Source organism: Ochotona princeps, chromosome 22, assembly GCF_030435755.1.
Source record: "Ochotona princeps isolate mOchPri1 chromosome 22, mOchPri1.hap1, whole genome shotgun sequence".
Classification (NCBI taxonomy): Eukaryota; Metazoa; Chordata; class Mammalia; order Lagomorpha; family Ochotonidae; genus Ochotona; species Ochotona princeps.
In genome coordinates this window covers 14,694,561-14,808,470 of record NC_080853.1, presented here as the reverse complement: position 1 = coordinate 14,808,470, position 113,910 = coordinate 14,694,561, and the positions used below count along the sequence as shown (strand labels likewise).

Below are 113,910 nucleotides of genomic sequence, written 5' to 3'. Positions count from 1 at the left end.
TTGTGACTGTTCAGATTACTTCATTCTGGCCCAGGCCCACCAGCCAGCCAGCCAGCCAGCCAGCCTGCTAGCCGTCCTCACACTGAGCCACCATCCAGCAGTCTGGGGCCACCTGCGCCCATCTCCCTCCCACCACACTCAACATCCATGTGTGTACAGGGAGTGCCCAGGATCCCAGCCCAGCTTTGCCTTTTCTGGAATGTTCAGTGAGACTAGTTGACTATTTGGCTCTTGTGAATTCCCACCTGGCCCAGGGGCTCCCAACTGTTGCTCCTGTCAGTTGTACATCCTGGGCGCCTATGGCCAACATCGTGTGCCAACTTCAGGACAACTGTGGCGAGGGTGGCGTGGGGTCTCACCCAGCTCTGTGTGCCACAGCCTTGGTCTTCCCCTGCATGAGGCAGGCTGCCCATACACCACTGCATTCTCATGTGAGCCCCTTCAAAATTGTTGCTCATGACTCTGGCGCTGTCCACAGGTCCAGACAAAACCTTTCGGTGGAACTAACATGCTATGGGTTTGATCCCTGTTCTGTGCGCCTTCTATTTGTCCTAAAACTACCTCCTTAATGCTCTGAAGGGCCACTTGGGTCCAGATTCTAATTAGGGGAGCTGGTTTGGGTCCTCTGGAACCCACTTCCCTCTGAGCCTGGGAGAAAGTCTCCCTGAGGGGCACCTGGGCCAGGGGGCTGGGGCTGAACAGGCACCCCTTGGGCCACAGCCCTAACCACAGGGGCTGCTGTCAGTCTGCTGTGGTTCCCATGGCCCCTGGAGCCAGAGAGGGAGCTGGGCCTGAGAGCAGTGGGCTAATGGAAGTGATGGCTGCTGCATATAGGGAGGGCCTCACAGCATCAGGCCAGAGCCCCTTCCCACCCCCCAGCCCCCACTCCAGCAGGACAGGTGTAGTGCAGGGTGGAAGAATGGATCAGGAGAATAGAGACTGGTATCCGCGAGGCCTCCTAGGTCCTGGGATCTGGGGCAGGTTCTGCATCATCTCAGTCTGTAGCTGGGCTAATCCGAAACCATGCTTAGCTCATAAACCAACACTGAAGTCTCTCTTAAGTAGCTGACCTGAGCTCCAGGGTAGGGAGCACCCAAGGAAAGCTGCAGATGTGTCATCGTTTTACTGCCGTGTGTTTATGGGGTGGGGAGGAAGGCAGAGACTGTGGGCACCTGTTGCCTTCCTTGAGCTTCCCAAAGCATTACCCCCTTCCCTGCCTTCTTCCTGCCTCTGGGGCCAATGCCTCTCCACCTGCTGGGTTGGAGGCGACCTCAGGCAGACGCATCAGGGATAGACCGTGCCCGGTGGGGGAACCCTTGAAGAAGGAACCAGGAGCAGTGATGGACCCTTAGGTGTAATTGATCACCTGCAACATCCCAGGCAGGGTCAGCTTCTGCAGAGAGAGAAGGGAAACTGCCCTCTCCAGTTTCCAGCCTCCGTGGACTATGGGTAAGCAGAGTGATTGCTTCCCGGTCCAGCATCCTTGTTCTCAGCTTCTAGAATCAGAGTGTGAGTTCCTTGAGCTGGCCAACGGCCATCATAGTCACATGGGGAAGCGTTTACCATCAAGTGCAAAAGCTGAGTCCTGGGTTACAGGCAGACACTACCCCTAATCTTTCTAGCACTTCTGGGGTAGCTGCCTTTCTGGCAGCATTTCTGGGGCACTCTCTGTATAAAATAATCGATTCTTCTAGAAGAACCAGAAGTCTGCAGTTTTGCTGCCAAATGTATTTTTGGGTTCTTGAAGTCCTTGGTTTTTGCTTGTCTCCCTGACCCCACCAGTGCTTACTGGGAGGAAAGGCAGCTTCTCTTTTGATCCTGAACCTCTCATGGCTCTTCCCCTCCCCCTGGCAGGTGCAGGCTAAGGAGCTGGGAGAAGCCAACAGGGGCCATCAGAGGCCCCAGTAAAGTAAAGCTGGTGCCAGTGACCCGTTGCAAGCTCTGTCCCTTGCCCTCACTCACCATCCTGCTCTAAACAATTGCCAAACAGTGACTCTTGTCAGCTTGAGATTTTCTTTCTAGCCAGCAGCTCTGGGAAGCTAAGCTAGGGGCCCCAGGGCTGGTGAGGACTTCCGGAAGTACTTCTCTACCCAAGGTGCAACACGAATGTAACCACTCAGTACTAGTCAGTTTTAGGGGCTTAGAAAAGCTCTCAAGGGCATAGCCCCTGTCCCGCCCACCACTGCGTGCTGACCTGAGGCCATCTTAGTTCTTGGCAGCAGGTATCTTGGCAGCCACCCTGAGCTCACACTCTCACATGCTCTCCATGAGCAGCAAGCAGCGTACCAGGGAACTTTCCAGAAGGGCGCTCTTTCTATATCCCCAAGAAAGACTGTATTTTTAGCTCTTACTGTGTGTAGCCTGGGGCTAGCCTCTTTGCCCCAGGGCACATAAGAATGGAAGGTCATGTGGCCAGTGGACAGCACAGAAGTGACCCTCCTCTGCCAGAAGCTACAGCCCTCTCCTCGCCAGGAGTCTCTTTGGCCAGAGGGCCTGCTTCCTGTCCACGGTCGTCGCAAGTGCCACCGTGCGGAGCCTGGCTCTGCACGCCCAGGAAGAGTCTGCAGATCCCAGCCCTCCGCAATAACTCGCCAGACCAGAAGCCACTGATGTACAGAGAACACTTCAGAAAAAAAAAAGTATTTTATGTGGAAAAAAAATTACAACTCTGTATACTGTATCAGCAGCTTTGTGTAAAAATGGCAATCAAAGAGTCTAATATATTTAAAACTTTTTTTTTTAAAGGAACCCTTGTGGACCTTTGGTATTGTATTGAAGCAACTCCCAGGTGGCAGCAGGGGGAGGGGGGCCTCACATCCCAGACCTTGACCCGGCCACACACCCAAGGGGAAGGTGACCCCACAGTTGCTTCCAACTGCCAAGGCCTGCACTGGAATTCACTGTTAAAGAGTTTTTAATTAAGATTATTAAATTCCTTTTAATAACACCTGCCAGTGTGATTGGTTATTGCCGTGAGCTCATTGAACTGTACTGATATGCTGGAATCAGGGATGGGAAGGGAGGGTCCCTGTCCCGCCCCTCCGCCACAGAGCGCTCTCCCAGGAGGCACCTGCAGCTCTGGGCTCTGGGGCTTCAGAAGGGCAGGGGATATCTTTCTAGAATGGAAAGTGACAATGAAAACCAATGAGTTCAAGAGAAGATGGGTGTTGGGAATTGTTGTGATGGGATCAGACATTCATTGGCAATGAGCATGAGGCCCCATAGCAGCACACCTCTCCCCCAGTAGTTTGATGACCAGGTCATGTCTCCAACCTATCCTGGCCCTCGCTTTGCCCTTGTCCTTTGTGTAGCTCACAGTGGGGGCGCCCTGTCCTCTATCTTCCCCCTTATTACAACCACACAGCAGGGGAAGCCTGGCTTGTTCTATCGCCTTGGCCTCTGTGCAGGCAGAGACAAGTTCCATAGCGACACAGCCCCAACCATGGCTCTGTCCCACATGGATGTCTGTTGGCGTCTGAGAAGAGGTCTGAATTGGACACTTTTCTTGTAAGCCTGCTGGATGGAGGATGCCACACCAGGGACGCATGAAAAATCATGACGAGGGCCCGGCGCCGTGGCCTAGCGGCTAAAGTCCTCGCCTTGAAAGCCCCGGGAGCCCATATGGGCGCCGGTTCTAATCCCAGCAGCTCCACTTCCCATCCAGCTCCCTGCTTGTGGCCTGGGAAAGCAGTCGAGGATGGCCCAAAGCTTTGGGACCCTGCGCTCGCGTGGGAGACCCGGAAGAGGTTCCTGGTTCCCGGCTTTGGATCGGTGAGCACCGGCCCATTGCGGCTCACTTGGGGAGTGAAACATCGGATGGAGGATCTTCCTCTCTGCCTCTCCTCCTCTCTGTATATCCGGCTTTCCAATAATAAAAATCTTAAAAAAAAAAAAAAAGAAAAATCATGACGTATGCTGATAGGAACAGCAGGAGGGGCTATGGACAGCCTGGGAGAGCCGTGCTTGCTTGCAGAGAGGATCCAGGGAGGCGGGCGTGATGGGAGGGTGAGGAATCGCGCTTCTGACCAGGCAATGCCCGGAGCCTGCTGGAAATCGTGCATGGGAGGCATCCTGGTTCTCCAGCCTTCGTATGGCTGTTGGGGTGCAGGTGGGAAAAACGAACGAGGAAATCAGTTGACACAGATTTGGAGTTCTGCTGGGGAAAAAACGCGATAGTGTGAGAGAAAGCCATGGGCCAATCTTTGTTGCGTTTCAGCTCCAGCAAGCGGGCTGTGGCGCGTGTCCAGCCTCCAGCCTGGCTCTGATTGCTCCGGGGCGGCCGCCAGGGGGCGCGCTGGGCATGGCCGAAGGCCGGGCTCTCGGACCTCCGAGGGGTCCCTGCCCAGCGCGTCACCGCCATCCTAACTTTGCGGCCACTCCCCGCTGGCCGCCCTCCTGGACTCACCGCCCAGGACCCTTAGCTCCGCCCTGCCCTGCCATTGGAGTAATTCAGCCAGTGAGAGAGCCGGGGCGGGGCGGCGCGGCCAATGGCGCGGGCCGGTTTGATTCAAAGGTGCCTATAAAGCGGGCTCGCAGCCTGGGCTTCTGTCCGTGCGTGGTCCTGTGGGAACGCATCTATGGCTGTGCGGCCCGAGGTGATGGACGAGCTGCCCACCGCCTGCTTGTCGCCGTGCGGGCCGCCCAACCCCGCCGAGCTCTTCAGCGAGGCGAGGCGCCTGGCGCTCGAGGAGCTGGTGACGGGAGGCCCCGACGCCTTCTCGGCCTTCCTGCGACGCGAGCGCCTGGGCCGCTTCCTGAACCCCGATGAGGTGCGCGCCATCCTGCGTGCCGCCGAACGGCCCGGCGAGGAGGGAGCGGCGGGCACCGCGGCGGTGGAGGACTCGTTCAGCTCGTCGCACGATTGCTCGTCTGGCACCTACTTCCCCGAGCAGTCGGACCTGGAGCCGCCGCTGCTGGAGCTCGGCTGGCCTGCCTTCTACCAGGGCGCCTACCGCGGCGCCACGCGCGTCGAGGCGCACTTCCAGCCCCGCGGCGCGGGCGAGCGTGGCCCCTATGGCTGCAAGGACGCGCTGCGCCAGCAGCTCCGTTCGGCGCGAGAGGTGAGCGGCTCCGTCCAGGTCGGACGGGAGGCCCCCTTCGAGAAGGGTCTGCCCTCTCTGCGCTTTACGCCCCTGTCCACCCACCACGGCCGGTGGTTCCACGGGCCTCTCTGCTCCGCTGCGCTCTGCATGTCTCTGCTTTGAGTCCCCCCTCCCCCGGCCATTCTTGGTGGCTTTTGTGCCGGGGTTGTAGTTCCTATTAGGCATGTCCCTGGGAGAGAGACCAGAAATAATCTCAATGCCAGGGATCATTTAAAAGCAAACCACATCACCAGTTTTTCCGAGCGTCAGCTGGTGCTAGGTCTCACGTCCAGGGGACTTCTTAGAAAACGCCTTAGCAAAAGAGGCCTGTCCTTGGAGAGAAACAACAGAACGATGTCCCCCCTCCCCCCAGGGACCATGGGCCAGGGACCCGTGATTACTGTTCAGAACTTTATGGGTCTTCTCTCACGGGTCCCTTAGCTTCTGGCCAGAGGGGGGAGGGAGGCCAGCCCTTCTGTGGTTGAATGGGTCAAGGACTAAGTGGGAGCTGTTCCGGTCAGCCAGACGTCTTGGGTCTTTCTGTTCTCAGTGAGTTTGGCCACTGCGTGGCTGGGTGCAGTGGGAGGTCTTGTCTACCTGCTGTCAGGATGTGGCAGGGTGCTGCGGTCCAGGAGGAAGGACACAGCAGCACAGGTGGGTGTGACAGTGGACACCTCCGTCCAGCACGTGGGCAGCCTGTCTGCTGGCTGGCAGTGTCCAGCTTCTTGGCCTTGTGGCCACTCCAGGGACATGGCAAGTAAAGCTGTGGAATGCAATAAGGCCTGTTGCCTTATACCGTGAGTGGCAGGGTTGCTGTGACTACAGTGGCCTGTTGAGGGGTGAGTGTGGGCTGGGGTCAGTGCTCTGATGCCATAAGTGACCCAAGGTCCTTTGGATGCTGCCAACATTTCACTTGTGGGTTCCGTTAAAAGGGTTTTGTTTCTATTTTGAAAGGCAACCTTGTGGGTTTTGTAAGTGGGCACGCAGTTCCCTCTGGGGGAGGTGGAGCCATGCAGATAACTCTAGTACCTGGAGCCGAGGAAGGACTTGGGAGTCTTGATAGGTAAACGCACTTTGAAATCAGCTCAACAGGTTCCGCGTGATTTCCTCGGAGACGGGGCACCAGGCTGCACTGGCATGGGGTCAGACCTTGGTGTTTGCCTCATGGAACTTTATCGGTCCTCCCCAGGGAGGTGTGTGGACCCACCTGTGTCTTGAGGCGTAGTTCTGAAGGAAGCCCGAGCAGTGGGCACAGGGAGGGGTGCCAGGGGCCCTTCTGGCCCCTGCAACCTAAATGAATGGTTCTGGGCTAGGCTTTCTCTGGCGGCTCATAGACCACGCTAGGTCACCCAAGGCTTCGGACACGGGATAAGTGCTCAGTAGACACACAGTGGTTTGTCTGTCTGATGTGCTTCTGCTCATTTGAGCTGTGTGCTTCAGGTGACAAGGGACTGGTAGGAAGAAAACTAGTTCAGGTGACTGTCAGCAAGTATCCACGCCCTGCTCAATGCGACGGGGCTTGTATGTAGGCTGACCCCTCCGCTGGCTTGATTTCTGTGTGCCTTTCATAGTGAGAGAAGCTGTAAATACACATGTGGGATGTATTGCACAGATTCAGGACAAGCCAGCAGCTTACTTGGTGCTATTTGAATTAAACCAGAACTGGAGGAAGCACCGCTTTGGACCCCTTGAAAGCCTGCGTGTTCACTCGCTAAGGGATTTTTCAGCACAGTGTTGAACCATACGAAGTAGCTGCCTTGTGCATGGTACTTGCTTGACAGTCGGCCCCTCGCCACTCTAGCACTCCTTCCGTGTCTTGCCTCTGTTGCCGTGGGAATCAGTGTTTGGCTGGGCCACAGCCAGGGCCTGGAAGGGCTGCCTGACCTCATTCTGTCATGCCCTGCTGATGGGGCTCGGCTAATCCCAGCTTCTGGAAGGGAACCCACAAGCAAAGTTCAGCCTCCTGGAGGAGCCCACTCACCTCCCAGCCATTGTCCCTGTCAGTTACCTGGTCCCTGTGTGCTTTTGTTCCAGAGAGACAACTTTTGCCACACCCTCACTCTTGAACCTGCTTCTGCTAACCCGTGCATGAGCCCGGCTGGGAGAAGTAGCAGCCAAGGAATCTTCCAGAGGTCGCCGGCGTGTCGGGGCCTGTGTCTGAGCTGCAGCTATCCTGTGCTTGCCCAGCCCTCCGGTGCCTGATGCTGGATCCGGGGCACTGTGTTCAGCTCCTATGTCAACGCAGAGCAGGTTTCTCAGCCTTGCCACTGCTGTCACAGAATTCTTTGTCTCGGGAGGTTGTCCTTGCATCGTAGAATTGTGGTATAATATGCAACGCAACATGTGCTGTTTTCACCAGCGTTGAGGGTTCCGTGGTGCCAAGCGCTTCCTCATTGCTGTACAGCCACCACCAGCATCTCTCTGCAGAATTTGATCTTCCCAAAGAATGTGCCATTCTGCACCCCTTCCAGCTCTGGCAGATGCTGTTCTGTCTGCCACTGTCTGTTTTTCAGTCCCTTTCTTCCTTCATTTCTCTGTATCTACTTAGCTACCTTCCTACGTTCCTTCCTTTCTTTCCTTCTCTCCTTCTTTTAAGATTTATTTATTTTTCTTGGAAAGGCATAGTTACAGAGAGAAGGAGGTACAGAGAGAGAGATCTTCTGTCCACTGATCCGCTCCCCAAGTGGCCACAATGCCCAGAGCTGAGCTGATCCAATCCAAAGCCAGGAGCCAGAAGCTTCTTCCAGGCTTCCAAAGCGGATGTAGGGTCCCAAGGCTATGGGCCATCCTTCACTGCTTTTCCAGGCCACAGGCAGGGAGCTGGATGGGAGGTGGAGCAGCCGGGACACGAACTGATGCCATTCCAGTGCCAGTGCCACGGGGGGAGGATTAGGTTCTGTGCTACCTTGCCTACTGCATTTCTGTCTTCTTTCCACCTCGCGTGTGTCAGATAGGGAAGTCAGGGAAGGTTGGTGAGTGAGCCAGTCCAGCAGAGAGCCCTGCAGCTCTAGGAAGAAAGGAGGACATGCTGGGTTCCAATAGGGAGTGTCTGGACTGCCCTGAACCACACGGGGCCATTAGTCTCATGAAATTAGGGCCTAGCATGGTAGCCTAATGGCAAATGTCCTTGGCTTGCATGCACCAGATTCCAAATGGGTACCAGTTCTAATCCCGGCAGCCCTGCTTCTTATCCAGCTCCCTGCTCGTGGCCTGGGAAAGCAGTCGAGGATAGCCCTGCACCCATGTGGGAGACTTGGAAGAGACTCTTGGCTCCTGGCTTCGGATCGGCTCAGCTCTGGCCGTTGCTGCTTCTTGGGGAGTGAATCAATGGACTGAAGATCTTCCTCTCTGTCTCTCCTCCTCTCTGTATATCTAACTTTCCGAAACAAAAACAAACAAAAAAGAATCGGTTCTTTTAAAAAAGAATTCATGAAATTAAAGTAAATGAAAGGTAAGAAGGTAGCATAGCAAGCTAATCCTCTGCTTTGGTGCCACATCCCTTATGAGTACCAATTCGAATCCTGGCTGCCCCACCTGCAGTCCAGCTCCCTAGGAAGGCAGTCGAGGACAGCCCAAAGCTTTGGGACCTTGCACCCACGTGGGAAACCTAGAAGAAGCTTCTGACTCCTGGCTTCGCACCAGCTCAGCTCTGGTCATTGTGGCTGTTTGGGGAGTGAACCAGTGGATGAAAAGCCACTCTCTATCTCCCCTCCCGTAACTCTGACTTTCAAGTAAAATAAATAAATCTTAAAAATATAAATATTAATTAATTATTAAGGGGCAGGTTTTTTTTTCCACATCCCGGCTATGACTGGGTTTGAGTCCCAGTTCTGATTCCAGCGTCCTGCTGTTGTGCGCCCTGGAAGGTGGTACTGATACCTCAAGTGGTTGGGTCCCTGTGGTTGGGAGGCTTGGATTGTGTTGTGATCACTCAGTTTCAGTCTGGCCTGAGCCCTGGATGTTGTTGGGTAAAGCAGCAGATGGAAGATTTCTCTGTTTCTCTCTCTCTCTTTCTGCTTTTCAAGAAAATAAAAATAAGTTTTAAAAACAAGGTAAAAATGCCTCCCATAGAAGGCTCTGTTGGACTTCAGAATAGTAGATCATGTGTGTAACCTTTTCAGTCCTCGGCTGCTTCCCCAGGTGTATTAGCAGGACGCTGGGTTGGCACTGGAGCAGCCAGGACATGAGCCTGCATCCGTCATCCAGCGATGGCTTAACTCGCTGCCCCTCAATGCTAGCCTCTTTTTTTTTTTTTTTAATAATTTTATTTTTTTCGGATTTGAGGAGTGAGGAAAGAGTATGAGCTTGTGCGCAATCTCCTCTGCTGGTTCATGTCCAAAATGCCCACGATGCCTGGGTCTAGGCATGGGTCAGGAATTGGCAATGACATCTACATCCTCCATGTGGCTGGCAGGAACCCAGTCTCTTGTCATCGCTGCTGCCTCCCGGGGTCTGCATCGCAGGAAGCTGGAGTCAGGAGTTGGGGTTGGGGATTGAACCCTGATCCTCCCAGGCAGGACATGGGTATCTTAATTGCCAGGCCAAACACCTGGTAGTTCTTTGTTTTGTAATCCCTGATGATAACATCAGATAGTTATTTAAAGATTTTTTTGTTTTAAAGAGCTCCCAGGGAGTTAACTTCTGTTAGCATGTGTAGTAGCTAGGGAGAAAATGCATCTTTTTGCTCTCGGGTCAGGATCTCTAGCAGAGTGAGAGTGTCAGGGGCTCTGGGGGCTGGCCAGCAATGCTGGCCCTTGCACATCTGGGCAAACACACGTGTGCAGACCTCTGGTCAGATTCCAAGTGCGTTGCACACCTGCTCCTGCTCTATGAGTTGGATGGACAGGGAGGGTCACTGCGGTGTGGGGTGATGGACACGAACTTCCTGCTTCATGCCAAAGAAGAGCTGGAATGAGAACTGGAATGACTGGCCCCAAGAGGCCCCTTGAGGAGGCTGCACCTGCGTCCGGTCAGAGCCCAGACCAGCCCATGGAGGCTGCGTGAATCATGCCCTTTGGAGCTGGAGGTGGCCCTGCGCTCAGGACACCGAGGCTCAGGAGAAATGACTTGCCTGGGCATAGTGGCAGACGTGGGACTGGGACCGTCTGTCACAGTCATCTGAGGGTTTTCTGTGTGCCAGCAACTTCCAAACTTTTACTGTCACCCAGGGAGCCACCAGGTGCTACAAGAGAAGTGGTGTTTTCTGCACACCGCCAAAGAAGCCAGCAGAACTTGCTTGAGCACACTGGTGCCTGACAGCGGAAAAGTCTAAGTCCGAGGTCTGAGTCTGCACCTGTAAATAAAGATGCAGCACCTCCCACAGCCCTGGCTGTCCCTGCCAGCAGGGCTGGGTTCCTATGGGCTCTGTTTTCGTAGTACCTGGATGTATCCATGGGTTTCGTCACACTGTGCTCCCAGCAGGGCATAGTCGGAGGGACTGAGGGACTGGACTTGGGGCCTGTCACCTGTGATGACATTACACTGCACCCTGGCATGGCTGCAACAGTACAGGGGTGCCACCCAAGCTGCTGATCAGCTGGATGTTCCTCTGGAGGGAGGCATCATCTTGGGACCAATTTGTACTGAGTTCCAAATGGTTGTTGACCCCGGGGTCATCTCTCAAAGGTTACCACTTGCACAACCTTTCCATAAACAGGCTCTGCAGTGCCCACAGTGACTGCAGGCATCTAGAGGGCATGGGCTGCTGCACTTTCTGGGGGTGTCTCCTGTGCCCATCTCACATTGTGTCACAGGGAGCAGGTGCAGTGACCAATAGCTGCCATGCTTCAAGACCAGGTGTACTCCTGGGGCCCTGCATGTGCAGGGTGAACCCTAATCCTGGGAGATGAGTCTGGATCCTTGTTCACCCCTAGGAGGGGGTTGTCTCCTGGGATTTTGGAAAGTCCCAGGTTTGTCTCAGCTGTTCAGGGTTTGGTGGTGAGGTGAGGAAGGCCTCCCTGCAGCTCCCACAGTAGGACTGCCCCTCCTGCTTCTACTGTTACAGGAAGGAAGGCTCTTTTTGGGTAAGGGGTGGGGCGGTGGGGAGAGAAGCCTGCAAACTCCCAGAGGGTGTTAGAGACTAGTGTCCAAATCCAACATGTGGGAAAGCTTCGAACAATGAACCCAATAGCAAATGGGATTCTTACCTAGTAACAAAGGTGGTGATTGTGTGATTGTTTCATTAGCAAATTCCCTTTGGCAGGTGTTTTGTACTATGCCCTGGGGGTGGCTGGGGGGCCGGGGGAGTGGGGCACACCTCCATCCAGCAACCCTGTCTCCCTGGCCAGCAGGGCTGGATTCCCCAGCTCTGTTGTCTCTGCAGCAACACCGGAGGTTGTGCCCAAGGCTGTGGCTCTCATCACACTCTGCCAGGCTCACCGTCTGTCTCACACTGGCTTGTGGGTTCGGAGTAGAGCTGCCTTCTCAGAGCCCAGGCCTGGCTCAGCTGGGCTCACCTGAGTGTTTACGAGAAGAATAGGGTATCAGAGAGGCAGGCGGGAGTCTGAGCCTTGCTCTCACTCCTGTACAGGGCACTAAGGCCTCTAGGAAAGCCTCACTGCCCCGTGGAGGCCCTGTCCCCTCCATCCATGTCTCTCGAGCTTGTTTGTGCCCGTTTCCCTGCACCTGAGCCTCCTCTTCCCGCTCCCTCCCCTGCTTGGCTTTCCCATGGCCTGTTCCTCTGCCACCCTCAGTGCTTCTTGCCTGGCCCATTTGTATTTTTCAAGAGTTATTTATTTGAGGGGCTGGTGTCTTGGTTTAATAAGTGAAGTCTCCATCTCTAGCATCTCCTATGGGTACCAGTTCATCTCCTGGCTGCTTCATTGCTGATCTACCTCCCTGCTTGTGGCCTGGAAAAGCAGCAGAGGAGTGCCCAAAGCCTTGGGGCCCTGTACCCACATGGGAGATGGAGAAGAAGCTCCTGGCTTCAGACCAGCTCAGCCCTGGCCTTTATGGCCATTTGGGGAGTAAACCAGTGGAGGGAAGATTTCTGTCCCTCTGTTACCTCCTCTCTATAATTCTGCTTTTAAAGATTTATTTATTCTTCTTGGAAAGTCAGACTTACAGAGAGAAGGAAATACAGAGAGAAAGAGCTTCCATCCACTGGGTCACTCCCCAAGTGGTCACAACAAATGGAGCTCAGCCAATCTGAAGCCAGGAGCCAGGAGCTTCTTCCAGGTCTCCCAATTGGGTTCAGGGTCACAGGACGTTGGGCCATCCTTGATTGCTTTCTGAGGCCACAAGCAGGGAGCTGGATGGGAAGTTGAAGTAGCTTGGAAGTGAACCAACCTCCATGTGGGATTCAAGCTCATGCAAGGTAAGGCCTTTAGCCGCTAGGCTACTATGCTGGGCCCTGTAACGTTGCTTAAAAAAATAATAATAATAAGTAACTCTTTTGCTTTTTAAGATTTATTTTACTTTTATTGGAAAGTCAAATATACAGCTAGGAGGAAAGACAGAGAGAAAGATCTTCCATCTGTTGATTCACTCCCCAAGCGGCTGCCCCAGCCAGAGCTATTCTGATCCGAAGCCAGGAACCTGGAGCTTCTTTCAGGTCTCCCATGTGGGTGCAGGGTCCCAAAGCTTTGGGCTGTACTCGACTACTCTCCCAGGCCATAAGCAGGGAGCTGGAAGGGAAGCAGGGCTGTTGGGATTAGAACCGGTGCCCATATGGGATCCTGGCTCATGCAAGGTGAGGATTTTAGTGGCTAGGCGCCAGGCCCTGCTCTTTTTGTTTTTACAGTTATTTATTTGAAAGGCAGAACGACACAGAGAGGAAGGTGGAGGAAGGCAGGGAAGAGAGGTTGATCTTCTGCCCACCAGTACACTCCCCAAGTGGCCACCACAGCCAGGTGTATATCCAGGCTGCGGCCAGGAACCTGGAACTCCATCCTAGTTTCCCATGGGAGAGAATAGAGACCCAAACACTTGGACCATGTTCCACTGCCTTCCTGGTGCATTTGCAGGAAGCTGGTCAGAAGTAGAACAGCCAGGACTTGAACTCATGCACTTTGATATGCTATGTTGATATAAACAGCAGGTTAGCCCACTGTGCCACACACTGACCTCAGACTCATTTAAACCTGTATCACTGGCCTTCCTGTTATCATTCGCTGGTCCCTTAGAATTGTTCGAAGTTTATTATCCTAGAAACCCATCACATGCCTGCTATGTTGCAGGTGCTTAGGTATGCAGTCCTGGGTGAGAAGAGGTGGGGCTGGGTCTCTGACCTGCACAAGTTTCTTCTGTGCAGTTGAAGTCCTCACTCATGACTCACACGGGCCACGTGGGGAAGGAGGATTAAGATGGATGCCTCCGTAGGCATTCAAGGCCTTCCACGATCTTGCTCACTCATCCGGTCTTCACCAGGCATGTCCTGTGGCTCCTCTTCATGCATGTTGTGCGTTCCAGCTGGCCTGGTGGGAACCCCACTGCTCTGCACCTCCCTCTTTTCTGTCATCACGTGGCTTCCTGGCAGCATGCCATCAACTTTGTGACTCTCACATGCTCACTCCAAATCTTCTTCATTTGTGATTCAAGTCAAATGCCATCTCCTCCAGGAAGCCTTCCCTGCTTTTCATGTGTTAACCATTTGAATACCTGTGCATATCTGCTGCTGCAAGGGAGGTGATTTCTTATTTCTCCTCGCCCCTCCCTGATGGCTTTGCATTCTATTAAGAGACCTCATTTGGTTTCCCTGCTGTGCATGTCTTCCGTTGAGGGGGAAGTTGTGTCTTTGTCAAGTTCAAAAACACCATCTTTCTGTCCAGCACGGTCAGCCCAGGAGGTTCCACCTACATCCGTGCCCTAAGTGCAGAATTAATGTGACACTGGGTGACAGGATCTAATGGTTGACAATGGGAGGACAGAGAAACCCTTGCAGCTCCAGATTGTTACTGAGTCCCTGGGTTGGGGCCTCCTTAACCAACTCCCCCACTGCTGGGCTGAGCCTGAAGCCTTGGGATTTTGACACCTGCACAGCTTGCCAAGGGTGTGGGTTAGGGTCCTCGGAGTGATTGGAGGCTGGAGGCCCCTTTCTTGAGGGTGAGGAGAGCTGGAGCTGACAGGTGTCTGTCTGCCTTGAACTGGCTTGGCAGCTCCAACTCTGGACGCGTGAAGTGATGCCAAGGGGTCTCCTGTAGCTTGTGGGCTCACACTGGGCAGACCGCAGGTGCTGCAGAGTGCGGTCATGCTGCAGGGAGAAAGAAGCTCAAGCTGAGGAGGTGTCATCAGGGAGACGGGCAGGGGCGTCTGCAGGCCTGCTGTGGTCACTTCCCAGCTGTGTGTTGGTGGTGGATGGGTGGGCTTTTCCAGATTATAACAAAAAGATCAGAAATGATGGTCCCAAATCGAACAATAATCAAAATTGTAGACTCAGGGAAGGGGTCTTGGAGAGGATCTGTGGTTTTTAATTTAGTTTTTTTTTTTTTTTTTTAGGAAAGATGTACTTATTTGAAAGGCAGATTTATAGAGAGAGAGGGGGCGGGGAGACACGGGCAGAGATCTTTCATTTGCTGGAAGATGGCCACAATGGCTGGAGTTGGACAGGTCTGAAGCCAGGAGCCTGGAGTTGCTTTCTGGTTTCCCACATGGGTGTAGGGTCCCATTGTTTGCTGCTTTCCCTGAGCGTAAGCTGGGAGCTACATTGGAAATGCAACTGCCATTCTAACTGGTGCCTATATAGGATGCCAGCAATGCATGTGGAGACTTAACCTTCTGTGACATTCTACTGGTCCCGATCTATGGTATTATAGAAAGCTGGAGCCTGGTGGGAAAATCGTAAGGGCAAGGCAGCAGAACTGGGCCCTAGAACCCTGCTAGCTTTGGTGGTCTGACGAGCAGTTTGCTAGGTAGGCAGGGCAGTAGCTTAATCTAGATTTAAAAAAAAAAGATTTATTTATTTTTATTGGCAAGGCAGATTTGCAATGAGAAGGAGATACAGAGAGAAAGATCTTCTATCTGCTGGCTCACTTTCCAAATGGCTACAATGGCCAGAGCTGAGCTAATCCAAAGCCAGGAGCCAGGAGTTTCTTCTGGCTCTCCCATGTGGGTGCAGGGTCCCAAAGTTTTGGGCCGTCCTCGACTGTTTTCCTAGGCTACAAGCAGGATAGCAAGTGGAGCAACCAGGACATGAACTGGCCTCTATTTGGGATACTGGTGCTGCAAGGGGAAGGATTAGCCAGTTGAGCCATAGTACCGGCTCCTTAATCTAGATTTCTTTTCTTTTCTTTTCTTCTTTTTTTTTTTAAATAGAAGACTGATGGAATTGTAACTCCTTATGAAGAAATGTACTGCTGTGACAATTTGGGAAAAATCAGTCGGGGAGTGGAAAGTGAGGGGAGGGGAATCCCAGACTATACAGAATTATATGATAAAACTCAAAAATTAAAATAAAAATTTCCAGTGTGCAGGAGCATGGCTGGCAGGCAGTTGGGGATGCAAACTAGGCCAGATCACACTGAGCAAGGCCTGGAGGCCTGAGTGTTCTTGGGGATGGATGGGTGTGTGGTGAGGGGAGGCCCGTGGCAGTGCAGGCAAGGATGGGAAGAAGGGTACAAGGACGATGGTGTCCTCTCGCAGCTCTGAGCTGGGCCCAGAGGACAGCGCGCTCGCAGGAAGTGGTGCTTTCAGGGCTGACTGCCTGCTCCTCTCTGCCTCCCCGTGTAGGTGATTGCTGTGGTGATGGATGTTTTCACGGACATCGACATCTTCAGAGACCTGCAGGAGATCTGCCGGAAGCAAGGGGTCGCCGTGTACATCCTTCTGGATCAGGCTCTGCTCCCCCAGTTTCTGGATATGTGCATGGATCTGAAAGTCCATCCCGAACAAGAGAAGGTTGGTGCTGCCCTATTTCCGGTTTCACCACAGGCAATGTCTGGGATCCGTGTGGTGGCTGGTGATGGTCTCCTCCTTCTCCTCTTTAAACTAGGGAACTGAGGCCCTGAGCAAGGTCATTCACCCAAAAGCACAGAGGAGAGGAACAACGCCCATTTGTGGCTTGGCAAGTCCGCTCCTGGGTTTCTACCCAAGAGAAATGAAAAGCTGTGTCCACACCAAGACACACAGCTGAGTGTTTATAGAGATAATATGCATGCTAGCTAGAGGGTGGGGCCCATCCACTGTCCGTCAGCTGATAAACAGATAGACAATGTGCCAGCTGTTTGCACAATGGGGCATTATTTAACCACAGATAGGAACAAAGAACTGACACATGCTACAACACAGATGAACCTGAACATGTTTTATGATGTGAAGGAGGCTGATCACAAAGGACTGTTCATTAAATCATTGCATTCACAGCAAAGACCAGAATAGGGAAATCTACAGAGAGAGGGTGAGGTGGGGAGGGAATGAAGGGGGTGAGGGCTAAAGGGTGCAGACCTTCTTTCCAAAGTGGTGAGAATGCTCTAAATGTGACCATCAGGATGGCTGCATAGAGCCATTAGTACGCTTAAAAACTATAGAATTGTCCCATTGAACCGAATGGCATGTCAGTGATGTCTTAGTGGCTGAGCGCCCCAGGGCTGCAGGAAGGTGCTGCTTGCAATGGGGGCTCCAGGAGGCTCCACTGGGGATCACAAAGGGCCCTGTTTGTTGAGCTCCTGCTCTGTTCTGGGTACTGTTTGGTGCTCCCCATAACTGCTGGGTCACCTGGTCCTCTCAGCAGCCCTGGCAGGCAAGGGGCAGTGCCCCCTCTGTTTTTGAGCAGTATAGGATGGCACCCAGAGGCTGCGAATCTACAGCTACAAAGTCACGGATCCGGGGTGTGTCTCCTCCTCGGTCTGCCTGACACCCCCAGCTCGTCATCACTATCACACGCTCCTTCCTCACTGGTGCACACCTACACTCAATGTCCTTTCCTGTAGCCCTGAGAGGAAGTGGAATTACTTAAAATGTCAGGCTGCACATCTTAGCTGACTTGGTCTTCTTAGGTGTAACAGGCAAGAAAAATCATCATATTTGTTACAGAATTCATGTTTTTTTTTTTTTTTTAAGATTTATTTTTATTGGAAAGTCAGATATACAGAGAGGAGGAGAGACAGAGAGGAAAATCTTCCGTCTGCTGGTTCACTCCCCAAGCGACTGCAACGGCCAGAGCTGAGCCAATCCGAAGCCAGGAACCAGGAGCTTCTTCCAGGTCTCCCACACGGGTGCAGAATCCCAAGGCTTTGGGCCATCCTCGACTGCTTTCCCAGGCTACAAGCAGGGAGCTGGATAGGAAGTGGGGCTGCCGGGATATGAACCGGCACCCATATAAGATCATCCCAGTGCATGCAAGGCAAGGACTTCAGCCAGTAAGCTACTGTGCTGGGCCCAGAATTCATGTTTTTAATTTCATGACATATCCTGTACACTTTGGAGCTTGGTCTGGGTATCACCTGTGTGAGCCCCTACAGTCGCCACCTGTCAGTCTTGGTCCTAGAAATACAGCAGTCAGCAAAACCAATGAAGAACTTGGGTTTTACTATTGTAGGTTACTGCATAGAAGACACTCATTTACCACCTTGTTATCATCCAGCAATTTGGTTTGTAGAATTTGGCACCTTGTCTCTCTGAGTTCTTTTTGGTTGCCTCCCCTAGGGAGAAACCAGAGGAGAGAGTTCAGTGGGGTGGTTACCAACGTGCCACTCTTGGCTGCAAATTAAGTTCATGATGGGGAGAGGACTGCTGCTGAGAGAACATGTGAAATAGCCCTGTGACCCAGCTATCAGCTAAAAATGGATCAGGTGGATCCCAAGGAAAATGTAAGTCAGGCACAGCAGAGAGCACCGTGCTTGGCCCAAGGCCGCAGCCCAGGACCACACACATATGGAGCCCAGTGCGGAAATGAAAGGTGTCAGTGCTTGATTTCTTTCTGTAACTAAGGTGTTCTTTCTGTAATGAAGGCTGTGTGTGTTAGCAGCAGAAAACTCACAGAATAGTTCACCCAGTGGGCTCTGACTTCTAGGTGGATACTGACTCAGTTGCTCACTTAGGTTGCCACCTTCTTGGGTGTAGAGGAGCTTAAAGGAGGCCTGGGCCTCCGGGTTCCCCAAGTTTTATTGGGGTTTTCACTTCTTCCTAGTGAGACCCACTCTTCCCTGGTTGATTCTCTTACCTGTACACCTGAGCCTGCGCCCCTTGGGAACTTACTCCCCTGTACGCCCCCTGGCCTGGGTTTAGAATGTTGAGCTGCTCTCAGCAGGAACTTGGTTCCTGTGTGGCATTCAGAAGCACTTCGGCCGCAGTCACGGATTCCTGTAGAGCATTCAGATAACGCATGCTGGAGGGAAAGAGACACAGCCACAGCCAACGACGGTGGCGTGTTTGAGTGCAGGTATTGGATGTTGATCTTTTAAGACTCAGCTCAGCACTCATCACCTCTTTCAGGGAGCCCCCCTGCTGCGTACTCTTTGTGTACTTTCTGAAGTTTCTTAGTAATTTTTTCATTCGTTCCATAAATCTGCCTTTCCAATAAAAATAAATAAATTTTTTTTAAAAGTACAGGTTTTCTTAGTCATTTGCATGCCACTTTATATACATTTATGCATGTTATTTTGCAAGAATAGTTATACCTGCACATGCACTATATGATTCTGTATACTTTAAAAAAAAAGTGACAGAGAGGGACGGATTTACTTCCCAAATCCCTGCACTAGCCAGGTCTGGGCCAGACCAAAGCCAAGGAACTATAGCTCAGTCTGGGTCCCCCATGCATGTGACAGGAACCCAAGTACGTGGGCTGTCATCCGCTGCCTCCCAGGTACATTATCAGGAGGATGGATCAGAAGCAGGACAGCTGGGACTTGAACTGCTGCTCTAATATGAGAAATAGGCATTGAAAGTGGTCATTTAACCTACTGCGACACGTTGTCCACCCCAGTCCTGTACCTTCTTGGGAAATACATACTTGTGAGAATGTGACATTTTGATTAAGCCACGTGTGATCTGGATGTTTTGTCTCAGTAGTTCTGTAGAGAAGGCTTGTCTGTGTTCCTGTTCTGCATACCCACTACAGTGTAGGGGTGCTGTCAGAAATGGGGGAGGGATATCATCAGTGGGACTTCTTGCAGATTTCATTGAAATTATTATCTATCACTAGTGTGTTGTCTTTGATGAATTTATCCCTCATGTTTTGTTTCAGATTCTTTTGGTGCATTTTCTTGCTTAGTCTCCCCAAAAGGTGAGGCTTGCTAGAGCACATATACCCAGGAACTGAGAGTCTCTAAGATAACCCTAAAAGGGGCTGATGCTGTGGCACAGTGGGTTAAGCCAATGCCCATAATGCTGGCACCCCATATCAGAGTGCAGATTTGAGCCCTGGCTGCTCTACTTCCAATCCAACTGCCTGCTGATGAGCCTGGGAAGGCAGTGGAGGATGGCGTGTTTGCGTCCCTACCATCCACGTGGGAGACCCAGATGGAATTCCTGGCTCCTGACTTCAGCCTTGCTCAGCCTTGACTGTTGCAACCATTTGGAAGCAACCAGCAGATGGAAGACCTCTCTCCCTCTCTCCTTCTTTCTCTTTGTCACTCTGCATTCCAAATAAATAAATCTTTTTTTTTTTTTTTTAAGATTTTATTGTTATTGGAAAGCCAGATATACAGAGAGGAGAGACAGAGAGGAAGATCTTCCATCTGATGTTTCACTCCCCAAGTGAGCTGCAACGGGCCGGTACTCGCCGATCAGATGCCGGGACCAGGAACCTCTTACGGGTCTCCCACGTGGGTGCAGGGTCCCAAAGCTTTGGGCCGTCCTCAACTGCTTTCCCAGGCCACAAGCAGGGAGCTGGATGGGAAGTGGAGCTGCCGGGATTAGAACCGGCGCCCATATGGGATCCCGGGGCTTTCAAGGCGAGGACTTTAGCCGCTAGGCCACGCCGCCGGGCCCATAAATCTTTTTTTAAAAAGGAAGATTTGAACAGCAGATTTACAGAGAAGGAAAGACAGAGAGATTTTTTTATCCATTGACTCTCTCCCCAAATGGCTGCAATGGCCATAGCTGAGCCAATCCAAAGGCAGGAAAAATAAATGTAAGGAAGGGACTTCCAGGATGATGGACTAAGTGTAGAAGAGGCATTCCTCTGGATTCTGGAAGCATCTGGCTACTATGCCCTGTGTGCTATTGCCAGGTAATGGCCCTCAGTGGCATGTCTGCCATGAAGTTTTTTGGGAATTATAAACTAAACATCTTCATCCCTTGCCCTCCGGATGGGAGTCACTGTTTTTCCTTCCTTCTCCTCCCACTCTCATGCCAACAGCTGATGACAGTGCGGACTATTACGGGAAATATCTACTACGCAAGGTCAGGAACCAAGATCATTGGGAAGGTTCACGAAAAGTTCACTCTGATTGATGGCATTCGCGTGGCAACAGGCTCCTACAGGTGAGTCTCTGGCCGGGGCGTCACACGTTCCTGCAAGCCTTCCAGAAGCAAGGGCGTTGCCCAGGGTAGGATTCCCACTGCTTCTGAGCGAGAGCCTTCCTGGCCATGCAGTCCCACGTGTGCACCTCTGCAGACACGAGCCGGACAAGCCTTCCACTGGAAGTGCTCGGCTGGAGTGGCCTCCCTTGTCCTGTGGGCCACAAAAGGAAAATACAGAGATTGAATTTGCCTCGAGACCACGGAGCCGGTGAGGCCCAGATTCAAGCCTTGGCCCAGGACTGCAGTGGATGAGTTGTAGGTTAACAGAGACAGGATCAGGGGTCCTGGTGACTTCAGGGAGTGGACCCCACCCACTTGAAGGTAAGGGCAGGTGCCATGTGTCTGCATCAGTGTTGGAGGCAGAGCCGGAGCTGTCATCTTTGAACTTACATTCTTCGCCTTGCCTCAAACCTTGTAATTTAGTGCTGTGGTCTAGCAAATTCTGATCATGCTTTGAACCCCACCTTTGAAGTCTCACTTTGGCATTGGTGTCTTAAGGCAGAGAGCCCGGAAATAGGCTGGTACGTGGCAGTAATGAGTGGTTTGTACTAATCTCCAGAACTCATTCCATTACTACTAAAGTGGTTCTGATGGTTGTGTGTCCTGTCGCTTCCACGTGACATTGTCTAATCATATCCATGAGGTGTATCTTTGCAGTTTAAAAAAGAAAAATTTATTTTTGAGGCAATGTGTCCTGACTGATAATTATGTCTTCCACCACTTGGTTCACTCCCAAAAATTATGGGCCACACTGAAGCTAAAAGTCTGAAACTCAGTAGGGTCTCTTGTGTAGGTGGCAGGCACTTGTGAAAAGTGACCTAGTCCCTGCTGCCTCCCAGGATGTGCCTGAGCAGGAAGCTGGATCAGAATGAAGCAGGCACTCAGAAACTCACATAGACATCCCAACTGGTGTCTCTCTTTTTTTTTTTCTTCTGGATTTATTTATTAGTTTGAAAGGCAGGCAGAGTTACAGAGAGAGGGAGAGAGATAAGGAGAGAGAGAGAGATCTTCCATGTGCTGGTTAGATGGCCACAATAGCCAGGGCTAAGGCCAGGTCGAAGTTGGGAGCCAAGAGCTTCGTTCCTGTCTCTTCACATGGGTGCAGGGGCCCAGAGCTTTGGGCCACTTTCTGCTGTTTTCTCCGACACATTATCAGGGAATTGGCTTGGAGGTGAAGCAGCTGGAACTGTCCTCGGGCCCTGTGTGATGGCTCAGTGTCTAAATCCTTGCCTTGGAGACACCAGGATCCCATATGGGCACCAGCTCATGTCCTGTCTGCTCCACTTCCCATCAAGCTCCCTGCTTATGGCCTGGAAAAGTAATAGAGGATGACCCAAAGCTGTTGTGACCACTTTAGGGAGTGAAGCAACAGATGGAAGATCTTTGTTTCTCCTTTTTTCTGTAAATCTGCCTTTCCAATGAAAAAACAAACCTTTAGAAAATAAGATAAAAGAAAATGAGAGCACTGGGCCAATGACAAGAGAAGAAACCCTACCTGAAGACTTGAGGCTGAGGACTGTCCAGGATTATGCACTGTGTTAAGATGGTTGGCTGTTCTACCTTCTGATTAGCGAGTTCGTCTTTTCCATGTAGATGCTAAGGCTGTTTGAAGTCACACTAAATGGTAGGTATAGTGTCACCGAAGTATGACTCTTATGTGGCAAGGTCTTGGCTGTCCTTGATAATAAATGAGCTAAAATTCCTCTCCCTCACCAGCTTCTGTCTGATTTTCACCCTTTAGTTTTACCTGGACCGACGGCAAATTAAACAGCAGTAACCTGGTCATCCTGTCGGGCCAAGTGGTGGAACACTTTGATCTGGAGTTCCGCATCCTCTATGCCCAGTCAAAACCCATCAGCTCCAAACTGCTGTCCAGCTTCCGGATCAGCGGCAGGTTTGACCACCTCGCCGACTGGAAGCCACAGTCCAAGGAGCTTACACTGGGCAACCTGCTGCGCATGCGCCTAGCCAGGCTCTCCAGCACGCCTAAGAGGCCAGGGCTAGAGGCGGACGGGCCCGAGGAGAGTGGGGCTGAGAGCAGGCGCCCTGCCTCCCCATCCTCCACCCTTGGTGAAGACGACCACCTCCACGGACACGAGGACTACTATAAGGGCAGGAAGGCTGTTCACGTGGCCACCCAGACGGAACCAGAAGAGGAGGTGGCCTCCAGGAGCGCAAGGGAGGTGGGGACACAGACCAGTACCAGCAGAGCGTGTGCTGGCACTCAGAGCACAGTAGCCACCAGGGTGGCGAGTTCCCAGACCACACTTTGCGCCAGGTCCGCCACCACCCAGACGGACGCAGAGGAGAGCTGTGTCCTTTCTCAGGGCGCCCAGTCCAAAGAAGGGTCCCCTGTATCCAAAATGTCCCTGTCCAGGTCTTCCAGCTTGAAGTCTTTGTCCTCTCTGTCCTCCCAAGGCTCTGTGGCGAGCTCTGTTGGCTCCCACACTTCTATCAGGGCCCCCGACTTCCACCATCCTGGCTACCCCTCACTGCTGGGCACCCCTCACCTGGAGCTGTGCTTGAGGGATTCGCTTAGAAACCTCAACAAGGAGCGGCAGTTCCACTTGGCCGGCATCAGGTCCAGGCTGCACCACATGCTGGCCATGCTCTCCAGGAGAACCTTGTTTACTGAAAACTACCTCAGCTTCAACTCTGGAAACTTCCCCAGGGCCTCGGTGAACATGCTGACTGTTAGAGATGTCTCGCTATATCCTTCCTACCCCTGATGGCTCAGGACCTTAACTCCACAGAGCTTCCTGCTGGTTGGAAGCCACATCCCCTGTGCCCAGCTTCTCTTCACCTGCCTTTCTGTCACCTGGACTGGCCTACACTTCTACAACCTGACTTTCCTTTTTGTCATGTGTAAACCAAGCATTTGGTGTTATGGTTGCAACACTATCGGTACAATTTTTTTTGTGTTTTTTTTTTGTTTGTTTGTTGCACAGCTTTAATATTGATATCTCCTTTGGACAATGTTTAGGTGTCCTAAGGTTAATTCTGGTAAGAGATACAATATTTGTTTGTCTCACATTTTTCTTGACTTTTATGCTTTCTCTTTTTGAGATTTGAGTCACCACTACTTTTACAATCACCAACCTATTTAGAAAAAAAGAAAAAACCCGTTTTATTTTCTCTTTAGAATATCTGTGTTGTTAAAATTAAATAAATACAAACAACATTGGTTCCATTGTGTACGTTTGTTTTTCTTTCTGACAGTTTTCTCTTTAATACTAGAAGTATGTCACAGATAAATGTACGTGGAGCCAGCGTAGTGGTGTAGCTATCTGCAGTACTGGCATTCTTTTTGTGTCCCAGCTACTGTACTTCTGATCCAGAACTCCCTGCTGATGACCTGGAAGGCAATAGAGGATGGGCCAAGTCCTTGCGCCCCTGCACTCACATGGGAGACCCAGAGGAAGTTCCTGACTCCCAGTATTTGGAACATCCCGGTTCTAGCTGTTGCAGCCATTTGGGAAGTGAACCAGTGGACTCCTTTCAAATAAAAATTAAATTAAAAAAAATTTTAAGTAACAACAATAAATAAATGTACCTAATAGGTATTCCTGCAACGGTGTCTGTACAGTGTTGGGGAGGTAGAAAGAAATAGATGATCCAGAATATAATGGGGAAAATACAACCGTTCAGAAGACAAGAGGGGTCGAGGCCCCAGCTGCCTTAGCATCATGAATGTTTTTATTACCCTTAAGCCTGGGTGAGGATGCTTGCCAGCATCGCAGGCCTTGCCATTTGCTCAAGCTTTAAAACAAACAAACAAAAAAGCACTTGAGCTGTTCCGATGAGGGCCTTGTTTCTCTGCCTCTTGGCCAGAGGAGGCCTAAGTATGCATTGCTGACTTCATCCCTGGTACTCACTCCAGTGGCCCCACAGGCCAAATTTCATCAGATGGGTGTATTGACAGTGATTTAGCAATCAGATGTCCTGGAGTAGGGGCAGGAGAGGACACGGACAATTACATCAGATTCCATGTCCAGTGGCAGGCAGGATCCTGGCTTCTGCATCTTGCTGATCAGGATGGGGCCAGCTGCGGAATCCTGTGTTTGTGTAGTCTCGTTTGCACAGGCAGAGAGCGTTACAAGATGACCTCCTCCTCCTGACCTGGCTGGAACTCAGGAGCTGTGTGACAGGGGAGGGTGTGGACGGCCACAGGATGCGCCTGGGGTTGGAGCCCTTGGGCAGGCTCTCCCTTGTGCAGCAGGACTCTCCTGGGAAGAAGTACCTGGGCTGTTTGCTGGCACACTGCTCTAATGGGTGGCTGTGAAGCCACCACAAGGAAACAGGTGCTTAAATGACTGTAAGCCACCAACACAGAAAGCATTGGTGGAGAAATGGGATTAAACAGTACAGTTTTTGGTTGCAAAACATTTCTGAAATCCATGCACATTTTATTTATAACATACATTTTCCATGAACTTGTTGAAGACCATTGTACAAATTCAGGTCACTTTATATCTGTTCTATTAAATGCTGACAATAGGAGAGACCAACGTAGATTAGGAGGTTGTTAGTGCTTAGGAAACAGTTTCAGATTCAAGTATATTCACAATTTGAAGGCTGCTAAATGATGACCCAGAATCTAAGCCCCAGGTTTCCAGATTCCCCGTCCAGTCATCTGTTACATGGCTGTTTCATCAGAGCGTGTACTTCGAGACATGGCAGGTATTAAAATAGGGAAAGGAAAACAAAAACTTAGCCCAGTGAGCAAGTTTTGCTGCAAAGTCCTACTCTGTGAAAAGGTCCTACTTGAAAAGACAGATTTACAGAGAGGAGATACAGAAGGGAAGATCTTCCATTTGAGTCCTGGCTGGCTGCTCCACTTTTGATCCACCTTTCTGCTAATCCATCTGGGAAAGCAGAGGAAGATGGCCGAAGTGTTTGGGTCTCTGCTTCCTGTGTGGAAGATCCGAGTGAAGCTCCTGGCTTCTGCACTGACTATTGCAGCCGTCTGGTTAGTGAATCAGTAGAGAGAATCTGTATCTTTTTCTCTCCCCTTCCTTTCTCTGTTATAAATACAAAACACCAAAATCTACTGGAAATACAAACTGGCTATATTTCCACTAGGATTTCCACTGCCGCTAGAATTACAGTAAAAAAAAAAAAAAAAAAAAAAAGGAAAGGTTCTGGGAGATGCTGCACTGAACCAAAGAAATATTTAGAAAATTTAAAATTTTATAAAGGAGCATTTCTTTTTTTTAGATTTATTTTTTATTTTTATTGGATAGTCAGATATACAGAGAGGAGGAGAGACAGAGAGAAAGATCTTCCGTCCGATGATTCACTCCCCAAGTGAGCGCAATGGCTGGTGCTATGCTGATCCGAAGCCAGGATCAGGAACTTCTTCCAAGTTTCCCACGTGGGTGCAGGGTCCCAAGGCTTTGGGCTGTCCTCGACTGCTATCCCAGGCCACAAGCAGGGAGCTAGATGGGAAGTGGAGCTGCCGGGATTAGAACTGGCGTCCATATGGGATCCAGGTGCATTCAAGGCGAGGTCTTTAGCTGCTAGGCTATGCTGCCGGGCCCCATTTCTTTCCTTTTTTAAAAAAGATTTATTTTTATCTGAGAGGCTGACTTACAGAGAGAGAAGGAGAAGCAAAGAGAAAGATCTTCCAATTGCTGAGCTGATTTAAAACCAGCAACCAGAAACTTCTTTCAGGTCTCCTACATGGGTGCAGGGGCCCAAAGATTTGAGCCATCCTCTGCTGCTTTTCCAGGCCATAGGGAGGGAGTCAGATTGGAAGTGGAGTAGCTGGGACTAGAAGTGGCACCAATATGGGCTGCCAGCACTGCAGGTAGAGAATTAAGTTTGCCAAGCCACTGCACTGGCCCCAAGGAAAGGTAAAACGTTTCTTACAGGAATATTCTCACAGAAATAATTATTGTGAGGCATTCTGATAATAAACAATGGCATGTTCTGGGGACGTCTTGAAGCTATAAGTGACTGTATTCGGACATAGTCTGTGAATAGGGGATTTGCAGTTCCTATAGAGCATGTCCAAATAAGCATTGTTAACACTGGGGTTCACTGGTACTGCTTACCTCGACAGATGCTCTGGTATGCCTGGCAAAGTCCCAGTCTCGTCTCTTAGGTCCTGTCCGGCTAACATCCGTTTTCATCCTCAAATGTGTCCCAGTGTGACCAGTGAAGTCTGCGGGCAACCCATAGGTACAAACCAAGGAGGACTCCTCGGCTCTTAAGGGAGGGGCTCTTCCCACACCTGTTGAGTCTTTTCAGTTGGATCTCCCCACTGCGCTGCCCTGGAATCCTGAGTGCTAAGTAAACACTTTTGCTTATGTTAATATGTTCCAACGGGATCATTTGTGTGCAAGCCAGCAAACCAGACAGGCATTCACATCTGTTCGAACAAGTTGCAGAGGCTGTGCCTGAGACTTCCAGGAGACTACCAATCAGTGGAGTGTTTCTACAAAAGACCCATCTCTTTTCTGTCTGGGGTATAGCTCTCGTCTGGCTTGAGGGAAACCACCCAAAGGTGGCTGTTTCAGGAAATGAAGTGTGCTAAAACCTTTACCCTTGGAGGGTTGTAATAATAAAATAACAAACTAGTAACTGTCTTACTTCAACCCACTCATCTGATCATCTTGACTTCAGACTTCCCTCTGAGGAGTCTCCGTGTTTGCAAGTTCTCAGTTGGTGTGATTCTGGTGAAGCAGACCTCACTGATGCCGCGGCAGGTGACCTGGGTCTCCACCAAACTACATCACATTCTCTGGCCTTAGTAATTCATCCAAGGTGGATATAGGGCCAGTTAAAAAATGTTGTATTTATTTGAAAGAGTCAGAGAGAGGGAGATCTCCCACCTACTGGTTCACCTCTCAAATGGCTACAATGGCCAGGGCTGGGATTGGCTGAAGCCAGGAGCTAGAACTCCATCCAGGTCTCCCATGTGTTTGCAGGGATCCATACGCTCAGGCCATCAGCTGCTTTCCTGGGTGCACTAGCAGGAAGCTGGGTCTTGAACTGGTGCTCACATGGACTAGGCTCTTCAGTGGTGCCTTAACTCTCAGACACTTTTGCACTGTTGACATGGCCATTTTGCAATGACATCATGCCTGAAGCAGAAGGGAATGATCAGAAAGAGGTCTGGTGATGCCCTGTGTGTCCACATGCGGCTGAGTCTCTTGGACTTTCAGGCTGTATGAGCCATGATGGTGCAAGTGAGGCTGGATTTTCTATCACTTGTTTTCATAAGGCTTTCACTGCTACAAAGATACAAAGCCTTAAATCCCATACCTTCTAATCTGGTTCAATGAGCATGGTGTGGAAACACTTCAAAGCAGGGTGTACTGGTTAACACAGGCACAGACTTCCTGTAACATACCCATGGGACATGATTTTTGGAATGTGATCTTTCTGAGAAACCCACCTGCAGCTGGAAGTTGCAAAACGGATCTCTACATAACAAAATGAGTACAAATTTTTAATGGATTGTCAACACACTAAGTCAATGTTGGATTGGAACAGATTTTTTTTTAAAAAAAGATAAAGAGAGATGTTTCATCTGCCACTTCATTCCCCAGAGGCTGTCATGGCTAGCGCTGGGCCAGGCTGACATAGAAGGCAGGACCTTCATTCTGGTCTCTGAATGGATGACACGGATGGCAGGGTCCAGACACTTGTGTCATCTTTTGCTGCCTTTCCTGGGCCATTAGCAGGTCCTGGAGCAGAAGTGGAGCAGTTGAGACACAACTGGCGCCTATATGAGATGTTGGCATTACAGGTGGCTCCTGGATGTCATTTTAGGAAATAATGGTTCTATGGCTAAGGGCCTGACCTAGTAGGTAAGACATCGCTGAGATACTTGCTTTCTGTACTGGAATGCCTGGGTTTGAAGCCTTATTCCAGCTCTCCCCTCCAGCTTCCTGCTGTCATGCCCTGGAAGGCAGCAGCAAGGGTTCCTGTAATTGTGTGTCACTTGCGCGGACCTGCATGGAGTTCTGACCTTTGGCTTGGTCTGGCCCAGTTCTCACTGTTATGGGCATTTAGGGAGTGCAGTAGTAGATGGGAGATGTCTCCCTTTCTCTGCTTTTCATATAAATAAAATAGAATTATTCTTAAAAAAACATTAGTTTGTTTGAAAGACATAGTGGGGCCCGGCGGCGTGGCCTAGCGGCTAAGGTCCTCGCCTTGAAAGCCCCGGGATCCCATATGGGCGCCGGTTCTAGTCCCGGCAGCTCCACTTCCCATCCAGCTCCCTGCTTGTGGCCTGGGAAAGCAGTCGAGGACGGCCCAATGCATTGGGACACTGCACCTGTGTGGGAGACCCGGAAGAGGTTCCGGGTTCCCGGCTTCGGATCGGCGCGCATCGGCCCGTTGCGGTTCACTTGGGGAGTGAATCATCGGACGGAAGATCTTCCTCTCTGTCTCTCCTCCTCTGTATATATCTGGCTGTAATAAAAATGAATAAATCTTTAAAAAAAAAAAAAAGACATAGTGACAGAGAGAGAGAAAGAGATCTTCCAACTGCTGATTCACTCCCTAAATGCCTACAGTAAGTGGGGCTAGACAAGGCTGAAACCAGGGGGTCATGGACTTCATTTGGGCCTCCTCCCTGGGTGGTAGAAACTTCAGTACTTGGGCTCTCAGCTGCTGCCTCTTAGAGTGTCTATCAAGCAAGAAACTGGAATGGATAGTGGAGTTGGGACTGAAGCCCAAGCATGCCAACAGGGGAGCAAGCATCCGAGGTGGCTACTTAGCTGCTGCATCACATACCTGCCCTGCTTTTTCTTTTTTTTTTTAAAGATTTATTTATTTTATTGGAAAGTCAGATATACAGAGAGTAGGAGAGACAGAGAGAAAGATCTTCTGTCCACTGATTCCCCAAGTGGCCGCAACAGCCAGTGCTTAGTTGATCCGAAGCCAGGAGCAGGGTGGGTACAGGGTCCCAAGGCTTTGGGCCGTTTTCAACTGCTTTCCCAGGCCACAAGCAGGGAGCTGGATGAGAAGAAGGGCCTCTGGGATTAGAACCAATGCCCATATGGGATTCCAGCACGTGCAAGGCGAGGACTTAAGCTGCTAGGTTACCACGCCAGGCCACCAACCAAGTACTTTTGACCTCCATGAATCTCTCTTGTATCTATTGCAAGACAAAGAATTTAGGCCAGATGTTGATAAGTTCTCCAACTTTTTAATTTCTATTTTAGGCATGGCCAGCTTACCATTTCTCTAAATGAAAGGTTTTGTCCTAAAAGTTATGAGACAGTATATAAGAAATTAATTTAAGTGACATTTATTTCATTTTTGTTTATACTCACATATAAACCTTGTCTTTGTAATATTGGGACCAATAGTGAAAAGAAGCCAAACATAAAGTTAGGATCAGTATCACAAAGAACTGAAGTATAACACATGGGCTTTATCTAGAGGTTATTCCAGGGGCATTTTGCTACTGGGCTGACAGAACAGGACACAGTTCTTGTCCTCAGTGAGTTCTCAGCATAGTCGCCGAGGCGACCAACTATCGCTCAAGCCAATCAGCATCGTCCCTTTGTGAGTATACAGGTTGAGGCCACAGGGGGAATGCTGGGGTAGTGAAGGTGAAGCATGAGGCTATTTGGAAGGACGGATGGAGAATTCTGTGCAGACAGATTAACACGCATTGAACTCCATAGTTATGGAAATAAACCAAAGGGAATAACTAGAAAATTCATACATGTGGGTCAAACCAAGCTTTTTCTTTTCCACTGGGTTTGCCCTGAATTGAGGACAGCGAACATTGAGAGCCTGTGTGTCTTGCAGTATTAAGCTCCTGATATGTTATTTCATCGTTTATAACTCATTTTGCACTCATCACAGGACTTCCAGGGGCTAGGAAACCTGTAGTTAGGATTCCAAGTCTTCCCATCTCCGCAGCTCTCGGGATAACGGGACCACGCCCCCTCGAGGAGGCAGAATGTTCCTAACAGCACCCACAAGCAGCGGATTCCAAAGCCACTCCCTTTGTAAGTTGGCTTGCCAGTAAGGTATTACCCCTACTAGAGTTCATTAGCTCTTGCCAGCGCTTCTAGGAGTTGGTATAATCTCTCCAACATCTGTGAATTTAAGATTTCAGGAGTTTCTTAAAATACACGTTTGCAGGCGATGCTGATCCGCAGTAGGATCGGAGTGGTGGTGGTGCTGGTACTGGGGTACCCAGCCTCTGTTATTCGAACAGCCAGGCTGCGGGAAACACTGGGTTTAGTGCCCCGGCTTGAGGTAGCCGTTTCTAATTTTTTCTTGTCCCCCACTTCTTCCCATCTCCATTTTCCAGCATTCCTTTCAAGGCCCTTGATTACTTCCAAACCGTCGCGCTGTTTTATTTGCCAATAATAAGCACTGTTCCCTGAGCATTTTTGCCCTTACCATTCAACCTCCCTCTCATCGCCGCCTTCACACACACACACACACCTCGGACACGAGCTCCGTGAAGGTGTGGAGACCGCGCACAGATGCCCGGTGTCTACGGAGCCATGAAACCCACGAGGTCGTTAGTATTATCCTTCAGTAAGAGAAGCAGCGACGCTGCGCCATCTAACAGAATCAGTGTTTGGGAATGGAGCCGGGAAGCCCACTCAGCACGCATCCTGAACAAGCTACTGCAGACGACCAGACCCTGAGGAAAGCAGTCGTCACCCGAGGTCCGCTCTTGCGTGTTGGGGCCGTTCAGGTCACCGTCACTGGCAGGACACACGAACACGCTGGGAGAAATAGCTCGTACTCAGCCACAACATGGAGGGAGATCACGTGGTTCAACATTCTCAGGGGTGTGGCCGAAGCGCTTGTGGGCGGGGACGAGCTTCGGACCACGTGTCTGAAGAGGCGTGGCTGTGGGCGTGGCCCCAAGGCCGGCCGGGCTATCCGGCCCCGGGCTCCTCGCGGGCCACGCCCCCCGAGCGTTCCAGGACTGGCGCGCGGCGTCGGGGGTGGAACCCTCCTCGTGACCTTTCACCCCAGCATGGCTGCGCCCGTGGGACTGGTGAAGTTCTGGCGACCGGGTAAGACCCTGGGGGACGGACGCCGGGCAGAAGCGGCGGCCTGCCTTTGGTCTTGGCGCTGCGGCCGGCGCCCTGGGAACCGGCGGACCCCGCAGGACGGATCTGGGCAGCAGCGGGTCTCTACCTCTGTGCAGGTGGACTCTGCGCTCCCGAGGGACTCGGCGGTCAGCCTGCCCCTCGGGCAGAGGCTCGCGGTGTGACCTTGTTCGAGGCTCAGCCTCCTCAGGCTTGGTTTTCCTCCTTACTGCTCACCTCGTGAGAATGAAAGTCCCAGATTGCCCTCGCGTCCCTTGGTGCAGCCCTGGGGCTCCGCGGGGACCTGACAGGGTGCTGCTGAACACATAGGGGCACAGGCAGTGGAGTCTGCCCGGGTTCAGATTTTGGTCTCTGTTTTAGAGTAAGTAAGGTGACCTTCGTTTAAGTCTGCAAATCCCCAGCCATGACCTGCTCACCTGTTAAATGGGCAGCGTAGTGACGGCTGTCCTGGTGGTCTGATTTAAAGCCCCTTCTCCCAAAAAAGGAAAAAGTACAATTTTTTTAGGATAACTCTCATTCACCCAAATGTCTACCGACCGTGAACACCTTTCTTCCTATTGGGTCGTAGCCACACACTGCTTTGCTTGTGTTGGCATTCGCTTAGGAATCAGTGTGTGTTAGGCCAGACGGTGTGAGATGCATCACTTCTTCCTCTTCAGTTAGTTTCTTGTAAAAGACGGAAGTCTGACAGTTACTAGTTTGTTATTTTATTATCATTATTTTTATTTTATTTTTTTTTAAAGATTTATTTTATTTTGATTACAAAGTCAGATATACTGAGAGGAGGAGAGACAGAGAGAAAGTGGAGCTGCCAGGATTAGAACCAGCAGCCATATGGGATCAAGGCGAGGACCTTAGCCACCAGGCCACGCTGCCGAGCCCTATTATCATTATTTTTAAATCACTTGCATCCCTGCGGGCTCTGCAGCAAAAATGAAATGAGGCAGAAAAATACAAGGAAGGGCTTTCAGGGGTGTTTTAGGGTGGTTCCCTGGTATGTAAATGATGTAGGAAATAAACCTAAACAAAAGATGAGCTTGATGAGTTTTCAAAGTTTGTAGCCCATCTCTTCATGGTGATTTCAAAGCATCAGTTGATTCTTCATCCTAAGGGACACCCCCTTCCCCAGCAAGAGCAACTGCTTCCTTAATATTTTTTTTTCTCTTTAAATATTGATAAATGATTTCAGAGACAGAGGTCTTCCATCTGTGGCTCTCTCCTTAAATGGCTACGGTGGTCATGTCTGGGCCTTCATCCAAGAACTTCATCCAGGTTTCCCACTTGAGCTGTCACCTGCTGTCTTGCCATATGCACCAGAAGGACTGGACGTGGCATAGCCGAGTCCTGATCCAGTAACCTGGGATGGAATGCCAGCATGGCAAGCCACAGCTTAACTCACTGTCCTGTGGTCCCGGCCCCTGACCTGAGTTTTATTTGGTGCCAAAACCGAGATCCCAAGAAGTTATGAATGACCTTTTGTTTTATTTGTTCAAGCTTTTAGTAACAGGTCGGAGTTAAGCATAATAAAGGTCAGAATGAATTTTGGAAAAATCAAAGAAAGGGAGATGAGTGAGAGTGAGAGGGATCTTCTACGCACTGGTTGACCCTCCACGTGGCTGAAGTCAGAAGCCTGGAACTCTGTCCAGGTCTTTCATAGGGTCCCAAGTGTCACAACGAGATGGGACAACAGGCTCAGAGCCTGACTGACAAAACAACAGCTGCATTTCAGCAAGGAAAAATACCTCCCACTCCATTCTCTGCTGCTCCTCCTGCAGGGGTGATGATCTCGCCTCCCTTAAGTCTGCCGTGGTATGATGCCAGCACCCCATATGGGAGGCCCTCCCATGATGCCAATGATAGGCCCTCCTCCCCCTGGGATGATGCCAGTGGGACCTGCTCTTGGAATGAAGCCACTGATGGGAGGCCATATGCCAGTGATGCCGGGGCCCCCAGTGATGAGACCTCCTGCCCGTCCCATGATGGTGCCCACTTGCCCAGGAATGGCTCAGCCAGACAGGGAGAGCTGGGAGGCCTCCTCCTAATAGTTCTGTGTCACATGTTCTGCTTCCCCAGGAGATCGTGGTGCTGTGACTTTTGTGTTGTCAATTGTTTTATTTGCAAAAGAAAAAAAAATCCACACGGCTCTTGGCAGGGTTACTTGCCGTGGAGTATGCTCCCAGTGGCGGTGGGGTGGGGGTCCTTGGCTGACAGCAGACTTGCCTTAGAGAATTTGCCCTTCCTAGGTGGAGTACAGCTGTGGTTGTACAGGCGCTTGGAGCCGCATTAACTGAGATGGACTGGGCTGCCACTTAGGGAATGACGGGGTAGTGTAGAACAAGGGCCCTGGGCCAGCTAAATCCTGACGTGGCAGGAGGTAGGACACCTTGGAGGAGCAGCATTCCAAGAGTCCAATGTGTGAAGTTTTGGAAGATGTTTCAACAAGGGAGAGAATTCAGGACAGTCACGGAGCATAGGAGAGCATGACGTTGTTTGCAGGCGTGTTTTCTTCCATCTCGATGACAAAGAGGAGGTAACGACAGTAAGGGGGAAGAGGAAGAGAAGCACCCCTCTTGGAGCACAGGCTTTGTGCCAGGTCTTGCGCCACCTCTCGTCTAGTTGAAAGGAAGGTCAGCATTTTGGCAGCAGCCACACAGCATGGCCCACTTACCTGAGTTTTGGCAGCCTTGGGTGTCTGAAACACAACCATGTTCCTAGAAGTACTTGAAGAGGGTCAGAGATCTAAAGTGATATTCAACCCAAACATTTTACATTGTGGTAGATTATATTCAGGTGTGTTTTCAAGCAAGGAGGTTTATAGCTTTTATCAGATGTTGGAAGAGATCTGGGACTTGTAAACATAGGGAACTGAACTAATTAGTCTTATCACAGAGCCGCGTACTTTCCACACAGTATCTCAAATTTTGAGTTCAGAAGGCCTGAATTCAAAGAAAGATTTTTTTTTAAGAGATTTTATTTTGAAAGTCAAAGAGAGGGAGAGAGAGATCTTCTATCTGCTGATTCACTCCCCAAGTGGCTATAATGACAGGGTTGAGCCAGGCCAAAGCCAGGAGCCAGAAGCTTCTTCTTTTTTTTTTTTTTTTTTAATGATTTATTTATTTTTTTATTGGAAAGGCGGATATACAGAGAGGAAGACCTTCCGTTCGATGGTTCATTCCCCAAGTGACAGCAACGGCTGGAGCTGAGCCATTCTGAAGCCAGGAACCTCCTCTGCGTCTCCCATGTGGGTGCAGGGTCCCAAAGTCTTGGGCCATCCTTGACTGCATTCCCAGGCAGGGAGCTGATGGGAAGCGGGGCCGCCGGGATTAGAACCGGCGCTCATATGGGATCCTGGGCGTTCAAGGAGAGGACCTTAACTACTATACTATCGCGTCAGGCCCCAGAAGCTTCTTTGAGGTCCCCCATGTAGGCTGCAGGGGCCCAAGGACTTGGGGGACATTTTCCTCTGTTTTCCCAGACCATTGCTAGGGAGCTGTATCAGCTGGATCAAGAACTTGTACCCACATAGGATACTAGTGGCACAGGTGCAGCTTTGCCTGTTGTGGCAGAATGCCTGTCCCCCCCACCTCTTGAACGTTTTTGATAATTATCTTTGTATAGTGTGTGCTTCCCAGGGTTGGCATACTCCAGTGCTGAACAGCTATACTTCTTAGAAATACCTGCCTTCTGTTGAATTGAATGTTGTGTCATTTTTGTAAGCTCCTGGTTCTAATCTTGGGTTACACAAACAAATCAGTGTGAAAAAGTTATGGAAGCCGATTGAGAATTGAACCGCATGTTCCCCCTGAGCTTTGTTCCCTTTGAAATTGAAAGTCTATGCGGCATTTTCCTTCTGGGCCATGGCTTGCCTCTATCACGCTGAGCATCAGTTGGTCATGATTCTAGGCAGGAAGCTGTGGACAGCCAATGTTTAATCTGCCTTTCCCATGCATCCATCTAACTCTTGATTTAGGTGGAGGCTGTCAAGAATTGCATCCCACTCCATTAGCTGTGGCTGATTGAATGGGCATGGTTTTTGGACCCTGATTGTCCAGTGTAAACAGCCCCTCCCCTCTTGCCTGTCTACATAATTTACACCTGAGATTCCAATCCCCCCTTTATGTCGTCATGCACTGAGTTAGGTTTTACCAGGAGGAAGGCTAAGACAGCAAGTCTACCTCATGAGCATAGGGCGTGCATCTCTGTTGTTCATTGTCATGTGTCAGGTGCTCTGCGCAGAGCCTGGCACACAGCTGATTTCTGTTTATCCCCACAGTGAGTGCCTGTCAGCAGCCTTGCTTCCAGGCCCTGTGGAAAAGCCTACCCAAAGGACTGGAAGAAACTTGTTGAAAGGAGAAAATGGGGCATCATTTGGGGGCCCAGTTCCTGTTAGTCCTGAGCCTTGGTGTGTGAAAACAGGTTTGATCCTTGGCCTTGGCTGAATGCCATTGAGATGTTTTCACTTCCGTTAAGAGTATGCTAGTAATCTGGCCATGGAAGCTAGAACCAGAAGCACTGTGCACTGTTGTGCTTCCCTCTGGGGTGCTGTCTCTTTTGCCCTGTAAGACTTGTAATCCTCCAGGTGTAACACCTTCTAAGAGTTAGTTTAGAAGTACTGCTTCTCTTCTGTATCTTTGTCTTGGAAGGTTTGTAACCCTTGCACATCAGAATCTGAACAAACCACTTCTGCTGCAGGTACAGAGGGGCCGGGCGTTAGCATCTCTGAAGAGAGACCGAGTCTTGCCGAGAATTCTGGGACCACCATTGTTTACAACCCCTATGCTGCCCTTTCAATAGAGCAGCAGAGGCAGAAGCTGCCGGTGTTCAAGGTACGTTCGGTGTGCGTGTCTGTCTGTGGGCCTCCATGTCTGTGGTAGCTTTAGGTTTGGCTTGGAAGGGAGTCGCATCCTCTTAGCCAGGATGGGTTTGCACAAACAGCTCAGAGAATAGGGTGGAATAGGAGAATCCCTCCTCCTGTGGGATTACTTGACAAAGTATATACTTGTTAACTTTACAAGTCTTAAGATTTTTTTTCCCAGTTATATCTTAGACATTGAAGAATTAGGGTTGATATTCTTTTTTCCCCTTTATTACTTTCAATTATAGATAGTTTCAAACATAAAAGTGGTGAAAACAGCATTGTGAACTTTCATGTACCTGGTTGCAACAAATTGCTAATGTATGGCTGACTTTTACTATCTTTTAAAGATTTATTTGTTTTTATTACAAAGTCAGATATACAGAAAGGAGGAGAGACAGAGATTTTCATTTGTTGATTCAGTCCCTAAGCGGCTGCAATGGCTGGAGCTGAGCCTATCTGAAGCCAGGAACCAGGTGCCTCTTCTGGGTCTTCCACACGCAGGGTCCCAAGGCTTTGGGTCCTCAGTTGCTTTCCCAGGCCACAAGAAGGGCTGGATGGGAAGTGGAATGGCCTGGATTAGAATCGGCGCCCATATGGGATCCCGGCATGTGCAAAGCGAGGACTTTAGCTGCTAGGCAACTGCACTGGGTCCTCTTTTTCTTTTACTTTTTTTTTTTTTAAGATTTATTTATTTTTGGGCCCGGCGGCGTGGCCTAGCGGCTAAAGTCCTCGCCTTGAAAGCCCCGGGATCCCATATGGGCGCCGGTTCTAATCCCGGCAGCTCCACTTCCCATCCAGCTCCCTGCTTGTGGCCTGGGGAAGCAGTCGAGGACGGACCCAAGCTTTGGGACACTGCACCTGCGTGGGAGACCCGGAAGAGGTTCCTGGTTCCTGGCTTCGGATCGGCGCGCACCGGCCCGTTGCGGCTCACTTGGGGAGTGAAACATCGGATGGAAGATCTTCCTGTCTGTCTCTCCTCCTCTCTGTATATCCGGCTTTCCAATAATAATAAAATCTTTAAAAAAAAAAAAAAAAAAGATTTATTTATTTTTATTGGAAAGGCAGATATACAGAGAGGGGGAGAGATAGAAAGGGAGATCTCCTGTCCGCTGATTCACTCCCCAAGTAACCACAATGGCTGGAGCTGAGCCGATCCAAAGCCAGGAGCCTCTTCTGGATCTCCCAACTGGGTGCAGGGTCCTGAGGCTTTGGACTGTCCTTGACTGCTTTCCCAGGCCACAAACAGGGAGCTGGGTGGGAAGTGGGGCCACTAGGACATGAACTGGCGCCCATATGGGATCCCAGTGTGTTCAAGGCGAGGACTTCAGCCACTAGGCTGTTGCACTGGGCCCAGCTTCACATTTCTGTTTTCCACTCTCCTTCCCTAGAAGCACCATTGCAGTTTCTTGTTTGCTTTAACCCAAATTGTCTTGGTGATGAATGGGACTGTTATGAGCAATTCTATAAAACATCTGCTTATACATACATTTTTGTATATATGTTTTAGTGTACATACATAATAAATATATTTATCATCCTTGAATCAACGTGCACATCCCTTCTGGCTGTATCAACTCTCCTGATATGGAACGTGAGAGTTGGAAATACATTTTGATCTTTTTACAACTGACTTTCTCTCGCAAACAGCCGATTTCACAGTGTTTTAAATACCTTTATCTAGGTGCTTTGCGCCAGCATGTGGCCGTTTACAATGTACAGTTGTTCTTTTCCAGCTTAGGAACCACATTTTGTACTTGATAGAAAACTACCAGACCGTGGTGATTGTTGGCGAGACAGGCTGCGGGAAGAGCACGCAGATCCCGCAGGTGAGTGCCTGTTGCTGGCGGGCCTCCGCACTGGGTGGGGTGGCCGGTCCCTTCGCCGTGCTCTGCATGTTCCGGAAGCAGCCAGCTCTGATGTTCACCTCCAATAGGAACTGGTCACTTCCCCTGCTGCGAAGGTCTGTCTGCCGTGAGGAGATGCTGACCTGGGATGGCTGTGTCAAGCTCTCAGGCTTCTAACGGTCCAATGGATGCAGCTGATGTTAAGTGAAACCTGGCCCTCTGGGAATTATACAGAGTGGTGAGAAGCTTCTCAGATCAGGAAAGGCTGTCTCTGGAATGGACGTGCTCGGGGAGCTGGATTAGCAAAGGTCTGGTGTAGGAAACAGGGTTTCAAATGGAGCCTGACTGACTGGTCCTGATGCAGGGATCCTGTGGTCGGCTGTCAGGGATGGAGAGGTAGGGTGAGGTCAGCATGCTCTAAAAACCTTGACTTCACCGGTGAGGAATGGTCATGAAGTGGCCAAGCTTGGCAATTCCTGCAAATTCTTGTGTTTTCTTATTGTGAGTTAGGATAGTACCTGCCTCATACTTGTGTGGCTTGCCAGATTTGTACTAGGGGATGCACCTGTAGAACCAGTAGCAGAACCCCAGAAGCCTCTGACTGCCCTTCTGTCCACTAACACCATGGATTAGTTTTGTTGATTTTATTTTATTTAAAAGGCTTATTTATTTTTATTGTAAAGCCAGATATACAGAGAGGAAGAGAGACAGAGAGGAAGATTTGTCTGCTGATTTACTCCCCAAGTGGCCACAATGGCTGGAGATGAGCCGATCTGAAGCCAGGAGCCAGAGGCTTCTTCCAAGTCTCCCACACGGGTGCAGGGTCCCAAGGCTTTGGGCCGTTCTTGACTTATTTCCCAGGCGCAGGCAGGGAGCTGGATGGGAAGCGGGGCTGCTGGGATTAGAACCGGCGCCATATGGGATCCTGGCACCTACAAGGTGAAGACTCTAGCCACTAGGCTACTGTGCCAGGCCTTTGTCTATTTTATAGACACTATAGTGGAGTATTGTATCTTCTTTCGTCTAATATTATATCTGTGAGAATCTTCCCTGTTGTTGAGAGTACCTGGAGTTTGTTCATTCTCATTGCTGCATAATTAGCAAATCACAGCTCATGAACCAAATCCAGCCTACTACCTCTTATGGTAAAAGAAACTATTGACACACAACCACACTGAATTGCTGACCTATTGCCTGTGGCTTCTTTCATGCTGTGTCCCAAAGTTGAGTAATTGCTACAGAAACCCCAAGGGTTTCACAGCTGTGAAATGTTATTGCCTGGCTTTTATAGGAAAACTGGACTGATTATCTGCTTATGGATGACAGGACATCGTGATATTTTCAGGATTGCAGGAGAGAGAGAGAGAGAGAGAGAGAAGTTAAGAACCAAGGACAAAGTCCTGGGAGCATCCTCACTTGGGAATTTGCAGAAGATGGCCGCCTGGCTGTGGGGGGATGGCAAAGAAACAAAGGCGTGTGAGCATGGAGGCTTGTCCATGGTCAGAGAAGACAGTCGCAGATGAGCAGTGAGGCTCAGGAGGGCAGCCAGGGTCATGGCCAGGGAGTACAAGACCGGAGCAGCTCTGGGTTCTTGGAAAGGCCATTCCGGGGGAGTTGGGTGGGAGGCAGTAGTGGGCTGTGATAGTTTTTAGTGAGTGCAATTGCACCAGATGTGCTGAGCACAAACAGCAGCTTTTGTGGTTAGGAGAGTCTTTTGTGGTTAGCAAGAGGATGAAAATCCCCCTGCATTTTTATGTTTGATTGTGTATTCTCGCCTGCCTGGTCCAGACAGGTGGGTGGGCCTGAATATCTCTATGGTTCTTGCTCACTCTGTTTGCCCTCCCACTCTATCCTGAATAATGGATTTAGTGCGGAGCCCAGACATAATTTCTGAAAAGCTCCCCAAGGGATCTCACATGCAGCTGGGGAAAGGTCAGCAGAGGGGAACAGCCTAGAAGTGTAAGTTGCAGGCAGCAGGGTGACCTGGAGTCAGAGTAGGTACAGATGGTATCAAGAACCCAACAAGTTACTCTTTACAGGGAGGCAGGGGAGAAGGGCCAGGCTAAATGACTGAGATATTATTGGTTATAAAGTACTAGTAGTAATAATAGATAATTATAAGAAGTGCTACATAAAGTGAGCATTTTGTACCTAGTAATCTGTGTAATCCTTGGTGACCCCAAGACATAGGGACTGCTCATATTCCTAATCCTTTTACATGTGAGCACACTGGAGTCATGAGTTGGAGAATGTAGAATAGAGGTGAAAGGCCACATGGGAGCTAATCATTTTAGTGTGTTTTGGAATTAATCTGTGTGGTTATTTCATTGGCTCAGGGTGAACTATGTTATATTAACAAAGAACTTGAAAATCTCCATAGTTTAAAGACACCAAGGTTTCCTACTTGCTCATAGCATGTGGTCATCCTGACTTAGAGATTCCTTAAACGGCTACACCGCCAGAGATGAGCCAATCCAAAACCAGGAGCCAGGAGCTTCTTCCGGGTCTCCCACGCAGGTGCAGGGTCCCAAGGCTCTGGGCCATCCTCGACTGCTTTCCCAGGCCACAGCAGGGAGCTGGATGGCAAGCAGGACCTTTGGGATTAGAATTGGCACCTATATGGGATCCCAGTGTGTACAAGCCAGGGATTTTTGCCACCAGGCCACCATGCCAGGCCCAGTGACTGTCCTTTTAGTTCTGTTTTATATCTGTATTGATTTGGATGATTGGTAATATATTTTGTACATGTTTGTAATATGGGAGAAAGAAAGAAAAACTATGACATTTTGTTCTTTACAGCTATTTTGAAGATAGATTTTGGCTTTTTTCCCCTGGTGCTCAGAGCCCTATATTGCCTCTGCAATTAGAAAAAAAAGCAAAAACCATTTGTTTAAAAGGGAAAGAAACAGAAGGAGAGTTAAGTGTGAGAGATATCTCCCGTGCATTGTTCATTCTACTAACCTCCATGGTAGGTGGGGCTGGGCCAGGCCAATACCAGGAGCCTAGGACTCTGCCCAGATCTCCCATGGGAGTGGCTGGAGCTGACTGCTTACACTCTCTGCTAGCTCCAGGAAGCTGAAATCAGGAATGGGGCCAGGACTTAAACCAGGGTGCATCTATCGGATATACTCACCCCTACAGTCAGTTTTTTTTTTTTTAAAGATTTATTCATTTTATTACGGCCAGATATACACAGAGGAGGAGAGACAGAGAGGAAGATCTTCTGTCCGATGACCCACTCCCCAAGTGAGCCGCAACGGGCCGATGTGCTCCGATCCGAAGCCCGGAACCTGGAACCTCCTCCGGGTCTCCCACGTGGGTGCAGGGTCCCAATGCACTGGGCCGTCCTCGACTGCTTTCCCAGGCCACAAGCAGGGAGCTGGATGGGAAGTGGAGCCGCCAGGATTAGAATCGGCACCCATATGGGATTCCGGAGCTTTCAAGGCGAGGACTTTAGCTGCTAGGCCATGCCACCAGGCCCTACAGTCAGTTTTTAATCAAACTTCCTGTTGAAGTTTAGGCAGTTAGGTTGTAAGAAACAATACAAGAATCCCTCTATCCCTTTCACACCACTTCTGTGTTTATCAAAAGCAGGACAGTGACACTAAACTTCAGTATATTACTTCAAGTCCTCCACTTTCCCCGTGTGTGCTCTTTTCCTACCCAGGCTCCTACATTGTGTTTGTTCATTTCTCCTTGGTCTCCTTCAGTCCGCGGTCATACCCCTCATCTCTTATGATCTTAGCACTTTGAAAGAGCATTGTTTTTGTTTTGTGTTGTTTCATTTGATTTGTATTATTTTGTGTGTGTGATTTGAAGAGAGCTTATGCATTTTTTGGGTGAGAAACCAACGACACTTGGTACAGGATCTAAAGGATTCTGTGGTGCTGGCGCCTTGGTCACTGGTAATGTTAACTCAGGTCCCTTGGTTAAGGTGATAGGTTTTGCTTATCAGGCTACGGCCCCTCCCTTGGTAGCTGGGAGTAGTCCCCTCTCCACACGTTCCCTGCTGACTGACTTGAGCGTACCTTGGAGGTGCTTGTCTGCAGCACTGATGGGTTTCCTTTCCTTTTGCCTTCCACTTCATTGCCTTGTTAATGTGGAATCTTCTGCAACAGCTGCCATTTACTTACTTACTAGATCCGTGGGGCCTATGGATGTGGATTCATGGGCTCTCACTTTTTCCCTGTAGGTCCAGACTTGCCATTTTCGTGGTTTATTTGCTTGAATTCGTCCACTGTTGGCCAGGAGGAGCTCCTTCTGTTTACCTTCAGTGTTCCTTCTAAAAGCCCCCACCTGCTTTGGACCACTGCCTTGCTTTGTGCATCACACTTTCTAGGCTCATCGTCTGTTTCCCCTGCCCATTCCCCTGCTCCCTTTCCTGGGCAGAGTGTTCAGAAATCAAGCTCGGGCTGCTAAGGTGTTCATTGCCACAGAGGTGCCACTGTTTTGAGTCCTGGTTGACAGATTTAGGAAATACACACGTTACACACGAGACTTGATGCTGATGCCTCTGAATCAGCCTGGCACCCAGGGCCACCTTGAGCCCGTCCTCATTTGTAACTTGTCTCCAGCAGTGAGAAACTCAACCCTTGTTACCTGTATTTTTCATGAAATTATACTGTGCATATCAAATAGGTTCAGAATTGCTAACCCATACCCTTGCTAATCCTTGGAAGGCAGCGGACAGTGACTCAAGCGCTTGGATCCCTGCCGCCCACGGGGGAAACCTGGATTGCGTTCCTGACTCCTGGTTTTGGTCTGGTCCAGCCCTGGCCTTGTGGGATTTGGGGAGTGATCCAGCCGATGGAAAATCTTTGTCCATCTCTTCCTCGCTCTTTACCTTGTTCCTTCTCTCTCCGTGCTTCAGAAAAGACAAAAGCAGAAGAACTCACCAGGGCTTTTTTTTTTTCTCTGTGATTTTTAGCACGCGGCGGGCTATCCTGGGAGGGGGCGGTGGAGCAGCGGTGTTGGCCTTGTGCTGAGATGTGTTTGTGCTTGCAGTACCTGGCGGAAGCTGGCTGGACGGCGGAGGGGAGAGTGGTGGGAGTGACCCAGCCTCGGAGAGTGGCCGCTGTCACTGTGAGTTGCTTTTCTGTGCTCTTCTATTTCCACGTCCTAGTTTTTACCCCTCATTACAAATGAATTAAGCTGTTCCTTACCAATTTAGTTCTCTGGTTTAGAAGAACTGTGACTTGAATATTTTCTTAAAAATGCTACCTGTACGTTGTGAACATTTTATGCAATAAAGTGCTGAGGAGGTAAAAATAAATAATTAGATACTAAAATCAAAACTCAGCACCCAGGAGAATCATTTTGAACTGTGAATGTCGTTGGAAGCTTCTTTTAAAGAAAAAGACAAGTGGGTGGCTGGTTGGAGAGAAACAAATTATAAACAGGGAATCCTAATAACACATTTGCTCCTGTTGAATTTAACGAACGAGGAAACTAAAGTGCAAAAGGGATAGTTCTTGATCTTGGGATACATGTTTGTTCACCACGGAAAATTTTATTAAAGCTGAAAAAGTGAAAAAAGATAGCAAAAAGCTTCAGGATCCTATCTGCACTAAGTGGGTTCTTCAGTAAGGTCATGGAAAATACACTTTATGAGGAGCTACATGAATTTAGACATTTTTTTTGGTACCTGCACCAAAATGAATTTACCTTTTAATTCTACTTTTGCTTGAGCTTTTAAACAAGTTTTAAAAATTATTTTTTGATATTTGCACGAGCTTTTTAAAGTCTTCCTGTGCTGTAGCTTGCAGCTGGGCAGCAAAAGCGGCGACACCGTGAGCATTCTGTTCCTTGGGAGGGATGAGGGTGCGGGTCCAGCCTGCACGCCCTGTGCCTGGGGCTGTGGGTGGGTTTCAGGGTCCTTGCTGCCGGCCTTAGGGCTCTTGATTTCAGATTGGCCCCTGCTCTCTCCTAGGTGCCTTCCCTGCTAACTGTGAGTCTTTGCAGGAAGGTGGCCTTTGCTGTGACTGTTTAGATCTCTGACCTCAGGCCTGAACACACAGCCACCTGTTTGCTTTGTAATAGCAGGTTTGTCAGCGCTATCTTGGGTGGGTGCGGAGGGGCACTCAGGTGAAAGAAAGCCAGGGTCGGAGCTCTGCTTGTGAGGAGGGTGTAAAGTCTGCTGGCCCTTTACTCAGAGGACAGTACCATGTTCCCACTTGACAGAGCGAAACTTCCTTCTGGATTCTTTCTTTTCATTTTTTTGTAAGATTTATGTAGTTTTATTGGAAAGGCAGATTTACACACAGAAGAAAATAGAAATCTTCCATCTACTTGTTAACTCCCCCAAGTGGCTGCAATGGCTGGAGTTGAGCTGATCCGAAGCTCTAGAGCGGAGCTTCTTCTGGGTTTTCCCCGTGGGTGCAGGGTCCCAAAGCTTTGGGCTGTCCTCTGCTGCCTTCCCATTCTACAAGTAGGGAACTGGAAGGGAAGTGGAGCAGCTGGGATACAAACTGGTGGCCGTATGGGACCCCAGCATGTGCAAGGCGAGGATTTTAGCCACTGAGCCATCGTGTAGGGCCTCCTTCTGGATTTTACGAGGTGGTGGGACTGCAGCCCTACACCTGGTGAACTGCACCCCCACACCCAGGCCCCAGCTGATCAGCAGTTTCTCATGCTCCTGGGTGCCAGCTGTTCTGGCCGATGAGCATTCTTCATAGTGCTTGTCGCTGTTCTCTTTGAGACAGCCTGGCAGCGTTACCCTCCAATAACTCATCCTCTTCCTCTTCCTCATGGCCTGGTCTTGTCTGGTGGTTTCTGTTACTTTTGCCTGTGTTACAGAGGGCCTACCTCCTTTTTTTGCAGAGTCGCACTGGCAGCAGTTGGGCAGCTGTGCATCCGGGTCTATTGCCAGGGTTTGTGGCTGCCTGCTTTGATTCAAGACGGGATGTTTTTTTTGTTTATAACATGTTATGGTTCTCCTGTTGTTTTTAACTAGCTTTTAAAGAGGGAGTGTAAAATGTTTTTATTTTGTCATTTTTAACCTGTACAAGTTAGTTGTTTTGGTTGTTGTTGTTTAAAGGCCTCCTTATTTATTTGAAAGAGCAACAGAGATGGAAGGAGAGACAGAGAGAAAGAGATTTTGCATCCACTAGCACTTGGATGGCTTCAGGGGCTGGGGTTGGACCAGGCTGAAGCCAGATGCCTGAAACTGCATCTGGTTCTCCAGTGTGAGTGGCAGGGGCCTCCAGTACTTGGGACATCTTCCTCTGCTTTGCCTGGTGCACTGGCTAGTTTGGAAGCCGAGTAGCTGGGCTGGGAACAGGTGCGCTGATGTGGAATGTTGGTGGTGCAGGTGCTGGATCAACATGCTGTGCCACAGTGCTGCTCTCAGGAGTTCAGTTCTGCTTCTTCCTATTATTTTAGCTCTACCTAGAGTTTATTGTGTGAACTTTGTTCCTGAGGTCCATGTCACAGTGGTTTTTTAGTTAGAAATTGTTGATAAACAGTTTACAAGTTGTGTGTGGGTGAGTGTGTGTGTGTGTATGCAAAACTGGGGACCGAAGTTTAGAAACCACAGTTAGGGTTAACCTTTCGTGTCTCTGAAGGATGAATGAGTTGCCTAAAACTTAGAGCAGCTTTTCTCGTTTGTGGTTTGGAATCCCAGCCCTTAACCAGCTTGCATTTCAGCTCCACGTTTGTAGCTGTGGATAACTTCCATGAAATCACAAGATTTCTGTTGAAAGAACAAAGAGTGTATGAGTTAACCATGTGTATTAAGAGAACTGTCAAGTCTGCAGTGCTACTTCTCTGGAGGAATTTGGTGTGCATACGAAAACTGGCTAACAGTCCCAGCCCCAGTGCCTGAGAAGAGGATGCCTAAGCTCTGGCTTGGTCTGCTGGAGGAACAGTTGGTAATGACTCTCCCTAGACTCAGATGGGCTGCACTTGGCTTCCAAATGAGGCCCTCCTTGTCCTGTGGCTCACAATGCATTCTTCTGTCTGCCTTGTTTTGTTTTCCTCACTGCTCGGTGTGAGGCCCCTCCTGCCTACCTAAGGAGCTGTGTGCATCATGGTAACAAGACCGAGTGCAGGACTGGCTCTGCAGTAAGCACCCAGCATTGGGTTTTTCTTTTGATTTTTTTTTAAACGTGTCTTTCCCTACATATATACTTAGTCTGTTGCAAAATGTTTGTTCGGTCTAATTTATGGGGCTTGGGGAAGCAGAGTTTTAAACAATTGAGGCAACAGTCTGTGGAAAAGCAATAGAGATGAAGGTTGTGGTGTGGCCTGGCTGCTCAGACACTGGAATGAGGCCCATCTCTGGTAGCAGAGTGCCTGGATCCAGTACCTGGCCTTGGTTCCCGACCCAAGCAAGCCTCTTACTAATGCAGATGTTAGCTGGCAGCAGTTAGTGGCCTTAGGAGGCGGGCCACTGCCTCCCACGGGAGAGACCTGCATTGAGTTCTCTGCTCCCAGCTCCAGCTGTGCCAAGTCCTGCTCCTGTGGGTATTTGGACAGGGCGGGTGCTGGAAGACATTAACCAAGAGACAGAAGCTCTTCCTACATGTCTCCATCTTTGTCTCCTTCTACTTCACACATAAATTTTAAAAGCTTCAAAGAAAAGGAGTCCATGGAATATGACTTTGTTTATAAATGATAAAAGACTTCGAAAATAAATGTACATTCTTTTCACTACAAATGTTTACAACTAGTAAGGTAGTAAAAAAAATAAATCAGTTTGGCTTTTTCTTTTTAGATCCATAAAATGATTATATTTGTGGTGGGAGAATTGGTCCATTTATTCTGATTTGCGAGAGCCTGTTTCTCCCAGGAGCTCCCAGTATCTATCTGCATGCGTTCTCTGTAGCATTTCTTGAGATTTGTAATAGAGCCGTTCGTAGGGTTAGATTGGAACAATCACAGCTCGGTCCTGGTGAGATGCCGGTTATGTGTAAATAGGCCTCCCGAGGCAGGGCAAGGTAGGATGGATTGTGGGTTTCCTAAGCTGTTTTGGAAGACTGCTTGATACAGACCAGCTGCTCTATGATGATTGGTTCTGCTCTGGCCTCTCAGATCTGTAATTCTAGGTCGCTGGGCAGAGCCACTTGGGTTCTTCCTCCGCTCTTCAGTTTCCTAAACAATGATGGGCGGGTAACACCTGCTTGTATGTGGTTTGGACAGGTACCAGATTTAGAGCTGAATTTATGGCCAACCTTAAATAACTTCTGACATGCCTATGTTTTTTTGGAATTTCTCTTTGGCTTTAGTCTTTTGAATTTTAGTTGTGATTTTTTTTTGTTTTTGTTTTTTAAAATTTTATTTTATTATTGTAAAGTCAGATATACAGAAAGGAGGTGAGATAGAGAGGAAGATCTCTCTGTTGATTCGCTTCACAGTGGCTGGAGCTGCACCAATCTGAAGCCAGGAGCCTAGAGCCTCTTCTGGGTCTCCCACGCAGATGCAGGGTCCCAAAGTTTTTGGCCGTCCTTGACTGCTTTCCCAGGCCACAAACAGGGAGCTGGATGGGAAGCGGGGGCACTGGAATTAGAACCAGTGCCCATATGGGATCCTGCCATGTGCAAGGTAAGGCCTTTAGCCTCTAGGCTATTGCGCCGGGCCTGATTTTTTTTTTGTTCTTGGCCTATAACATCTTTACATGATTTCCTTTTTATTGTGTATGTTCTTGTAAATTGCCCCATCTTTACATGATTTCATCTTTATTGTGTATGTTCTTGTAAATTGCCCCGAGATCATGATAGAATGAGCAGAAGTATGTGTTTAATAAATTGCAAAAATTACCATGTTTATTTTCTAATAACCGGCTCTGTTTCTTCTCCTTTTCCAGTGTGTTCACATGCTATTTAAAAAATAAATTACCTTAGGTTTTCCATAGTGTGTGTTCTGGGCAGTAATTTCTATGTCTCTATTTTCAGCATGATCTTTCTTCCCAAAGGTTGCAGGGAGAGTGGCTGAGGAAAGGGGTGCAGTGCTGGGCCATGAAGTGGGCTACTGCATCCGTTTTGACGACTGCACCCACCCGCAGGCTACGAGGATCAAGGTGACGTGTTGCAGCTGCTCACTTGGGACAGAGAAGTGGGAGGGGATTAAAGACCTCCACCGTTGCTGCACAGCACACTGAGGTCAGGGTAGAAAGCATCTGACATCCGACCCTCGGGGACTCTAGTTTTGCGCAAAGAACAGAGTTCTTTAGAAAAATCTGGGCATTTCAGCCCAGAAAGGACCTCAGCAGTGTTTGTAGAGTTGGAAGAGGTAAAGGGGATGGGGGATCGAGTGATTTACCTGACCAGTTCTGACAACTGTCTTTTCCTGTGTGTTTTGTTTTTTCCCACGCTGACTTGACCAAGCGATCGCAATACAGATACAAGACTTCATAAAAGACTGAAAAAAAAAAAAAAAGAGGGACAAAGTAGCTTAATCAAGTGTAGGATTTGTAAATGATGGTCTCACTAGTTGGAATGTTTCCATTTTTATATGATAATGAATTTTCTCAGTGTGTTCTTTGACCTAGTTGCTGATATTAAGATAATTAGTGTCAACAGTAATCAGTGGGCAATCAGCTCCACAGGGTATCTGCTGTGTGCTGCTGGGCCGGGACCAGGCTAATCAGCTAGCAGGAAAACAATGAATGAAACACCCTGTTGAAATGGAAACTGGTTATTAGAATCCCTCTTACCTCTCAATTTGCAGTGGAGGAAAATTGGAAGTAATCAGAGTTGCTGAATGAGCAATGTAGAGATTTGTAAAAATACAGACCTTGTTTTCTGAAGTCCTGTGTCCTGTTACCTTTGCTACTCATATTACTAGATAAAAAGAATATTTAATCTAGCTACTTTACTGTGGATTATATAGCCAAATGATTCCTTTTGAGTCTGTGGTGTGACGTTTCTGAATTCTATTTGTGTGCTGGCATAAAGGCACTTAGTCCTCGAGTGGTGGTTGTCGTCTGCGGCGCGTTCTCACTTTTGCTGCTTTTATGCATGTGAGAGCTAGTACCAGTCCAAGAGACACAGAACAAGTACATTCTGCTCCTAACAGCAAAGCAAAGCCAGCCATGGAAACACTAGGATACAGCCCTCAAGAGAGAGAGATTGAGGCTTGTTAACATAGTGGGTTTAGTTTTGGACGAGAGTAACACTATCCAGTTATTTCTACATGTTTCTGAAGCATTCTATAAACATTCCTTAGTCCTAAATAATAATAGCTACATTCCTTGAACACTGTCCTTGTGCTAGGGCCTCTGTTCATGGCTTTGTTGCACTATGTTACTTAGTTCTCACAATAACTGAAAAGTGGATATTTTTATAACCCTGTTTACCTAAGAAGGAGGAGGCTCAGAGAGGGTGCCTGGCTTGTCCAAGTTCACAGAGCTGGTAAGAGGTACAGCCAGGATCTGAACTTTAGCCACTCTGACAACAGGGCCCCTGTTCTTAACCATGACCCCAGTCTAACTTCTGTGAAGTGCTCTCAATGGAGGTTGAGTTATTAACCTTGAGAGCCACCATTTGCCATCTTTGGGGGGCATTTCAAGAGCAGTTCTCTCAGGCCCACAGTGTTTTTGTTTTTGTTTTTTTTTTAAAGATTTATTTTTTATTACAAAGTCAGATATACAGAGAGAGGAGGAGATACAGAGAGGTAGATCTTCCGTCCGATGATTCACTCCCCAAGTGAGCCGCAATGGGCCGGTGCTCGCCGATCCAAAGCCGGGAACCAGGAACCTCTTCCGGGTCTCCCACGCGGGTGCAGGGTCCCAAAGCATTGGGCCGTCCTCGACTGCTTTCCCAGGCCACAAGCAGGGAGCTGGATGGGAAGTGGAGCTGCTGGGATTAGAACCGGCGCCCATATGGGATCCCGGGGCGTTCAAGGCGAGGACTTTAGCCGCTAGGCCACGGCGCCGGGCCCGGGCCCACAGTGTTTTATCCCCACTGTCCACTTGTTAGCAGTATCAGTGGTGCAGGCCTGGGGACATGGGACTTGGCTGACAGCCCTGTGATAAAGGCAGGTGAAATGCTGCTGATTGCAGACACAGGGGAGTCCTGTGTCTAAGGAAAGTGGAGAGTGTCCTCAGTGCTCGCAGTCCTCTGTGAGAGTTGATCTGCACACATACTGGTGAAGAGGTTGTACTTGGCGCTTTGCAGAGTTGCATTTGAACTTAACAACAACAACAACAACAAACAAAGCCATGAGACAGTATAAAGGAATTCTGTCTGAAACTTGGTTTTTATTTTTTTAGTTTCTTACTGATGGGATGCTGGTCAGAGAGATGATGGTTGACCCACTGTTAACAAAATACAGGTAAATGGGTTATTTCTATGATAACTTTCCTAAAATTTCCTGAGTCCACGAATAGATGGGGAAGTGCTCGTGGTAACAGCTGGTAATAGTCATCTCAAAGCTTTTCTCTTGACCCGTTTGGATCCTTGATTGTATTTTTCTTTGGAAATTGGGTAGTACTGTTTTTTTTTTTTTTAATTTGTTGTTTTTTTTTTTATTTATTATTTTTACTTCATTAATTACATTGTATTATGTGACACAGTTACATAGGTACTTGGATTCTCCCCACCCCTCCCCAAACCCTCCCACCATGGTGGATTCCTCCACCTTGTTGCATAACCACAGCTCAAGTTCAGTTGAGATTCCCCCATTGCAAGCGTATACCAAACATAGAGTCCAGCATCTTATTGTCCAGTCAAGTTCAACGGCTTCTTAGGTATACCCTCTCTGGTCTGAAGACAGAGCCAGCAGAGTATCATCCCAGTCAATTGAAAACTCCAACATACCATCAGCAAAAATTTACATCATTATGGAATTAATTGACATAGTAATGAGTAACCAACATGTTAAAAGTAAATGGGTAGTACTGTTTTTTATAGACAGCCCAAACTGGGCAAATTAAGCTCGGTTTTGTTGAAACAGCCTGTTGATGTGTCCTATTGATTTTGCCTCGGTCACACCCCAGGAGCAGTAGTGACTGACGTCCCGGCCCAGCAGAAAGCTAGCAGCAGTGTGTGCTTGAGTGGGTGCACAGTCCCAAGAGTACTTCTTCCTTTTTCCCATTCTTGTGTGTCTTCGTCCATCAATGTGACAGTGAGGTTGTCTCAGACTCTGTGGTGCCGTGCGGGAAGATGTCACGTTGGCCTCCCTGGTCCACAGATGTCACAGCTGTGGTCATCTCTCTGCCCCTTTGGCAGTTTCTGCAGCTGGACAGTCTTCATGTGACTGGGCCCTGTTGAAATTGTTATGTGCCCTGTGGGGTTATAGGCTATGATGGCATTTAAAATCAGGTGTTAAGTCCTATTGGAGGCCAGTGTGGGTGGTAGAGCTCTTTACAGAGAGTAATAAACACACCCTCTACTTCACTGTGATGTGTTTATGTCACCCATTTTTGTTAGCTTTAAGAATTCTCTCATTGTCAAAGAAGAGCGACTTGAGTATACTGCTGATGCCAGGTGGCTGTGAGAGAGTTAGAGACCTGGAAGTCCTTGGGGTGATCCCAATGGGATGATGTAGGGGGGAAGTCCTTGGGGTGATCACAGTGGGATGATGTAGAGGGGCTGATCAGATGCCCACCGAGCGCTTTCCTCTGCTCCTTAGTGCCATCATGCTGGATGAAGCTCACGAGAGGACCTTGTACACTGACATTGCCATTGGCTTGCTGAAAAAGGTAGGACTTCATGCCGGAGTTTTGTGTAAGGTGTTTTTGTTTGGTGGTCCAGGTAGGAAGGTTCCCATAGCAATTTGGGAAATCCAGCAGAGTACACATACAAATTAAAATCCATAATTCTGTTCATTCAGGGAAAAACGTTAGTGGGATGCTTGCTGCTGCTTGTGTCTGTTTTAGCTCACCAGGAGTTGGAATATATATGCAGATTTGTATTTTGCTTATTTCCCATAACATTTCCTCAAGATGATTTCTTAATCTTGTCATTTAAGTATCCTTTGACTCATTTTTTTAAGAAGATTAATTTATTTTTTTTTTTGAAAGGAAGATTTACAGAGAGAGATCTTCCATCCACCAATTTACTCCGTAAACGACCACAAAGGCTGGAGCTGGGCTGACCTGGAGTCAGGAGCTTGGAGTCTCCGCTGGCTCTCCCACACAGGTGCAGGTGCCCAAGGACTTAGGTCACCTGCTGCTGGTGCATGAGCAGGGAGCTGGGTGGGAAGTGGAGCAACTAAGTCTTGAACTGGTGCCCACATGGGTGCCAGCACCGCAGGCAGAGGCTTAACCTATGTCATAGTGCCGGCCCAAATCACATTATTTTTAATTACTATATAATCATATGTCTCCACCAGAAAGTATTTAACCCTTTCCCTATTCTTAGGCCTGTATTTGGCTTTCAGATATTACATACTTTTAAAATACTGTTGTGGTGACTACCCTTGTAATTAATGTGTTGCATTTCTGTTTATTTTTTAACTTTTTTTTAAATGAAGGTTTCAGATATGCTGGGAGTAATGAGAGGGTACAAAGACCCCATGTGTCTGTAATTGGCTTCAACAATTACAATTCATGACCAACTTTTTTTTTGAAAGATTTATTTTTTTGGAAAGTCAGATTTATAGAGAGAAGGAGATACAGAGAGAAAGACCATCCATCTGCTTATTCACTCCCCAAGTGGCCACAATGGCCGAAGCTAAGCCAATCTGAAGCCAGGATCTCAAAGCTTTGGGCCATCCTCCTCTGCTTTCCCAGGCTACAAACAGGGAGCTGCAAGGGAAGTGGGGCAGCTGGGACATGAACCGGTGCCTATACGGGATCCTGGCGTATGCAAGGCGAGGGCTTTAGCCACTAGGCTACCACACTGGGCCCCATGACCAACTTTTTATAAAGATTCATTTATTTATCAGAGAGGCAGAATTAGAGAGGAACACACACACACACTCAGAGAGAAAGAAAATCTTCCATGTGCTAGTTCACTTCTCAAATGGCTGCAGTGGCCAGGGCTGGGCAGGCCAAAACCAGGAGCCTGAAGTTCTGTCTAGGTCTCCTGTGTGGGTGCAGGGGCCCAAAACTTAGAGTGCTTTCTGCTGCTTCCCCAGGCACATCAGCAGGGAGCTGAAGTGGAAGTGGTGCTTGAACCAGTGCTCATGTGGGGTGGCAATAACCCACTATGCCAAAACGCCAGCCCCAAGGCTGATTAAAAAAAGTTTGTTTATTTATTATTTGAAATTTTATTTTACTGGTATATTCCACAAATGATCGCAATAGCCAGGCTAAAGCCAGGAGTTAAGAATTGCATCTGAATTTGCCGTATGAGGAGTAGGGGCCCGTGTGCTTGAGCTATCACCTGCTGCCTCCCAGGGTGCACATTAGCAGGAAGCTAGAATTGCAAACAAAGGAGATGGGACCTGAACCAGGCACTGTAATGGGGATGCCAGGGCCCAAGGCAGCAGCTTAACTCATTGCACTACAGTGCCCACCCTATAAGGCCAGTTTCGTTTCATTTTGACCTTTATTTTCTCTTCCCTCCCATTATTTCTGTTTGTTTTCTTTGGACAGATTTCTGGTCATAGGAATCTGTAATGAAGTGATAGAACAGGGTGATGAAGATCATGGGTTCTGGGCCAGACTACTGGGTTCAAATTCTCTGCTGAGTTGGCCACCTTCCTTTATGGTGGCTACTAACCATCTGGTTATTTAAATTTAAATTAATTAAAATTGAACAGCATTTTTAAAAATCCAATTTCTGTATTTCAGGGGCTCTATGGCCACAAGTAGTTAGTGGCTACTGCACTTGACCAGTTCAGATGAAGGACTTCCTCACCGAAGACAGTTCTATGGGCTGCAGCGACTGTATCATAGTTTAGTGTGAGGCTTGTGTAGGATAATATAAAATTCTGAGGGTGCTGGACTAGCAGGTATCTTTGTGCAGATAAGAGAAGAATACTCCCATTGTGGGAGCCTGTGCTTAGATTAATGACAGGAGGGGGCTGCTTTCCAGATACCCCCCAGCCCACTTATCAAGGCATTTTTGTGCAGTGGGTACATGACCCACCTGTATGCAGGGCTCAGGACTGTCACCTTCCATGGAATATGTTAGCTGCTACTGTTACTGGTATTTCCATTATCTTGATTCTTTGACCAGAGAGCAGATTTTTGTCAGGGTTGATGCAGTCTCTGCCTGCGACCCCAGCATCTGACATGGGCTCCAGTTTGAATCCTGCTGCTCCATTTTGATCCAGCTCCCTGCTAAAGGAAAGCAGCGGAGAGTCCTTGGGAGTGTTCACCCATGTGCAAGTTCCAGAGGAGGCTCCTGGCTTCTGGTTTTAAATTGGCTCAGCTCTGGCCATTGTGGTCATTTGAGGAGTGAATCAAAGGATGGAAGATCTCTCTCTGTGTCTCTCATTTTCTCTGTAAATTTGCGTTTCCAATAAGAATAAATAAATCTTACGAAAGAAAAAGACTTTATCACTCTTGGGAGCACTGAGAAGGTGTGTCTCACCAAACCATCGCCAGTACTGAATATTAGCCTAAAAAGCAAATTCCTGGTAGTGTTATAGGCAGAAAAAAAAGAAAACACAGGTCTCAGTGTACATTTTTGCTGTAGTTTGATTGTTTCTTTTATGCCTGTTGAGTAACTGTTAACGTCCATGTTTTAGTCGTGGTGTTAGCACTTACCGTTCCTTTGCTCTGAATGTACTTTTTCATCTTTAACTTTCTATACCTAGGTTATTGCAGGACCTTTTTTTCGGTTTTTATTTAGAAAAATTCCATTTATTTGCAAAATTATAAGGCATAATATAGTAGCCCACATATATATTTAACCTATATTTTAAAAATTAAAAAAAAATTTTCCATGATACAATTTTGTAGATACAGTGATTCTCCCCTCCCCATTTTTCCTTCCTCCTTTTCCCCTCCCACCATTTTCCCCTTATTATTACGGTAGTATAGTCCTTTAGTAACAGCTACAAATTTAACATTCTGCTCTATTAAGTGGATCATGGCATTGTAGGTATAGGTAATGGTAGAAAATTGAGTATCAAATTTGTCAAGGTATGTTTAGCAGTTTCCTTGGGAGTCCTTTTATTCAGGGTTGGTGGATGTTCTTGTTTCAACTGTAAGTTCCTGTTCTAGAATACATCTGCTGGATTGATGTGAGGTCCTAAGTGTTGCATTGTTATCTCTGGTTCCCGGTGCCTTCCCTTTCAGATCCAGAAAAAGCGAGGGGATCTCCGTCTTATCGTGGCCTCGGCTACTCTGGATGCAGAGGTGAGAGCAATTGCCTTCCCGTCCTGCCCCGCACCCACCCTGGAACGCTCGGACACGGGCCTGGAAAGTTACCTCGAGCCAGAGCTTGTCTTTGACAGGCCAGCCCTCCTTGCTTGTGGGGCCGTCTCACGTCCCAGATTCCGTATCATCACAGCAGCCTGCTGTGCAGCTGTGGGTGGAAATTAGCCTGTAATTGAGTTCATAATTACCTGCTTGTTTTGTTTCTCTGTGTGCCATCTTTCTCTTGACACAAGCAGCTGCTTTTTACTGCTCCTTTCAGGATGAGGCTGCGTTTCTTGCATTTATTTATGACAACGACGTATATTTAGACTCCTTTGTATATTTGAAGTGTTCCCTGTATGTGTAGTAGTTTCCATGTTAAAGTTTTTTTCTGGCCAAGTTCACAGTCTTTTTCTCCCTTAGTGACTAATGTTCTAGTTCTGACAGCTGGTTGGCCCTACAGTTATTTCTGGCCATTTGTCTGTAATACCTACATACCAAGCCTGGTGCTAGCTGTTAGTTGATCATGCACTCTGCCTCCTGAGGGGTGCAGCCGCACTGGCAGCTGTTGGTAGCGTGCTGTGTCCAAGCTGCTGAGGCTGCCAGAGGCAGTGCTCACCTCCACTGGCTGCAAGGTGTCCAGGGACTTCCAGAGGAGATGACGTCTCCCCAGGAGGACTTGAAGAAGTCACAGAAGTTTGCTCGTGGGCAAAGGTGGGCACGATGCCACATGAGAATGTTGGGGGGTTTTGAAGCCATTGTGTTCAAGGAACCATAAATCTTGTCTTACTTGCCAGGCCGCGTTTGGGTAATCCAACCCCAAACCACCTCTCTGACTTCAGTCCCTTCTGCTTTGTCCAGTCTCCCGACACTGCAGTCACTTCCTCAGAACAACAGATACGCGTCTACTCCGGAGCACCCTCTTTCTAGACTGCTGCCCTCCATTCTCAGGCCTTTGCTCACGTCGTTCATCTTGGTCAGCTGTTGTCTCCTCCGGAGGGGCCTTTCCTGACTGTCTTATCTGGCACAGTGCCTCTGCTGCTTTTAATGCGCTCAGCACCTACCACTTCCTCACTCGGTGTGTGTGTCCAGGGGTGTGTTGTGTGTATCCTCACTAAGAGGTAGCTGCCAGGAAGCTATTTTGTGCTCTTCATCTTAAACAATGTCTGGCATAGTGTAGATGCTTGGGTTGAATGAATTCTGGTTGAATGGGAAGCATGGGAGGTTACAGTGGAGAGATTTACAGGGGCTGTATGTTGCAGGGCCTTACAGCTAAGCAAGGAAGGATGAACTCCATTGTGCACCTGGCTGGGAACTGCGAGAGGTTAGGTGATAGACAGGGAGTGGACTGGTGATGTTTGGGTTCCAGGAAGATCACTGTGGGTGCTGTGTAGAAAGGAGAAGATGGGAAGGATGCCGCTCACAAGGCCAGTTCTGTAAACCAGAGGAGATGTTCAACGGGCTCCTGACCTCTGTGTGGCTTCAGGGATGCACAGCAACTTAGAGGAAGCACTCTGAATGGCTCGAGGAGATGCCCAGATGTGTGCTTCCGCTGGGTTGAGCCTGTTCACCAGCTATAGGACACTGTTGTCCTGTTGTCTTTGGTCTACCCATGGTGATGTTTGGATTACGGCTCCTTGGTCACCTTCCTTGCCTAGTTCTCATCTCCTTCACCTGTGATACCTACTGGAACCCTCAGTGGAGGACTGCATCTGACCTCACTCTCAGTTAGCTCCTCTGTGACTAGAGATGCCCCGAACATCTCTGTTATCTTCCTCACTTCCCTCTCTCTCTTTTGAAAATTATTAAATCCAATTTCAAAATGATTTCAAATAGGTTTTATTGTGTCGAAAGCTGTAATAGCCAATTGGTGTCTTAGGTTTACAGTTAATTGATACTTATGAATTGCTCACAGTTGTCCTTCATTGTCATTTGGTGTGGCACAGAGATTTAACAAATTAGTTCTGCCTGCTGTAGTTGCTGGAGCTGTCTTTCTGGAAGTAAGCTTTGTTTTTTTAGGAGAAAGGCGGCTGTGGGGATTTGTTGTCCTGTTGTGCTGGGAGGCAGGGCTGCTGGCACCTGCTCAGCCTTGAGAAGCTACAGTCTGTCCTTGCTCCATCCCTACCCTGCCTGGGTGTCCTCTGCTGGGGGAGCAGGCAGAGGACTTTGTGTGTGACTCAATCCTGTGTCAAATGTGGTTTGCCTGTTCTCATGTGAAGGTGAGGCGCTTGGAAAGAAGGCGTGGAGAGGGCCAATGAGGGCGCATGTGAGGAGGGTTGTGTGGAAGTCAGGCAGGGTGGCTCAGGGAGCCAAGGGGGCTGAACACTCACTCCCAGCAGGAGCTGAATCTCTGGGCAACGGGTGAATTCCAGACACTCAGAGGGACTGGCCCACCAGCCTGCACCTCCTGTGGTTTCCCTCGGATGCTCCGGTGGCCTGCAGCTGGGATGTGGAGCCGAGCAGTCCGTGAGGGCTGATAGGGTCGTCACCTTGGGCAGCTTAACTGCTTTGTTCCCAATTAAGTCAGCAATTTCATAACATGGCTGGCTGTAATCACCAAGTATTGAGGGACCATTGTGTCACTTAACGTTTTCTTTCATACACTTCCATTCATACATTCATACATTCAGCAGAAAATGTCATTACTGAAGATATCCTTTTGTTTAAATGATCTCAAATCCACTACTCAGAGACAAGCTAATTTCTCCTACTAGATTCCTGGTTCCTGGGAAAACACTTGGGCTCAGTGGGGTCAGGTCCCTACTCTGGATGTATCGGTGGGCCAGGAGTGGCTGACCTGACCACAGGTGTGCTAGACAACCGCAGCCCACCCCTCAGGTTAGGTCCAAGCACCTGCCAGGGAAGGAAGCTGCTGCAGGCATGCATGACCCTTGGGTTCCCTGCACAGGTTGAGCCTTTCCTCATGTGACACAGGGTCTCTCCCTGTGAGTTTCTAGCTGAGTGACCCCACTTCCTATAGCCCACAGGCTTTGCCTTACCACATGTGCTGAACTCATCTCCCTCTCCGTGTTTCTTGATTGTGCCTCAAGCTTCACACGGTGTTGATACTCATATTTACTTGTTTTTATGTGTATTTTAATGTTCCCAAATAAAGATGAAGCTTCTCAGGGAACCTGGAATGTAGTTGAAAGGTCATTCAGAATCAGAAGATGGACACCCGTTCCCCTCGCTGCACCACACACACACACAGTGTCTCGTCCCCTTGGCCTGTACCTTCCTGTTTCCTGCTGCTCACTCGCCTGCCAGTGTGATCACTGAGCCCTTCTCAGTCTCGGTGTCCCTGTGCAGCTTGGATTTCTGTCTCCCAAGATAGTCTTTGATGGTGTCTCTTTCCCTCTTTGTTGGCCTCCTCTGGGCTGCAGACCTGGTAACTAAATGCCATTGAGTGAGGTGCAGCCTCCTGTTTGGGAGAGCCTTCCAGGAGTTGTTCCCCCATTGGCACTGTGGGAATAGTCAGGGAAGTGCATGAGCAGGGACCTCCCCTGTTCAAGGCATTGTGCTGACATCTGTGTGACGTGCAGGGCTGGGGAAGACACTGCCTCTGCCTTCAGGTGGCTTAAACTGTGTTGAAAAGTCACAATGAGTATTTGTGTATGTCAGTAACCACAGTGCCAGGAACACATGTGGGATTCTCAGAAGTGAAAGTTTCCTTTAGAAATTATGATCATATATTATCAAATTTGTGCTCTCAAATTAGAGCTATATATTGACCTATCTTAATTGTATTAAACTTGAATTATACCTTTTGACCCAACCTTTGATTAAATAAAATACAGGGGATAGGAAGAAGACTAATAATAGCATAATTCCATGTTAGCTCATATGCATTACTGAAGATACTTTAAAGTTTCATATTTGCTGTTTTTCAAAGCTTCAATGAATAGTTATTGGAATGTGGTTCCCCTTAATTCCTAAAATAAAAATGTGAATTATAAAAATTGTTTTGCAACCTTAGATTTACATTCCCTGTATCTAGTCCCTTCCATCCTCTCTTTTGTGCCCGTTTTATATTAATTTTTCTCTACATGAATTATTGTGAGTTTTTTTCTGAGATAAATGAAGAATTGACTTTTTCTTTTTAATAGAAATTTCGAGATTTCTTTAATCAGAATGAAACCAGTGACCCATCCCGGGATACGTGTGTGATCCTGACAGTGGAAGGGCGAACATTTCCGGTGGATATCTTTTATCTTCAGAGGTTTGATATCATTTGCATTCTTGGTGGGGGTGATTGGTAAAATCTGTTTGTCGTGCAGCAGAATGACAGGGAGCCGCTTCTGATTGCAGCTTTTGGGGGAGCAGGAGGTCTGTGTGTGCCTCCCGTCACCGAGAGAATGTTCCGATGTGGCAGCGTCCACGGGGGCAGAAAAGGAAGGGGACTTGATGGCTTCAGACCTGACGTTTCCAAAGCCTCCTGCATCAGGGCCGGTGCTTAGGTTGCCATCTTTGGGTTCTCAGCTCTCTGCATCCTTAGCAAGAAAATCCATCTGGCATTTTTGTGGGGAGCACCTAAGAATAAGAAGGATGGGCCGTCCTTGTTCCTGGGCCCAGTCAGTGGCAAAGAGCAGGAGCCTGGTCCAGGGGCCGATAATCCAGGGAGTTGTGAACTGGACTTCTGAGTTGTTTTGGCTGAGAATAGTGGGATTCAGTGCTGGAACCACAATCCCTGACTCTTCGCTGGCACCAGCATCCTTGGCATGCTAAAGATAGCACTTTTTTTTTTTAAATCATTTTTTGTGTGTGTGGATTGCTTCTACTTCTTTGCAAATAATAATAGCTAACGTATAATTATTGGATATTTTTGAACGCTGCATTGTAAAGGGGGAAAAAAGACTTTTTTGTATGTGCCTGTACTGATTTCCTGGTGGGCAGGTCCAAGCCAGCTCTCATGAGGCCTTGCTGCTGGATTACTAGCTAGGGTCAGTGAGCAGTGATTAACGAACGTGTTCTGGTAACGAATTTATCCCATGTGTCTTTTCAGTCCTGTGCCAGATTACATCAAATCGACTGTGGAAACTGTGATGAAAATTCATCAGACTGAGGCGGATGGAGACATATTAGCATTTCTTACTGGCCAGGTAATCCCCCTGGACTTCTTGGTGGTGAGCAGACATGTTCAGGCAGCACTGCAGTTACTACGGAACCCTGGTACTCTCTACTCAGCCACTTGTTTCACCTTTTGTTGTATTTTGAGGTTACTTTATTGAATGAAAGATTGTTCGGGTTGATTGTATTTGTCAACCAGGTTGCCTGGGAGTTTGTGGCACCAGCTATCTGTAGAGGGTTAAATGTATTTTAAAAGTAAGATGAGTAGTTGAGGCAGCGAATGTTGTTTTCGGTGCACTGTGCTGCTTGTACGTTGCTGCCATGTGCCTGTCTTCCCACTTGCCCTGCCCGCTCTTCCTGGAGGTGGTCAGTGGCCTCATTACTGGAAAAATAACCAGACAAGATCAACTGCTCACTCAAGGTTATAACACGTTTAGAACTACCCTCCAGCTATCATCTTTTCCACTACGAACATTTTCCACAGTCCAGTAATCTTTGCTGGGGAAAGCTTATAATAATTTTATGTGCTGTAACTTGTCTGTATGTGTGAGATGCCTAGTTTGCCTGGATACATAAGAGCCAAGTCAGTGTTTGTTGTTATTTATTGGGAATGCTTCCCTGAAGATAATATAGAGTTTAGGAATTAATGTTACAATTGCAGATTTTCACTCCACTCGCACTATTCAGTAGCGGTTGATCATATACCATCCCAGAGAGAAAGGTGTGGGTCTGATATTTACCAGTCTTTAGAAAATTAAGCTCCTGAGCCAAACTTTTATTTTCTTGTGGTAGGATAGAAATGACATGCTCACAATTGATCTGTCTCTGGCTCCTGGGTCTCTGTCTTTAGGAAGAGGTAGAAACTGCCGTGTCTATGCTGATGGAGGAGGCTCGGGCACTTGCGCGCACTGGTATGAAGAAACACCTCCGTGTCCTCCCCATGTACGCAGGGCTGCCTTCGTTTGAGCAGATGAAAGTGTTTGAAAGGGTGTCACGCAGTGTCCGGAAGGTGAGGCTGATCTCATGACCCCTGAGTGTTTGCAGTTGTCTGTCGGTGTCCCTATCCTGTGTTTTGGAAGGGTTAAATGTTATGAATTGTGCATATTCACAGGGTACAGTGAAGCATTTTAATGCATGTGTACAGTGTGTCCTGATCAGATCAGGGTAATCAACATTTCCTCTCCTATGACATTATGTTATGTTTGGAATCTCGAGCTCCCTCCTTCTGTTTGCCCATGAAGTATGTGCTGGGTCACGATGAGCCATAGTCACCGCTCTGTGTGCGTAGTACTAGGACCTTGCTTCTATCTTTTCCTGCTTTGCTGCATGTTATCTAAACTTCCATCCCCTCCTATCTCTCGCAGCCTCTGGTTATCACTATTCTGAGTTCAGATTAAGTTTGGAAAGAATTTTTTTTTAAGTTGGAGTGAAACTTGGTAGAACAGGAAAATTTCCTTTAGGAATGTTGGGTGCATGCTTGTGCATAGTGGAGCTGAAAGCACATGATCGGTGGATGCCGTGAACCTGTTCAAACCTGCCCCGCACAAGGGTCCCTCTGACCATAGTTATCAGAGCCTGGGACTTCTCTTTGCTTCTTTTCCGCCTGCCTAATGTTTCCCATGAAGCAATACTGTCTTGGCTTAGAGGACTGTTTTGGTGGATTGTGGTCATTCGTGAACAATAGATAAGTCACTATCCATGGTTGCTAAACTATTTGATTTAAGTATCAGTTTGCCTGTAGAGCCAAGTTTAAATCAATTAATTCAAGGTGTGGTTTTCAAATATCTAGCCTTGAAATTGGGGTGAGGCAGGGTGTGGTGGGAAGAACTGGTGGGAAGGAGCAGCAGGCAGCCATCTGCCTCCTATTCCCTGCTCTCTTGTTCCTCACCCTGGGAATCACCTGGCATATCAGCTTTGTCCCGGCAGTAGATGAGAAGTCAGTTTGTTGCTGGTATTTATCAACAGGTGGTTGAAATTATGGTGAGGGACAGTCTGAGAATCCACTGCTGATTTCAGACCACTTTGAAGAGGGCTCAGGGGCTTGGCCGTGAGGATGGGGCCACTGAAGTTGGCCAAGTAGGAGCCCTGGCTTCCATCACTGAGTTACTGTGTGCCTTGGGTGAGTTATTTAACCTCAACTTTCAGTTCTTGTAGTTGTAAAACATAACTAATAATAACTTTTATATAGTTGATTTCATGGCATAAATTCTCAACTACAAAAAAAAGAAAGACTTGTATACAATGCTCATTTTATAGAATGATTCAAAAATTTTTTCGTTATCTTAACAGGCAGAGAGAGAGAGAAAAGGGGAAGCTACATTAAAAAAAATTTTTTTAAAGATTTATTTATTTTATTACAAAGTAAGATATACAGAGGAGGAGAGACAGAGAGGAAGATCTTCCGTCCGATGACCCACTCCCCAAGTGAGCCGCAACGGGCCGGTGCGCTCCGATCTGATGCTGGGAACCTGGAACCTCCTCCGGGTCTCCCACGTGGGTGCAGGGTCCCAATGCATTGGGCCGTCCTCAACTGCTTTCCCAGGCCACAAGCAGGGAGCTGGATGGGAAGTGGAGCTTCCGGGATTAGAACCGGCGCCCATATGGGATCCCGGGGCGTTCAAGGCGAGGACTTTAGCCGCTAGGCCATGCCGCCGGGTCCTACATTAAAATTTTTTAAATTTTTATTTGAAAAGCAGCATTACAGAGAGAAGGGGAAAAACGGGAGGTCTTCCACCCACTCTCCAAATGGTCCTCATGGCCAGGACGGCCCAGGCTGAAGCCAGGAGCAAGGGACTTCTGGGCACCATGTCCCAAGCACTTTAGATGTTCTCCATTGTTCTCCCAAGTGCATTATCAGGGAGCTGGCTAGGAACTGAAATAGGTGGAAATCATTGAACCCATTGGGATGCTGGCATTGCTGCTGGAGGTTTAACCCACTATACCACAATGCTGGCTCCAGAAAATGCATTTTTTTTAAAAAGATTTTATTTTTATTACAAAGTCAGATATACAGAGGAGGAGAGACAGAGAGGAAGATCTTCCGTCCGATGATTCACTCCCCAAGTGAGCTGCAACGGGCTGGTGCGCTCCGATCTGATGCTGGGAACCAGGAACCTCCTCCAGGTCTCCCACACAGGTGCAGGGTCCCAATGCATTGGGCCGTCCTCCACTTCTTTCCCAGGCCACAAGCAGGGAGCTGGATGGGAAGTGGAGCTGCCAGGATTAGAACCGGCGCCCATATGGGATCCCGGGGCGTTCAAGGCGAGGACTTTAGCCGATAGGCCACGACGCCAGGCCCACAGAAAATGCATTTTTCAAAGGGAGGATCCAGGGGCTTCTTCTGGAACCCTGACATGGGTGGCATGGGCCAAATACATGGGCCATCTGCTGCCTTCCCAGGCCATGAGCAGGGAACTGGATCAGAAGTGGAGTAGTGAGGACACAAACTGGCACTCATATGAGATGTGAACATGACAGGTGGCATCTTCACCCACTGTGTCACAATTCCAGCCCTGAAAGTACATTTCAGTCTGTTGGTTCACTCCCTAGAAGCCTGTAACAGCTGGCCCAAGCCAAAATGGGGATCCCAGAGCTGCCTCTGGTTCCCCCACGTGGGTTGCAAGAGCCATCATTGCTGCCTGCTGCTGGAGTCCAGCTCCAGCTGAGTTCGGAGCTAGAGAAGGGTGCGTGGAGTCAGCGATAAGAAAAGACACAGACACTGTCGCTTGGTGCCTTCTTGCTACAGCTCAAGAAGAAGCTGTCCTTTTTATTTTACTTAGACACATCTCAAGCCTCTGCACAAACGTTTGATTTTGCTATCTTTAACTTCAGAACTAAGCCTGCATGCAGAGATGTTTGATTATTTTATTTTTTACTTCATGGTCAACCAGGTGCTCTTAAAGATAATTTTGTAAGTTACCATAATCATTTTCTTCAAAGGAAGCCATTATTCATTCTTCAGTAGTGGCCATTGGGTGACAGCCAGGACTCCAAGGCTGACTATTCCCAGGGTGCCAAGCTCTAGGCTCTAATTACTTTGTAAATACATTGTACCCAATACCAGCAGCCTCGGGGAGGGAGTGTGTCCCTGTCTAGGTACCCAGGTGGCTAAGTGCAGGTCCCATGGTGGGGAGAAGCAGGCCCGTGGCACCCTGGCTCTGAACTTTAGTGGGTGACACTTTTTTAGTGTCCGAGACTGCTGCTGACAGATTCTCCAATATTGGACATGCTGTAAGTGTCCTAAGATGTCCTAAATTATCTTTTAGGGTTGTTAACAGTTTTTGCAAAGTGGAAAGAGTAAGATGGCTTTTTTTTTTTCTGTGGGGAACTTAGGTGATTGTGGCCACCAATGTGGCAGAGACCTCCATCACCATCAGCGGCATCGTGTATGTGATCGACTGTGGCTTCATGAAGCTCCGGGCCTACAATCCCAGGACAGCGATTGAGTGCTTAGTGGTGGTGCCGGTGTCCCAGGCCTCAGCCAACCAGCGAGCTGGACGAGGAGGGCGCAACCGCTCAGGAAAGTGTTACCGTCTTTATACAGGTGTGTGTGGTATTTCTCACCTTCTCAGGGTCACCTGGGCGCTGGAGAAGGTAGTAGATACTTCCTTCCCCTAGTGGCAGAACTGGGCATAAAGTCCAGGCAGGCCTCCTTTGCAGGACCTGGTGCAGTCCGTCCCGGGGCCCTGTGCTGTGCGTCTACTGCCTTCCTTATTCTAAATACATTACTTCTTTACTGCTACTTCATGTTGGTCGAAGCTGGTCCATGAGTCAGCACCTGCTGCATTTGTATTCAAACCTGGTGTCTGGGCCTACACCTGTCAGTAGCTGTGGGACCCTGTTGTGTGGGCTGAGTGTCCAGTGTCTCTTCCTTCCCATTTCCTTACCTCAGTATGCTGTTTCCATCTTCTGAGATGCTGAGTCCCATGGGCCCTCACACTGGGTTCCACCCTATTGTCTGGGTTCAAAGCGTCTTTGCTGACCTGAGCTCAAAGAAAGCAAATAGTAGGTAAACTCCTCTACTGTGCTAAGTTCCCAGCTGGATGGTGGCCTTACCTGTGGGTGCCAGTGTGCTCAGAGCAGCTCCTTCTTTCTCTGTACATTTTTTATCTTTTGTTTGTTTGTTTAATGATAAATACACCAAAATTTCCCCCAGATGTCCAGAGTTCATTTTTCCAACATTTGATTTCTTTTCCAACATATGGTTACTTCTCTCCTCTGTCCATCTGAAGTTGTTTACCTAGTCTGGGGATTAGCTATGCCGTTGACCTTTTTCTTCTTGTTACTATTGTCCTTCCCCAGTGTTTGCCTTTCTTTAAGCAAGTGCTCACAGAGCACCTGCTGTCCGCCAGGTGTGACCTCAGGACTTGGGGATCCAGGGACAGGTGGGTCATGGACTGACAGTCTGATGGTGGAGGCAAACCCACTGCCACCTACAGATTAATGTGTTATGGTGTAGAGGGTTGCACCAGAGGCCAGGGAGCCTGGGCAGCAGAGAGCAGGCCCATGCTACATGCTGGGGAGTGGTATCCTGGTCTTTCGGTCACTGTCAGGTGAAGAGTGGTGGTGATTAGATTTCAGCAAACCAGGCGAAAAGGATGGAGTGAATGCATGGGTTCAGTCAGTCCACATCCCACTAGCATGGATTGGAAATACTTGAACACAGATGTATGCATAGGCAATGGGGAACAATACGTGTTTATTCAGTGTTAACATCGTATCCCATGTTGGGACATTCCTCACCAGCTTGTTTCTGGTGGTTCTTACTGCTGAAGAACACAGAACATCTTTTCCTCACTCTTGGTGGCCTTGGGACCTGCTGCAGTACTTAAACCCTGAGATTTCATATTTCAAAATTAGTTTTTTTAAGTTAGGAATCAAAGTACTGAGGATGGGTGTAGATTATATGCAAATACAACACCATTTCAGATAAGACTCGGGCATCTGTGTGTTGTGAGATCTGTGAGGTGGCCATGGGGAGGTCCTGAAGCTAATCCGCTGCGGATGCTGAAGACCATTGTACATGGAGGGAGGGGGAAGGGGTGTGTGAGGAGCATCCAGGGAGAGCAGGGAATAAGCAGAAGTGGGGCCACAAAGGAAGAGCAACCGGCGCAGGTGCTAGGCAGAAATGATTGGGGTAGAAAAAGGAAAACCAGCACTAAAAGAGTATCCTGAAATGCAGAGGAGGGGGAGGCATCAAGGTATCTTCCTTTTTAAAAATAATTTACTGAAAATTTACATAAAACAACTGGTTAAAAGTGAACAACTTGATAGCATTTGTTACACTGTCACCTCTGTCTGCTTCCAGAGCCTTTCATCATTTCAAGCAAGTTCCTTTTCCTGTAAGCAGTTACTTTCCATTCTCCCAGCTCCCAGTGCCTGGAAACCACAGGCAGTGTTCTGGCTGGATCTGTCTGTGGGATATTTCATCGGAATGGAATCATACAAAATGGGGCCTTTTGTATCTGTATTATTTCACTTAGCATTGTGTTTTTTTTTCTTTTTATTATCTAGTTGCCATTTATTACTTTTTTACCATAAATTGCAACATGGAACTTTCTTCCAGTTAAAAATTTTTTTTTCTTCTTAGTAAAATTCACAATGTTTAGAATTCTGAAACCTAACTAAATCCTTGTATTATACAACAGCTCAGCAGCAAAGTATGGCCATTTCCCCCAGTTATTTACCAATGTGTGAGTGTTGAGTGACATTTGTATCTGTTATGTCAGAACTTTAAAGGATGGGAGTGCCAGGGCCAGCATTGCAGCACAGCAGGTAAAACTGCCATCTGTGAACCAGCATCCTGTTTGGGCACTGGTTGCTGCCCCACCTGTTCTGCTTTCTTTTTATTATTATTATTATTTTATTATTATTATTATTATTATTATTATGATACAGTTCCATAGGCTCTGGGATTTCCTGTCCCTCTCTCCAAGTCCCCTCATCCACCTATTGGTTTCCCCACTAGTATTACAATGGGTGGTCCTTCATGAACAGTTGTAAGTCCATCATTAGCATTGTATTTTCTTTTTTTTTTAAAAAAGATTTTATTTTTATTACAAAGTCAGATATTCAGAAAGGAGGAGAGACAGAGAGGAAGATCTTCCGTCCGATGACCCACTCCCCAAGTGAGCACAACGGCCGGTGCTGCGCCAATCTGAAGCCGGGAACCAGGAACCTCTTCTGGGTCTCCCACACGGGTGCAGGGTCCCAAAGCATTGGGCCATCCTCGACTGCTTTCCCAGGCCACAAGCAGAGAGCTGGATGGGAAGTGGAGCTGCCGGGACCAGAACCGGCGCCCATATGGGATCCCAGAGCGTTCAAGGCGAGCACTTTAGCTGCTAGGCCATGCCGCCGGGCCCTAGCATTGTATTTTCAAGGTTCATTGATACTGTAGCATGTTCTGTGTTGCTTTTTATGGCTTCTTCTGTTCCACTTTGCAGAAAAACTACAGTTTGTTTATTTGTTCGTCAGTTGCCAAGGCGTTTGGCTGTCTCCACCTTCAGACTGCTCTGGCCGCTGCTGCTGTGAAAGCACTCGTGCACTTGGCAATGTCCTCGAGTGCCTGTTTTTAATTCTTGTGGATCTTTTGGGCTTGTGTGGATAATTCTGCGTTTAACTTTTTAAGGAACTCATGTTATTTTTAAAAAAGGAAATGGGCAGCATCTCACATACCAAAGACATCAGGTCACAGAATGTGAACTACAGACAGGCAGAGCGATGTGGGTGGAAGGCTACCAACTGCCTAGCACACGTGATTCTAGTGGCAGGGGGCTGGAGAGCCCTAGTGCCCAGCCTGTAGGCTGCCAGGTGAGCGCTCTGGGGGTGCAGCACCCTGCTCAGTCCCTGCACTTCCTGGCTTCGGGGCTTTGGCTTTGCTCCTCTTGTCCAGCTAATTGCCCACCTGGACCTTGCGCTGCTTCCCAGCTGGACTGTGTTCTTCCTGGACTTGGCCTCTGCAGTCTTGTGTGCACTACTCCTGCTTGTGAGCCTTTGCTTGGGCTGTTCCCTCCTGGGTCTGTGCATCCTTCGTGTCCCTCACCTCCTCTCAAGTGTCAGCTGCCTCGCCAGGCCGCCTCAGGGGCCATCTCTATACAGGTAGTGACCATCCCCTCCCCCCACGGCCACTGTGTCTAGTCTTGGTCCCTGCCCCTCATGGCACATTGCTTGTAATTCCTGGAGCTCCTGGCCCCAGTGTACTTGAGTCCTCTGGAGCTGAGCTGATGTCCTGGGCGTCTTTGGAAGCACCTGCTTCTATAAGCATCTTCTTGGCAGGGTGATGCTCTCAGCTGGTCAGTAGTATGCTGGGAAAATGTAGTTTCCTTACCCTGGATGCTCTTTAGAGTAAAGCAAAAACTCTGTTTGGAACTGCTGTTTCTTCTATAACCTCCCAGGAAGACCTGTGCAGTTTGCAGTATCTGCTGATCAGTCCACACAATGTTGGTCGTGAATTTTCTCAAAGAAAGCCTTTTTGGGGCCTGGCGTCGTGGCCTAGCGGCTAAAGTGCTCGCCTTGAAGGCCCTGGGATCCCATATGGGCGCCGGTTCTAATCCTGGCAGCTCCACTTCCCATCCAGGTCCCTGCTTGTGGCCTGGGGAAGCAGTCGAGGACGGACCCAATGCTTTGGGACCCTGCACCCGTGTGGGAGACCTGGAAGAGGTTCCTGGTTCCCGGCTTTGGATTGGTGCAGCACTGGCCGTTGCAGCTCACTTGGGGAGTGAATCATCGGATGGAAGATCTTCCTCTCTGTCTCTCCTCCTTTCTGTATATCTGACTTTGTAATACAAAATAAATAAATCTAAAAAAATAAAGAGAAAGCCTCTTTGAAGTTCTTTGGCAATAGAGCTGGTTCTTCCCGACACCTTTTGTTTGAATTTGTTTTTTTTCTCTCATTGGCTGAAGCTTTATGATCTTCTTGGAAGTTGGGCACCCTTGTGTTGTTTATGGAAGGTGTGTGTCAGTTCAGAGAATGACTGATGTGGGAGGACTTGGCAGGGTTATCCTCTGTGCACTTGCTCAATATGCACAGAAACGATTTCATGTCCTCCTCCCTCTTTTTCTCTTACCTTTCTGGCCTCTCTGAAAAGGCCTCCTGGAGTCTCCCCATCCACATCTCTTTCTGTCCCTCCCTCCTCAGGCTATCTCTGCCTGGTGCTTTTTCCCGTTTGAGGTCTCTTTTTCCCACTTTTTCCAGGTGGGCCCCACAAGCACTCATTAGTCTATTTGGATCAGCACGGGTTTCCTGGTGTGACGCTGTGTGCTTGGCTCACTGATTTTAAAAGTTAGTCTTGGACAACCTCTGCTTTGTATCAGATTTGGTCACTTGTCATAATTACTTGCCATTTTGGTGGTTTAATCTGAGAGTGTTCTCTGCTCGGGAAGTGGGCATCAGTAGCAACTCTACAAATGCTCGTTGCTTTGATTTCATGTTTTAGGTGCTTGCTGACAACAAGCATCCTAAGGTAAAAGGATAAACCTTCGTAAAGGTGTTTTGTTCAAATATATTTGTCTAACGTATTTCGTAGATAGAACGGGTTTTCCTAAAATTGGAAACAGCTTTTCATCACATGATATGCACTGAGTTTCAGAACCTGAGGATATCTTGTTGCAAGTGGAGAAGGAAGTGTGTCCTTGGGGCATAGTGAGTGCGTCTGGTTGTCCCATCTGATCCCAGACAGTTCTGATTTCTCCCGTTCCCCTCTCAGAGGAAGCCTTTGACAAGCTGCCCCCGTCCACCGTCCCCGAGATGCAGCGGAGCAATCTGGCCCCCGTCATCCTGCAGCTGAAGGCGCTGGGGATCGACAACGTCCTCAGGTTCCACTTCATGTCGGTGAGTCCCTCCTGCCACGCTGTGCAGAGCTGCAGGGAAGGGGTACGTACCAGGGCCTCGGGGGACGGAGTTAGACGGTATGCTGTTGTTCTATTCTGACCTGTGCACAGTATGAGCAAAACAGCTGGCCAAGGCAGCCACAGCTCCTGCCCTTATGTAATTCCTGCTCTTGACGGCTGGGGACCAGACAAGATGGCTGTAACAGAGCAGTGTGCTGGTGCTCTGAGACAGAGTAAGTGAAGTGAAACTCACGACTCAGTGGGATTTCACCCATTTAGGAGAGGGAAGAGAAATCATGATGTAGGAGCCAGTTTACAGGAATCCCACAGGCTTAGGTGGAGCTGACTGGGCTTCTGGTAGGATCCAGAGGCAGCTTTCTAGCAGAGAAGTTGTTGGGCTGGGGGCCATAATCCTCTTGTCCGTTGGGTGTCAACTCTCGCAGTGTGGGAATGCCCAACTCAGGGTGTGTCTGTCACACATGCCGTGTTGTTCCCTTTTAGAGTTTTGCTAAATTGTCCACAAGGAGAGAAGGGGATCAAGAGAGAGCCCAGGAGAAGGAAGGAAGCTGATGTTATTTTTACCTTTGTTTTTAAATTCTCATGAGATGTTTTGAAAAATATTTTTAGGCCATTTGTATTTATTTGAAATTGTTAAGTCATTTGCCTATTAGAATCAGTGTTTTTCAAGAGTCTTTTAAGGGGGCTAGTCTTATGGTGTATCAGGTAAAACCACTACCTGGGATGCCAGCATCCCATACGGGCACTGGTTCATGTCCTGGCTAATCCACTTCTGATCCAGTTCCCTGCTAGCATCTTGGGAAAAATGCTAGGACGTGGTCCAAATACTTGAGCCTCTGCCACCCTCATGGGAGGTCCAGATGAAGCCTATGGCTCCTTACTTCCTGAAAAATCTATCTGTTCCTCCCTTTCTGTAATGCTTTCCAATGAAACAAAAGAATCCTAGGAAAAGAAAGTTGAGAATTCACATTAAAAAAAAAAAAGTCTTCTAACAACCTTTGTCTATATTCTTACAAATTTTTTGTTTGTGTTTTACAGGGTTTCTCTTTTGTTATTTTTAATGTTCAGATACCCTAAGCATATCCATAGTAAGATCTGTCTTTGCTTTTATGATTTTAACTCATTTGTTTTCCTTTTATTTGAAAAGGGCAGAGATAGACAGAGGGAGATCTTCTCCACTGGATCACCCCTAAAATGCCTGGGAGCAGCTGGTGCCGGGCCGAGCCAAAGCCATCTGGGTCTCCCACATGGGTGGCAGTGGCTTAGCTGCTCAAGCTGTCACCTGCCACCCAAGGGTATCTGCAAGAAGCTGGAAGTAGGATTGGAACCTGGGAGCCAGGCCCTGTGCTATGGGATGGGGGCATCTCGAGCAGCCTCTTTGCCTACCCCAAATGCAGTCACCCTTGTATGAACGAGGCTCTTCTCAAAGCTGGGTCACCTAAGCATGCTCATTCACATTTCTTTTCAGAATTTTTAATGATTTGAGGTCTTTATTTGAACCCAGCTGTATTAGTATGTTGTGACAAGCCTGGATTCTCTGTTAATGAGGTCCCTAATATCATTTGTGATAGCAGACTAGGTGAATGAAGGAATAGAATGGATACCCATCTCCCCCAAGAAAAGAACTTTGTGCTTACCACAAGTTAGGAGAAAATACAGCCTTTGGCCATTGATGGATTTACTGTAGAGAACAGATTTGCTAGTGTAAAAACTTATGAAAAGCCCCACATCTGAGATGAAAAGAGATGTCAGAAATGATAGATCAGTATCTCAAAACATGCAGCTTTCCACCGGCTAGTTGTGTTCCGAAATTGTTTGAAACAATTAATTCAGAACTTAGCTATTGTTATCTCGTATGATCTCAGCATACAAGATCCCCAGAGGGTTGAAGTTCTTTTTAGTCTTTTGAGTTTTGCCTCTTTGCAAGGAAAGACATGGAGGCCAAAGTTTGACTTTGTTCCTTGGCAAACGAATTGGGTGAGGTAGAGTGGAAAATATGAGGCCTGACTTCAGCCTCTGGCCTTGTCACCAACTTGTTCAAATTGCGACTCAGTTCTCTTGTCTAAATCCGAGCTAAAACAGCATGGTGCTCAAAGCCTGTGTGTTGTTTGAATGTATGTATAAAGAGAGCTGCAGCGTTCGCCAAGTCCTATGGTTTTATTTCTTGGCGGTTCAGAAACCAAACAATTGAAAGGGAGGAGGCTAAATTAGATGTGGCATTTAGCAGGTGCTCAGGAAAGTTTTGTAGACAGCAAGAAGGGGTAAGGATTCAGAGAATCGGTGTACAGGTCACGGAGCCAGCTCTGACTAGCTGCAGACTGTTTTGCATTCTCTGTTAATTTCAGAAAGTCACATTCACCCGGTGTTACTGATTGATCCTGCAAGGTCTGGACTGGGGCTTGGGTGAGGCAGGGCGAAAAGTCCCCTAGTGCTGTGGTCTCCTGGAGCACCCAGTGGGAAGTGGACTAGGACGACCAGAGGAGAATTCAGGGCTGTGGGGGGTAGTATAAGGTGGGGTCCGCTCACCGCTGATAGGACAGGAATGGACCTAAGGGGATCTGATTGATCCTGCAAGCCTGGAAGGCCAAGCCCTGCCACGGGTGGCAGAAGGGAAGAAAGGGCCTCTGATGGGGCACTGTGGGCACCAACAGAAGCACAGGTCCTGGGAAGCATGGGGTACACCAGAAGAGAGAGAGGATCTGAGTAGGAAATGGTTGTGTTGGTATGTTCCTTGCCTGAAGAGATGCATTTAAAAGGAATTTTTTGTGTTTTATAGCCGCCACCAGCACAGTCGATGGTGCAAGCTCTGGAGTTACTCTACGCACTGGGAGGTATGCCTGTTTCTTAACTCTCCACTCCTATGTGGGCACCCTGAGGCTCTCACTACTCTTCAGAAAGAGGATTGATTCTGTCCATCTGTGTTATCCTCTTAATGACACTCTTTGTGAAGTAAGAACTCGGAGCTCTAGTTAGATGAGCAGTACATGAAGATTAATTATGACAATGAATTTATGAAATGTAGCAGTTCACATCAGTAGCTGTTAATGACTGTCACTCTAGTATGTGAGCATCTTTCTGTGCTCTCCCAGGCGCATTAACGTGGAGCTAGGTTAGAAGCGGAGCAGCCGGGACTTAAACCAGTGCCCAAATGGGGTGCCAGGGGTGCAGGCAGTGGCTTAGCCTGTTATCATAAGGCCAGCCCTGGACGTGTCATTTCAGTAGGGAAATGTGATTTATGGCTTTGTGTTTAGCATGTTCCAGGGTTTGTCCATTTGTAGCATGTGTGCTACTTTATCTTTTTAGCAATGTGTGAAATTCCCCATTCTTTACATCATTGCCAGTAGTTGTTAATTGTCTGTCTGTATTGAACCAGTCTCGTAGATGGAAGTGATGTTTCCTGGCTTTGATTTGCATTTCCTGGGTGACTCAGGATGTTGAATGCCTGCTGATATGTTTGTTGGCTGTGTATATTATATTATCTTCTTTGGAAAATGTTTATTCAAATCTTTTGCCCATTTTTATTTGGAACATTATCCTTTTCTATGGAGTTGGAGAAATTCTTTATATATTCTGGATACAAGTTTCTTATCACATGTGGGACTTGTAAATAACCCTCCCCTTTCTGTGGGTTCACTTTCTACTTGATGTTTATACTGCAAAAGTTTTAAGGTTTTGTGTAGCTCAGTGTATTGTGTGTGTGTATGTAAGAGAGGGAAGAGATTTGATTTGTGCTTTTGCTGTTGGGTCATATCTGAGACACCATCGTCTATCCTGTGGTCATCAACATTTAAGGTGTCCTGTTGGTGAAACCATAGCCAGTCATTGGTTTCAGAGTTGTGCAGTGGCACAAAGGCCTTCAGCTGGGTCTGCAGGAGATCTGCCTGTCCCACCTTGCCACAGGTGCTTGTCCCCTGTTCTCAGGTGCGCGGCAGGCACTTGGATGCAAGGTTTTCTGTGATAATCTGAAACAAGGGTAAGAGAACATGGGATGCAGAGGACTTTTCACTTGAAGTATTTTCCTGTAAACAAACAGAATAAAATTGAAAATATTTATTTCTTCTGCCTTGAAGAAGCTAGAGAAGGTACAGGGAAATTCACAGTTTAACTTTATTTCAAATGGAATCATTATCTTTTTTTTATTTTTAGATTTATTTTATTTTTATTACAAAGTCAGATATACTGAGAGGAGGAGAGATAGAGAGGAAGTGGAGCTGCCGGGATTAGAACCAGCGGCCAAATGGGATCAAGGCGAGGACCTTAGCCACTAGGCCACGCTGCCGAGCCCGTGGAATCATTATCTTTAAGGAAATGAGGATGTTGGAATAGAGCAGAAGTGTTTTTCTCTATCCTGCCCCGAGCTCTTGCGACATTTGTTTTCTTCCATAGCAGTAGTTTGCATCTTGGACGCCTTGGGAACTCAAGTGGTCGAGAGACCAGAGGGCGAGCAGCCCGTGGAAGGAGGCTGCTGAGCTCAGGAAAGTGTCCAGAAGACCACAGGCCATGTGGTCTGGTGTTGGCACCAGAGGGATTGGGTCCAGGAATCAGGATCAGAGCCAGCGGCCAGGTCCTTGCTCACAGCGTTTGAGAACAGAAGACACAGGGTGCCCTCCTGGCATTTCTGGTGTGTTGAGTGCTGGACCTGGAGAAAGATCCAGAAGCTGACGCAGCAGGGGAGGTGGGTGTTCTGCAATCCAGGGCCTCTGGGGCTTCCTGGTAGTGGGGTGCCAGAAACAGCAGGTCTGGGGAGTGACAGGAGAGCAAGGCTAGGGGCACTGATGAGATTGCAGCACACTGTTTGCTTACAGTGGAAGTTACTAGAAGTATTGGGCTTTTAAAGGTGTGTTTTCAAGAGCTCACCAGAGATCTTTTTTCTTCTTTTAGGGTAACGGCACTCTGTTATCAAATTGAGTTTGATACTACATGAGTAATCTTTTTAATTCTTTTTTTTTTTACATCCCTTGTCTTTTACTCTCTGCACAGCTGCACATCTTCAATAATGCATGCTTCTGTTTTCTTTTGTTGTTTTCACGGCAGGTTTGGACAAAGATTGTCGCCTCACTGAACCACTAGGCCTGAGGATAGCAGAGTTTCCTTTGAATCCCATGTTTGCCAAAATGCTCCTTGAATCAGGTGGGTGGGGTGTCCGAGTTTGCACGGATGTTGTTTTGACTGTCGGAAGAAGTGATCCCTGGATTCCATGTACCCTAAGAGGCACACCGTGGTGCAAAAAGGAAAAACAAAACTTGCCATGTGAGCCGTGTTTCGGTGCACAGTGCTGTGATCCTAAGCCCTTGCGCACAGCCGTGCAGCCACCAGCACTGTCTGTCTCTGGAACTTTTTCCGACTTCCTCACTGGAACTCTACCCACTTAGCAGCGGCTGTTCCCTTTTCCCTGCCCCTGACAAACCACTACTACACTTCCTGATTCTACATTCGTAAAAAGTAAAAAGTTCCTGGAAAATTAATTCAAATGATAAGCTTATTTTGTTTCAAAAATTTGAAACTTACAAATAGTATTTCAGAACATAAATTTTCTATGACTGTGTTTTGAAGATCCTGCATATGCTTGGATTTTGGTTACATATCTGATACTGAGTATCTGGAATATTCGTCCAAGAAAGTAGATGTGGAACTGAGCTGCCTGGGGACAGGCCAGTCCAGCCCCCACCTTGGCCTGCAGGGAGAACCCCATGGTGCCTCTGCAGCGGGGGCAGCAGCAGCTGCCTTCTCAGAGTCAGCTCACTGGGCCCCACACAGGACATGGCTTTGGCTAAATTCATTCAGTGTTTTTGCTCTTGAAATACAAACATATTATATATATATATATATATATATATATAAAACTATGTTCTTGTTTGATAATATGATACCAAGAAGGTAGCCTTGCTCTTTTTGTTTGTTTTCCAATGAGCATGCTTTTTATTTTATAGGAAACTTTGGCTGTTCTCAGGAAATTCTAAGTATCGCTGCCATGATGCAGATCCAGAATATCTTTGTGATCCCCTCCAACCAGAAATCTCAGGCCGTAAGTCCACGTCTGTCCGCATGGGCAGCCATCCACTCCTCATCCTACATCCCGCAGTCTCCCAGCCTCCAGGACAGGAGGCTCATGGGAGTCAAGGGAAAGGAGGCTCAGGAGGCTCATGGGAGTCAGGGGACAGGACTTCATGGGAGTTGGACAGGAGGCTCATGGGAGTCAGGGAAGAGAAGGTTCATGGGAGTAGGGGAAGGAGGCTCATAGGAGTCAGGGGATAGGAGGGTCTTGCGAATTAGGGGCAGGGGCTTATGGGAGTTGGGACAGGAGGCTCATGGGAGTCAGGGGACAAGAGGCTCATGGGAGCCAGGTTTCAGTGATTGCTTCATTCTTTTCAGATTCGAATGCACCGAAAATTTGCTGTGGAGGAGGGCGACCATCTCACCATGCTCAACGTGTATGAAGCATTTATTAAAGTAAGCACATGGCTCTCCCACCAGTGTGGCTCGGCTGGGGAGTCCAGAGTCCAGCTTCCAGCCTGGGCTTCTGAGGAGCCCTTGGTAGCTTCTCCTTGCCTTGGAGACTCAGGCTCTGGCAACAGCCTGGCAGCCATTGCCTCAGTGTCCCAGTTGTGCTGTGTTGGCCAGGAAGGCAGCGCCAGCCAGGGAAGTCCTGTCACCAGGCTGAAGGTGCCTCGTAGTCTTCGGGTGGAAGTTGGAAGGTGTCCCAGCTGCTGTGAGCAGAGCCAGGCCAGAATCTGTGTATTCTCACATTCATGTGCCATCTGTGGTCGTTAGTAATCCTAACTTCTATTGCTTTTAGTATTCTATAAAACTAACGGCAAAAATAGAGCTTAGAGTTCCCTCAAAATGTGGGTAAAAAGAGCTACAGCTGAAGAGCATGATGAAAAGAAATAAACTTCTCATAAAAAGGAAAAGGTGTAATATTTTGACTCTTCAGCATCATTTCTTAACTTTTTTAGAAAAACAAATATTAAAGCTTTATTTTAGCAGAGATTTGGGATGGATTCAGTTAATGAGCAGTTTTTCAGAAAAGTATTTGTCTTATTGAGACTTCTAGATGAATTCAGTTAAAATGCATTGGTCCAAGCACAATGTGTCTTCTTCCATGTGAAGCTCTGTCTGCAGCAGAGTGTGGATCCTCCGACGCGTTACTCCATGCTGCCTTCTCAGAAAATCGTCTCTGCATTATGTTTTCTTACTTAAAACACTTTCCCCCATGGGAAATTAGAATGTAATTTCAGAGGTGTCATTCCCATAGCAGTCAGTGAATTCAAGATATAAAGATTGTATTTAAGAATGCAGGAAAAACTTAAGCACTATTGATAGAAAAATTATACCTCGGAGGCAAATAACAGTAAAATACAAATGATTTCTGCATTGGGTATATCCTGTAGTGTAATAAAGCCATAAGCCAAGGCCCCGCCATGAGCAGGAGCTGATTGACAGAGAAGAGGCTCTTCCTGATGGCTCACGGTACCTGCGGGTGTTACAGATGGAAAGCGAGTTGTCAGGAGGCCCCTGTGCCCTTCAGCGCTGGGTGAGGCCCAGCAAGGTTGCATGGCAGCCTGGCTGGTGACAGCTGTTTAGAGCAGTGGGGCAGAGAAGGGCCAGCTGGGATCAGCAGATCTGGTCCCATTGAGCAAGCAAGTGCGGGCGGAGAGGATGATCTCCACACTGTCGCCTTAGTGGAGGGAGGGTGTCTGGGTTCCTCTGACTCCCCTCTCTGGGTTCCGGTAGCACAACAAGAATTCCCAGTGGTGTCAGGAACACTTCCTGAATTACAAGGGTCTCATGAGAGCCGCAACTGTGAGAGAGCAATTGAAGAAGCTTCTGGCAAAGTTTCAGGTGCCCAAGACATCTAGCAAAGGTACGAGGGACTCCTGGGCTGGTGGTTTCCCTTTTCCCTGGGGTTCGCTTCTATCCTTAAAGCTCTGCAGGGTTCGTGTGACGGGTGCAGTGGGCTCTGCATCCACGCAGTCTTCGCAGCGTGATTTGCTTGTGTTGATGAAAAGCTGCATGTGCAGTCAGATTTCCCATTATCATTGAAGGAAGTTCATAGCCCGTGACAACATGAAAGAATCCTTAGCATTCACGTCGATGCACATTGTAGTTTTCGCTTACAGGCTTTGCCAGAAAAATACTTGGAGGAGGATGGTATTTATGGCTTACTGTGTAGAACTCGTGTTCTGATTCCAAAGGCAGTCCCTCCTGCAGACAGTGGCTGCCTTAACCAGGAGTCAGGAGGTTACACTGTAGCAGGGGTTCTACAAGTACTTGGTTGCCTGCCCTTCCACTTGGTGAGGTTGGGGGATACTGCCCCTGTCCCCCAGATGATCCCAGGGAGAGGGTACATGGAGTTCATGACAGCACAGTTGGTAATTGGCAGGGCTCAGGTCCCTGTGGCTGCATAGTCCACACCCAAGGAAGTGGCTGCGCTGTTGGTTCATGTCTTGAATGCCTCCTGTGTGCCAGGGACTCGGCCACCTTGTCAGCTCCGCTGGGACTTGTTGACATTTCCTGAGCGCATAGAACAGGCAAGCCCATACTCCAAGTGCTTTATATGTTAGTTCATGTAACACCCGAAGCAACCCTGTAAAATATTCACTGTTTGTTCTTCATTTACAGAAGAACAAAATAAGGCTGAGGGGCAGAAATTTTGAAGGTCATCACAGTGAGTGTGTGTTGGAGTCAGAATTTGAACTTGGGCCTTGTGTCTTTCACCACCTTGTTTTGTCTTTATAGTAGGAGCAGGTGATTAAGAAATTATCAAGGCATGGGAACAGTACTGGAAGACTATCAGTTCTCTTAGAAGTTGAGAGAGTGGACTCCTGCGTAGTCATAGAAGACAGGGCAGGTGTGGCAGGAATGCAGTGGAGCTGGGCCCAGGGGTCTCAGGGCAGGCCTTAGGGATGGCAGAAGTTTGGTAAATTGGAAAATTGGAGAGTGATGGCAAGCAGTGTGCGGGGCAAGGAGGACCCTGGTCTTGCCAATAGCGTGTTAGAAGCTTAGTAAATATTTGATGAATGAGTAAAGCCACAAGGGAGGCAGAATTGGAACTTGGGTGACTGCTATGTTACAAACTTATAAAGAGTAGCTACCTGGAGAAAAGCTGAGCAAGATTCTAGTCCATGCCTTGTTCTGGTAAAATCCTCTCCTAAATAATGAGTTCTGGAGGTCCTGGCTGGTGTGGTGCCCAGCGCGGCCTGGCCACCTGTGGCCTGATGGCACAGTTAAAGGATCAGCCCTGCCCTGTTTTCCTCCGCAGTGATTGTGGGAATTGGGACCTCCTCACAGAGTGCCATGGCAGACAGGTGGCCCTGGGCAGCATGGAGCTGGCAGATGGCTCGGTGTGGCCTGGGGAGGATCTGGGACTGGGTCCTCGGCGGCACAGCACAGGGCTGACCACACAGAGCGCTGGACGGGCCCGGGTCTCATGCATCACTGTTTGCTACCTGTGCAGGTGACCCTGACCCGGTGCTGAGGTGCATCGTCTCGGGATTCTTTGCCAACGCAGCCAGGTTCCATTCTACTGGGGCTTACAGGTAACACAAGGCTCTGTGGAGCGTATCCTCCCAGAACAAAGTTGAGATTAGCTCTGTAGCCTTAAGCAACTTTTCTTAACTCTGGCAGTGGCTCCCATGTATTCAGCCCATTCACATGTTGTGATACGGGTTTCAGAAGGATGAGAATTACCTGTCTAGAGACTGGTAGTGTGTCAGTCCTAATAGAATGAAAGACCCGGAAAAGGTGTTGCAGATGCTATTCTCCAGGGAAGTTAACTTTATCCTGAGGTAGTTCATTTTGTCATCAGAGAGATACAGGGCTGCACATAACACGTACCCAGGGCACTGTGGCTACATCTGGCATCTTTGGCGGTTGGCAAGTGTTTCCTCAAAGTGATAGATGTGTGTGCAGCTTGTTACTGCCAGTTGTGTTAGCTTGGCACAGGAAGTCGCTGATAGTCGATGCCTGGCTACATGGGGCATAGCACACTGGGGTCCGGTAGAAAGGAGAGCATAGCTTAGCCTCATTCATTCTGCACCTGATCTTAGTCAAAAGGCTGAGAAGTGATAGCCTCATTCATTCTGGCTCTTTGAGTTGTGACCTCTGGTTGTTCTCTTCTGTCCCTGGGCTCATTGGAGTCTTAGAGCTTCTCTGCAGCCTGTTCAAAGTGCAGCTGCCAGCGTGCCCTGTTCTTTAATAAGAGAACACCCCAAGGACTCTCTCTCCAACCCTGGTTTGGATTTCCTCTGTGTAGTATTTGCCAGTGACTCCTCCCCTGCCCCCAGAAAGTATTAGAGTCTGTCACCTTGAGATTACTGGGGGTGGAGGGGTAGGGTAGGCTGCCCTGGACGCTGGGCTGTGGTCACAAGTCTAGAGGTGCATGGAGGGTTTTGAATCTGGGCCGCGGACCTGCTCCGTGTGACATCCTGTTGACTGACTTGGAGTGTGCCCTGTTGGTGGTCTAGGCAGTGCTGTAGCTGTCACTGTCTTCATTCCCTGCCCCTCCCCGCACAGCTGGCTACCAGTGGGGAGGGGAGCCCTGAGGTCCTCCCCGGTGAGCGCCACTTCCTTCCCATTTCACTCGCTCCCCCTCTCCTGAAGAATGCTAGTTAGAAGTTTAAAGCATTCTTTCTTCGATGCCCTGGGAAAGATGGGACTGGACTTGATGTGGGTCAGCTCAGCACCACCTCGCCACCTCAGAGGGTGGCCGGGGCAGTCATGGTACCTGAAGCACTTGACTCAGCCACTGGGGGGTGCCCGGAACCTGCAGAGACCCTGCATGCCTGAGGGCTGGGGGGCGGGCAGTGAGTGGCCTCCCAGCCTGTTCTTGCCCTCCCACCCACCTGCTGTGGCCTGCTCTCACCGGGAGAGCCGTGTGCTCAGGAGCAGGGTTTGAATTAAACTGAAGCCAACTTCTGCTGGAATCGGAAACACTCTTGCGGAGAATTCAGTGGCTCAGTGTTGAGCTCTTACTGCAGTACTGGTCCTGCACCTGTGTTCTTCCTCCTCAGTAGAGAAGCCTGTAGGAGTTGGGCTGTTAGGGAAGGGGAGTGCCGAAGAAGATGAACATGGCTGAGTCCTGTGTCTCAGAATGTTATTTTCTGAGTGTCCACTTTTGGCTTTTCCTCTCTCTCTCTTTTTTTTTTTTTTTTTTCCAGAAGGCTGGACTAATTTCTGGGATGGCAGTGGGGGAGGGCCAAGAAGGGTCACAAGAGGAAACAGGAAAACTTGTTTTGCCTGTGTGAGCTTCAGGCGGCATGTGCTTGGGCAGTATTAAAGCATCTGGTGGGAGATTGCTCTGGGTTTAAGAGGGGCCTCAGGTGGAGTTTTGTTTTGCCAGGACCATCCGCGACGACCACGAGCTGCACATCCACCCAGCGTCGGTCCTCTACGCGGAGAAGCCGCCCCGCTGGTGAGGCCCCTTGGCTCTCGGCCTGTGCCCGGGCCTCCTTCCCACCTGCGGCTGGGTCCCCCCAGCCCCGGGCTCACACTGTCTCTAGGGTTTCTGTTCTTACACCTCCTCAACTTCCGGCTCCATTCCCAGGGTGCTCTGATGGCAGAGACGGAGCCTGCGTGTGTGGGATCCACCTGGCCAGGTGGTGACGAAAGGCCCGTCTCTTCCTGCGTTTACTGCATTCTGAGCTGTGGGCAGGTGTACTTAGGGTTGTGATTTGTGGTGAATCAACACCCCACATATTGCAGAAACTTCACTCTACTAAAGTCTAAGAATTTGAAGTTATGCTCTTCACTGGTTGTCTGTCCTACAGCCTCAGGGAAGTCTTTTTTTTCCTCCTCAAATGTATAAGTTAGAGGCCAGCCTGCCATTCACATGGGAGACCCGGATGCAGCTCCTGGCTTCTGCTTGGCCCAACTACAGTTGTTGAGGCCATTTAAGGAGTGAACCAGTGGATGAAAAGTTTCTCTGTTTCTTTTTTCGCTCTCTTAAACTCTGCCTTCCAAGTAACAAAATAAATAGTTCTAAAAGAATTTATACGCAATGATTGATGAGTTTTGACAAATATATGTAGCCCACACACCAAATCAGATATTTTCATCACTCTGGAAACTTCTGTCTCTCTTTTTAAGACAGATTTATCTTTATTTGGAGGTCAGGAGTGACTGAAAGAGGGATCTTGCATCTACTGATTTACTCCCCAAATGGCTACAGTGGCTGCAGCTGTACCAGGTTGAAGCCAGAAGTCAGGCGCTTCACCCAGGTCTCCCATGAATGATAAAGGCCCAAGCACATGAGCCAGCATCTGCTGCTTTCCCAGATGTATTAGCAGGTTCTTGGAGTAGAAGCAGAGTAGCCAGGGCTTGAACCAGCATTCTAATATGGGATGCTGACATAGCAAGTAGCGGTTTAACTTGCTGTGCCACAGCCCTGGCCCATCGTTTATGTCTCTTTACTGTCAGTTTTCAGTTCTTTCAGAGTCAGGCAAGATTTGTTTCTATTTCTGCATTCTCTAGCAGAGTCCTGGGTTCTGTTCATAGATCTATAAATGCTGATTAAGGCTGAGAAAGGTCCTTTGCTGATAACTGACACATCCTAGGAACTGTGTGTGACTTAAGTTTTGTCTGTGAAGTGGACACAGTGTTACCCCTCGAATCATGAGCTTGGATGAATACACAGATGGGTGTGTCTCACACAGCGCCTGGTACGTAGAATAGATACCCCTCAGGGGTCATGGGGATAGACTCTTCATCTCTTCTAAGCAGGCAGTTATGGTATAGCAGGTTGAACTTTTGCCTGGGATGCTGGCACCCCTTAGCAGAGGGCTGGTTCATGTCTTACCTACCGCGTTTGTGATCCAGCTCCCTGCTGGCGCAGCTAGGAAGGCAGTAGATAATGACTCAATCTCTTGTATCCCTGCCGCCCACATGGGGGATCTGAATGTCATTCCTGGCTTTCAGAAAGAGAAGAAAGTTTAAAAACCACAACATGTCTAATTTTGAGTCCTGACTGTCACTGGAGAAGGTTGGAAATCAGCTCATGTTTCTTTTTGTTTCAGGGTCCTCTACAATGAAGTCGTACAGACCTCCAAGTATTACATGAGGGACGTGACTGCCATTGAGTCTGCGTGGCTGCTGGAGCTGGCTCCACACTTCTACCAGCAAGGAACGGTAGGCATGAACACAACCTGTGCCCCAAACTTCTCATATGTTTCAATATACATTTTTAAAAGAGGTATCTTTCATTTATTTGAAAGCGTTATGGTGTCAGCTGGGGTATGAGGGAGTGAAAGAGAGAGATCTTCCTTCTGCTGGTTTACAACCCAAACAGCTTTAGTCGCCAGGGCTGTGCCATGCCAAAGCCAGGAACTCCATGGGGCCCAAGCACCTGAGCCATCCTGTGCTGCTTTCCCAACCAAATGAGCATGGAACAGAATCAGAAGTGGAACAGCCAGGCTCCCAGAACAATGCCCATGTGGGCTACTGGCATAAAGTGGTAGCTTAACTCCGTATACACAGTGCCAGCCCCTTTAAATATGCAGTTTCCAATTTAATTATCTGAATTTATCCCCAGCTCCCCACTCCACCCGTGAGCAGATAGAGTGGAAAAGACATTACTATGTTCCAAGACATTCTGAGTGAAAGCATGCTATCATTTGCTTCACGGTGAAGTCCAGTTAAAAACAAATCACTCCAACTCCATAAGAGAAAAAGGACAAGAAGAAAGTTTATCTCTGGCTCTTCGTCTTTGACTTTGCTCTTCTACATCATTTCTACGTCATTTCTTTTTTGTTAAATTTTGTAAAGTTCTAGTCCTACCTGTGGTGGCTTTGGCAGTGCCAGGCCACGTGGCTTCACAGACGTGAAGCCCAGACGCCTGTGGGCTGGATGTGCCTGAAGGATGCTTGTGTTTGGAACTGACAAGGAAATTGGAGTTTGTAAGCTGGCTGGCTGGCGCCCACAGAACTGCTACTCCAGGCAGTTCATACTGTTCCAAGGGTGGGCTTAAGTCCACCCCTTGTTCCTGGTTCCTCTTTGGCCAATTTAGTGGGTTTTTTTGCTTCTTTAAAAAAAAAAACTACTCTTCAATTATCAAATACTTTTTAATATTCTCTTTTATCTCTTCTGATGGCTTTTTATACCTCTTTAATTTTTTTAGTGGTTGCTCTAGGGATTATAATGTGCATCCTTAATTCGCTGCAGTTGACCTTGAATCAGTGTTAATGCCATCTAGCAGATAGTGTGAGAACGCTGCCGGAGTCTGTTTCCTTTCCCCCATCTCATTCTGTATGTCATACATCTTATTTCTGCCTATGCTTGAGTCCCAAATGCATTGGTATCATTTGGATTTTAGATGATCGTCTTCAGGGGATTAAGAAAAAAGGAATAGCGTGTTTTGGGTCACCTGCAGAGCTGTCGCTTCTGTCACTCTCCGTCCTTGAGGGCGTTGGGCTTTCTCTCCAGTGCCTCCTTTGACTCCTGTTTCAATGAAAGTCTCTCTCTGAGCATGCACTTACTTGCAAACGCTTGTCTCAGCCTCATTTCTGGAAGATACTCTTACCACATACAATTCTAGGCGGAGTGTTTGGTTTTCCTGTTTAGAACTTTGAAGAGCTAATTCCGTGAGAGTCTGTTCTGCAGCGTTTGCAGTAGACAACAGCTCGTGGTTTTGTTCCTCTGTGTTGCTGTGTCTCCCCCCACCTTTGGTTGTGTTTAAGAGTTCTTTTTTTCTTTATTTTTGATTTTCATCATTTTGACCCAGGATAAGCTTTTCTTTATTTATCCCATTGGAGTTCATTTGACCTTATGCAATTTGGGGGTTGGTTTTATTTTTATTTTTATTTTTTTTGAATTTTCTGGGGATTGATTTTTTAAAACATTGTATTTGGGGGAGGGGCACAGCTTTGTGACACACCTGCTCAAACCATCACTTAGAATGCATCCAGAGCACTGGTTCACTGCCTGACCATCCTGGCTTCCCACCCGGCTTCCTGCTAATGCGCTGGAAAAGCCAGTGGATGATGGCTCAAGTACTGGGGCCTCTGCCACCCATGTGGGAGACCAGGATGGAGTTCTTGGCCTTGGAATCAACATGCAGAAGACCCCTCTCTCTCCCACTCTCTCTCTCCCTCTCTTTAGAACCTGTTGTGCCTCCTGTCCTGCAGGTGCTCTCTGGGCCTCAGCGTGCAGCTTCTCTTGCTGTGCCCCAAGCCCGCGCCCAGTGCCACTGCAGCCTCCAGGCTCGGAAGGCCATCCGGAGTGCTTCATCTCAGAGACTGCCACTCCAGCACAGCATTTGGTTCTTTTTCCCCTGTTTAGACTCTCTGCTTCAAAGACTTTCAATCTTTGAACACATTTGTATCAACTATTTTGAAAGACTTCTCTGATTAGCACTCCTGTGCTTTGGGGTCTGTTTGGTCCTGACTGTTTTTCTTCCTCATTACAGGTCACATGTTTTTGCTTTTTGTTGTTGTATGAGTGTTATAGATGCTATATTGTGGGCAATCTGGATCATGTTTTCCAGTGGAAGATAGGATTTTTTTCTGATGACTACCCCATCATCAGTTTGCTTCTCCTGGGCCTTGATGTTAATCTTTAGTTGGGCAGGTCTGGAGTAGACTTGTTGCTGTCTCAGTGAGGCTATTCACTGAGGTCTCTGCTCTGGTGGCTAGCTCTGTACAAACCTCCAGCATCTTCTTTTCCACCAATAACCTCTCAGTAGTGCCTCTCTGAGTCTGTCAAGTCTGGGCCCCTGTCTGTGCAGCTCGCGGTTCACACGGGTACTGGAGGGCAGTTCTGGGTAGAGTGTGCAAATATTGGCCCTGCAACTTCCAGCTGCTTCCACAGCCCTCGGCTCTTGTTCTTTGTGTCCTCTGTCCAGCTGTGTTGCTGTTCAGTGTTCTGGATTCACTGAAGTTTGGAAAGAGGGCAGAGACCTGGGGTACACATGTAAGTCCCTCCCCCGCTTCCTCCTTTGAAGCAGCCAGCTTCCTGCCTGGCAGCAGGTGCTTGATGTTGGGTGTCTAGGATTCACCCTTGTTTACAGCAGATGAAAAGTCTGACACTCCATCAGCTCTAGAGCTGGATGACGGGGCTCTCCGCAAAGTCTGCACTGATTACCACATTCAGAAACTGGGGGACTGTGCATTAAATATGGGCTTCTGGCTTCTCAGTGAGATCCGGTAACTGAGTGAAGCCATTGGTAGGGTCTGAGGAGGGTCTGCCCGCTGCAGGGGATGCTCTCGGAGACTGCATCCCCGTTTCACCATGTGTTCACTGCTCCACCCCCAGAACCATCTGGACCTAAGACCCTGGGTTTGCAGTGGTCTCCTTTCCTGACTCGCTCCAGCAGTGTCAAGGACAATTGCCCTTTTCACATGTTCTGATCATATTTAATTCTCATTTGATCAAGTAAAAAGTAATTTAAACCTTCGTGATACAGGCACAGATTTTTCATTGGGAAGCCAGATGCCCAGCTGATAAAAACATGGAGTGTACTGCTGCTCTGGGTTGAGAATGGAGCAGGACTGGAGAGTCGTCACTCGGAGCTGCTCCGAGGAGCTGCGGGCCGGAGGAGGCTGAGTCAGAGGCGGGGAGCGAGAGGGGCTTGTCAGGAAATGGCAGGAGGGCTGTGAAGCCTGGAAGCCGTCATGGCTGGGTGGAGGCTTTTGGGGAGAGGATTAGGCCTAGACGCTGAGGCAGTTTCTTTAGGTCAGACCCACAAAGCAAAAGAACAAATAGCTTCCAACGAAAATGATAAGCTCATTTTTTTTTCCTTTAAAAAAATTTGTTTACTTAACTTGAGAGGGCTGTAGGGGGTTGGGGGAAGATCTGTCTGCTGGTTCACTCTGCAGATGGTTGCAGCAATCGGAGCTGGGCTGATCCAGAGTGGAAGCAGCAGCTGCTTCTGAGTTTCTGTGTGGGTACAGGGACCCATGGACTCGAGCCATCCTCCATTGCTTTCCCAGAACATAAACAGGGAGCCGGATCAGAGGTGGAGCCTCTGGGACTCACATATGGGATACCAGCACTTTGAAAAGCTCATTTTTAAAAAGTTTTAATTAATTAATTTGAAAACAGAGAGAGAGAGAGGGATTGATTATCCATTTGCTAGTTTTATTCCTCACGTGACCGCAACAGCTGGGACTGGACCAAACTGAAGCCAGAAGCCTAGAGCTCCATCCAGGTCTCATGTGGTGGCAGGGATCCAAGTGCTTGGGCTTTTCCTGCTGCTTTCCTAGGTACCTTAGCATGGAGCTGGATCAGAGGAGGAGCAGCTGGGATTTGAACCTGCACTTATGTGGGATGACAATGTTGCAGACAGAAACTTAATGCAATGCTGCCTTTCCTACCTTTTCTGTTTTTAAAAGATTTATCTATTTATTTGAAAGGTAGAGTTACAGAATGAGAAACAGTGACAAGCCCACATTTCTACTTTTCTCCCTCCCTCCTCAGTTGCCTCCTCCTCGGCCCATCACCTCCACTGTGAGCAGAGGCTTTTTAGAGAGGCCGGTTCCTGTAGGAGTCACCTTGTGCAATGATGCCAAAGCTCTCGAGGACCAGCGCAGAGGTGCTGCCACTGTCAGTGCGCGCCCATTCTGCCCAATGCGGGTGGCTGCCCATGTATGGCAGAGGCCCCTTAGCTGGGTGCAGGGCAGTGGCTCGTAGCCGCCCGCCGCCCTGCATCCCCACTGTGTTCCTGGCACCAGGGGTGACTTTCCATTACCACTGGTCTGTGCAGTATGGGTCAGAGTCAGAGCCATGTTTATGTTCCACATTCCTGCTGCAGACAAGCACCAAAAATGGTCTCGGAGGCCCAGTGGCGTCGGCTCCCATCGCCAAGCTAAGGCTGAGGGTGTTGATGGGCCCACAGGGAAGAGAGGAGGCAGCGACTGTGAGCAAGCCCCGCAGCTGGACAGGGAAGGCAGCGCGGCCAGTGGGAGATCTGCCTGCCTGGTTCACAGAGGTGTCTTTGGTAACCCCGGGAAGCCCTTTTACCCCATGTCGCAGGCCCCTGCACTGGTCCTGCCACAGGCAGCAGTGGAACCTAAGTGGGAATCCTTGCAGCTCATTTGGCCCTGGGTTTTCTTCCATGTCGTGCTATGGTGTACTGTGTCTCTCATGTCCCATGTTCTCTTGGGACCTGCAGTTTTCTCTTAACTTTGGGGCCACCAGGGAGTATTGAGAAATGGGGTTTGGACATCGAATTGTCAGGGTATGGGGTGTGGAAGCCCTTAAGTGAAGGTGCACGCCTGCGGTGTCCCCACTGCCTGTGATCGTTCCGGGCATCAGGAACCCTCAGCTGGCCAGCAGAGGTCTTCCCTCCCCACGCAGGACACCTGCTTTTCCAACTGCCAGGTTAGCATCCAAGTTACTTGGCTTCCAGACCAGCTCCCTGGAATGCACCTGGGAAGGCCATGGAGGATGGCCCGGCGCTTGGGTCCCTGCCACACCTGCGGGAGACCAGGATGGAGGTGTGGCTCCTGGCCTGGCCACCCGCGGGTGTTTGGAGAGAATCAGCTAATGGGAGCTTTCTCTGTTTTTCCCTGTTACTGTGCTTTCAAATAAAGAACCAAAAGCTGATGTTCACACGCACGGCCTCAAATGCGTATGTTAGAATTTCTAACACTTTTAGCTTTACCTTAGCATGTAGAGTATTTTTATCCCTTCTTCCTGTTGTCTGATTCCTGTGACTGCACTGTTAAGTGTCATTTATTATTTATCCTGGCAAAGAGTGACATTTCTGGGGAAAAAAGAACAAAGTGTCACTGGGAGCTGTCCTCTGCCTGTGGCCATTCGCTGCCCCCCACGAAGGTGGAGCCAAGGCTTTGTCCCCCGACCCCAGCCTCATAGCATGGCCCCAGCAAGTCTGGGGTCCTCTGCAGTATCCCGGGCACAGGTAGTAGCACTGTCCTGTGGGCTGGGGCCAGGGGCAGCCATGACTCGAGAAGAATGTCGCAGCTCATGCAGGGCCCCGTATGACTGGGCTCAGCGTGGCGGGCTGGGCCTCGGGCTGCTCTGGGCCTGCGTGAGGCCTGGGGATTTGGGGGCTTCTTCCTGCCAGATCATTTCCTGAGAGGTCCAGCGCCCAGAGAGAACACGTGGACCAGATGGGGTACTGCAGTGGCCGTTCACATGGCCACCCTGCTAGAGTCTGGTTTCTTCATCTGATGCTCTCTTCTCTTGCAGCACCTGTCTCTGAAAGCCAAGAAGGCCAAGGTCCAGGACCAGTGAACAGAGCTCAGCAACAGACTCCGGGACTACTGGCTGCAGTCCCCTGCCCCACGCAGGAGCTGGCCCTGGACCGCCCGGGACCTGCAGCTGCTCTGCAGTGGGCCATGGCCTTCTGTGAACTCCTTCCTGCCTGCCCACCTCAGACTCGTACTCCTTGCCGGCATTCTGGAGGAGTCTGTGCATGGGCAGGTGTCCCACGCTAGCACATCCTCAGCCTGCTCACGGCCTCCGTGTGGCCCCTCAGCTCCCAGTCCAGCCCAGCTCTTCAAGGAATGGGAGGAGAGTGAGGCACTGAAGGCAAAAGCACCGTGTGGGTGGACGGGGTTGTTGCTGGCTTGGCCCTTCCTGCTGAAACCACGGCTTTGTGGACCCATGGAGCCCGCTGCCAGGTGTGCGCTGGCAGGCTGGGACCCTGCAGGGCTGGCTGTGTCTGGTGAACACAGGGTCTCCCTCATCAGGCAGCCCCCATGTTCCTCTGCCTGTGTCCCTATCTGTCTGCAGCCGGGCACTTCCAGGGTACAGGTGATGGACAAGGGAATGCCCATGCGTGTCTGTGAGAGCAGGAATCTGTGTCGTGCGTGGGCTCAGCTCTTCGGGAGCTTGGTCCCGTGTCCTAGGCCACTCCCTGGGCACCAGGCTGTTCATCAGCTCAGGCCCCACGGCAGGGACCCACTACGGTTTAGATGCTCTAAACTCACATAGCTCAGGAACTCACCTGCTCCTCATTTGTCTCTTGTTTGTTGGCCTGGGTTCTCGCGAGAACACAGGGCCATGGCCCTCCACCCCAGGCCCCCAGCGCTGATCTGTGGGGAGGGGTGTGTCTCCTCGCCGCGCCCACACAGTCCCCTGTGTTTCATCTATTTAAGAGCTCATAGCTTGAAAACTTATTTTTGTACTGGTGTTAGTTTGATGTGCCACTTTGGGCACCAACCAGCTATGTCATTTTTATTTCCATTTTGTAAACATGTAAATAGTGGTGGTAGCTTGTTGCTACCAAGAGTAAAACTTTATATCTGAAATAAATATCCCCCCTGCCAGCCCGTGGTCTGTGTTGTCAGAGGGTCCATTGTCATGATGGAGGGCCTGGCCTGGGGCTAAGGCTGGCACCTGGGCAGCACTGTGTGACCCAATTCCCCCAAGACCTTCATCGAAACTCCTAGGACAGCCCAAAGGGGTGCTGGTCCTTGCCGGCTCCACTAGGTCTCCATGTGGAGCGTTCAGGATCATGTACAGGGTCAGGCTGCGGTGGAAACTTGGCTGGGAGGCTGCAGAATCCATACTGCGGGTCGGAGAGCAGAGAGCTAAAACCCTTGGGTCAGCTGTGCAGGGGAGCAGGCGGAAGCTGCTACCACCCCCTGCCGCCTCTCCCTGCCACCTCAGTGCTTGGGCACAGGGGCCTGGCAGTACTCTCAGCTCTGCGCATGTCAGACACAGCCCTCACTGCTTGTGGCTTGGCGCCTGTTACACAAAGATGCGATCCTCATCCGGGATCCGTGGCTGCACACCATGTGACCGAAGGCCCTGGTACTCTCTCCTTGGAGAACCACAAATCGTTGGCAGGCACTGGCGTCTGCTTGGGCCCGATTGCCTGTTTTGTTCCACGTGGTTCTGGAGCCTGGGTACCCTCGGGCTTCACGTGGGTTTTCAGGTTTCACTCAGTAAATTTCTCCAGCACCACCATGCCTCCTTGGCAGCAAATCAGGATGGAAAAAGTGGCAGTGGTGCTGTCCCACGGGCTGTGGGGGTACCCCTCACGGGCTCTGCTATCCCCTCCGTTGCGCATTTCCCTGTGGCTTGAACGTAGCTGTCAGGGGTGCCCTGCTTCCATGCAGATCCCCACCCCACCTCTGTGGGTTGCTCCATCCAGTTTACACTGGTGCTGCTGAGGTCCTTGGGCCCTAGGGCTGGGCGGGGCTGCTCGAGGCTAGGGTGACGTGGTTGTGACGACAGGACATTCTCCCTGGGAGCACACGCTGACCTCACAGGGGCCATGAACTTCTCCATCGATGGGTAGGATCCGGGATTGTGGGGATGCTCCTGCTGTCTGGGAGCAGCAGGTGCCGAGCAGGGCTCTGCAGCACACACCCCAACCTTGCTGGTCAGTTTTAGCCTTTCCTGTTTGATTGCTTCCCCACCCCACAACCTCCCGTTTCAGGAATCTTCTGTCTTTTCATACAGTGCAGTTGGCTTAGCACTGGCTGTCTCAGTTCTCAGCTATTCCTTGGTTTGGATTTTGTTTTTACTCGTGTCTGTGTTGCTCCCAGCAGCACCTGCACATCAAATACAAATACACACGTGCACACACATACACACACACAGCACACACTCTACACTCACCCCAGCTTTCCAATGTCCACGCACCTGGTTCAGGGACCTAGTCCATAAACGCACACACAGTACTGGCACCCAGTGCACATGGGTCCAGACACCCAGCTTTCAAACCCGTGCTGGGTGGAAAGTGCCTGCTCCCTTGGGGCTCACGTGCTAGAACGCGACCCCACGCTCAGGGTGCAACCCTCTTGCTTAGCCAGGGTATATGTCCTGTCTCTGAATTCCATCCGGGCAAGATGGTTAGCAATTGCGCTACGCAGCGGCGCTGTGCTGCCCTCTGCTGGCCAAGGATGGACGCGACCCCCTGAGGCCGCGGCCAGGGAGCCTTGGCGAGGCCCCTGCAGGTGCACAGGGGCGGAGGCGATGTGACCTCTTCCCAAGAGTCTGCGTGTCTCCTCTTCAATCCAAGCAGGCTGTGACCAGCAGACAGCAGTGTGACCAGCTTCCGAAGCCCGGTCCCCAAATGGTTGTGCGGCGTCCACCCTGCTGGCCAGCCAATGAGACCAGCATGCTTGAGTGAGCACTCACGAATGGTCACGAGTGCTCACTGAAGAGTTCTAGTTAGGGCAAGAGCCCACCTTGGCCTCTCTCTCCCAAGCTGGCCCTCCTCTTTTTCAGAAAATTTATTTTGGGGGTTGAGGATGGGGGAAGAGAACTCCAGATACCTGCCACAGCCGGAGCTGGGGTGCTGGACCGCCAGACCATGGACCCAGGCTCGCCACGTGGGTGACAGGGACCCAAGCGCTGGGGCCGGCCCCTGCTTCCTCCCGGGGGCGCCCACTGAGAGCTAGATCAGAAGTAGAGTAGGGGGTGAAGGCGACCAAACCAGGCAGCAGCTTGGCCTGCTGTTCCTCCACACCCTGTTTCCGAGCCGCCGTGAGCTGGGCACCGGTCCCCACGAATACGGACAAGAGTCCCTGCTATACCCTGCGGCGGCGGGAGGTGAGCGCCGGCTGGGCAAGCCCACGGTGGGGGTGGGGGACCGTGTGTCCACATTTGGGGACAGACCCTGCTTGGAGGATGCCGTTTGCTTGAGGGAGCTCGACTCTGGCCGCGCCGCGCTCGCGTTCGTGGACAGCAATGTCCCGCGATGTCCTGAAGGTCCTAATGGGCTTTAGGGTAGCCGAGAGCGCTCAGCACAGAAGGGCGCGAGAGTTGAAGCGGTGAGGATCCTGTGAGGGGGCGGCGAGTTCGAGCCTCGGAAGGAATAATTCGAGCCCCAGCAGCCACGGCCCATGCCCTTGGCTCTGGGTTCGCACCCTGAGGTTGGCCCGCTAGCCTGCGGAGATGCTCCTTGGATCCCTGGACCCGGTAACCTCGTGGTCCACACGTCCTCCTTCTCTGCCTTCCTGGGCCCCGGCCTGGATTAGCTCACGCTTGCAAGGAGGTGGCCTGCAGGGGGCACTGGCGCCCCGCGTTTGCAAAGCCGAGACCCACGTGTCCAGCTCTGGGACCTGCCCTTGGCCGCGGTGCCCTGAGCGGCAGATTCGTGGTCCTGTCCGACACGCCGCCCGCTCTCTCAGGCCCACTTCCAGCTGCCCTAGTCCCCTCACCCCTATCCCATCCCTTGCTCCGGGCTGTGACTTAGTCTTCCCTGTCCACTTTATCCAAAGCTGAATGTCATGTACCAGGTCCACCAGCAGCTCTTCAGCTCTGTTCGGAGGAGTGCGTGGCCATCCCTGGCTTTGCATAAGTCCACACCAACAATCAACAACAAGAAAGCCTTACGCCGGCAAACTGGTTGGAGCGAGGCATGCTGGGGATGTGGGACTCACCCTGGGCGAGGAAACCCTCCCAGGCCATCCTTGACCCGTGATTCTGTCCCCTCGGGCATCCCTTGGGCAGCCTGGAATGACCTGGAAAGTGACCCTGGGAGCAGGGCATGGGACTCAGCTCCAGCCACAGCCTGGCGGCCTTGGTCAAGGCCAGCTACTTCCCAGGTGGCCGAGCTGCCTGCGTTGGAAACTAGCGGAGGAGGCCCCATCGGCAGGAGCAGGCAGGCCCACCTGGTGGCATGGAAGGCTTGGCTGGGAGAGCCCCAGGCTGGGGACCAGACCCTGCCCCGAGCCACCCTCAGCACTTTTGTAAGTGAAGGTGAAGGTGTGGATATTTTCTGTGATCTTTGATGCTTTAATTTCTAAGGCCTGGCAGTCCCAGGGAGGAGCTGGGCCTCCCCAGGCTAGCTCTTTGGGAGACCCTACATGCCTTCCATATACAAATGAGCCAGTCTGACGGCCCCGCCTCCGCTTTCATCAGATGCTGCTTTAAAGCCAATGGGCCCCTTCCCTAAATCACACCCGGGGCGCAATCCCAGCGACCAGGGACTGTGAAAGCCAGCAGCTTGCCTGGTGCTTGCCTGGTCACGCCCACCGGGAAGCTGCGGGTGGTTCTTGCTTTGCCCTGGCTCCTTCGGCCTCCTGATCCCCCTTGTTGCTTGCCAGTTGACGCTTGGTGCTGTGGTCAGCCCTTTCCTCTCAGGAACTGTGCGTAAGGGACTCTGCCTTCCAGGCGGACTTCTAACCCCCCCCACCCCCACCCTGGGACATCCGTTCTCTGGGACATGGCTGTGGCTTCCAGCCAAAACTACCCCTGACAACGACAGCTTACTGTGCACTCTAAGCTAGGGGCTCTGCTGGCATCCTGTACTGGCAGTTTCTGGTCCAGGAGCTCCTCCCCTACTGCAGCCCCTGTAGGCTCCCAGAGGGCTCCTGCTAGTGGAGTTTGATCAGTCAGGGCTGGGAAAGTGTGATGCTGTGTTCACCAGGAACTTAAGATAATCATAATCAACACATTTAGGGTTACGTATCACTGTTTTCTTTCTGAAGTTTTGTTTTATTTTAACTTTTTTTTTAATTTGAAAGGCACAGGTGCATGGAAAGAAGAAGAGGAGACAGAGAAGATCTTCCATCCACTGGGTCACTCCCCAAGTGCCTGCAATGGCCAGAACTGAACTGATCTGAAGCCAGGAGCCTTTTCCCAGACTCCCACATGGATGCAGGGGCCCAAGGAACTGGGCTGTCCTCCGTTGCTTTCCCAAGTCATAAGCAGGGAGCTGGATGGGAAGTGGAGCAGCTGAGACATGAAACAGTGCCCATGTGGGTAGCTGGCACCGCAGGTGGAGGCTTAGCTTGCTATGCCATGACATGGACTGTTTTCTAGCACACAAATTTGGGGGGAGCGAGAGCTGAGCTGCACTTCCTATCTGCTTCTGTCTTCAAGTTCTGAGTTCTCTTGAGTCATGCTGCTGTGGAATACTCCCCTTTGGGAATTAAAAAAAAACACTAAAAACTTACATCAAGAGCAAAGGAAGCTAATCCATCTCACCTGAGTGTTCACATGGCTGTAGCTTGGACTTTGCAGAACGCCTTGGCAGCTAGGGGCTCTTGTTGCCCAGTTTTACACGGGAGGAAACTGAGGCGCAAGGAGATGATGTGGCTTGTTTAGCATCCTGCTGTGAGGCTTTAGAGCCAGGTCTCTTGGGCAGAATAAAAGACCTGTATTTTCGTGTCCAGCCCTCAGCCATGTGTGCACACGTGCATGTTTAGGGATTGGGCGCAGATGAAGGGACGAGGCAGAAGAACCAAGGAGCCAGGGCTGTAGCGAGGGGCGGGGGGCTGGGAGGGGCCTGGGAGATCAGTTAGTCACCAAGTGGGCCTGGTGACAGGGCTGGAGATGGCAGCTGGCGGCGGACGCAGCCTCCGGCTGGAAAATCAATAGGTGATCAGTGGTCCAGGGGCGCGCTGTTCATCAGGTGCCGTGGAGAGGCAGGGCCGGGAGGAAATATCACTGACCCCTGGCAGGATTGATCAAACAGCCAGACACCCAAGGCCAAACTCACTAATAAAGTGAGACGTTCCGCGCAGCCCAGCAGCTGCTGGCTGAAGGTCTTAAAAAAACCGCTTAGCTGAGGAGTTCTTGCTAAACTGTCTTTGTTTCTTGAGGCAAGTGGGAGGGAAGATGGGCAGGGGGAGGGGGAAGCTGGCTTGGCCATGGTTGGGTTTGGGCCTCTTAGTCTGACACGGGCCTGGGACTCCTGGGGCGTGTGCATGCCCTCACGACAGCACACACTACCTATACATGGCACACATGAACACATGCATGCACACACTGCGTCGCATACCTGGGTGTGCCTGCTCCAACACAGAGAATTTACATGTGACATACATGCACACACACATGCCTTTTCCGTGGGCATATACCACAGCATGCATCTCTATGGATTTTATTATTTTTTAAAAATATATTTATTTGAAAGACAGAGTGACAGGGGTGGGGTGAAGATTTTTGCATCCACTGATTCATTCTCCAAATGGCTGTGGCAGACAGGGTTGAGCCAGGATGAAGCCAGGAGCAGTAACTCCATCTGTTTCTCCCACATGAGCTCCTGGGGGCCATCTTTCATTGCAGTGAAAGACAAAGTTCAGGTACGTTATTAGCAGAAAGCTGCACTGGGAGTGGAGCAACCAGGACTGGAACCAGCACTCCTAGCGGTGCCGCGAATGGCAGCTTATTCTACTGCGTCATCACCCTGGCCCTATGCAGTATGCTTTTCTTTTAACACTTTATTTTTTTCTTTTTTTTTTAAAATTTTTTTTTAATTTTTAATTCATTAATTACATTGTATTATGTGACACAGTTTCATAGGTACTTGGGTTCTCTGGTTTCACCATGTCCTCTAACATCAGCCCAAAGCTGCAACATTTGTAGCTGTAGTGTACAGAGACATAAGGTCTGGGGCAGCAGCCTTCTGATTTGTGGTTGAGAGCTAGGAAGTGGGGGTTTCGGGGTAGAAGTCCTGGAGCAGATGTGGGCTGGAAAAGCAAAGTGCAGCTGGGGTGACCAGAAGGCACGGGATGGGGATGGAGCTGGGCAAGCCTTGGCATTGTGTGAGTGGTCCAAGTGCTGAAGAGACCCCTGCCCAGGGACTTTCTGTGTGGTGGACTGTGATTTGTCACCTGTGCCACCATATTCAGACTGGGGTGGGGTGTACTTAATGTATTTGGTGACAGGTGTGCTCTGTGGGGTGCCCTCGAGTTGTCCGACTGTGAGGGTGGGCATGGCTGCTTTGCCATGTTTTGGGTGAAGCCTTGAACTCAAGTGGTTAAGCACTTGGTTGCTTCGTGTGGCTACAGAGGGGTACGGCTGGATTGCTGCCCTGGAGGCTGGGCTGCAGGAAGGTGGACCGTGCTGTCCTATGTGTGTTAGGGGGACCAACGTCCTGATGTGGTGGGCGGAGCGCCAGCCCTGGAGCCCTTGTCCAGAGTCTTCTCCCCGCTGCCCCACCATCCCGCACCGCTGAAAAGAGTTGCCGTCTGTATTGGTGGGGACATGGCTGCAGCGGAAGGACAGGAAGACCCGCAGCTGACCTGAGGATGTGGAGGTCCGACACCCGGAAGCCTTGGGGTTGTCAGAGCACAGAACAGACTCGTGGAGAATGAGGGAGGATCTAAACCAGGGGAACACGCGAAAGCATGTTCTCTTAGAACATGGTCCTTGTCCACCTGCATCAGAATGATGGCGGCGGGTGCGGGCGGGTGTGAGCCGGTGCGGGCGGGTGCGGGCGGGTGCGGGCCGGACCCATGGGGAGGGAAGCAGCAGTCCTCAGGTCCTGTCCTGGCCTCCTGACTCAGATGCTGCCTTCCCGACTGGGACCATGGGGTCTGCATGTTGACAAATGTCTCAAGTCATTGTTCTGCACATTCGAATTTGATTGCTCGGTGCTTGTTCAGCCTGACATGCTCTCCCTGTAGATCTTTTTTTTTTTTTTTTTTTTGGCTCACACTTTCACTTTTGTAGTTTTCTGTTTAAACATCATCTTCTCAGAGAGGCCTCTCCTGCCACCTTATCTAACACAACACATTTCATTCTTAGTACCCTTGCTTTGCTTTGTCTTCATTATCTGTTTTTTTTTCTGCATGGATATGAACTGTGTAGGTCTATAAAGTGCACTGTACAATATTATAATGCAGGGAAGAAGCATCCAACACCCTAAACAGGTCACATCATGCAGTGTGTTGTGTTGCTTGAAGATGTTTTCACTTGACCGTGAGTATATCAGGGGGTAAAGCCATCTAACTTAGTAACTTGTGGGTCCCTGTGAGCTTGTGCGTTGGTACAAAGAGAAAGAAAAGCTTAGGGAACCATGTGGTAGAGTTGACAACACTGGACTGGTGTCCAGGGTCCTGACAAACGGTGATGGGAGGAAGGTAAAGAAACGGGTCAGGGGGACAGGAGGATGACCATGTGGCTGCAGGACGGGCAGGAGCCTCTTGGGCTACTGACACCCCGACATCAGGAGTTCTGTCTGCAGTGAGCCATGCTGGCTGCCCCACCTTCTCCCTGGCTTCCTCTGATAAAGTTGTCTGCATCTGGGCATTGATGCTGCTCCCCCAGGAGGAGCAGCGGTCCCTCAAAGAGCCACAGTGTTTCCCCAGCCAAGAGCTGGCTGTTCCAGATTCATTAAAGCAGACTGGATATCCTCTTCCCATTCCTGTGCCAACTGTTGGGGGACTGAATTCATCAAGCATTACAGCGGGGGAGGTAACGGATGGTTCAGGTGGGAAGAAGAGAACTTAGCGATTTTTTTCTTTCTCTTTCTTTTTTTTAAAAAAGTGTATCTTATTTGTCCATTGCTAAATGCATCAGTGCCATAGAACATTCTGGAAATAGTTCACTGTGCTTGCTCAGAATGGAACTGGGTCTATGGGAGAAGAGTGATCACTTGTTTTTATACGCATTTTTGTATGACTTAGTTTTTAAAAGGCAAACACCTGTGACAGCATTTAGAAAGAAAATGTTTGGGGGCCTGCATTGTGGTGTAGCAGGTTAAGCCACTGCCTGTAATGCTGGCAAGCCCTACGAGTGCTGTTCCTGTTCTGATCCAGCACCCTGCTAATGCATCTGGTAAAGCGGCGGAAGATGGTCCAAGGGCTTGGGCCCCTGCCACCCATGTGGGAGACCCAGATGGAGACCCAGGCTCCTGACGTTGGCCTAGTCCAGCCCTGGCGATGTGGCTATTTGGGGAATAAACCAGTATATGGGAGATTTTTGTCTTTCTTTTTCTCTGTGTAATCTTATCTTTTAAATAAATAAAGTTCCTTTAAAATATCTGTCTTAGAATTTACAACTTTTTTACAAGCAAAAGGTAAGTTCTTGTAAAAAAATGGTAAGCTTTGCACATTTAATTAGAATGTGAGATGTGACAGGCTGTCACCAGTCTCCCTGGCATTGCATGTGTTTCTAAAGCAGAATTTATGAGTGAGTCTGAGGTTGGAGTTGAACTTGCCCAGTTCCTTGGATCTGGGGTTCTTTAAACTTCTTGTGCAGAACAGAACAAGGCGCTGCGGTGTGGGACTCCCAGGACCACTGCTTCCTCCTTCTCGCACCTGCCCCTGTTGCCAGGGAAACGGCCCCTAGTTGAGTGGAGCCATCCCTAAGTCAGCCCAGTGATTTGTCCTTGTCTAATTATTATTACACTTTGCATTTCCCTTCGGGATGAGTAATGCGGGAGGGCCAAGGGCGGGGGTGGGTACAGGAGCTGAGGAGTCGTGATTTGTCGGGTCGGCAGCTCATCTTTGAGAGGAGGGCATTTATCTTTGTGGAAGCGGAAAACATCCCAATGGAGATGAAGTCAACGGTTCCTGCGTGGGTCCGTGTGTGCTGATGTGCTCATTGGGAACTTGTGTGTGTGTGAACTTGAGGTGTGGTGTGTGGATGTGCAGTATAAGCTGAGCATGCGGCCTCTCAGGGCAGCTGTGCCCAGAGCTGTGACTGTGCAGGCGTGTCTATGGCTACTGTGTGCAGCCCCCAAGACCTTTCTGTGTGTCTGAATGAGTGTGATGTGTGTGGCCCCTCGGGACGGAGCTACCTAACCTCTGTGTGGCTCTTTGCCTCTCCAGTGTGCTGGCACGGGGCGTTCACTTATCGATAGGGCAAGGAAGAACTTGTGTGTGTGCATCTCCATGCGTCTGTGTGTATGGCTTGCATTCTTTTATCAGGCACTGTGCTTATCCTCATGAAGTCAAGGACCTGGAGGCCTGTGTGGGCAACTTCTGAGCACAGCTATCCTTGTACACGCTTACTGGGTACCCCCCAATCAGGGAGCTGCTGGGAACCGGAGGCTCGTAGCTTGGAGACCGTCAGAGCGGTTTGCTTGCCTTGTGTCATGTGGTAGCCAGATCAGCTGAATGACCCCTGACAATCAATGGGGTGACAGATACCACAGCCAGGTCTCCCTCACATACAAATCCATGGTGTTTGAAAGTGAATGGGCTTCCCCTCCTTCTCCCCCCCCCCCCAGTAGGTAGTCTATTTTCCCCATCCCCTTGAACTAGGCTGCAGTTGAAGTTGGCTTTGAGTCACTGGGAGGAAGCTGGGAGAGACAGCACGCTTATTCTGAACCAAAGTTGTGTTCTCATGGGGCTGCCTGGCTACCTACGACCAAGCCTGCAGTAAGCCAGCTGGAACGTGAGGATCAACCCAGGGAGAGAGCCCGTTTGGCCCAGCTGAGGTCATCCTGGGCCATCTTCCTGCCAATGGAGCTGCAAATGTATGAGAGAAACTCCGATGAGCAGGTCCTGCACCTGACCCCCGCACGTACATGCACTCTAGGGCTGCAGACCCGTGCTGGGTGTGGGTATCCGTGTGTATGGAGCTGACTCAGTTGGCAGCGTTACTGTGGGGATGCACAGCTGCTAGCCAAGCCATGCTCACGTGTGCTAGGAGATCCACAGCCCATGGAAGTCTGCCCTCAGGTTTCACGTGCGCAGGATTGAGGGCTCTGGGTAGTAGACTAGTTCATTATCCATGGCTGCATAGCCGATTACTCATCTCACAGTTTCTGGGGCAATGAATAAGAGCAGGGCTTGGCTGGAGACCTGTGGCCCAAGGTCTTTCTGGAGGTTACTGTCAAACTCCTGGGGGTACATCATCTGAGGACCATCGGAACGCACAGCTGATGTTGGGGGTGGGGAACATCAGTTTCTTCCAATGTGGGCTTTTCCATGACGGCTTACAACGCAGCAGCAAGCTACACACACCAACCCGTAGTTGAGTACTTTAAAAAGTTTGTGCAAAGTGAAACTAAAAGCTAAGTTTATTTGACTGTAAAACATGTTGCAGTTCATGCATAGTTTCTTCATAATGTGCATTTTCCATGAACTTTTGGGGTAGCCTCTGACACATTCCCCGATACAGAATGGAAGCCAGGGTTGCTAGCAACATCACTGCTAATGTGATAGAAATAAGACAGCAGGCCAGGCCACACTCCAGGAAAAGGGTGTGATTTGGAGGTGGTGGATGTCACGGGGCACCCTTGGGGTGCACACCCCACAAGCTCACACTCAGCTGGGATCACAGTGCCGGATGCACCTTTTCTCTGCTGGCGTTTGCTCAACCAGACACTGGATGGCAGAGAAAGGGGCTGCTTGCAGCTGGCACAGACCCAGGCACCCAGGTGTCCTGTTCTGCTGCTCCTGGCCCTGGAGCTGAGGCTGTTCTGTGTGGTGAGGATGCTCTTCCATCTGTGTGGGGGGGGACCCTTCCCCGCAGGCCATTCAGCCAGTGCTCCACATGGAGCATCCTGTGGCTGGCATAGGACAGGAGCGCTCGGTGCTCGGAGAGGAGGGTGCCCTGCCTTGGGTGTGTCTGGAGACTGAGCCCCTCAAGTACTCCTGGGAGAGGCAGATATTGGAGGCATCTGACCTGCATCTGTGTTGTCAGGAATTTCCTCTGGGTCTCCCACATGGGTGCAGGAGCCCAGGGGCTTGAGTCATCCTCTATTGGCCTCCCAGACCATGAACAGGAAGCTGGATTAGAAGTGCAGCAGACAGGCTATGAGCCAGTGCTCAGTGAACACTGCGAGAGGTGCCTTTTCCTGCCCCACTCAGCGACACCTTCACTGCTGTACTCAATGCCGCCCCATCCTTGACTGATTCCTAACCCAGGTCAGAGGCCTAGGCTGTGTGGAGCCCCCTAGGCTGTGATGGCTCCCTGGGCCCTGCATAGCCCTAATGCCCAGCTCTGGACTGGTCATGTGGCCTGTACTGATTCCCCCCAAAATATTTTCTTTCTTTATTTTCCAACAGGACTCAGGCGCAGAGTGGAGGCACCCAGGAAAGACCCCTCTTCCTTCTCTCTCCCTTCTCCTCCTGGGAAGTGTTCCCAGCCCTAATATTTCTGTGACCAGAAGGAAGGCTGACTCCTGGGGCTCTTGGAGCTGTTGGTCCTGGCCAGGAGGGCAGCAGGAGCCACCCAGGACTTCTGAGAAGGAGGAGGGAGAGTTGGCCCAACCTGTGAAGTGACAGCCCCTGCCTATGGTCTTGCATCCGCCCATAATCCCTCCCCCAACAGCCTCCCTTGCTGATGCTTTTGGGTGATTAGCTGAGCCTGGGTTGTGCAAGGCAAGGCAGGTGAGCGTCCACTGCCTCTTCCAAAAAGTGGGAGCCTCTGACTCCCTGAGTTTTGCTTCAGCCTGGACAATGGACTCTGTCTTTGGGGAGGATTAACTGTGGCCCTTCAGGGACTTCCTTTTGGGCTGCTGTATGTACACAGCCCATACCTGACCATTACCTATCAAGCCAGAAGCCAATTTTTCCCCTCTTCTCCTTTCCTCCTTGCTTAAGGATTAAAAAAATAAATTACTGAGTTATCATATATATGTATTGAGATATCATTTACACAGAATAAAATTCACAGAGGCATACTTTATCATTATTGAGAAATTTCCTGAAGTCTACTTTATTGTTTGTTTATGGAAGTGTAATTTAAATAAAATGAAATTCTTCCTAAGTGTACAGGTTGCTGATCTTGACAGAGGCACACACCTGTGTGGCCTGCACTCCAGCTGGAGCTTGGTGCAATCTCAGGATGCTGGAGAGTTCTCTCAAGTCTCCTCGTCATCACTGCTCACTTGCTCCGCTGTACATCTGCTTTGCTTTGATCCCACCCAGTGAGGCGGTCTCTGTTTTTCTCTTTAGAGCGTTGGGGAAAGCAATGCTCATGTTTCCACCTCCTTTACTTGCTGCTCTAATAGCCAGCTACAAACCCACAGACTCACACACCTCACAACCCACAACACACAACTCAAACCCCCTACGACAGAAGAGGGAAACTTCATTTAGGCTCAAATGATGTAGGCCCAGGGTGAGGCAAAGCGGAGTTTTGTTTTTACTGAAACTCTTGGTGTTTGCATGCATGCTCTCTCTCTCTCCTCTCTCTTCCCCAGCTCCTGACGTGAAGAGCCATTTGCTGTCACCTTCGGCCCCGCTGTCACAGTCAGAGCAAGAAGAGAAAAATCGGAATTCTTGCCCTGTCGCAGAAGTAAAAGGGACAAATTAGTTTCTTGTCAGTGCACTGCAATAAATACATTGTCATTTTTATCCTTCCCTGAATCATAGCCTCCATTTCTCCCGTAACTATTATACAGTCTGCTGGCACTATATCATTTTTTGGTAATTTTATTTTCACCAATTGTTTTATGAAATTTTTGAGTTTTATGGACACTAAAACAAATCTAGCCTGCGAGTGTTATAGCCCTTTAAATCATTGGCGGGAAGTCTCAAGGTTCCTCCAGACTGTGGAGGAAGGAGCTTTAGGGAAGAAAGATTGCCCCTAGCTTATAAACGGAGGAGAAACCCAGAGATAAGTTTGTAAAAGGGACATAGATCACGGTGGGTGAACACTGGGGTGTAAAGCATCTCCCTGCTCGGCTCTTCCAAGAATAAAAATGGACATGAAAGCAGGTGGGGGAGAAACACACAGTGTGTGCTGGCTTCCTTAGCCACAGCAGCCTGCCGTTCCCGCCGAGACAGCCTGGGGCTGACGCAGCCACAAGAGTGCCCAAGTTAGGGACCTTCTCAGGGAAGCTGGACATCTTCCAAATGGCCACATGAAGTCCAACTCCTAGGGGTGCCATGGTCACAGTGCTGCTCTGACGGGTGGGAAAGGGGAAGAAACAGATGCTGACGTGCACCTGGAGTGAAAACACACACCCCAAAGCCCAGCATGATGCAAACGGCTAAAGTGATTTGGAAGAAGGCTTGTTTTACTAGCAATCAAAAGGCATGATGAAGTTACAATAATAAAACCAGTACGTCACAGTGAAAGACCAGATGACCAAATCAAGGGAATGAGATGGATCATTCCAGGAAGAATTCAGGCTCTGAAAAACGAAGGAAGACAAATCAGTCGTAGAAGACCTGGAATGGGCATTCAGCTCAGTGCTTAAGATGCTATTTGGGTCAAGGGAGCAGAATAGAAACAACAGAAGGGAACCCATACAGATACAGCCAAATAATCTTTGATGAAAAGACGGATGACAATCCAAGAAAACGGGAAGATCTCTTCAATAAATGCTGTTGGGACAACTGGCTGATAGCCTGCAGAAACAAGAAGATGGATCCACATCTTTCACCATACACTAAGATCAAATCTAAATGGATAAAAGACCTAAACCTACACCCAGAAACCTTTAAACTTTTGGAAGAAAATGTTGGAAACACCCTGCAAGATTTAGGTGTAGGACCTGACTTCCTAAAAAGGACACCAGAAGCACTAGCAATAAAGACCAAGATAAACAAATGGGACTTCATCAAACTAAGAAGCTTCTGCACAGCAAGGGAAACAATCAACAAAGTAAAAAAGCAACCCACAGAATGGGAGAAGATCTTTGCACACTACATAGGTGATAGGGGGCTAATCTCCAGGATATACAAAGATCTCCAGAACAACCAAAACACCAAAACAAACAAACCACTGAAGAAGTAGGCACGGGAAATTGGTAGACATTTCACAAAGGAACAAACCCAAATGGCAAACAAACATATGAACAAATGCTCAAGTTCCCTGGCAATAAGGGAAATCCAAATTAAGACAACAATGAGGTACCACCTAACACCAGTAAGGATGGCACACATACAAAAAACTGCCAACACCACTTGCTGGCGAGGATACAGGGAAAAGGGAACACTACTCCACTGCTGGTGGGGCTGCAGACTTGTACAGCCTCTATGGAAATCAGTATGGAGAACACTCAAACAGCTTAAAATCAACATACCATATGATACAGCAATAGCACTCCTAGGAATATATCCCAAACACCTGTTACACGAGAAACCAGCATGCACCCCTATGTTAATAGCAGCACAATCAATAATTGCAAAAACTTGGAAGCAACTGAAATGCCCATCAACAGAAGACTGGATAAGAAAGCTATGGTTCATCTACTCCATGGAATATTACTCAACTATTTTAAAAAAACTGAAATGTTTTTTTGTGGCTAAATGGGCCCAATTGGAAACCATTATGCTAGGAGAAATGAGTCAATCCCAAAAGGTTAAATACTACATGTTTGCCTTAATTTAAGATGAAATGATGTCAATCCGGAAAATAGTACCTGTATATTGTAATATTATTTCAACTTCAAACAGCCTGTATCTAATGCAATAAGACAATGTGATGTAATCTATGAATCAACAATCAATGTGAGTCAGACCACTTATGATCTACATCAGAGAACTATAAAACTTAATATACTTTTAATACCCTATGTTATTCTGTAATGGGGCGGGAGAGCAGAGAAATCTTCCATCACCCTAGAATGTGTGAGGAAGACCTGAAGTATAACCTATCAGGATCATAACTGGTAACTCATAGACAACAGACTCGAATCAGCATTAGACAATAGTAAAACTACAAAGGCATATGGGGGGAATCTGGAGCGATCCTGACAACCTCTGAACAGGAGGTCATATGCATGGAGCGGGGTGGGGGGGAACCCCAGAGTGGAGCAGGTGGACAGGAGGAGGCTTGTATCCCAACCCTGAAGACTCCAAGATCCTCACCAAGGACTATCAGTACGAGCACCAAGGACTACATCCCAACTGCCAAGGAGACCTCGGGGAATTGGAGTGCCTTCGGAGGCCGAGAGCTCTGAGGTCACCCACCCCCATCTGGATCTATCACATGGGATGGAAGAAGTCCAAATCCTGCCTTGCAGGATCCAAGGTCATTGGAACGACAACCAGGAGCCCTGAGCGGTCCACAGAAACAGAACAGTAAACTTCCTTCGGGACTAGGGAGGGTAGCTTTCTCTGGTCCTTGCCTGGTTCCAACTTTGGATCCCCACCCTCTCTCGCAATGACCATCAGGATCACTCCAGAAACCCCTCAAAACAAACAAACAAACAAACAAACAATCTAGAATAGATAGAGAACAACAAGGAAAGCTTACAAACAGACAGGAAACAGCGTGGATTCACTTATACCCCACTAGGTGGGACACAAAGATTGGTTACTCCTCACTAGGGTATTGAAGATTTCTCTGCACACTCCTCCTAAAACTGTTCACCTAAACTGTTGACACATGTCTTGTTAGAGTTATAGAGTTAGATTACCTGAAAAACAGCCAGGTTCAGCAAAATCATCCTTCAACACTATAAACTGCTAAATACTAAAATTAAAACAGACACGAGACAGCTGAATAGTAATCTATAGCCATTTTAAGGTGTATACAACCCGGTTGTATATAAACTAAAATTGAAATGTCAACTAAGAAGTCACAGGATGTGGTTAAGAACGTCCATTTTTTTAAAACATATTGGTTACTCAATACCATGTCAATTAATTCCATAACATTATAAATTGTTACTAATGTAATGTCGGGGCTTTTAATTGATTGGGCTGATATTCTGCCGGCTCTACCTTCAGACCAGAGATGGTCTCCCTAAGAAACCGTTGAACTTATCTGGACAATAAGATGCTGGACTTTATGCTTGGCAAATGCTTGCAATGAAAGAATCTCAACTGAATCTGAACTGTGGTAAAGCAACAACGTGGAGGAATCCACCATGGGAGAGGGTGGGGGGGTGGGGGGAATCCCAGTGCCTATAAAACTGTGTCACATAATGCAATATAATCAATTAAAAAAAGAATGATTAAAAAAAAGATGCTCTTTGGGATGCCCATGTATCCAGTTGGAGAGCCTCATTTCTGATTCCAGCTTCCTGTTAATACAGACTCTAGGGGGCAGTGGGTGATGACTCTGATCATTAAGATCCTGCCACCCACATGGGAGAGACCCAGATGGAATAATTTCCTGACTCCTGGGTTTGGTTTGGCTGAGCCCTGGCTGTTGCGGGTATGTGCGGGGAGTAAACCAGTAAATGGCAGATTTCTCCACTCACTATTTCTCTTTCATCAAAATGAAAACAAATAAAAGAATGTTCTGAAGAAAAGGACTGGATTATTAAGTGGATGCCATCTGTAGACCTACTACTTGAAAGGTGGTCAGTCCAGATGTTCATCTCATCTGGAGGCCAAAAATCAACTCAGTGGGTGTAACAGCAAAAAAAAAAAAAAAAAAAAAAAAAAAAAAGAAAAAGACAGTAAAAAGCTAGAAGAAAGTAGGAAAAGAGAAGCGAGGCGCCTTTGCTGTCTGAATGAGGAGGCTTTTTCTCTGACCTTGGATAGTCCTGCCAATATAAAAAAAGACTCATGTACCTGGACTTCAAAAATAGTTATACACCTTCGTTTCAAAACACTTGATCACCTGAAATCCCCAAGTCGAACAAACACAACCTTTCTGACTTACTCAACAGCACAAGGTCAATGTCTGTAAGTGGATAAAGTAAAACAGTAGCATTTCCCAGAATGGGTGAAATAAATAAAACCCCTACAATCCACCAGGGAATAGCTATCAACATCGCCTAAGCATAGGAACGTACTTCCAACCATTCAGGGTAATTCTGGAGCAGCGTTACTGGGGCACAGGGTACCTGCATGCAGCTACCGTGACGCTGGGATGTGTTTCTGGATGAGACTAACATTTGAGGGAAGGGTTGAGTGAAGCATGACTGCTCTTCTAATTCCATTTCCCACAGCCTTCTGGAAGCATCTCCGTCAATCTGGAAAAGAGCCTGAATGGAAAAGGAGGGATGGGATCAAACCATTGGCTAGCACCATCCCCTCTGCCCCACCGTGCCCGGAGTGGCCCCCTCAAACAGCGCTGATCTCAGCGGAGGGTCAGGTGCTGAGAATGGCTGGGTAGGAGGATCTAGGGGGCAACTGGTAACCTCGGGAGATTTGTGGTGTGGAGGTGGGGCACGTACTCAGCTTTTTTTTTTTTAAGATTTATTTTTATTTATTTGAGAAGCAACATCACAGAGCAAGAGAGTGAGAGCGAGAGAGAGAGAGAGAGAAGTCTTTTACTGCTGCTGCTAAAATGGAACTAAACACTTACTTGACTGTAAAACATGTTGCACACATGGATAATTTCTTCATAATGTGTATTTCCCATGAACTTTTGGGGTAGCCTCTGACACATGCCCTGATACAGAATGGAAGCCAGGGTTGCTAGCAACATCACTGCTAATGTGATAGAAATAAAACAGCAAGCCAGATCACACTCCAGGGGAAGGGTGTGATTTGGAGGTGGTGGATGTCACGGGGCACCCTTGGGGTGCACACCCCACAAGCTCACGCTCAGCTGGGATCACAGTGCCGGATGCACCTTTTCTCTGCTGGCGTTTGCTCAACCAGACACTGGATGGCAGAGAAAGGGGCTGCTTGCAGCTGGCGCACACCCAGGAAGAGCCGGTTAAAATGCAGCAAGTCTGTGGTATGGCCTGAGACTTAGCATGTTTAGCTGCCTCCCAGGCAATGCTGATATTGTTGGCTGCCTTATGGGGTCATGTTCAAGAGGATTCAGGCCTTGAAAGCTGGTTCTCAGCCTTGGCACATATGGGAATCTCCCAGGAGGCTTACACTACCTAGAAATTCTGATGTCATTGGCCTGGGGTTTATTTTTTTTTAATGCCCATTGATGGCCAAGTCTGAGAGGCCCTGGCCTCTGGACAGTGTCTTGGTGTGGACATAATTGTGACGTAAGAAAACATTTCTGACTCCACAGGATTCTTTTTAGAAAGATCACATGGCTTTTTGGCTTATTGGCCAAAGGAAGCTCCTTGGCCAGCTGGCCTGAGCCCTGGCAGGGTCAGGAAGCGGGGTGAGTGCTTCTGCATGGAAGAAGAGATGGGGCCTTGGCGAGACGGGGAGATGGATGCAGGGGCAGGAGCTGTGATCCCGGAGCTGCAGGAAGCTCCCTGCTCCTCCTCCTCAAGTCCGTAGGGTAATTAACAGAGCGGTGAATTCCTTGATATAATTTTTATTTTATTTATTATTTTAAAGTTAAGGTCTACAGAAAGAGAGTGAGAGAGAGAGAAAGAGAGAGAGAGAGAGAGAGAGAGAGAGAGAGAGAGAGACAAAGTCTATTTGCTGTTCACTCCCCACATAGCAGCCATGGCTGGGCCTGGGCCAGAGTGAAGCCAGGAGCTTCTTCGGGGTCTCCATGTGGATATAGGGGGTCATCTTCTGCTGCTTTCCCAGGTGCGTTAATAGGGAGTTGGGTAGGAAGTGGAGCAGTCAGGACTTGAACCAGCCCGCATAAAACATGCTAGTAACTGCAGGTAGTGGCTTCATCCACTATACAACAACTCCGGCCTTGCTCTATTTTTCTTTTAAGATTTGTTTATTTGAAAGGCAGAGTGATACACACACACACAGAGGGAGAGAGAGACAGAGTGTGAAGGATTTGCTGTTTGATGGTTCTCCCCCAAGAGGCAACCATGAGCAGAAGGCTCCTGGGTGGAGGGTTAGGGACACTCCCTTCACTTATGGGGGCCCTGCAAGGCGGGGACTGGGCTGTGCACCCCCAGCCTCTTACTGGTCAAACTGGGCCAGCAGCGCAGGGGGCAGGATCTACAGCTTACCCTCCTCTGGTGACCAGCAGGGGAGAAAATGGGAGGTGGCCTGGGGCAGAGGAGGGTAGAGGAGAGCAGAGTCTGTGCCCAGGTCGGGGGCTCCAGTGGGGGTGAGATACCTGGAGGGGTGAGGCTGGGAAGGCATGTCACGTGTGGGTCCACCTAGGGACTCGGGGTTGTTGAGAAGCCAGGAAGAGCTGGTGCAGCACAGGAGGGGGCTGAGACCTGCCCAGCGGTAAGCCTCAGGGGATGAAGAGGGGGTGTGAGAGCTTTGGCAGGCCTGTCCCATAACACTCATTTTCCTCGCTTCCCTGCAGGTGCCTCTGTTCTAGCTAGGGAGGCTTTCCTTGACTTCCAGCTCATGGGGGTGGGTTGGTAGGGAGAGGGGGGTGATCTTCTTTCCCTTGGCCCCCAGCCGGTCTGGGCAGCAACAGCTCTGTCTCTTGCTGTCAGGGCCGCCAGCCTGTGACAAGTGGCAGATGGGCCTCTGATCAATGGGCCCCGTCCCCAGGCAAGGACAGTGGGGCCGGGGCAGGACGGGAGCGGCCGCTAACGGATGGGCTGGGGAGCAGTGATGGATGGGTGGTAAGAGACTGCCATCTGTCTTGGGGAGGGAGGGCTCCGGGCAGAGGAGGAGGGAAGGTACTGCAGGCTGGGCCAGTGGGGAGAGAGCAATGGTATCCAGTGTGGCTGGGGAGGCTGAGGTGGGGTTCCCTGGGCACAGGAAGTTGGGGTGCACCTTCAATCCCAGCTCCCCAGCTCTGGCTATGAGAATCTTACAGCTTCCAGCATAAGGTCCAGAGGCGTGGAGATGAAACCATGTCCTTGCCTGCTGTCACTCAGGGCGAAGGCAAGACCCTCCAGGCTTACCCAGAAGACCCCCAGGGGTCTTGTTCAGCTCCTCTTTTCCTCTCTGGGCTTGCTCCCCACGACTCCAGCCTGCACGCCCCTCCCTCGCCAACTCCCTTGTTTATTCTTCCAGAGGCATCAGGGCCTTGCCCATCTGTGCACCTTGCCTGGTCACCTGCTCGGCGCTGTCCCCCTTCCTGCTGGCCAGGTGTCTGAGTGGCCTTCTCCCGGCATCCCTGGACACTCCTTCCAAAACGGCAGTGTCTCGTTGCCTGGTGTCCCTGTGGCCATCTGGTGGACTCTGCCCATCCTCCTTGCTCTACTGCTGTTACTTTCTGTTTTGTACCAGACACCACTGCTGTGTCATTTGTTTCTTGCTGAGGTCGGTGTCCTCTGCAGACTAAGGGCTGCAGGAGGCCAGGAAGTTGTCTTCTACTGTTGTTCTGAGAATAGCATTCTGGGAGTTGCAGGGGAGTGGAGGGAGAGCTCATGTAATTTCTGGGTAAACTTCAGCCTGGACACTTCCTGACTTTGTGACTTCGGACCATCTCCTGGGTCTTAAGGGTCCACACTTGTGAGAAGGGGACGGAGTCTGGCCTTCTTCCAACACTGCCCATGAGGATGAACCAAGACAGCACAGGGCCTGGCAATAGGCAGTGGACTTAGGAGGCCTGGGACTTGTTCTAAAAGGAAAATAAAACTATTTGCTCCTCTCCATCGCTCAGCAGGAGCCCTGTGGCCAAGGCCAAATCCAGGGTGTGCTTGTAAGACTCCCTCACAGATTTTTTTAAAAAAGATTTATTTATTTATTTATTTTGAAAGGCAGATGTACAGAGAAGAGGAGAGACAGAGAGGAAGATCTTCCGTCTGTTGACTCACTCCCCAAGTGGCCTCAATGGCCGGTGCTGCGCCAATCTGAAGCCAAATGCCTTTTCTGGGTCTCCGACATGGGTGCAGGGTCCAAAGCTTTGGGCCGTCCTCATCTGCTTTCCCAGGCCACAAGTAGGGAGTCTGATGGAAAGTGGGACTGACAGAATTAGAACCGGCGCCATTAGGCTGCTGCACTGGGCTCTCCCTCACAGATTTAAGGTGGTCTGCTTGACATAGGGATTCTAAGAATTGTGAGGGTTCATTATGCTGGGGGGAAGAGAGAGGGAGAGAGAGAGAAACTACTGTTTCCATTGCTGTAAGCCTCACCAAGATGTACAGGACGTCATAAAGTTTCCAAGAAGGTTGTCTCAGCAAAGTTTGGACTGGAAGTGGCTGCAACTTCTCAAAAGAAATAGATCTCTGAGTTGTCATTTTCCTCTGGTTGAGAAGCAGGTTAGAAAACAGTACTGCTCTAAGTATCTGAAAAAGAATTGTGAGTAAGATGGGAACAATGAAAAAATCCAGAAGACAGGGAAGTTAAGAGCCAGAGAGAATCGTGGAGCAGGGGGTCTGTCCCGGAGAGCAGACCTGAGCAGTGGCTTGCTCCCTGCCTTGGGAGCAGAGCGGCTGGCTGGCAGCCTGTGAATCAGGGGCCACTAGGTCCTCCTGCACCTGCTCCTCCTGTAGACTGGGAGTGTCTTGCAACTGTCCTAATCCTTCTTGCCGTCATTGTTGGGCAGGCGGCAGTAGGAGTTGCACCTTGTGGGACTCTTCTGTGTCTGGCCCCTAGCCCTCAATTCACCTGTTGCAGCCTGCATTGTGTGCCCCTGGCTCTTATGAGGAGATGAAGGTCGAATGAGGATGAGATCCTCATTGGATGGTCTTCAGTAGTGGTCTTACGAGAAGAGGAGGAACGCAGGAAGGGCCTTGTGAGGACACAGCAGAAGAAAAAGAGCCCCCATCCCAGCCTGGGCTGCTAGGACTGAGGCCTGCAGCTCCCAGAACTGTGACATACACGCCTTTGTTACTTGGAGCAGGCAGTGTATGGCATTTTGTTATAGCAGTCTGAGTCAGCTAAGATGGCAATGCAGGGTCCTGGACTTCAAGCCACACCGGGATATGAGCCTTTCATGTTTGCAGTAGGTGAGCATATTTTGGATGGGCATAATTGAGCATAACTTTAGCAGAGGGTGGACTGTGAGACGCTGGAAATCACAGCCACAATATTGAGCCGTCCGCCCAGCGGGAAGCCAAATCTGTTACCGCTTCTGTGAACTGGAGCTGTTCTCTGAACCTGGCTTTGCTCGGTAGGATGTGGTGGAGGGACACTGGTAGTGGTAAATATGATAAAATGTTAGAAACAGCCCAGCTAGCCTTCTTCACGGGAGGGACAAAATAGACTCATATCAGTTGCAATTAACAAGTGGGTCTGCTTTGAGGTGACTGCATCTTCAAGGCATTATGAAAAGCTGCAAAAAGGTAACTTGAAGCGAGATAGCATTTATGTAGGAATCCAAGTACACAAAACTGTTCCTGTGGATACATGATAGAGAGAGAGCGCACACTGGAAGAGAAAGAGAGATCTGGGAAACATATCAACCCAAAAGTAGGACTTTAACCATGGAAAGTGGGGGAAGGATGAGGGGTGACCTGTGTCACAACAGAAAGCTCTGGGGTGGGTGTTTGGTGTAGTGGTTGACACCACCTGTGAGGCTAGCATCTCGTGACAGAGAGCCCACTTCAATCCTGGCCGCTTCACTCCTCACCCACTCCTGCTCACGCACACCTTGGTGGGCAGTGCGTGACCGCTGAAGCTCTCGGATACCCGGCACCCATGTGGGACACCCACATTGAGTTTTGGACTCTGCTTATTCTAGGCTCTGCCCTGGCTGTTGTAGGCCTTTGGGGACTGAACCAGTGGATAGAAGATCTCCCTCTACATAAATAATTACAAAGGAGGCAACTTAATTTTCTGACTTTGTGTATTTCAGTTTAAAAAAATGCTGAGACTGCATTTGTATAGTAGTTGCATAATTACAAAAAATTAAAAGCTAAGAAGAAGAAGAAGAAGAAAAAAAAAAACCCTACACAATAACTTGTCCCAGAATCTGGGTCAGGACCATTGTCCTCCTTCTGGGCCAACGTCCATGGAGCCCTCAGTGCTCCCTCTCCCTGTGTGCTCCTCTGGGCCCGGGGTGATTCTTCCACAACTCTGAGGGCTGTCATGGCCCCTTCCTGCTTCCCGGCCATCCATTTTTTTCTCCCTAATGTCCCTGCTCCTCTCTGTGGCTCAAAGACCATTTTTGTTGGTTCAGGAGGCAAAGGCATTCCCAGAGCAGCTGCTGCGCATGCTCCCTGCCATCCGTCACATGCCAGCTATGGCCGCTGCCCAGGCCTTTCTTGCTTTTGCAGCCCTGCAATGTCTGTTTGGTCCTGAGCAGGTCTTGTGGGGGAGCCAGGGCCAGGCACTGGGAAGCAGGATGCTGAGCTCCTTGCATAGCCCCATTCTAGCTATGCAACCTGAGCCAGTATGCAACCTGAGCCAGGCAACACTCCCTGCCCCCACCCTGCAAACCTTGCTTT

General features: G+C 49.3%; 2 protein-coding genes and 1 pseudogene across 4 annotated transcripts; all 3 read left to right on the top strand.

Moving 5' to 3' along the window:
* The first annotated feature begins 4,532 nt into the window (after positions 1-4,532).
* On the top strand, positions 4,533-23,598 carry FAM83D (family with sequence similarity 83 member D). 2 transcript variants are annotated; one of them, XM_058679746.1, is made up of 4 exons: positions 4,534-5,060; positions 15,747-15,914; positions 20,320-20,444; positions 22,225-23,598. In XM_058679746.1, exons 1-4 carry the CDS (start codon positions 4,578-4,580, stop codon positions 23,210-23,212), a joined length of 1,764 nt encoding a protein of 587 aa, XP_058535729.1. In that variant the 5' UTR covers positions 4,534-4,577; the 3' UTR covers positions 23,213-23,598. The 2 variants fall into 2 exon arrangements, with proteins under 2 accessions (XP_058535730.1, XP_058535729.1); XM_058679747.1 differs by lacking the exon at positions 22,225-23,598 and having other exon boundaries at positions 4,533-5,060; positions 15,747-15,918; positions 20,320-20,437.
* Positions 23,599-31,377: 7,779 nt separating this feature from the next.
* On the top strand, positions 31,378-89,762 carry DHX35 (DEAH-box helicase 35). 2 transcript variants are annotated; one of them, XM_058679550.1, is made up of 22 exons: positions 31,378-31,492; positions 36,221-36,354; positions 38,120-38,212; positions 43,235-43,312; positions 48,141-48,245; positions 50,439-50,500; positions 51,800-51,869; positions 55,362-55,421; positions 59,528-59,640; positions 60,424-60,520; positions 61,339-61,497; positions 64,821-65,031; positions 70,193-70,317; positions 73,111-73,165; positions 75,369-75,464; positions 76,265-76,359; positions 76,707-76,784; positions 78,069-78,198; positions 79,792-79,873; positions 81,676-81,747; positions 83,348-83,459; positions 89,478-89,762. In XM_058679550.1, the coding sequence occupies exons 1-22, from the start codon at positions 31,453-31,455 to the stop codon at positions 89,520-89,522; spliced, it is 2,112 nt and encodes a 703-aa protein (XP_058535533.1). In that variant the 5' UTR covers positions 31,378-31,452; the 3' UTR covers positions 89,523-89,762. The 2 variants fall into 2 exon arrangements, with proteins under 2 accessions (XP_058535533.1, XP_058535534.1); XM_058679551.1 differs by lacking the exons at positions 31,378-31,492; positions 36,221-36,354 and having other exon boundaries at positions 38,160-38,212; positions 48,121-48,245.
* LOC131483014 (U1 small nuclear ribonucleoprotein C-like) lies at positions 33,207-33,570 on the top strand (annotated as a pseudogene).
* Positions 89,763-113,910: the final 24,148 nt, after the last annotated feature.

Coding starts and splice junctions, on each gene's coding strand:
- DHX35 (XM_058679550.1), top strand. CDS start 31,453: ATGGCTGCGCCCGTGGGACTGGTGAAGTTCTGGCGACCGG. Junction 38,213..43,234: donor AGAGCACGCAGATCCCGCAG/GTGAGTGCCTGT, acceptor TTGTGCTTGCAG/TACCTGGCGGAAGCTGGCTG. Junction 78,199..79,791: donor GCCCAAGACATCTAGCAAAG/GTACGAGGGACT, acceptor CTACCTGTGCAG/GTGACCCTGACCCGGTGCTG.
- FAM83D (XM_058679746.1), top strand. CDS start 4,578: ATGGCTGTGCGGCCCGAGGTGATGGACGAGCTGCCCACCGCCTGCTTG. Junction 5,061..15,746: donor AGCTCCGTTCGGCGCGAGAG/GTGAGCGGCTCC, acceptor CTCCCCGTGTAG/GTGATTGCTGTGGTGATGGA. Junction 15,915..20,319: donor TCCATCCCGAACAAGAGAAG/GTTGGTGCTGCC, acceptor TCATGCCAACAG/CTGATGACAGTGCGGACTAT.